Below are 119,521 nucleotides of genomic sequence, written 5' to 3'. Positions count from 1 at the left end.
GATTACCATTGCACTGAAACTATTTTCTTAACCTTTGACCTGTATGTGTGCATAATATTATGAATAAATGTATTGATTGTGAGTCGACTCCATTAGCGACGATGATGTCTAGTAAACATTTTATTGAGATGCAGGATGAACTGCTTCTCCACTTAGAGACAGGCATGTAGCATGATTTAGGGATGAAAAAAATTAATCAGCCATGCAACTAGATTCATATTCTATTAAGTCTACCAGTAATTCATCCAAAGAATCATCTATTTTAAAAATAGCATCATGATTTTATCCCCCCAAACCTTTTTACTTTCTCATGATCCAAATTTATGATGTTGTGCGAATTGAGTGGGTCCTTATTTTCCATGAATAGTTCTAATCTAGTTTATAACCCTTATTATAATTTGTGATCATTTTACCCTTCTAACATCTTGGTATGCAATTACCCTATGAATTTCCTTTTTCAGAAGGACTATGTCATATAGGTATATATTTATATCTGATATATGTAAGTATATGTATATAAAATTTATATATCCAGATTAATTTTATTTGAGATTTCTGATCTTCTTTGAAGTAACCTGAGATTCCCTGGAAGTGTTGTAAAAGTAGATGGAAATCATTGGTTTAAGCTGTTCTTTGAATGTACGTTAGACAATTCTAGTCTCCATATCAATTCCATCAAGGCACCAACTGGTATAACTCTAAATAGCAAGTTGGGGGCCTGAGATTATGAAGGCAGACAAAGCACCAAACTAATTGGTATCCCACTATTCTAAGAAATAAATAGTTTCTAAGTGCACCTTATAGCATGGAAAATACTAGGCAATCTGACTTTAAAATTTTTTATTGGCTAGAAATATGCAAAGTCTTTCCTGTTGCTATATTTTGAATAATTAACATAATTAATGTTAAACATTTATTTCCTTAATCAAACTGGTGGCTTCAGGATCTTAATAATTTGTGGAAAGACATAGTATCCTCTAAAAAAGACCACATAGGCAATCGTGAGGCCAACAAAGCCCATTAGTATTTCTAGCTAAAATGGACATCTTCCTCTCCTAACAAAAGACACATTTTACTAAGCCTTGTTCTTAAAAACAGCAAAAAAATATGTCCCTTTTGATACTATGTCCTGACCCTTAGGTTCTGGAAAAGGGGATTTACGTGAATGGGTATGTGTGTGCACAGATGCATATCTGGATATGAATAAATAATTATTTGATGTTTGTATTACATGTATGTATGTTACAAGATGGGTAGTGACTGAGATTGCAGTAAGGCTGATTGGGATTTTACAGGAATCTACGAAATGTTTAATGTTTAATCAATGAACTATATTGTAAAGAAAAATGAAATGTTTCAGGTTTTTAAGAGAAATATATTGTCAGCCCCAATTATGCAAAGTTGTGGTTAGGAAAATAAGGCACATGGTGCCGTTAAATTTAATGGAAACAGAATGCGGAGCTAAGGGAAGTGTGCCAGTTGGTATCTTGCTGTTTGGTGCCTGAGCTCTCTGGGAGATCATCCCGTTACCTCCAGGCAGAGCTCTTTGCGACAATTGTGATGGGAAATGGCAGGATGCAAACAGAGTTTGGACCTTAGCATCTGTGTTGAGAGATCTGTGCAGTGTGGCCTCAGACCTAAACAAAATTGCTCTTTACAGTTTAGACCCATTCTAGAGAATGGGGGCATTGATTTTTCCAAATCCGCAAAAGCAGAGTACCGTAGTAAAACTATAATTTATTTATACAAATGGCGTGTTTTTACAAAGGCCATCTGTCAGTTGACTCTCTGATCTAAAACAAATCTGTTTGTTCCCCAGAAGAAATAACATGTCGGTTGAAAAAGGATTTATGGACGAGAGGCTGCCCAGTCCGACCAGCCATTGGTACAATGGTAACTATTTGTGACGTATTTACTTTTAGGGGAGTGCTGCGAGTGGAAACTGTTACTTGTAAAGTATGGTAATTAATTTTTCATTACCTCAAAGCCAAGAAATGGAGCCCAGTTGCATCTATTAAGATTGCTGCATGAGAACATGTTTCTTCTGGAAAAGAAAAGATCCAAATAAAAGCATTCGGAGAACTTTGGCCACAGGGCAGGTCACCGCTCTGAGGACCATGGGCTTGATCCGTATTTGGAGGACAAATGACCATTGATGTGTGTATTACATGTGTGTATGTTACAATATGGGTAGTGACTGAGATTACAGTAAGCTCAGAGTTAAGGCTGATTGGGATTTTAAAAGAGTCACCCTGGCTACTTGATCGCTAGGCATCATTGATGGGCCTTATTGAAAATTAGATCTTACCATTAATAATACTAGAAGAAAAAAGGACTCTAGGCTGGAAGAAACAGAAGTGGAAGAGAAGGAAAGGCCCCCGTTCCCATACGCCTTACATACAAAGGAGACACTTGAGTGAATGTTTATTTTTTTAATATTTATTGTAGAATGAAATCTAATATTCCTTAATACATACTCTCTTCAAGAACCCAGGCTAGGTCGCATGAGAGATACAAAGAAGCGCGTTCTTTTTTCTCAGGAAGCTTATAATCTACCTGATAACTCAGGACATGGCGATAGGTACAGAAATCACCTTGAAATTATCAATGAAAAATATAACTATTTTTCAGGAGTCTGGAGTTACCACTGACCACCTTTCTTAAGTTAACATCGATTCTTACATTTTGATTTTCCAAAGCATTCTTAAAATTAGCTAAACCAGGTTCCCCCCACCCCACCCCACTTTTCACTTTATTTACTTTTAATTTATTTTTATTTTTCAAACATTTTAAAAAATAGGTTAACTCTTGACTAGGATTCACACATTAAAAGGCAGAAAAGGTAGATGGTCCAAGGGGTCCTATCCTCTGTGTGCCTCGGGCGGCTGGTTGCCTTCTCCAAGGTAGGCAAAGTTAGGCTTCTGCTGTGTCCTTCCAAACGGGTACTTTTCTCCCGTGCTTCTCTTTGTGGACTGAGTTCTTACTTGTCTTTTCCAGGGGACTCTGGAGGAGTCTTACTATTCAAATCCCAAAGAGGACAGGTTGTCAGACAGCACATGTGCTGCTGTCTGCTGAGCTTTCAGGCAGTGGGGGGGTGGGGGGGGCTCAGGTGAAGGTGTCTGTAAAATCTCCTGCTGGTGCGGCAAAGTGAATGCCGTCTCCAGATCTAAGGAAGTCCTCATCTGGCGTAAGGGCCCAGGGACATAGCTGGCACTGAAATACATGCTGTGTGTCTCTGGCTGAGAGTGTAGGATCCCAGCTCTGAAGATGAGAGGACCCTCTCTTTACCTCTTGATGAATCCTTGAGGAAGCCCAGATGCCACTCTACTTCCCACAAACACCTCCTAGTAGTGTTAAAGTGGGTACTAGAGATGAAGTGGGCACTGCCCTGGACCCCCATTATATAGATAGGTCGCGCAGCACAGTTAGCCCAGACTGTTTGCCCCCCAAGCTCCGCACTGTAAAGGGCATTAGAAATGACGGCGTGCTCATTGGTGGTGATCACACCCAAGGGCATATCTGCTTGGGAGCCCTGCTGCCGCCTGGGGCCATGGGCAGCGTTGTCTTCAGCTAGGGCTTCTGCACCCTGGTTTGGGCTGCCCGCCTTCCCGTCAGGAGGCTGGGCCTCAGCTCTGCCCTTTGGACAGAGGGTAATAGACCAAGGTGCGGCACTTCCCCGAGGGCTGCATGGACAGGAGGTTGATACAGCCAAGGCACCGTGCAAGCATGAGCTTTGGGAATAGTGGGGTGGGCAGCTCATAGCTTCCTGCAACCGGTCAGCTGTGGCCTCCTCAGGTCTGGTTCTCAGCAACCCTTGTGCTTGCCCCCTGTCCCCAACACACCACTCCCCACCTCACCTATTCATTCCTTCCACTTCATTTGGGTTGGGGAAGAGGACTCAGAGTGAGAGAGGAGAGAGCGTTCACACCAAAACCCTTTGGTACTCAGGCACACCTTTGCTATTCAACTAGGTTTCCACCTCCATTTTTCCCTCCCTCCCTGCCTCCCTCCCCCCTCCCTCCTGTCGTCCCTCCCTTCATTCTCGTTCTCCACCCTGTTGCCTGAACATAACATGGTCATTATGGTGAACTGTTCTCACTCTTGCAGAGGTGAGTGACACTCTGGGAAGGCTGAGCAATGAGAGAGAAGGAATATGGTTCCCCAACATAGTTGGGAGAGAATTACACTTCTATCTTGTTAAGTCATTATTTGAACTTGCATCCAGACTAATCCACTACATGTTTTTTTTTTTTTTTTTTTTTTAAAGATTTTATTGGGGAAGGGGAACAGGACTTTATTGGGGAACAGTGTGTACTTCCAGGCCTGTTTTTCCAAGTCAAGTTGTTGTCCTTTCAATTTTAGTTGTGGAGGGTGCCGTTCAGCTTCAAGTTGTTGTCCTTTCAGTCTTAGTTGTGTCGGGCGCAGCTCAGCTCCAGGTCCAGTTGCTGTCGCTAGTTGCAGGGGGCACAGCCCACCATCCCTTGCGGGAGTTGAACTGGCAACCTTGTGGTTGAGAGGACACGCTCCAACCAACTGAGCCATCCGGGAGCTCAGCAGCAGCTCAGCTCAAGGTGCCGTGTTCAATCTTAGTTGCAGAGGGCAGAGCCCACCATCCCTTGAGGGAGTTGAGGAATTGAACTGGCAACCTTGTGGTTGAGAGCCCGTGCTCCAACCAACTGAGCCATCTGGGAGGCAGCTCAGCTCAAGGTGCTGTGTTCAATCTTAGTTGCAGGGGCCGGAACCCACCATCCCTTGAGGGAGTCAAGGAATTGAACTGGCAACCTTGTGGTTGAGAGCCCACTGGCCCATGTGGGAATCGAACTGGCAGCCTTCGGAGTTAGGAGCATGGAGCTCCAACCGCCTGAGCCACCGGGCCGGCCCCCACTACATGTGTTTTATTTGCCATGTTTAACTGGAAGAGAGCATTCATTCCATGTAGAATAAAAGTTTCTTTTTCATATAAAAGAAATAAAAAAGGCTTACAAGTGGTAAGCAGTAGAGGGAGAAACACACCTCTTACTTGGGTGAATAGATGAACTATTGACATAGTACCACACCTCCAGTTTATTTTCATTTGCATGGTTCATGGATGGAGGAATGAGCTTTGAGATTCAAGATTCGGCTCTAGTGTAGCTGTTCCACTGTGCGACCTTGAATGAATGATAGAATCTCTTTGAGTCTTAGTTTCCTCATCTATAAAATGGTAATAGTGGCTAAGAAGGGAGGGAAGGGTAACAAATTCTGCTTTTGTAATTATGTCTATAAATATATGTTCTAAAGTGAATCTAAAATGAATCTTTAAAATGAATGTTATTTAATATATAAGCTTAATGTATTCTAATATCAAAAGCTGTTATTTTTATTATTATTTTTTTTTAATTTCCTCCTTTCTTCCGCCTCCCCCGCCCTACTCTGCTACTCTGGTTCAAGCCGTGGTTTCTCAGTCTAGTTGTGTAGGACACAGCTCCCTGGCTCATGCTGGTATTATGAGCCTTGTGCTCCCGGCGGCTGAGGCAGTTGGTTGCCAGTTAGCCGCTCACAGCAGCTCTCAGCAGTGCTCCGCAGCTCAGCTCCAGGGAGAGCTGTTGTTCACAATCTTAGCTGTAGAGGGCGCAGCTCACTGGCCCATGTGGGAATCGAACCGGCGACCTCGGAGTTAGGAGCAGGGCGCTCCAACCACCTGAGCCACCAAGCCGGCCCAATTGCTGTTATTTGTTGAATGTTTTCCATGTGTCTGGGACTGCAAAGCATTTTAATAATGGTAATGATGTTCGTAATAATAAACCCTATTATATGCCTACAAAATGCCATATACGACACTAACTGCTTTGTGTGCATTAACTCCTATATTCCTCATAATATCTGCTTATGATAGTTCCATTATCAGTCCACTTCACAGATGAGGAAAGTGAGACTTACAAAGGTTATGCAACTTGTCAAAGCAAGGATTCACACCCATGGCTAGCCAACTTCAAAATCTTTGCTTTTTTCTTTATTTCTCTCCATCTTTTCAAAAAATGTTTTACCTGATTTTTTAAGTGAAAAATTAAAACAGGCAGGTGAGATTAGAGAACTACAATTGGACCTGAAGCAAAATTTGCCTCTAACGTGTAACACTTTTGAATCCATGGCCATGACACACTTAGAATCCTGGAAGGGGACACGGGGTCATCCAGTCTAACCTCCCAGCCAGCATGGGAATTCCCTCTGTGACAGCCTAGACAGATGGTCATCCAGCCTCTGTTTTAGCACCTCAGTGGCTGAACTTTCATTGCTTTATTCGGTTGCTTGTGCCACCGTTGGAGAATATCAATAATGCTGGTATTCAGACTCAAGCCCCTACATACGCATATGCTTGCTTTTGCAATATATATGTATGCTGCCTTGGCAATGCTAAAGCTGTCAAGTGGTGACCGATCTCTCTCTCTCTCTGGCTCTGATCTCCCTCCCTTCCCCTTTCCTCCAACCCTTTTGATAGAGAATTTCATGAAGAAGATGGCATGTGAGCTGAATGTGGACGTCTATGTGGGATTTCAGCAGGTGGAGATGAAAGGAAGCAGAGGAGTAGAGGCAGAGGCTGGAGGTGGGCCAGTATCCCAGCCTGATGGGTCATTGGCTGCCCAGAGAGCAGCTTAACAGGAAGGTATATTTGGAATGGCAGGTTGAGAACCTAACATGTGGAGCCTTGAAAGAAGGGTGAGGGCTTGGTACTTTATGGAAAGCTGTGAGATCTCGGAGCTTCGTATGGATGGGGTGTGGATGGCCTGACAGCCATGTTTTGGGGAGATTCTCCTGATAACTGTGCATGCACAGTGGATGTTTTGGTGGGGAGACTCCTGGAGCAGGAAGGGAGACCAGCCCTTCCCAACCTGCTGGTGGAGGCCCCCTTTGCTTCACTCATGAACGTAATCACTTTTCTCTTTGTACAGTAGCATTTTTATTTCTCCTATTGTGTAACAGGACAGCTGATTAAATTTTTAAAATCAAGGATGTGCGTTAAAACAAGCATTTTGAATGCGAAAAGATAAAGAATATCCTTTTGCAGCAAATCATTGAAATTTACCCCGGGGCAACTTCTTTCCTTCCTCTTCCTGCCTTCTCTGAGAACATCTCTGGCAAGGGGCACACTTACTTCCCAGCCTCAAAGAGACTTGTCTTCTGACCTTGTCTTGTGGGTCTGAAGTCACACAGCGTATTGGTGGCCCAGCAAGCATTAGAACTGGGGTTTTCTGATTAAGGTTTTTTCTATTCCACCTCACTGACCCTGTTTATTTCACCATCATTTTGTGTGTGTGTGTGTGTGTGTGTGTGTGTGTGTGTGTGTGTGTATGTGTATCATATCATATCTAGAATAGATTCTCAAATATTTCAGCATAAGAATTGGGTTTTATATGGAGAAATGAAAATGGCCTAATTTATTTACACATGCTTATTTTCATAAAAAGGTACTCTTCAAAAAGTCGTATTAAATAGATCTACCTGGAATCTTATAGTATACTCATAGATTTATGACTGATAGATTGTGTTATTACCCGTTTACTGACGAACTTGTCATATCTCTACAAGATCATAGCAGCCTGTCCTTTGAGTCCAGTTTTGTCAGTTCTCTTTCTAGTTGATCATGCTACGTCTTTCTCTGGTTGTTACTTTCATCCAGCTCATTAGATGAGGGTATTCTCCACTTCGTTCTACGCTGATGATCATAAAATTGAGTGTTCCCAAATAATGTGACAAGTGAGCAAGAAGAACCTTACTTGGAGCCAGAGGGGATGGTCACAATTAAGATCTTTAGGAACTTTCAAAAAGATGTCCCTGCGGATTGGCTATGACAGCTGCTGCTCATTGAGATGAGAAGCCATTGGCTCAGAACCAGCCATTTCTGAACAGCAGGGCTTCTGCGCTACTCCAAAGTGTTTCTTTCTTTCCATGGTGGCTGCTGAAATGTAGGCTCTAGGAATCCTGCTTTAAATGTGCCACTGGGGACTCTGGGCTATTAAGGGTTATTGCTAGTGGTCCTCTGTCTAGGAAATGATTCCAGCTCTACATTATCCATCTTTGAGTTGGCTTAAGGGACTGCATGTATTACTACAGAGTGTTGCAATGATATATATGTTTGCTTTGGTAAACCATGTGGTCATTTGTAAGGAAAATTATGTCCAGGACATTATAGCACATAACCCAAAGAAGCAAATGTTCACCCATCAGAGCCTCTCATTTTTTTAGAATAAACTGGAAACTAACTCTCACATATACATATTTCTATTTTCCAAGCAGAATGAGTGTTCAGATTACCTTTAGCTTGTACTTATATATCTTTAAAATGGTTATGTGCGTTATGTGCGTTTAAATAAGAACTATTTAAAATTTTCTTATATTACTCCAAAGTTAAATAAAATCTCAATTTTTTAATTTTGTTATGAAATAAACTCTGCATTACACTTAGTGAGAACACACGACATCCCATGTAATATACCACATTCTTTTTCACATGTGTAAATTTTAAAAAAATCAATACTCAAATTAGGCATTCTTTTTTTTCTTTCCTTTTTTTTTTTTTTTAAGTGCACTATAGTTTCTTGCTAATCTTTTGAATGCATAATGTGTTTTCTTGGGAAACGCTATAAGGCTGATATTCTATGTGGTTAATCTTACTTGACCCAACACTAGTCATTCACAAACAACAGATGTTCCGGGTATATTTTTCACTTTCCTGTTTGCTCTGTGAGCAATTATAATAAGTTTGTAGTATGTTGTGTCTTTGTCAGGTCCTCAGATTTCTACAAACCTGGTATTTTCCTTGTGTTGATTTTTCCTCCTTTGGAATACAGTCTTTCAATGAGGTCAGAGGCAGTCTTCATTGAGGCTTGTTCTTGTTTTGGGGGTACTGCTAATTCAGGCATAAGGTTTGTGTCAGATGAAATTTAGAGGCACTTGATATTTCTGCTTGGAATACTGAAAACACAGGACTCTTTCTACAGAATTTGTAAATGCGATACCTCAGTCTCCTTGTTTAAAAACAATCACAAGACCTTTTGGACAATGCCAGAGCCTTCCAGAGAAACCTCTAGCATACATTAACTGATTGTCACCTCTGGCTTTGGGATAACTGGTCCTCATCCCCCAACTCTCCATCAAATATGATTATTAATTAGGACAACAGATTCCTAAAAATGTGATTTTAGCTGTCTTTAATTCAGTTCTGTACATAAAATTTTTTGAATGCTTGCTTTTTACTAGATTCTGGTTTACCAAAAAAAAAAAAAAATTTGGACAGGAATGGGCAGGAATCATTAATATAATCAAATCAAAGAAGCAAGGATAGTGAAATGAGTCCAAAGGTATGACTTTCGTTCCCAAGGACCAGATATACAATTTGTGCATAAAGTATTTCCATTCTAAGTGTTTATTGGTTTTTAAAATTTTTTTACTGATGACAAAGTAAATAATATTCATTGTAGGCGTTTTAGAAAAAATAGAAAGGTAAACATCATTCTTAATCTCAACATCCATAAAATAACCATTAACATTTTTAACATTTTTTTTTTAATAGGACTTTATTGGGGAACAGTGTGTACTTCCAAGATTTTTTCCAAGTCAAGTTGTTGTCCTTTCCATTTTAGCTGTGGAGGGCACAGCTCAGCTCCAGGTCCAGTTGCCATTTCTAGTTGCAGGGGGCACAGCCCACCATCCCTTGTGGGAGTCGAACTGGCAACTTTTGTGGTTGAGAGGACGTGCTCCAACCAACTGAGCCATCCGGGAGCTCAGCGGCTGCTCAGCTCAAGGTGCCGTGTTCAATCTTAGTTGCAGGGGGTGCAGCCCACCATCCCTTGATCCCTTGCCGGAGTAGAGGAGTCTAACGGGCAACCTTGTGGTTGAGAGCCCACTGGCCCATGTGGGAATCGAACCGGCAGCCTTCGGAGTTAGGAGCGCGGAGCTCCAACCACCTGAGCCACTGCGCCGGCCCCACCATTAACATTTTATTTCATATCCTTCCTGTCTTTTTTTTATATAGTTCACACACAAAAAATCACTTTCTATTGTTTTTAAAGGCTTTAGGCTATAAAGTAAAACTTTTATATAGAAAATGACATAAAGGTATAGCTTAATATCAATTATCACAAGATGAGCATTCCAATATCCAAAGAAATAAATAGAACTTTGTCAGGGAAGTCCCTCAGTCTGTCCCCTTACCCTCTCAACTCCCTCACTTCCCACAAAAGTAAACCCTATTCTGCCCTTCATTATGTATGACATTTTATTGTTTATAATTTCTACAAATGATATGAGCCCCGCAATATTATTGCCATTATTTTTGCTTTAAACTGTCAGTGATCTTTTAAAGATATTTTTAAAAATAAGAAAAACAATTTTATATTTACCTGAATATTCACCGTTTCTGGGGCTTTTCGTTTCTTTGTATAGATCTAGATTTCCATCTGTTACAATTTTCCTTCTGCCTGTAGGACTTCCTTTAACATTTTCTAAAGTATAGGTCTGCAGCTAATAAATTCCTTCAGCTTTCAAAATATTGAAAAATATTTTTTATGGTTATAAAATTATAACAGGTTTTTATTGTTAAAAAATGTTGCTCCATTGTCTTCTGGCTTGCATTGTGTCTGTCCAGAAGTCAGTTGGATTCTTAGTTTTGTTCTAGCTGCTTATAATATTTTATCTTTATCACCAGTTTTAAGCAATTTGATTGTGATATGCCTTGGTAGAATTTTATTCTTGTTAACTGAGCTTCTTGTATCTATGGTTTAATAATTTTGATAAAATTTGGAAAAATTTCAGCCATTATTTCTTCAATTATTTTTTTGGCCCGACCCACCTCCTCTTTCCTCCCCTCTGGGTCCGCCTCCAATCGCACATTTTTAAGCTGCTGGAATTTAGCTTGCGTCTCACTGATGTTCTGGATTTTTTTTGCAGGGTTTTGTTTTTGCTTTTTTTTCCTCTGTGTGCTTCATTTTGGATAATTTCTATTGCAGTGTCTTCAATCTCATTAATCTTTTCTTCTGCAATGTCTAATATGCTGCTCCTGCTGTCCAGTGTGTTTTTAAAATCTCAGATGCTGCAGTTTTCATCTCTAGAAGTTCATGTGGGTCTTTAAAAGTATATATTTCACATTCCTACTTTACATGCTTGATCTTTTCTCTACTTTATTAACTATATAGACTGTAATTATAATAACGGTTTTATGTCCTTGTGTACTAATTCTATGTATATCATCTCTGTGTGTCCATATTATGGGTCATATTTTTCTGTCCCTTTTCGTGCCTGGTAAATGTTTTCATTGGCTCCAGATATTACGGGTACTAAATATTTTGCATTCCTATAAATATTTTTGAGTTCATATCTGGGGTTCAGTAAATTTACTTGAAAAGAATTTTATCACTCTGAGGCTTGCTTTTAAGCTCTGTCAGGTGGGATCAAAGCAGCTTTTGTTCTAGGGCTGATTTTGCCTCACTACAAAATGCTGCATAATGACATGGCTTTTCCACTCTGGTTGGTGAAAACATGGACTTTTCCTGCCTCTGTGTGAGCTCCAGAAATTGTTCACCTTGCTCCTTTCGAGTGGTTCTTTCCCCAGATTTCAGTAGTTTCCTTATGTCCATGCATTCCGTCAGTACTCATGGAGGGCCCTGTGCAGAGCTCTGGAGCTCTCTTTGCGCACTCCTCCCCTCTCCTCTCCTTTGCCCTGTGGACTCTAGCCACACAGCCTGCTTGAACTGCTAGCTTTGTCTCGACTCAGGAAGAATCTTGGGTTCCTCCTTTCTATATTCTGGCCTAGATATTTTCTCTAGGCAGTAAGTTGGGGCAATTTTAGAACTCATCTCCTTTGTTTCCCCTCTCTCAGGCATCACTGTTCTGTTCAGTCAGATAGCCAATGTCTAAAATCAGGTGTGTTTTCATAAGTTTTGTCTCATATTTTAGTTATTTCAGGCAGGATGGTAAATCTGGTCCTTGTTACTCCATCTTGGTCAAAAGCAGAAGTCCTTATCCTGACTTTTATCATTATCACTTCCTTATGCTACTTTGTAGTTTTATCACCCAAGTGTATGACTCCAGAAACTATAGGTTAGTCTTGCCATTTATAAAATTATTACACATCTTTTAAGTTTCTTTTAATATACAGAATCCTTCTCCGTGCCTTTTTCCCCCCATTTTATCTGTGGAAGAATTGGACTGTTTGACCTGTGGTTTCTCATGCTCTGGATTTTGCTGATGAATATTTGTGGTGCAGTTTAACATATTGCTCTAGTTTTTTGTATTTCCTGCAATTGAGTAGCAGATTTAGAGGTTTGATCAGACTTGGGTTCAATATCTTTGGAAAGATTACAGTGCTGCTGTGTTCTTTCATCAGAAGGCACATAATGTCTGATTGTCTCTCTTTTTGTGATGTTAGCATTAATGTTTAATGCCCAAATTTATCAATTCATTGAGGATTGTAAAGTGTTGATATTCTAATTCTTTAATTTCTTTTTCATTTATTAGATGGAGTACCTTTATAAAGAGACACATACCCTCATTACTATTTGATTACCCATGGTACAGTTTATATGGGAAGGCAGAATACATGATTCATTTAAGATAATGAATTGGTTTCATATCATTCTCTAAAGATGACCCATTAGTTTTCTTAAAAATCAGTTTTAATATTTTAACCCATGGATTGATGGGTTGTAATCAATTGCAATTATTATCCTTTTTGAAGCTCAAATTGTCCCATTGCTGCCTGGGGGGAGCCTTTTCAAGTTGGCTCTGAGTCCTTTTAACAACTTAGTAGCTTGATAACTTTCTCTTTATCTATTGTGACAAAATGTTCCAGGATCATTTTGTATAAATCCTGCCCCCAACCAGGAAGAGCAACTTCCCCAAGAAACTCTAATTTCTTTTTGTAGAAAATGGTATTTCAAACTATCTGAGTGCTAGGATGATCATTGTTATTAGGTCGTCATTGTTTTCTGGCTTCTTTACGAACAGAGCTAAGATTTTATATATGTTTGTATGTGTGTGTACTTTTTCTTTTAGAAGATAAAATATCTCATGAGTTCATATTGATACTTCTAATTCATAACCACAGAGTTGTAAAATTCAACCTCCTCTATATTACATCTCTATCTCCTCTTGTTTATACCAAAATCTTGATTCTGAAAATGCAAGAGATGACAGAATTAGCATAACTCATAATTACTCATTTACTTTATCACTCACTTACTCACTCACTCACACTAAACACCCTCAAATAATAATTGTAATACTTTTACCACCAAGGTTACCACTAAAAGCAGTTAAAATGCTTTTTTGCTTGCCATCTCCCTATCCTACCCTCTGTTAAAAATAATGAACTGTTATCTATCTTGTTTGAACTTTATAGTAAGCCATTGTATACTTTAAATCTCTTCATTTTAGGCCTCATTTAGTGTTATTTCTATAAATAACTACATATTCATTACTTATCACCGTTCTTACATTAAATATTTCTTTAGTCAGTTTGCTTGACAGAAGCTCATTCTTTAGTATATTTCTCAAGGAGGGCTCATGGGACCAATATTCTCTATGTTTTTGCATGTTGATAACATTTTTTGTCCTTTATACTTAAATGTAACTTTTAGTGCCTATAAAATCCTTGGCTCATATTTTCTTTCTCTGAGTATCTTAAAAAATATTCTCCATTTGCTTCTGGAGAAATATTAGTACAGAAATGTTTCATGATAATATAATTTTCTTTCTCTTATAACCATCTGCTGTTTTAACTGGATGCTTGACGTATTATTTCCTTTTTCTTTAAAATTTAGTGATTTCATTAGAATATCTTGTGACATGGGTCATTCTGGATTGATAATCTTAGGTATACAGTGTGTTCTTTTAAAATGTAGTTTCAAAAATTTTTATTTTATTTCAAGAAAGTGTTTTTGAATTACAGTTTCAGCCATTTATTCTGTTCCTTGTTTTAGTTTTCTTCTTTGGAGACTTCTATTAGCCGTACATGGAATTTTTACCTATATTCAGTATTTGTTACTTTTTCTCTAATTTTTTTCATCACTTCAGAAATTTCTTTTTGGTTTTTAAATAAACTTTATTTTTTGGAGCACTTTTAAGTTAACAGCAAAATTGGGTAGAAAGTACAAAGTATTCCCACGTTTTCCCTCCCCCCTCACACACATAACCCCTCCTGCACTGTCAACATCCAGCACCTGAATGGTACATCGGCTTCAATTGATGAAACCACATCGACATGCTGTTATTCAAAGTCTAGAGTTTATACTGGGGTTCACTCTTGAAGTTGTACATTCTATGGGTTTTAACAAATGTATAATGACATATATCCACCATTTAGTATCACGCCAACTAAATATTAATATAGTTGGAGTAAGAGCTATCATATTTCTTACGTTTTCTATTTGTTGCCTTTGCTGTTTGTTCCTATTTTTGTTTTCCACACCTTTCCTGCCTTTTGTGGTTTTAATGAGCATTTTATATGATTTCATTTTCTCTCCTTTCTTAGCACATCAATTAATTTTTACCAAAAAAATTTTTTTAGTGGTTGCTCTACAGTTTGCAATATACGTTTACAAGTAATCTAACTCCACTTTCAAATAGGACTATAGGGATTCGTGGATAGTGCAAATACCTTATAATAACAAAATAAATTTAATTCCTCCCTCTCATCCCTTGTATCATTGCTGTCATTCATTTCATTTATACATAAGCAAACAGAAGCATTTATATATATGGTTATACATAATCAAACACATTGTTTCTATTTTTACTTTGAACAAACTGTTACTTGTTACATCAATTAAGAATAAGAAAAATAAAAGTTTTTCTTTTAGCTTCACTTATTCATTTTCTGATGCACTTCCTTTCTGTATGTAGATCTGAGTTTCTGACCTATAACATTTTCCTTCTCTCTGAAGGACTTCTTTTAACATTTCTGGCAAGGCAGGTCTACTAGCAACAAATTCCCTCTGTTTTTGTTTTGTCTCAGCAAGTATGTCTGCTTTTGAAGGATAATTTTGCAAGGTACAGAATTCTAGGCTGGCATTTTTTTTCTTTCAACACTTTAAATATTTCCCTCCACTCTCTATTTGCTTGCATGGTTTCTGAGAAGTCAGATGTAATTCTTGTCTTTGCTCCTCCGTAAGTAAGGGGTTGTTTTCCCCTCTGAGTTCTTTCAAGACTTTTCCCCTTATCTTTGATTTTCTGAAATTTGGATATGATATATGTAAGTCTAGTTGTTGTTACTGTTTTTGCATTTATCCTGTGTAGTGTCCTCTGTGTATTCTGGATCTGTGTGGTTGGAGTATTGGGTAAAAGGAAGTACAATATCTAGGCCATTGGTAGTGTAGTGGTGAGATGTAGAGAGAAGGGAAGCGTGCTGTAGTCTTATGAATAAGTCAGTCTTTTGGTGAACCTATGTCCATGGACTGTAAACTTCACCAGTTCCATCCCCTCACTCCCTTTCAGGTGGGACATGATGGCCCGAGGGGTCTGGAGTTAGGTATTTCCTTTGGAAGGAAATAACTTAAGTATTTCTGTGGAAGGCTAGGGGGAGCTGGAGTTGGGTATTTCCCTTTCTCCAGGCTGGTTAGGCTCTGAAAAAATCCCAGCAGGTTAGGCTTTGGTAAAATCCTTTCTCCTGAAGGCAAGCCTTCTTAAGAAAAACAGAGTGCTCTGGCAGATTTCCCCTCCTCCTGCTGGAGGCCTGAGGGGATTTTTCTCTGGTACACGCTTCAAGGACTGTATAGGGCTCATGGAGGTAAAACTCCCAGAAGTGTGGGGTTGCCCCGTGACTGGGTTCCTCTGGAGTTATTAACTCTCAGACTTGTCCACACTGAGCCTCCAGCAATTCATCAATTACAGTTCAGGTTTTCCTACCCCAGCACTGATTCCCATGGAAGTTTCTGCTCCAGTACATTGTGATTCTCCGTATGTCATCTGTCCGTTCAATTCTGGGGGATTCACTCTTCATTTTGGTCCTGGAGAGTCTCCTTTGGAAGAGCTTACCTCCTTGGTGGGCCTAAACTCCAATTTTGCCCTCCCAGTCAACTGGGAGGCAGACAGTCACCTGAAAGCTCTGCTCTACTTCTAAGCTATTGTTTTCAAGTTGGCAAATAGTGAGGGTGGGGGGCGCGAGGGGTGGGGGGGGTAGGGGGGTGATGGGCCCAAGGATTATAGTTCCCTTTCTGGGCTTTTTTAAATTTTGAGTTCTTGGCTGTGTAAGTGCTAATTACTTTGATAGCTCTCCAACACCTTTAAAAATATTTAGTCTAGTTTTTACACCTGTTTTCAGTTGAACAAAAAAAGCTAGCCTATCATTTTCAGGATAGAACCCACTTCACTGAATTTTACTTTTGGTGAATATTTAAATAATTTTTCTAGAATTTCTAATTGTTTATTTTCAAAGATTATCTGAACTGTCTTACAGTGCCTTATTTATTTAGTATAGTTTTTGCATTTAAAAAAAATATCCCTTTGGTATCTACTCAAAAAATCTGAAAACATTTGTACATAAAGACACGTGTGCTCCAATGTTCATTGCAGCTTTGTTTATGGTGGCCAAGACATGAAAACAACCAAAATGTCCTTCGATAGATGAATGGATAAAGAAGTTGTGGTATATATACACAATGGAATACTATTCGGGGCGGTAAGAAAAGATGAAATAGGACCATTTGTGATAACATGGATGGATCTTGAGAGTATAATGCTAAGCGAAATAAGTCAGACAGAAAAAGCAGAGAACTATATGATTTCACTGATATGTGGTATATAAACCAAAAACAACAAAAGAACAAGACAAATAAATGAGAAACAAAAACTCATTGACACAGACAATAGTTTAGTGGTTACCAGAGGGTAAGGGGGGTGGGGGGTGGGAGATGAGGGTAAGGGGGTTCAAATATATGGTGATGGAAGGAGAACTGACTCTGGGTGGTGAACACACAATGGGATTTATAGATGATATAATACAGAATTGTGCACCTGAAATCTATGTAATTTTACTAACAATTGTCACCTCAATAAAAAAAAAATCCCATTGAACATTTTAAGTTTATGCTTTTTTTAAATCATATCATTCAGTGTTCTATTGTCATTGGTTCCTGGGATATTATTGTCTCCTGTATGAAGCTTTGATCCTCATGTGTTCTGTAGTTTTAGATTGTGAGCTAATCGTCACCAAGAGTCTTTTCTATTGGAGTTCTCATATGGTTTATAGAAATTTTCTAACAGACAATGCATTTGCCTCTGGTAACACTCTAGACTCTGGTTTCGCTACCTCAAGCCAATTTTAATATTAATTTCAGGTTTGTAGGTGGACAGGAAATGGAAATTACTGCTAATAGTAATGGGGTTTCCTTTTGGGTGGTGAAAATGTTCTGAAATTAGATAGTGGTTATGCTTGCACAACTTTATGAATAAACTAAAAACCAATGAGTTGTATACTTTAAAGTGATATGAATTTTATTTTATGTGAACTGTACAATAAAAGTCAAAATAATTCCAAGTTTCTATACCATGCAAGTAATGTAAATTCAGACTGCACATCTGGCAAGAGGCCCAAGTGGACAATAAATTTCTTTGCTGCATTCCTGAGCTTATGGATAGTGTTTTTTAGTCCCCATTTTAAAGACAAAGCATTTCAGGGGATTTTTCTTTCAGCTCTTGCCTCATACAAACCTTGGACTTTTGTTCCTGCCTTTGGTGGGTGTTAAAACCCCAACCTCAAACTTTTATGTCTTAAATCTAATACTCCTTTACACCAGCATAATCTTCCTTCTTACCATTGTACTTTGAATTCTCTTTTCATTTTTGGCCCTGGGGATTTTTTTCTCTCCTGCAGTTTTTTATGGGTTAGCTAATTATTTTTAAAAGTTGGGTAATATAGTATCACAATCATACATACCTTTATTTAAAACTTTCCCGATTTTTGCCACTACAAGTAACATTGCAAGAAACACTCTTGTATCTATGTTCTTATAAGCTAATTCTTTCAGTTTTTTGTAAGATAGAGTGATGTACATGAGACTTTTGTGTCAAATGTATGTGTATTTGGATGTTAACAGCTATCGCCAGATAACTTTTCCAAAATGCCGTACAATTTCCCACTCCCACTAGCAGTGTGTGAGACAACCCTAGCCAGCATTGCAGAAGTGGCAGCAGCCTTTTTTCAATTTGGCATGAGAAGGATTGAAGTGCCCTAACCTGAGTAAGCTTCCATAGAGTTCATGGGCAGTGGAGGGAGAAGAGATAGAGAGGATACCTCAAGAGGGACATATTGGACTGCTTATAATTGAGCAGGTGGTTGTTTGAATAACTCATTTTGAGAAGGGAGAGAGAGAAAATTTGCGAAGTCTGCAAAGCAGCTCTTATCAGTTGTAGAAAGTATAATTCATATTAAAGTTTAGCCCTGTCCCTCTTTTAAATCATATGCTTTTAAGTCATGCACCAATTGGCCCATTAAAAATAACTCCCAGGCCCCCTCAAGGTGGTTCTACTATCTGTTCCCTTGTTCTGAGGTTGCTGGAGCTTCAGTTCAGTTCTGTTCGGTCTTATTCTTTTTATTCACCTCTCACTTTTTATCCACAAAGGGACTGACTTTGGCAACTGTTGTCTCTGGCTTAGGCTTAAGACATCCCCCATCGAGGACGCTGGCGTTAGTCTTCTCTCCCAGCTTTTGACTGTCTTGGGGTATGACCTCTGCATACACTCTCTTGACCACCCCTAAGTTTCACCACTGGCCCACCTGTGATGGCTTGGAGTCGGAAGAAAATCATCATCTAGTCAATGAAACTTGTGACTGTTTCCTTTGCTATCATGGAAGATAGTATTGGGAGTTAAGGAGACACACAAAGATGAGTGTCATCTTGAGAACATTCATACGAAAAACTGACATTGATGTTTTTGAAGACATGGTAAGGAAATGGAGAGGACTGGCTAATAACCAGTAAGATAATGAAGCTGTGAGTTTTAAGCACAGAGGGCTTATTCGAAAGAAAGGTTATATCAGACAACATTTTGGAGCTTATTTTGATCGTTTTTTAAATTAGAAGAGATGCAGTCAGTGTGATATGCATAAGTGTTAGGAACACATTTCAGTGTTTGAAAATTTTACCAGTAAAATTTAAGATGCCTTGGAATTAGGAACACAGTCGCATGGTTTGCAATCTGTTTGAGAGACTGTAAATTACAAATGATATTGTTTAGTAGTTGGCTGGGAAGTTTAACAGAGATTGTAGAGTCAGAAAAATATTGCTGGAATCTATAATTCTTAAGAAAAAAATGTCTAGGAATTTCAGAAGTTTCTGAGCAGTATAATTGTGGGAAAAGAAATAATTTCATTTCTTCCCTCTTGGAAATCTTGAAGTGCTAAGTGAGCTGACTTTTCAACAAAGTGGCAGAGGTGGACAGTGCTTTATGGAAATGAGCATTTTATGTTCATTGTGGCAACCAATGTGGCCCAAAGGTTGCTCCATGGGAATTCATTCTCTCTGTGGTGGTTGGTGGTTTCCTACTCTAAGTGTTGTAAGGATTCAGAAAGATTTTCTTATAAATTAGGATTGTCTGTATTCCAAAGCCTTATGGTTGATATAAATTTGACATAAATTATTACATTCATTTTCTTGAATAACTTTTGAGATTGTCTGCCTGTTGTATTGATGTTATTTTCAATGAATTAAAAAAACCTCACAATTTTGTTATTCAGGAATAAGACTACATTCTGTTTTTTAATTTCCCCCAGGCATGTAAATGTCTGATAGACTTCCTTTGGGAATGCAATTGTCTCGTTAATCTGCGTGTGTTATAGAAGAAGATGACAAAACTTTTTTAGACCTTGTCTTACTCAGCTTGGGTTGCTATAACAAAATACTGTAGACTGGGTGCCTTTAACAACTAATGTTTATTTTTCACAGTTCTAAAGGCCAGAAGTCTAAGACCAAGGTGCTGGTAGATTTGGTTCCTGGTAAGGACCCTCTTCCTTGCGGGCAGTCAGCTGCCTTCTTGCTGTGTCTTCACCTGGCGGAGAGGGAGAGCTGTGATCTCTCTTCCTCTTCTTACGAGGAGCCTTCAGTCATGGGGGCCCCACCCTCATGACCAGATCCAAACCTAATTACCTCCAAAGGCCCCACCTCCAATTACCGTAATACTCAGGGATAAAGCCTCAGCTTAAGGATTTTGAGACACAAACATTCAGTCCATAACAGATCTCATGACTCTAAATTTGAGTCTAAGAAAATGCCAACCAATTACATATTTGTAATGGAAAAAAATTACATACACATATTATCTATATCTATATTCATATCTATATCTATCAATATCTATATCTATATCTCTCTGTAGAATATATAAACATATATAATAATGATATATGATATGTAGAGGATATTGAAAAATATTTTGAAGTTGTACAAAAGGCAATTTCTGGATCCAGACAGAATTCATTAGTGAAGTCATCCAGTTCTGGGCTTTTCCTTTTGGGAACTTTTAAAATTACTAATTTAATCTCTTTAATTGTTATATTCAGATTTTGTGTTTTATTACAATACTACTGACTATATTTTTCTGTGATACATTTTATATCCTCATGACTCTTTTGTAACTACCAATTTGTACTTCTCAATCCCCTCTCCCCTGCAGCCATCCCCCAAAGCCCCTTCCCAATCTGGCAGCCATCAAAATGCTCTCTGTATCTATGAACTTATTTCTGTTTTGTTTGTTCATTCACCCTTTTCTCTGGATTCCACATATAAGTGAAATCATATGATATTTGTCTTTCTCTGTCTGACTAACTCCACTCAGCACAATACCCTCTAAGTCTATCCATGTTGTTCCAGTTGGCGAGATTTCATTCTTTTTTTATGGCTGAGTAATATTCCACTGTATATATGTACCACATCTTCTTTATCCATACATCCATTGATGGTCATCCAGGTTGCCTCCATATCTTGGTTATTGTAAATAATGTTTCAATGAACACATGGATGTGCCTTCAAAGTAGTATTTTGGGTTTCTTTGGATATATACAAAGAGGTGGGATTACTGGGTCTTTCTTTGTCTCTTGTTATAGCCTGTGCTTTAAAGTCTATTTTGTCTGGTATAAGTATTGCTACCCCACCTTTTTTGTTTGTTTGTTTCCATTTTCATGAAATATCTTTTTCATCCCTTTACTTTCAGTCTCTGTGTGTCTTTTGATCTGAAGTGAGTCTCTTGTAGGCAGCATATGTCAAGGTCTTGTTTTCTTTTCATTCAGTCACCTTATGTCTTTAGATTGGAGCATTTAATCCATTTACATTGAAAGTAATTGTTGATAGATATGTAGTTATTGCCATTTTATTGTTCATAGTTTTTATCTTTCCCCTCCTTTTTCTTCTTAAAGAAGTCTCTTTAACATTCCTTGTGCTATTGGCTTGGTGGTGATGTACACCTTTAGTTTTTTCTTGTCTGGGAAGCTCTTTATCTGTCCTTCAATTCTGAATGATAGCTTTGCTGGGTAGAGTAATCTTGGTTGCAGGTCCTTTCTTTTTATCACTTTGAATATTTCCTACCAATCCCTTCTGGCCTGCAGAGTTTCTGTTGAGAAACCAGTCTTATGGAAGCTCCTTTGTAGGAGCTGTTGCTGCTTTAAAGATTCTCTTTGTCTTTAACCTTTGCCTTTTAATTATGATGTATCTTGCTGTGGGCCTCTTTGGGTTCATTTTGTTTGGGACTCTCTGTGCTTTCTGGGCTTGTATATTTATTTCCTTTTCCAGGTTAAGGAAGTTTTCTGTCATTGTTTCTTCAAATAGGTTTTCAATTTGCTCTTTCTCTTCTTCTGGTACCCATATGATGAGAATGTTGGTACACTTAATGTTGTCCCAGAAGCTAATGTTGTCCTTAAACTCTCCTAATTTTGGGAGGGTTCTTTTTCCCTTTTGCTGTTCTGCTACCTTATTTTCCAAATCACTGATTTGATCCTCTGTTTCATCTAATCTACTATTGATTCCCTCTAAGTATTCTTCATTTCAGTTATTGCATTCTTCATCTCTGACTGGTTCTTATTTATGGTATTTATCACCACTTTTATGTTTCCCATCTCTTTGTTGAAGTTAGCCCTGAGATCATTGAGCATCCTTATAATCAGTGTTTGGAACTCTGCATCTGGTAGATTGCTTGTCTCTGTTTTATTTAATTCTTTTTCTGCAGCTTTGCTATGTTCTTTTATTTGGGAAATGTTTCTTTGTCTCCCCATTTTGGCTGCCTCTCTGTTTTTGATTCTGTGCATTAGGTAGAACTGCTAACCCTCCTGGTCTTAGTAGAGTGGCCTTATGTAGCAAGTGTTTTGTGGGGCCCAGTGGCACAGTTTCCCTGGTCATGCTGGGTGCTCCAGGTGTGTCCCTTGTGTGAGTTGTGTAGTTAATCAAGGCTTGGTTGCTGTTTGCATGTCAGTGGGAAAGATTCACCCTCAGGCTGATTGACTGGCATGACTAAAGTGGAGGAGCTGTTGTGGAGGGCCTGACCCTATGGAATAGGGTTTGCTTTAGCAGAACTCTGGTATCTACCCAGTCTGACCTTTGGGTGTATCATTTGTGGAGATGGTGGATAGTGCTCTGGTGTGATCTGAAGCTGGGCACCAGGTGTGTTGGTTCTTGGGCCTCTTGAGAGTGGCTCTGTTGCAGGTCAAGGTTAGCTGTTGCCTGTGCCCTACCCAGGGCCACTTGGTATGAGCTGCAAAGAGATCTGCAAAATGTTTGCCACTTGTGCTGGGCTTAAGGTACCTGCAAAAGTCTAAACTGTGAACTGAGGCCAGCTGTCACTTGGGCCAGGCTTGGGGATGCTTAGCAAGAGGTATGGGGCAGGCTGAGGCTTGTTTGGGATTTGTAAATCTTTGAGAGATTTTAGGAAAGCCCACAGCATGAGCCAAGATGGGCTGTTTTTATGGAAAAGCCATTAGAAGGAGCTTGGGGGAGCCTGCGAGTTGGGTAGGGTGAGGTCTCAGGGAATCACAAGAGTGGTGCGAATGGTGTTAGCCAAGTTGATGGAGCCTCAGGTATGGCAGTCACTGGCATCTGCACACTGGGTGAGTGGAGGGTTCAACATGGAACAATGGCTTTTGCCTGCACTTCTGTATGGGAGAAAGCTGCCCTTCCAGCCCTGGCCCTGAAGCCAATTCAGTTCCTCTCTGTATGTCCCTGGCACCTTTTGTGCTGCTGCCCCAGAGCTGGAGCTCAGAGCAAGTGAGTTCGTCAGCCAGAAAGTTCATGTGCAGGCTCTTTAAGGGACACACCTGAGGCGTTAGTGGCCCTCTGTCTCCCTCAGCCATAATCTTTGCTGGTTTTCACAGCCACAAGTTGTGGGAACTTCTCTTCCTGGCACTAGAACCCTGGACTGTGGAGCCTGGTGTGGGGATGGCACCCCTGGCTCCTCAGGGGGGGACTTCTGCAGCCGGGATATTTCTCCTGATTTTTAACCACCACATGTGGGTGTGGATTCAGTCTGTTCCTGGTCTCAGGCCCTTCTACCAGTCTCCACATGGCTTCTTCAGTATAGCCTTAGTGATAGGACTTCTGTTCAGCTAAACTTCAGGTGATTCTCAATATAGTTTAGTTGTGATTTTGATGTCCTTTTTCTATTTTCTTAAGGCAAAATTCAGTTGATTTGAGATTTTCCCTTTCTTTCTTTTTCTTTTTTAAAGTATAGGCATTTACAGCTATACATTTCTCTCCAAGCACTATTTAACTGCATCCTATATGTTTTGGAATGTTGTGTTTTCATTTTTATTCACTCAAGTATTGTCTAAGATCCTTGTGATTTCTTCTTTGACCCATTGTTTATTTAGGAGTATGTTGTTTAATTTCCTAATATTTGTGAAATTTCCAATTTTCCTTTTCTAATTCAATTCCATTGTAGTCAGAAAACATAGTTTGTATCACTTCAACCTTTTTTTAAGTTTATTGACATTTGTTTTGTGGCCTATCATATGGTGTATCATCAAGAATGTCTCAGGTGCACTTGAGAATAATGTGCACTGTGTTGTTCTCAGATGGAGTGTTCCATAGATGTGTGTTAGGTCTAGTTTTGTTTATAGTATTGTTCAAGTCTTCTATTTTCTTGTTGACCTGCTGCCTTGTTGTTTTATGCATTATTAAAAGTGGGGTATTAATGTCTCCAACTATTATTTTTTAATAGTCTGTTTTTCCTGTCAATTTTGTCAGTTTGTAATTTACATAGTTGGAGATCTGTTGTTAGGGGCTTGCATATTTATAGTTTTTATATCTTCTTGATGGACTGACCCTTTGATCATTATAAAATGCCCTTCTTTGTCTCTGGTAGCAATTTTTGTCTTAAAGTTTATTTTGTCTAATATTAGTATAGCTACTCCAGTTACCTTGATTACTGTTTGGATGATATATCTTTTTCCATTCTTTTACTTTCAACCTATTTATGTATTTGAATTCAAAATGTGTCTGTTGTAGATAGCATATAATTAGATCATATTTTTTATCCATTCTGACAATCGCTGTTTTGATTGGCAAGTTTAATCCATTTGCATTTAATGTAATTATTAATAAGGTAATGTTTACATCTGCCCTTTTACACATATGTTTAAAATAGTTTTTCTGTTCCTTTCACTATCTCTGCTCCTTCTGAGACTCCCATTATGTATATGTTGGTATGCTTGATGGTATCCCACATGTGCCTGAGGCTTGTTTAGTTTTATTCCTTGATTTTTCTTTCTGTTCCTCAGACTGGATAATCTCGATTGACCTATCTTCAAGTTTGCCGATTCCGTCTTCTGCATGCTCAAATCTATTATTGAATATCTCTAATGAATTTTTCATTTCAGTTGTATTTTTTAACCCCAGAGTTTCTATTTGTTCTGTTTTATAATATCTATCATTCTTTTTCATATTCTCTATATGATAAAACACTGTTTCATATTTTCCTTTAGTTCTTTAGCCATGGTTTGCTTTAGTTCTTTGAACATATCTAATATAGTGATTTTAATGTCTTAGTCTAATAAGTCCGATATCTGGGCTTCCACAGGAAGAGTTTCTATTGCCCACACTTTCCCTGTGAATGGGTTTTCTTTTCTCATACACACTCTCTCTCTTTCTTCATATCTTTCACCTTTTTACTGAAAAGGAACACTTCAAATAATATTACATATCATCTCTGAAAATCAGATTCTCCCTCCTCCCCTGGATTTGCTATCGTTGCTGTTTGGTTTCTTATTAACATTTTAAAATAATTCTGTGAAGTCAGTATTCTTTGTCATGTGTGGCCACTGAAGTCTCTGCTCAGTTAACTTAGATATTAGCTGATAATTAGACAGAGATTTTTCTCAAATGTTTAGAGATAATAATTCTCTCACTTCTTGCCAAGCATCTCTGTGTATGTGTTGGGGGCATGCCTTCACCACTTAGGCTGGTAGTTGACAACTCTGCCTTAGGTCTAACTTTCTGCGTGTACAGGGCCTCAAGGTCAGTCCGAAGTGATGGTCTAGGGCCTTCTCAGGTTTTTCCTGAGCGTATGCGCAGCCCTATGCATGTGTGTGTTCTTCTATGTTACTAGAAATATGTTGAGGCTTTCAAAAATCCCACATGGACATCTCATTTTCCAGCTTTTCCTTTTAAACTTTTTGGTTAGACTGTTGTTTGTCCCAACTGTTATACATCACCCAGTTAGCCACAATGTTAAATAATCACTGCTGATGGTTTTCCACAAATGCCCCTGGAGAAGAGGCTATTTACATTGGGATAACTCTGAGTCAAGTCAAATAAAGATAAACCTATGAATAGGGCCTTCCAGGGAATGACCAGACAGGTCAGGTAATGACAATTCTCTGCAAATGTGGCCTCAAATGAATTCCAGTCTGCTTCTGCCTCCCACTCTCCCTCCCCCACTAGTTCCCCACTTCAGTGGCTGACAGGCTGCTGGTTTTCATTGTGATTTCACGCTGTTCATTTTCAAGGCCACCACTAAGCTGGGAATGCAGGTATGGAAATAAGGCAAGTCAGGTACCAGCCAGTTTTCTTGAATGCTCTCTGGATTGCTGCAAAATTTTATTCATTTCTTGAGTTCTGAAAAAGTTGATTCTGACCATTTTTGCCACTGTTCTAGTTGCTTTTATAAGGGAGAGGATTTTCAGAATTCCTTACTCCACCATTCTCACTGACGATACTATGGATACCTTTAAATTTTTAGCACATAGCATTTCCTGTGCATGTCTACAATTAATCAGAAAGTTTATCTTCCTCTTTATTTAGTATAAGGAATAATGCGGGGATGATTTTACTTTTTCTAGGTCTCAGCCACTTTCTTTGTTGAGAAAATAATTCTCAAAATGGGTAGTTCTGTTTGTTCTAGATTGCTATCAATAAAACAACAATTATTTAGGCTTAACTATATATTTTACTAGTATCTATGCACATACCAGTTTCTTATAGCCTATGTTTTCCTTTTTGCTCTAGCATACTTTTTAGTGATAGTTCTATGAGAGTCCATAGTCTGAGAAATATTCTGAGTTCTGAATATCTGAACATGTCTTTATTTTGTTCTAATACTTTAATAGTATTTTGATTGTATATAGAATTTAGATTCAATATTATTTTGTCTCTAAACTTTGAAATTATCTCTACACTGTGTTTTTTAAAAATATATTTTTGAAATAATTTCAAACAAAAGAAAATATTATAAAGAACTCCTAAAGAACTCCTACATATCCTTTACCCAGATTTACCAATTGTTCACATTTTCCAACATTTGTTTTATTATTTTATTTTTGTCTTTATCCTTTCCTATTTTTTCCAAACTATTTGAGAACAACTTGTAGATACCCTTCCTCTTTACTTCTAAATACTTCAGTGTGTATTTTCAAGGGCAAGAATGTTCACTTATATAACCACAATACCATTATAAAATCAGGAAATTTAACATTGATACAGTACTACTATCTAATACTCAGACCATACTCAAGTGTTTTCAATTGCCCTATAATAAATTTTATAGCAATTTTTTTTTTCTGGACCAGGGTCCATTTAGTTTTTATGTCTCTTCAATCTTTATCCTTCATTAATGTGAGTCAGTTCCTCAGTTTTTCTTTGTCTTAAATGATACTAATATTTTGGAAGCGTACATACCAGTGTTTTCATCGAGTCTCCCTCCATTACATTGTATTCTTACATTCAGTGTTGCTGGTGAGAATTTTGAGGTAAAGGGACTGAACTCACTTAACTCAGCATGACCCATCCTCACTCTTAAAAAGCCAGGGAGATAAATGACCTACTTTTGGAATACCCAGTACCCAAACTCCTCAAGGCCTGTTCAAGCTCAGCATCCTTAGCGATAACATGGAACAGGTCATTTTGGGGGAATTTACTGCTGTTCCAAATGGAACACGAGCTGGGAAACTGATTTCTATGTCTTGGTACTATCCAAAGCAATCTCTTCTCAATTCCCATGTTACAAATCTACTCTCTGAGAGATTGTACACTGACTTTTTTCAACCACACTTATAGCTGTCAACAGCAACTACGGTCGTATCATGTAGAAAATACCAGTGGCCGGTGTTTCTTCTGCTGTCACTGTAGCCCACAACCGTGTCAGAGAGGAGTTCAGTGACTTCATCTTAGGAAGAAGTAGGGAGGTCTTGGGAGATGAAGAGCTCGTGAAGGCCACATAACTTGTTAGTGCCGCAGCCATGGCTTGAATTAATATTCTGATTTATTATTTAAACTTGAAATGATCCAGCAATCCTAAGGAAACTACTCAGCAGTGGCAAGAATACAGTGGCCATATTAATTAAATTAATACTGGGAATAAAAGGGGGGGGCGTGACATAGTTTATAACTCCATGACTAAGATGCTGTGAATCTGCCGGTCGGATTCAAAAGGCCAGGTGGATGACATGCATGAAGTATCGGTGAACGGGGGCTCTGTGAGGTCACAAAAAGAGAGACTGAAATTCATTATTCTAAGAGCATCTTAACTGTCAGCACCTTGAATTAAGGAGCCAGTAGCAATAAGGTCCTTTCCAGTTAACAGCCACAAATGTGAAGGGTCAGGGGTCTTTAATTCGGAGGAAAGACTCTAACCATATAAGTGTGGAGATTTATTGCTCATCCAGCGACGAGTGTTATGAGATCCAGGGTCAACATCCTTCACCACATCTGCTTTTGATAAGCTCTGCAGAGTTAGTTATTTATATCAGGAGTTCTTAGCTCCAAGCAAAGTGGGGGTAGGGGTGGAGTGGAGAGACATGAATAGCATAGCGAGCGGGGAAGGGCACAGAGCTCACAGGGGTCAGGAGGTTAATACCCAGATACAGGGCTCCATCAATATCTGCTCAACGGTTTTCCTGATTACACATTTACCAGCATAATGTATGAGTTGAAAATGATGATGGGCTTAAATGTCTGTGAAGTAGGTCTGGGAATTAAATAAAGCAGAGCATTGCTTTGCGATTGTAGAAAACATTCTTGTGTTTCAATGGAAAACTATGCCTCCTCTATCGCATGTGCCTGGGTTATCAGATTCTAGACCTGTTCATTGTCTTTGAGCTATTTTACAACTCTTTGCAAGTTGTAGGTAAGTGATAGATGTGTAAATTCTGTCCTGTGTGATAGTGATAACTGACTTTGTTCCATATATTTGCAATTCTTTCAACATTCCTTTACTCCTTATAAATTTGTACTTTTTTTGACATCTCCCCTGGACTGGGTAAACATCTGTCTGGTTCACTCATCATATGAGTCAAGTAAAATCTTTAAAATGTGTTCATTCACCTTTCGCTGAATATTATCATTTAACACAAAATCCTTCCATAGCTTGATGGTTTGTGAAAAGGTTCAGCCACTCTCCTCTTCCCCGTCTTTCTGAGGTTTGGTTCTGCAGATCACCTCTCTGAGGATTTCTTCACTGGAACGTTTAAACATCAGTCATTTAAAACAAAACACAGCTGAGACCTTTATTTTTTCTTTTTTTTGATGCTGTTTTTGGTACTGTTCAGTTTATGAATTAAAAGTCACAGGATTATGAATCTAAAGTACTTATCCGTTTAACCAGTTTTACATCAAGGAGTGGATCGAAGTCAGTGTGTGGTGGGGGAGAACAGTAGGAAAGAAAATATCAGGAAACAGAAAAACAGAAAAGGTACTTTATATGCTTCAACCCAGGGTTTGCATTTCAGACCAGGAAGGGCTGGTGGTTACATTTCATGACACACCTAGACCTGGAATCTATATTTCCTGGGTTGGAGATCTGCCCTGCTCTTCAGAAAAGGAGGACAGGAGAGGAGAGGTAGAAGCCTTTACTTTTAGAAGCCCCCCACTCAGCCCCCCAAACTGGACAATACGATGACTGTATCTCTGCTGCCTTAATCTGAAGGCAAAGGGCCCATTGGTGACTGAAAGATGAATGCAGCAACTTCCCTTCCAGCTGCCCTCCAGGTGCTCCATCGTGGACAGCAGGACGAGAGGGAGGGACCGCAGCTCCAGAGAAGGGCCCAAATGGTCCCTTCATCTAGCTGTTTTTCCTCCTGAGCTGGAGGAAACATGATGTTGAGTGACCTTGGGTGCATCACAAAGGTTCTCGGTCTCTTCTATACAAGATGAGGGCGCGTAGAGATGATCTTGAAGTCTTGTTTCTACTCTGACACGGCAGGAAGTGAGGTCAAGCCTTTTGGTTTGCCGAAGTGGGAAGCAACCTGCTCTTCCTCATGGCTTTCTTTGGAAGGACATAGCTTCAGTGTGGTCGTCCACAAAGGATACGATAGCACTACTCGGTGTGATAAAGTTATATGCAGCGTTTCCTTGGCTGCACAGGCGAGTCTGCACAGGACATTCCTGGGGATTCCTGCCCACTTTGGGTGGATTGCCAATTCCAAATCATTTGATTGTATTTCTACCTTGGTAAAGTCTTCTTCATGGGAAGATAGACACCAATGAAGAAATTTTGGTCAACCCAAGAACATATTCAAAGTTTGAGTGTTTTGTTAAAAATACTTGAACTATTTCTTCCCTACATGTTCTTAAAACTAATAAAACAATTATGGTTATTAACCATGAGTATTGTAAGCACCAACAGGAAAAATTAACTTCACACTCAATTTCTTTTTGATTTTGTCTTAAAATAGAATTCAAGCAAAATAAAATATTAAACAGAAATCTCCCTGACATAAAACGTCCGTTTTTCAATCGATTGGTATAATGAAAATTAAGATTTAGTAATTCCATGCCTTTGAGTACAGTTTTTCAACTTTCAAAGTATTTTGCATCTGTTACCTTTCAAATTTTAAAACAACTGTGGCAGCTGTTTTCAGTTTTAGATGAAGCTCCAAGAGGTTAAGTGATTTAGTCAGTCCCACATCTGTTAATGAAAGAGCCAGAACTAAAACCCACTCTCCTGACCCCTAATCTTTCCCTCTTTATATAGCACCATCTTACTTCCATTAGTTAGGAATGAAGGTCTCTTTAATCATGAAACTCTTTCCCTTCTGAAAGATATTAAAGTAAAGGTATATAATTTCTAAACCCCTCTCCCCTAAAACCAAAAAACCAAGATGTAGATGATTTGTAATTTATTACTTAGGTCAACTTCCATTTTAGAAAAGACAGAAACAAAATATATAATTCATATTTACATTGGAAAATATTTACACCATAGATATCAAGTACAAAATAGCATATAAAACTCTAGGATGACAAAGTGAGGACCACGATTTTAGCAGGGAATTTTCTGGCTTCTGGCTATATTTTCCCTTACAAGTTGAAGTACATTAGGCTAACCATTTTGCTAATTGAGCCAGTTACTCTTTCATCTTTTTAGCTTGGTGGATCTCTCCTGAAGAGGCCTTGTTTAGTGTAATTAGTAATTAATCTTCCTACACCACTCTCTTGGTCCACCTTTGATCCATAGGATACCTATTCCATCACGGTCGTTCAGGCCATTGGCCCTCGTGGGTTCCGGGCGGTAGGGCCTTGTCTTTACAGGAGCAGGGGTACTCGCTAAGATTCTCCCCATTTGGGAATAGCAATGCTACGTTTTAAGGAACAGGCTGATTTGTTCAGCGACATCAATGAAGAATATTCTACTTGTAAAGAATGTTTAGCATTGCCCTTCATCGCACTGAGGCCCAAAAAAGGTTGTCATTTAATGCAGCATTGAGACTAGAACCTGGGTCTCTGACCCCTATGCAGGGCCCTTACCCTGATGTCACACTGGCTGGAATGGAGTTGTTCAGAATGCCAGGTCGCAGCCTACCCACATGTGTCAAAATGGGAGGCAAGAAGTTTCAAACAGACGTGGGGATGCGTTGGTTGGGGGCTCTGCTCTCACTTCAGAAACACTCGCCTCTTGTGAAGCCTTCTGGTCATAGGTCCTTAGGCAAATCTTAACCACCTGGATGGTTTCCCTGGGGTTCATTTTTAGCCTGGAAGTTATTGAAATGTAACGAGACCCCACCGTCAAGGGAGAAAAGCTGTCTTTGACCTGGTATGTTCAGGTATTGGCAAGTTAAATCATGAGTAATTAAAAATCAAAGTCAAAAATGGGAAGGACAGAATAATCCAGCAGAAAAACAAGTTTTGTTGAAATAGCACCTGATAGTGGGCAGAGAAGCATATAGGTAGCATTTAAAAGGTCCAGTCTTTTAATGACAATATCTATCAAAGAGCTTGCTCACTGCTTAAGCAAAGTACTTTGCTATGCCTACTTTCACAAATAACTAACATACTCCCAAAATATCTAAGGTGACTGGAAAAATAAATTGAATGCACCAGAAAAAATATCCAAAATTGAGAATGATAATAGAATAATAGTGATAATGATAACAATAAAAAGAGACAGTACTTACAACACCAAGGTATGTCAAACGGTATTTACATATATGAAGTTAGCATAACACATAGTATAAAATGGTGTGTGTGTAAGAGTTAAACATTTCTGAAGGCTTTGAGAAGCATGAGAAACTCTGTTCCATTATCAAACTCGTCATGAAAAGAAAATATATTGCATTTAAACACTGTGCACCAAATAACAAGAAAAAAAACTTCAATGAATGTGTAAAGGTAACAAATGCATAAAATCCAATTGCGTCCAAAAACAAGCTGGAAAGATCAGCCTGGAATTGCCATGGAAGTTTGCAGTGTTCAGTTGGGCAGAAAGGAAGTGTTGGAAATAAGGGAATCAGGCCCTTGTCCTTAGTATTGTTTTCTTGGTAAAATGGCATTTTTACGACATCACTGAAATATACTATGAGAGTCTATCATCTTTCTTATAAAGGAAGCTTTCAAACTTATGGAGTCATTAAAATTCTTCGGAGCCTTTTTTTCGATCATTAATGGAAGAGGCCATAGTACTCTGTGGCGTCTGGCGTAACAGATGAGCTGTTGGAGAAAAGCCACGGTATGAGGCACGGAAACTGCCCCGAAGGGGTCCCTTCGGTCAGTAGTGAGAGACAGAGGTTGAGGCCAGGGCCTTGGGAAGCCCATGAAGGCCATCGTGCTCTTGGGTCACCACCAAAAGTGGAATGCCTTTCTGAGCCTGGTAGTAGAAGCCCTGGTCTCCAGGTGCCCCCGAAACTTCTTCCTCCCACGGCCAGCAGTCTGGTGTGGACAGGCTGAGAACTGTCCACTGTGAGCTCCGCTGTTCAGAACCACACTCTCTTTGAAGAACGTAGTGCCTCGGGACATGGCAAGGACACTTGCAAGCGTGGCTATTTAAGAAAACTTCAACTGGAGACACCAGACTTTCTCCAGGGCTCCTTTCCAAAATGGGGACATTTCAGCGTACAATTAGGTTAATGTTTGGTCTAAAACGCTGGAGGCTGTGCCCCAACAGAGGACCAGCTGGTTCCTCTGAGTTGGGGTGCCAAGTAACAGCATATTTCTTAGCCAATTGGTAGAGCGGAATGTTGCTCTGTTCGGCCTCTACTCTTACTTGGAGAGGATGCATGTGACACGTGGTTTCACATGGTCCGTGCGCGGTCATGTGCCCACAGACATCACTTCCTCCTGTGTGAACCTGTGGTAACGCCTTCCACTAGCACATAAAACACAGGTGCTGCTTTTATCTTAAACACGGTCATTAGAAACCTTTCTGGCCATGTGATAGCAACAGAACAACTTTGGGATTTACGTTTTCACACTGATCATTTTAGAGCACATACGCTGAACTCGAATGGCTTCAGTGACAGGAAACCTGCAAACCCCTGCTCCTTCGTGGGGAATATTGGGGGGTCTTTCTCGGGGGTCTTGGGTGGTCATGGAACTGGCTAGCTTATTTTTTAGCTAAGCTATGAACCAGAGTTGGTTTTTAAGAAAAAGACGAGCTTTTCTATTTTCTGCCACAAATACCTGGTACTGGGTTTCTCTGAACATCTCATCACATAGTAGAGACCTCATCCCAGATTCCAACAATCCATGAACAGAAGGGAACCAAGCAGGTTCCCAAAGTAAAAGGAAAGAATCAGCATGGACTTTTAGCTCTTCCTTGTTCACTGCAACTTTCCATCCAAGTCTGGTGGGGCAGAGGCCTTTATAAACACAGGTCTGAGCCAGAACGTATCTTTATAAATTAGAAAAATATATACATATCTGTGTAGTTAAAACAAAACAAACAATTCCCTGATAGGCATAAAGAAAAGTGCATTTGACCTACTGAAATCAACAAAAAAGTTATTGAATTAAAGAATCATGAAATATTACATCTAGTCTCACCCTTTCATTTTAAAGGTAGGGAAACTGCAACTCTTTGCACCGTAGTCTCTGCCTTCCTCTGAGATGTATCATGTCAAAGGTTTGCACTAAGAAGTTTGCTGTGACATATTGAACTTAAAACCAATTGGAAGCCCCAGAGACTTTGCTTATGAACCTGAAACCAAAAAACAGAGAAAACGACATTTCCTCACCAATAGGTCTAATCACAATGTTTTATCAGACTTAGAACAGAAACTAAAAATAAAAGTGTGTATTTCTTAGGGGGAGCATGATAAGATACATGATATATCCATCAAAGACTATTTAAATGAAAGACACCAGGAGTGTTTGACTGTCACACAAGTTGACAAGGTTGCAGATCTTCCTCCCCAGGGGACTCGTTTTGCATTTTGCAGAGGTGAGCTGTAATGCTGCTCAGTGGACTGAACTGAGAGAAACGTCCAGGAGCTCTGCAGTGCAGGACGGGAATGGAGACTAAAAGAGATGGAGACGGGACAGAGGAAGGAGCCAAGCGGTCTGAAAGGGAGAAGTGAATGGACAGAGAACTGAAAAATAAAGAAAACAGAACAGTGTGGGTATAAGACAAGGAGGCGAGAAATCCTGGGGAGAGGAGGGTGATAAAAGGAAAAGGGGGCAGAGCTAGGAAAAGCAATAGGCAAGGAGACCATCTGAGTTGCTGGGTTGGGGGATCTAATCCTTTGGGAGTAAGAGATGGCGAAGGGGCTTTGGGAACCAGTTGGCAAAGTGCTAAAAGCAGCAAGAAGGTAGAAACCTTCCAAAGTCTCCCCATTTGTTTGATATGGTGGGAAGAATAAACATGGGGCACCATAGAGGCCAATGACCTGTAGCCCAGGAAGGGTCCTGTGTGTTGAAAAATGACCTCTTTTTGGTAAAAGGTACGAGGGTGAAAGGGGTTCCAGAGGGGGTCAGATGGGACAACCACGAATGTTGTCAGAGACAACTGGGGTGTGGGGGGTACCTCACTCTGGGGGGATTAGTACCAGGTTGCCTTCACAGGAGGCGCTTTTGACCCAAAGGAGAGCTCAGGGGAAATAACTTTTTAAAAGTCATAGAAAAAAGGTAACAATTAGTAAAAAGAACACATCTTGCTTAACATTAAAACAGAAATGATAAAAAAAGAAAATACCTAAAACCATTAACTGTATGCAGGTAAATGTTTTCTTCCATATGAAAGAACCCCTGCCTGCAGTACCAAAAATAATTACCACAAGGAAAAAAGTAATTAATTAGTGCTTTTATCATCTAGGGATTACTCTTCAAAACCTTTTTCCTACTACCTAATCTATACAATCAGTCAGATAAGCTGTTGACCTTCACCAGGCAATTCTGAAAATTAAGTTCTGACTTAGAAAAACACAACACAACCACTTGAACGTCAATTAACTACACCAAAGTTTCCTGCACGACACAATGAAAGAGAACTTTTTCTACTGAAATACTGAGGTAATGATTGTTAAACTTAAGACGACATATTGACCACATGGGGAGTCTTGCCCAGAGGGTCTGCGAGGGCGCAGGTAGGGAATATGAGGTGGGTGGGGGCTGCCTGGGAGACGGGAAGCAGGCCCAGGATCAAGAAACATCTCTCATGTTGGAGCCCAAAAGGGGAAAACCCTCCTGCAACCAAGAATATGGGTAACTGGAATTTTAAACCAGGATTTTACAAAATTGCTGATTTTTGTCTTTTAGGGGAGAGGGAAAAAAGCCCCTATGAATGTTGATGGAGTTTAGTTTTAAAAAGCAACTTCCCATGGGCAGTCACCGTCCATCCTCAGGCCCCACCCCGGTTGGCCACCGTTTCTACTTCTCCATTATTCAGCATCCACAACGTTTGTCAACTCGGCCCTCTGTGTGGACACAAGAGAGCGTCCTTTGAACCTAATATTGCCAGAAATTTTAATGAACTATTTCTCAAGTGACTCCAATGAATTGAGGTTTGACTATGCAAAGCAAGGTTTAGTGTCAGAACATTGAACACGAACCCTTGAATTGTCTAACCTGTACAGTTCTTTCCCATGTGCTGTCCTTTCACAGAGACAGCCCTCAGGTCACCTCCCGTGGAGCAGGCAGAACCTGCCCCAGGCGACAGAGGAGGCAGTGCCCTGCCCCAGGTCACTCAGCCGGGAAGGGCCGTCAGGGTCAGCACGCAGACCTGCTTCCCACTGGCTGGGGTGTTGCAGGCAAGTTTATTTTGGGTGACGTTTGTAATAAAACACTTTGTCTTTGGAATGAGTGGAGTGCAAGAAAAATGTCTCTTAGCAGGAGTTTCACTGCATTTCTCATAGTGAAGTGAGCCCAGGGACTGACTGTATCCTCTCTTAAAAGGTGGCCGTGATGGATCTGTCTTACTGGACAGTTGTGGATTCGGAGGGGTAGTTTGCTGGCAGGTGATGAAGACCTTTTGATTATATACAAATGTCCAGGATCCTGTGAGTCATAGAAAGTCCTCAAACACGTTCACCTGTGTGTCATGTCATATAAGGATGCTTTTTAAAATGTCTCCCATGCCCCAGGGATGGCAAGGAGCATTGGGCAGCTGGTGAACTGGGCTGTCAAAAGCCCATTGTTACCCAGTGAGCTCCACGTCATGTCTGGATCGCCATCTAGGTCCATTAACTGTGACTTTTGTCACACCAGTTATGCATGTGAGTCCTTGGCCCCAAAGGGGGCCGAGATGTACCCACGCCATCTGTTTGCAGCCCTGGATGCACCACTCCTACTCAGGTAAAGAGGCCACTGTTCCTACTTACAATACACATTCAAAGAGGGAAAGAGGTGAGGTTATCAGTGAAGGTGGAGCTATGATTGACGAGCTTTGAGAACCAGACGTATGAATGGGAAAAATCAGAAACTTATCCTAATGAGTTTTCTGTAAGCTACAGGGCTGAGAAAGGATGTTGTTATGAATTTAAAGTCAGAATGTGGGCCTGGTGAGCCAGCCTCTCTCTCTTGGAATCATCCAGGGGAGGAATTCCTCTGAGACTGTTTGTTTAAGACCTTGCTTTCCTTTGATTACCCCCTGCCCTCTCTCTGGCCTTTCCTCCCTTCTGAGTTCTGATCTTATCTCCCCACCAGCAGTGGGGGTGAGAACAGGGGCCATTTACCCGTGTTCCCCAACAATGTTCACCTGGCCCTTGGTAAAGGGGTTACAGGAGGTGGGGAGCTTGACCTGGAAGTGTGACCCCCCTGCTCCTGGTTTCCCAGGTTGGCATCTGTTGTCAGGACACAATTACTAACAGTGCCCTCCTTCACTTGCAAAGTGTCCTGGGCTGAACAAGAGACTAAGGCCACCCCGTTCATGGAAGAAGCAGGCAGCAAGGAGATCTGCCGATGGGGATCCTGGGAGAAGGAAGGCAGTGGGCAGCTAATTGCTAGGTAGTGTCCCTTGAACAGTCTTGCTAGTGAAGAGGGCTTATTCGGGTCCTCTTGAAAATAGGTAGATTGCTGCTCCTCTGTCCTTGTCAGCTCAGCACTGGCTGAGGCATGTCAGGGCACCCGACTGGGAGCATGAGGCCCTGGGCTCTGAGGACCAGCCCAGGGTCCAACCTCATTGCCCAGGCACGGGCTTCTTTCCTCTACGTCGTCGTGCCTTCCTCTCGAAGACAAAGGCTCTCTACTTTTCCCGCTTGGTACGCTCATCGGCTTATGACATTTGAAAGAACTCAGGAAGTAAAAGTGTTAGTGGTGGCAGCACCAAAGGAAGTTAAAGAAAATCGGTTGTGAAGGAGTTGGGAAAGGTGGAAGATCTCTGGCTACAGCCTCTTGGAGAGGCTTTCCAAGGTCAGAAATGAGAGGCTGGCAGCCCCTTCTGCACAGAGGTTGCTCAGAGAAGTGCAATTCTCCATGAGAAAGGGGCACCCCATAGCTCTGGAAACTGCAGCAACAGCAGAGAGCCCCAGCTGTGGGGCACAGCAGAAACCCCAGCAGAGAGCTAGAAGAGACGGGTGAGTGAGCCTGTGTTCTTCTGGCTGGGCTCTGGCTCTTGGAGAGGGCAGCTGGCCACGCTGTCCTGTGGTCACCCTCTGATCACTCTGTCTAGCCAGGCCTCTGGGAAGGGTTCGGCCGGCGACCCTCTTTGTCCAGGGGCAGCTCCGTCTTCTCCCTCCTCCAGGGTAAGGCGCTTTCCCCAAGGCTCTGGGCTGGCTGGCTTCACTTCTTGGCGACTAACCATGGACTCTGGCCCTTGAGGAAGTATAGAGAAGGTGATGTTTGAAAAGGAGCCCCAAGTGTGATTGGCACATGGGGGTGCCTCCTGGCCTCGGCCATCCCACAGACCCGGCTGACCTTGGACGAAGCCCAGCATCCTCCCAGTTTGGACCTGCCCTCTCTGACCCTTTTCTTCCAACACAATTCCATTTGCCTTCCCCTGATTTGAGAATCAAGCACGGCCCAGGATCTCACTCACTGGAAGATTCTATCAGGGACAGGAGGATGAAGCAAGGGAAGGGACCACCTGTCTGTGGTGGCCGGCTTTTCCCTCCCTGCTTTGTAACCCCTTCATGCTGACTCAGTCCTCTTTTCATTCTGGCCATGTTGGTGACCACAGCGTCCTCTGGCTGTGCCCTCATTGAGCACCTAGCACAAAGTCCTTTCACTGCTGGCACCCCTCTTAGCTCCTGGAAGACAGGCTCTTCCTTACAGTCTTTAGTAGCCCTGCCCGAGCCTTTCCACTGCCTGCATAAAGTAGTTGCTCAAGAAAGCAGGTTGCTAACTCAGCAGGTCACGGATGTTTATGAGCCTGGACCGTGGCGGGGAGACCTAACCTAGGTCCCTTGGGAGCCCAATGAATTAGAAAGTCCTTCCCCTCTGAGAAGTCACTGTCTAATTTGGGAGACCGGCTTTCCTACTCTAAAGGGTGGTGGAGGAAGCAAAGAACACAGAGTTTTAGACTGTTCCAAGGGGAGCATCTCATCCAACTGAGGAGCCCAGAAAAGTCTCCCTGGAGTCATGGAGTCTGAGTGGAGCCTTGAAAGGAGGGCAGGGTTTTGACTGGTGAGAAAGAAGGGCATCAGGCCAAGGGCCAGCATGGGCAAAGGTGTGGGGGGCAGCAGAGGGCTGTGGAGGGGCCAGTGAGTAGACCCTGGAAGTCCCAGGGGAAGTTCTCGACCATGCCGAGCCCTTGTCCCTAGCTCAGCTCTGCTTCTGTCTATGTGGACAGACCTTGCGTTCCTCAGGGGCAGGGCTTTTCTAGGAACCAGAGGGTCATTTTGTGTGTTGAATTCTGCCTTAAAGTATAAAATCCAGCGCCTTTCCCTGTGCCCTCCTCCGTCTCCCGCCATCACAGTGAGGAACGTGGTGTTTCAAGAGAGCTCCACTCTCGAGAATTGTCCTTGGAGACAAGAGCGGCCTTCCTATTCCTGCCTTCCTTCTCTGCTGTCCATTTCCACATGTGTCTCCTCTCCCTTTCTGATCCATTCACCAAAGACCTGCCCTCCTCTTCCTTTTCAGAGCTGTGGAGTCTTAGGTGTTTGAGGTCTTAAGTTTCCTGAAAATGTGTCCAGGTGTGGGGCAGGGGTGAAGCCGGGCTGTGGAGTGTGGGGTGGTGCATGGAGAGGGGTGCAGAGAGCCTGAGACGAGGAAGGCCGGGCAAATGTACCATGGCAACACCGTGTCCCTGATATTTGTGGGGCTTTGGGGACCGCTCTGCGTGCGTGCCAGGTGGTTAGACCCGCAGTGTTCAGTCTGTGATGAATTTAGCAGTGTAGACACCAATGTGAGAAGGACCCTCTGCCACCATGCCTTCCCAAGGGGAGCTGACGCCGTCACTTCCTCCTGTGCTGCCAGTCCCCTTGACATGCTGTTATTCAGGGTTAGAAAGCACACGCATGCGGCAGTTTTGCAATGCCAACTCCATGCATAATTGTCACAGCCAATCGCTCGAGGTGGAGAGGCGTGGAATGCTCCAGCATCCCACTGCTCCCAGGAGCTGACCGGTCAGTGGGGTCAGAGGGTTTCAAGGTGTCAGAGGTCACCCAAGTCAACTTCCCCATTGGACACTTGGGGGAAACGGAGACCTGCAATTGGCTGCTCTGCTCTGGGTAGTTAACGGTGGAGAAAGGACTAGAAGTTGAGCCTCCTGACTCACTGGCCAGTGCCCACCCCTTCCATGGACTAACCTGACCCTCCCCGTGTCTGTGGCACTACCTCTGCCAGGTGACGCCAGCGCGCCCGTAGGGAGGCCAGCCTCAGCCTGGCGGGAGGAGGCACAGGAGAGGCTGGGATGAGGCGGGGTGCGTGTGTGGAGGGGGCCAGCTCTCCCTCAGGAGCGGCACAAGCTGGCCACCTTGGGGACAGCCATTATTCAGGCCCAGATCACCCTGTTACACTGTCTCCCAGGGAGCAGTGACTCAGTCTTTGTGAAGCCAGGTGTTTGCGAGTGTCCGGTAGAGCACGCTGGCCAAGGACGTGTCCCCTGGGCCCGAGTACAGAGCACAGGACCAGAGAGTGAACCAGAGAAGGCAGGAGCTCTCAAGACCAGGGCCTCCCAGTTCACAGAGAACAGCCACCAAGAGGACCGTAATTCGCCATGGGCAGGGCTGGCTACGGCGGTCTCTCCCGGGGCTGGCAGTTCTCAAGCCCAGGGGGGCCCGAGGCTCTATAAGTTCTGTGAGCTCTCTCCGGCCAGCCGCCCCTCCATGTGGCCCTTCCCTGATCCTTTCCTCCTGCCATGCACCTGCGCTTCTCCTTCTAGCGCCCGACTGTTCCTTGTTCGCCTGGGATGCTGGCGTGAGGACTGATCCCCAGCCACTCTGCCAACTTCCTGTCCACTGGTTTCCCTACCGCTAATCTCCCTGCACCTCAATTTGAGTTGAGTTGAGTGAAGGTCTGAGTGGACAGGCCCAGGAGGGCCCTGGAGTCAGGAGCCCCAAGGCCTGGGGGTGTGCAGCTCGCAGCCTGCGACAGGAGGAGGTCCTGGCTGAGGATACACAAGGCACCAGACGATGTGGGGAGACAATGCGCCTGCTTACATGGGGCCAACGCTCCGTGAACTCCATGCACAGGCAGGGGCAGTGTGGGTGCTGAAACCAGGCTGATGGTTTCCTTCTTGTCTCTGACTATCAGGCAGCTTGCAGCGAAAAGTGCCGGGGCCTCCCCTCGCCTATCCAGAGCTTTCCTGCCACCTCTGTGCTTATTTTCCTTGTCTCTGACTTTTCAACTTTTCTTTGCACATGTTTCTATTCTATTATCTATATTCTTGCTAGGGACTTTAAACCCTGTGGTATTAGCTGAGGTGTAATAAGCAAGTGCATAATAGCAGGACTGAAACAAAGTAAAAGCAGTTTCTGTTGGCCTGAAGTGACACAGAACCTCAGCTTCTGGAGCTTTCCAGTGAATGTTGGGCTCTATTTTCAGATTGTCCACCGGTTTTGATTGCTCCAATGAGAGCCTGAAAGGGAATGAGGCAATGGCTACCCAAAGAACCTAGACAAAACAGGTTACACTCTGACTCCCCAGGACCTCAGAAGGCCGTGAGGAAGCAAAAGAAAGTGGGTGAGGAGGGTGCCATCAGAGGTGGCATTAGTCAGCAGGGTCAGGCTGAGAGCAAATCTCACAGAGCAGAGGATATGGACAGGGTCACATGTGACGTTCACAGGCCCTGGGCACTTTTGCCTCTGTGGGTTCTTTCCTCCATAACATGTATAAGAAATTATTTTTTATGACTGTTCTGGTAGAAAGATGAATCAAACCCTGGCTGGATTTGTGATTATCTATTCTTTTTTTTTTTTGAATGGAAAAAAAAAAAAAAGGAAAAAAAAATGAAAATATTTTCTCAGCCCCTGAAAGTACTGTGGGCCTAGGCTGCGGGGCAGGCCCTGGACGGGGTCACGGGAGCTGGCTCAGGATCATTCAGACAGCACTGCCTCCTGGAACGCTCCCTTGGTAGGCAAAGCAACTGATGCCAGCCGGCGGCTTGGGCCGGGGTCCCTCATGCCTCTGCCATGTGGGGAGGGGACAGATGAGCTCCATTCAGTGACCATGGAGGTCAGCTCTGGTTCAACTGCTTCGGTTTTCAAACAAGGAAGCCAAGGCTCAGAGGAGGACGTTGGTTTCCAAAATATGAGTGGACGTTTAGAGTAAGGAAGCTGATACGGCACCCGTGCGTCTGGGCAGCAAGTGGCAGGAGACTGTGTGAGTGCGCCCACACCCCACAACGTGGCAGGCGTCTCACGGATGAGAAGCCATTAGTTTAGAGGTCGTGTGCCTGTGTTTGGACAGATGTGAGTTTAAGTTTGCCTGTGTACTATCTATGAAGAGAAGACATATAAAGAAAAATCAAAATGTAAGCAAAATGAAAAGGGTGTTTAAACTATCCAAGTAGTCGGTTCTTTTCAAAGCCTTTAGAAACACCGTTTTATGTTGTAAAGCCCTCTAGCAATAAACCTGTATGCTACAGCATAGGTAATACTTACTTCATCTTTAAAATAGGTTTCCTGAGACCTTTACTTAGCAGGCTACTATAAAGAGAAAGCAGTAAAAGTCTAATTCTTAAAAAACAAACACAACTTCAGATTGGCCTAATATGGCCCAGATTCGTGAGTGTTTTCTGACTGTTCTTTGTCGGAGTGAAATGGCAGATGAGGCAAACTTTCCAACTCATGGTTGTGAGAGGGCCTTGCAAATCTGTATTTGCAAGCCACCAATAGCAATAGTTGGTACTAGCTCAAAGGAAGAAAAACAAAAACAAAAACACCCACCAAAAAACAAAAGCAGTAGCAAATAGCCCCTTTGTAATCCTGGAGGCTAGGGTGGGGGTGGGGGGTTCCGCACAACTGAACCCTAAGTGCTCAAATGACACTGTAATGAACTTGGAATATGTTACCGTAGACATCCCTTAGTGGGGTCCCTTCCCTTCTGGTGGAGTTAACATTTCAAAACATTACTCTATGCTTCTGGGGCCCTCTGCTTCTGGGACTTCCTGCTTTCACAAAAAAGAACGTATTGAATTTAGTGATTAATCAGGATCATGAATTTCCATGTTTCATTTTTTTAATAATGAAAATCCATAAGAGTTTAAAATATTCTTAGACACACCTAGTTTGGCAAACAGCATGGGCCTTCACGTTTCTGTGGAGTCCCACATAAACTAGCCAGCGCCTCAGTGCTGGTTGGCCCCCTTTGGCACCAGAACACAATAATTTATTAAGCTTCAATACTTAATAAGTGTGCACAAATATCAAGCAAACATATGACCGTATCACAAACAAGAAGTGTATTAGAGTCGTGAACTTATACAAAAACATCTTGTAAACAAAAGGTAAGAGGTTGGTATTTTCTGTACAAAATATGCAGTTTTTTCTTTTTTTAATACTCTGTAAGATGCATCATACGTCTGGCATTTTCAAAAAGTGAAAACTGTATAAAAATAAATATTCTATGTACAAACACACACACAGGCCAATCCCAGCTTAGTGGCATTCACTGCAAAACAAAAACAAACACAAACAACACAGAGTTAGTGTCATTGAGTCTCTGGGTGTTTATTTCCCTGGTGGGAAAGGAGGTAGAACTTGTCCTGGGTGGGATGGGAGCTCTGGATAGGGTACTGGGGCTGAAAAGTCCTCACCTTGAGGGTGGGAAACCACTTTCGCCTTTCGGTCACTCCCCTTCCTGGCCACTAGAGGGCACTTTCTGCCTGTGCTGCCTTTGGAGGCTTGGCTGTTGAATTACTGTATTTTCCCAGACTGAATTTATGGTGTGAACCAACAGACACAAGGCTCTCTAGTTGCTTCCCCGAGACACTGTAGCTCTTGATAATGGCTGTTCTTCCGCTGCTGAGTGCAACCATCTGTATCTCCTAACCATCAGCAGTGACCTTGAAGAGGAAACTTTTGTTCCTCGGGGGCCAGGAGCCCCTCACTTTGACACAACTCTTACCTGCTGCTGTGGAGCTTTAAGTAAGTTTAGAGCAGGGGTGTCCAAACTTTTTTCAACGTTTTTCACCAAGGGCCATATGCAGTAAAATACCCAAACAGCCGGGCCACTCACTCCAGGTGAAGTACGTATTGCCTCACCTGGTTTATTTAAGTAAACTAAATATATTTTTGGAATTTGCTGTGGGCCAATTAACAATGGATTGCAAGCCGCAGTTGGCCCACGGGCCGCAGTTTGGACACCCCTGGTTTAGAGGAACATATCAGAGGACAAGGCAGGGCTGGAGGGACAGATTCTTGGGCAAGCATCTCCCAAAGCTGAATGTTGAGCTGTCCTTTCTCTGGTGAAGGGTGCTTTATGTATCTGGGTGAATAGGTGCTTCACCTGGAGCCTGAGGTCTTGGTGGTTTCACTACTTTTACCCAATCCCACGAACTAATGAGCTTCTGGGCACTCAGCACAGAGGAGTGTATTCATCTCCTTGTAGTGTGACTCTGCTGTCCCTGGGACAGAGCTGGATTAGGGAAGCAAACCGGCTTCTCTTCCCATTGGCTAAGGTCACATGAAGTTACATTGGGGTTTCCAGCCCTAGTATGGGGATGAGCCAAAGCCTTGAGACCACGTGGTAGAGGGCCGTGAGAAGTCTTTGATGAGGAGGCAAGGGGGAGGCAGGCCATGGTGGGCCAGCACGGCAGCTGCTACCTTTGCAGGGGACCACTCTGGGCTTCTGGGTTAGCAAACCAATGGCCCTGGTCAGGCTGGGAGCCCTGTGCTTTGGGGTGATTGCGTGCAAGGGCCCTGTGGTGTCTGATGGCTTTAATGATGGCAAATACCAAGGCAAGTGTGAATAAATGAAAAGTCATTGTTGGTGGGAATTCTAGGCTGCAGATCTCCCGTGCAGAAGCATGAAGCTCTGACAACTTCTGTTCAAGGGAAGGCTAGAGTGGTGGGCTGGCCTGTCCCTCTGCAGAGAGCTAGAAGCCATATGAATTTATAGTTTAAGCAACTCAATTTCCTACATCTGGATTAATGTCATCATATGGCTTAAATGACCTCAGATGAACGCTATGAGAATAGCTAATGAGAACTAATTTTAAAACAAGGTCTAGAGCTCCTTGGAGGAAAGGTGCTGTATAAATTAACCACATAGGCATAAAAATACCATCTGTGTGGCTACATGGAAATCCCATACACTGGGTTTTGCCAATGCCTTAAAAAGCGTTTTTGAAATGTTCTCCCAGTGCGTGCAGTGCAGGGGATGTTTGATGGGCAACCTGCCTTTGGGATTATTCCTTTTTCAATGGACGTCTTGCTACCTCATCTGCACAAAGGCCCCGGATGGAAATAGTGCACACGTATCCCACTGCTGAGAATGGAGCCCCAAGCACACCTGTGCCCCTGAGGCACTGCAAACCACTGGGAAGCCTTACCTTGTTCCAGCAGCCCTGGACTGGTAGGCCGTCTTCACCCTGCAGCGAAGAAGACACATAGCTCAGATTCTCCAGGATGGCTCATTGAGCAGGCAGAACAGGGAAACAAGGGCCACAAACATTGTGGCAGCTGATCCGGACATGGCCCACCTGCCATTATTTATTTCTTTTCTTTCTCCCAGGTCAGAGCCTTGGAAAGAGGCAGGGAGCACATCTATCTGCCTTCCCATTGGCTAAGGTCACATGTAGTTACAGTTACAGTGCAAAGCCATGAGGGAGTGTCCTAGTGTGTGGGGTCAGGGAGCTCAGTGCTCGTGGGCAGTCACTCGTGCTTGGCGGGCTCAGTCCCCTCCTCCGTAAAACCTGCGGAAGGCATGACTGTATGAAATGTCCGCGAAGGTGCCCCCCAGTTCTCCCATTCTTTTATTTTTCTCTTAGTAGTGGGAGGAGATCTAGGCAGTTACCATCTGATGATCAGTGTGGGGGCGGTGCGGTGCAAAGGGACAGGCAACCTCGTGGGTATTGTGACATGGCCCTGAGGTGCCTTCAGCAAGGTGACAAGGGCTTGCTGGGAATTTGGGGAGAAGATGCAGCAGCAGGATGGGAATGTATTGTGTGCCACTGCGCCCTTTGCTGGTGGCACCCATGGAGCTCCGCAGCCTCAGGATGTCCCCTGTTCTCCGGCCCTGACGCTCCGCCTCTCTGGCACACCCTGGGAGAACCTAGGAATCTCTGAGAAACCAGGTGGGAGGGGCAGGCTGAACCCGGGCAAAGATCTGGTTCTCAGGCCACGTTTACTAAGAACTGCAGCCCAGATTCTAGAATTCCAGGCTCCACGCCAGAGGAAGAGATGGACACAGGGGGTCAGGGGACTGGAGCAAGGGGTCAATCCCAACAAGATTGAATGGGAGCTCTCTGTGCTCTGGACCAATTTCATCTACCGACGACAAGTGCCTAAACGGCTCACCTGGCATTCAGCAGCAGCCGGCCCGACACGGAGGGAAGAAATCTAGTTATTTTGTACTAAACATCACGATCAATAGTTCCCTCTGCCCCCATGTCCACAATAACACAATGCAGGAGACGCGGAAAACAGCAACGATAAGTAAAGGGCAGATAATGCACTCCACAGCAAAATTAATAGACAAACGGCACATCAATACGGGATGTTATTGGAGAAAATGCCAGTTTGCACTAAGGGTCAAATAAACTTGACCTTCATTGTCCCCTCTGGGTCAGGGAGAGTCTGAGGGGGGAGGTGGTGCATTCCAGGCCTTCACGAAGACCTTCTGCCCCCTTTCCCAGCCTGCCAATGTGCCACTTAACACGGACTCTAGAAGGGAGAGGAGCCTCCGTGGGCCACGGCAGTGTCCCCATTGGCACATGGATGGAGTGAGAGAGGGAGGGGGACCAGGGATGCAGCCAGCAGAACTCAGGGTGCTCAGATGGTGGCAGGGATGTGGCAGAAGGGACACCTGGCTGTTGATTAACGGAGGTGCTTTGGAGGGACAGGGAAGTTCCATAGTTGAGAAATGTGCGTGTGCATGCTGCATGCTCGGGGTTCAAGAGGCTGGGCCAGTCAGGGGGTGGGGGGCGGCAAGCAAGGGTTTTAGAAGTGAGGGACGGAAGGCAAGCTACTCTGCGTGCTTGTTCTCATTCTCCTATTGTTGGTCTTAAAAAGTCCCCTGAAGGGGCTCTGTGGTCATCGCTAAGGGTCAACAGCATATTTTTATTTTTTATATAACCTCTTCTGTTCAAAGATAATCCCTGTGTGATCCCAGGGTGGGGATGTGGGGCCAGGAAGTCTCCTCTGATGGTTACTTGTATGCAAATAGCCATGAACTGCAAAGCTCCTGGGGAAGTTAAGGAGAACAGGACCCTTTTGGACCAATTGCCTGGGAATGAAGTGGCAGCTTCTGCCTCCCTTGCAGTAGATGAAAAGTTGGCCGTGGAGGCTTAGACTGTCCCTAGCTGGGGGGGACCGGGACGGGTGGGAACGGAACTGTGCTTGGGGGAGGGCTCCTGAATGTCTCCCTTCCTTCCCTGCCTCTCTGGCTCCTCCCTTCTCAACCTTTCCATGCTCTTCCAGACTTTTCAGTGGTCAACCAGCTAAAGATGAAAGAAAGGGAAACCAAGGGAGGGTCTTGTCTTCTGGGATTTAAGCCACAAAGATAAACCCCTGAGGTTCTAAAATCCTGACCTTGGACCATCCCCTAGTGTCACGAGGGCAGCAACCCCAGACCTCGTCTGGAAGAACAAGCAGCATAGCTCCCTCCTCTGCCTTGTTTCTAGAACTTCCCGGTGGACCCCGTGTTTGTAAGCGTGCCCATCAATCCCCTGCCAAATCGTGGAGCGGGGGGCATGTGGGGCCAACTCTGGCATCTGACTCACACGTTGTGCTTGCTGAACTAACTGCAGTGTATCAAGGAAAAGAAGCCGCAGTTCTTAAGAACTTGTTCAGAGAATCCACGTTCCTAGCTTTCTCTCTGGTGGTAGATTTGTCTAGAAGCAGTTCTGAGAGGAGAATCAGGTGCAGCCAAAGCTGGCTTTGGGTGGGGAGGCATGGCTCACAGGGTGGTGTGCTTCTGAAGCAGCTGCAAGAGGAAGCCAAGAAAACAGATTGGCCAAGTTTGCATGCAAGCGTGGGGCATGGCGGGAACCCCTGAGGACCAGCTAAGGCAGGGTGACCCTTGGTGTCTGCAGAGAGAAGAGGCAGGAAGTGGAGACTGGATGCATGGAGCAGGAGGGGTGTGGAGGAAGGCTGGAGAGGCCGGCAGGCATGAATCACACACGTGGGGAAATCCAAATCGGCCATGCAGGCAAGGGAGGGCAATGCCATACCAACGGGCATGGGGCATCCAGTCCGTCCAGCCCTGGTAACCCCGGCTCCCCTTTCTCTCCTTTAAAACCTCGGTGTCCCTGTTCACAAAACCAACCACGAGGATTATTTAGGTCAAGGCTGGCCAGCTCCAGCTATGGAGTGGAGAGGCGCAGTTATCCCACCCTGGCCGGGATGCAGGACCTCTGAGGCATTACCAAGAAGGGCCCCAATCACAGCTGACTCCCAGATACAACCTTTACACTCTCTTTGGCTTCGGGGAGAGCTGAGCTGTGAAACATTGCAACCAGCCCCCTCTCCCTTTACAGACTCACTTGCAGTAAATACAGATGAACTTCAACATTAGTGCACCATAATTTTCAGAACCTTCAAATGCACTGAGAAGCCCGGCTGATGGATCCTTCCTTATTGGCTTGTTTGAAAGGCTTCCTTGAGTCTGCTCTGCAGATTTTAGCTGGGTGGCTGGTGGGCACTGGGAGACTATATAGGAAAAGTCCCGTTTCTGGCCATTTTCTGCCAGTGGGGGGCATAAGTAGCCCTCAGGAGATGCTAACCTGGGTGTCCTGCATCCTGACCGAGGGAGCACTCCAGCAGTTTGAACTGCTGGCCACAGAGGTGGCCAAAAAACAAAGAAGGCAAAATGCATGGCTCACAATTGCTACCCTTGCTTCCAAAGCCATCTCGGAGCTAAGAGCGGAGGGCTTCTCCAAAATCCCTTCCCTCGGGGTCTCTCCATTTCCACACATCAATTGTTCTGCATCTTCAAAGGGACGGGGTTTAGCCAGAATTACTCGCAGCTGTGGTTTTAGGGCAAAACCAACAGCAGGCGGCATTTCACCCGCCCAAGGCCCAGACAGCCTCCATAGTCATCATTCCCTTCACATCTCAGTGTATTTGCCTTCTTTGTTTCCAGCTTGCAAACCTCAAGGGAAAAAAACCAGAATAAGGCAAGTGATAAATGAAAACATACCAATGGACAAGGGGCATCTAATCCAGGCGCTCCTTGGTCTCCCTTATCCCCTTTAGGCCCTCTAGAGCCTTTCTTCCCCCTCTCCCCCTGTAAATAATGGTTTAGTCCAAGAGAAAAAAACACATCAAAACTTGAGGATCATTCATGTGTTAAGGTTAGAGACAGAAAAAGAAAAAAATTAAAGAGGGAAAAATAGCTTCTCTCAATCAGAAGAGTCTTCCCTGTAGGATTTGAGGACAGTATCCAATCCCACCCCTCCAAGAACCTGAGAAATGGCGAAGGCAGCTGTGGAGGGAGGAGTAGGGTTCAGAGGTGGAGGTGGAAGGAAATGCAGATGGAAGATACTGGTGGCCAGTTTGGCTAATACTGGGATGAGTGGAGGTGAGGGGGTGTGGGGAGACCCACTGCCTTCTCTTTGAGGGTCCATTTTGAGGGTCCAAAGACTTTGCCTGACAACTTGTGTCCTAAGTGGTTTTCGTCCCTGTGATATTCTATTAAGATGGTTAGAGTCCTGGGGTACATGTGTGTATGTGTGTGTGTGAATACGACATGTACGATTGTGTGAAAGTACGTAGTTATGCATGTGTGGTTATGCGTGTGTGCATACACGAGTGTGTGTATGTGACTGAGCGTGTGTATACCTGTGTGTACGTGTATGAATGTGTGTCTGTGCATGTATGTACAAGTAAGCACACACGTGTCCCAGGGCTGCTAAGGGGCCTGTGGTTCTCAGATGGGTCCTTCCATCCTATATGTGCCTCTGGTCCAGCCTAGTCTGAAGCCATAGGCAGCTATTTGTATGTGGGTAAGTTATAATAGTTCAGAATTCACTTGTTTCTGAAAAGCTTCAGTAAACATTGTCTTTCTAAATTGAACCCTATTTTGTATGTGTCCAGGTGACTCTCCATTTACAGGAGGACTGGGGGGAAATCTTGTAATGCAGGGTTTCCTTCTAAGGGGCCAAGTGTGGGCCTGGGGAGTCTTCCTCCTCTATGAACGCCTCTCCTCCACTTTAAAGGCCGGTTGCCTAGTGCTGTCAGCAGATTGATCAGAGCAAAAGCTGAAGCCAGAGCAGGTTCTGCCTATGACAAGCAATGTGACTTCAGGAAGTTACTTAACCTCAGTGAGTCTCAAAACCTTGTTGGGAGGTCTTTGTGCACATTGAGTGCTTAATCCTGGCACATAGTATGTGCTCAGTAAATGGCAGCTTCTTCCTAAGGATAACAATAACGAGCCTTGTTTCTTGTTAGCCAGCACAGGGGCCCAGGCTGCTGCCGCTGACTGGGTCTTGTCGTGTCAACTGTGTTCCCGTAGTGGGAGGCCGAGGGCTCGTTGGAGGGAAGCAAAGGATAAGAATATTTTTGACGGATCTTTGGAAATTATTCAAATTTACTGATTCCAGAAGTACCTTGTAATTGGCAATGCATTGTTCGAAGTGAGTTTTGTAAAAGGCAAGTGCTTACTTAGAAAATACGTGTTTAAGAGAAAACATGTATATGCACATTAGATGCAATTGTGCCGGCTCTGGGATACACACACCACTGAGTACCTCATAGCACGGATCATCCCCAAACAGTGGACAAGCAAAAGCACTCACTCACTATTTGGATGGGAAACCCCACAGTAAACTTTCTCAGGAACGTGGCCCCTCATTCTCTTTGGGTCAGGCCAGTGTAAAAGCGAGCACAGTTTTCTGAGTTCAGAGGGTGGGCACAGCTCCTGAAACTGGGGGATCCCAGGTCCCAGGTGATTTGCCTGGGAGTCCCAGAAGGCCGTCCTGGCCCTGACTTTCAGGATGGGTCACTGACTGTGGGCATTGTGTTCTAGGGGCACAGGACATGGCACAGGAAACTGGGTGTCCTGTGAAGACACTAAAGTAGTAGATTGACCTCCATTCTCCCTGCCCTCGCCCCCAAAGAGCGACACAAAAGAGGGTCTGGCAAAGAGGGACTTCCAGCTGGTACAGGGAAAGGGGCAGATACAGTCAAGCGCAGACGTTTCTTTAAGAAATAAGCAAACATATAAAAATTGATTTTAGAGGAAATGAATTGAAGCTGGGGGAGTGGAAGGGAAAGGGGGAGGGATATGGGGGTGTTAGAATGTAGTGAACAATCCAGGGGGAGAAATACTGAAGGAGTAAAGGAAGGAAGAGGCAGGCCCAGGCCAAAAGAGAGAGTAGAGGAAGGAGAGGAACGGAGATGAGGGGGGCCTGGGGAAGCAAGACGCACACACGCACACACTTACACGCATGCACACACTTACACGCACACATGCACACACATGCACACGTACACATGCACGCACACACTCTCACACACATGCACACACCCACTCACACACGCACGCACACAATCACACACATGCATGCACACACATGCACGCACGCATGCACACGCAAACACATGCACACATACGCACACATACACTCACACATGCACACACACATGCACGCACACACTCACACACATGCACGCACACACACACACACACACACACACACAGATGGCACATCTTGGAGAGTGACAGCAGCTTCACTGCATGCACTCAGACCTTCCAGTTGGCTGGCTTGAAGGCAGCTTCACCTTAACGCCCAATTATCATGATGCCCAAATTGCCAAATTTACCTTTTACCCTTTGACTGAATTTTTCATCCTAAAAATAGCTCCTGGGCTAGATTCACAGGACTGTGAAAGGACAAGAGTGCCCCTAATGACAAGGACAGAACTAGCATCTACGTCCCCTTAGGAAACTGCCCGTTTGGGGCTCTGGGCCATGCCCACTAGGAGGACCTTCTGCCTTCCATGAGCAGGAAAGAGGCTCCGCGGCAGGACACAGAAGCAGTGCGTCATGGTTGTGTTTGGGTCACGGTCCAGCAGACGGCAGGCTGTGGCGGGCCCACCGGAGCCTCTCTGAGGGGTGTCCCCGGCATGATGTGCGGTAGTTGGGGAGCCACCCCCCACCCAGTGAGGGCAGGGGGCTTTGAGCATCTCCGGCTTCATCTTTACCAGCAACAATGAAGCTTCTGACCAGGTTGTCATCTAAGCCCTTCTGGCCGCTAACCTTGACCAAAGTGTCAATATTCTGAGCTTCCAGGCTCAGAATCAAACTGTCCATGGCAAAGCCTTGACTCTGCTTGGACCTTTCTCTGTTTTGCAGACTCCATTTCCAAGCCCTCACATCTCCCCCCAAAGTCCTGTTAGGCTGGTGTGATACAGAGGTCTGATGGGGAAGTGAGGTGTAGGGAGACTCTTCCAGTACATTCTGGCATCCTGAGACTCAAATCTCTTGGAGGGAGAGAATAAGCTGTTCCTTGATTCGGAAACGTGCTCTTTGGAACAAGCCAGTTGGTTCTTTATGCCATACTTAAAAGAAGGTTCGTGCAACTTGATTGCTTTCTGGACTTTAAGTGACATATGGCTAATTTATATACGGGGCAGGGGAAAGTATGTGAAGGCTTAGAAAGGGGAAGCGGGCAAGAAATATTTTCCCACCGATTCCTGGGGCCTTATTGGCTCCATCTTATTGGCCCTGGCTCCGTAAGCACGGGAGCCTCTAGCCTCCCACCTCCTCTCCACCCGGGACAAGGGCATCTGCCTGCCCTGCCTCCTCTCCTGGAGCAACAGGTCACCACTCAGAGGAATGCTTTTGCAGCCCTCAAAAGGCTCAGTGCCTCAAGCCAACTGAAAAAGTCTTAAGAAATAGGTTTTACAAGTATTAATTGAATATAATCAAGAAAACCAGCGCACTTTAGAAATAAATCAGAAAGGAGGTTAGTATGCCAACGAGGTGGAACGATCAATTTTTTTTAGTGGCCTAAATTCTTCGAGGCCACAGGAATGAAGGTGGGCTTATCCGCCTGCTTTCCCAAGCTGGAAGTAGCTGTGTGTATTACCGTTTCTAGGCTTGGTCTTCCTGTGGACAGTCTGGTAGGGGCAGTGCTGCCTGCCCCCTCTTGTTTACAGAATCGATGGGACAAATTGAGGTGCTTTTGACCAGCTGCCAGAAAGGAGAATTTAGGGATATAGACATGCTCAATAAATACATCTTAATGGAAGAGACTGGAATTGGTGCTAGATATAAGCGTACAGATTTTGTCACTTTCTATTCACGAACAAGGTTATCGGTGTTCAAAGCTCAGCGGGAAGACCTGGGTTCTAGAAGCCACCTGCTCTGCTCTCTCTGTGGGAATTCAGGGCATTTTATCATCATTCTGGGCCTGTTTCTCCACCTGTTCTTCCTACTCCTCTTCTATCTGTAAGATCCTTGGATATTATGACCCACTAGAAGGATTTCTTGGGCCTCTAGGGGGCATGCGTCACACTCTGAGAACCACTGTGATGAAGCAGCAAATGAGACATTCTAGAAAGGAACCCAAAGGTCATCTCTTGGTCAGATAGAGTTCAATGGTCCCTGCGGGGCCCGAGTTGTCATATGTCATATACATGGCGTGTGTCATATGCTATCATGCGGCGGTGGGTGCTGTGGACATTCCATAACTGTGTCCTGATGAAGACGGCAGAAACCGAGGGGAAAGCAAGGGGCCTCAGGAGGCCCAAATCCTTTCAGGGTCCTGCTGACTCTTTCCAAGAGAAATAATGGCTATGAAGGGGTTGGCTGCTTACAACGGCTGTCTGCTTGTTCTCGAAACTGGAATTTATTTTCTCTCTCACCAGTGGCTTGGGGTGCCCGGCAAAACTAAGTTTCAGAGGCTAGGACGAGGCAATGGTGGATTTCAAAATATCATTTGGGGGCCCATTATCAGGGCACCACAGAGAGAGCTGGGCACGTGACTCCTGTCACTGGATGGTAATGCTAATCTGATGGCCAGCGTGGGATTTAGTCTCCCCTTGTCATGTGGAAAATACATGCCTCAATTTCAGGATCAGGCCCCAGGCTCCCTGCATACCATGGATTAAGCCCCTCACTATAAAGTCTTTTAATTTAAGATGATTTATCAAGGAAAAACTGCATTTGCCATGTTGGGTTAGGCATCCCCAATTGGTCATTCCACCACATCAGGAAGACATTAGTACCAGAGCCAAAGTGCGAGAGGTCAGACTCACCCGGTTTCCTTTGTCCCCGGGTGGTCCATGTAAACCCTGCCATCAGTCAGAGAAATGAAGACGCATTCATGAGAAAACACAGGATGGCCATCTAGTCCTTCCTCCCCGGCTCATAAAGCTCTTCCCTGATGCCTCATTCATCAGAGACAGATTTAATTATTTCCATTTTACAGAAGGGGGATGAAGGGGCTCGAGCAACTCAACCGAGGGCCAAGTAGTAAGTTATGGGCAAAGCCCAGAACATGGCTCTGGTTTTCTTGCTCTGCAGCCAACATCCTACATTCTTCTGATCACTCAAGCTGAGATGTGGTGGGTGCAGAGGACACGGTCTGGGCAGAGCGCTCTCCTGGCAGAGAAGGTGTTCACATGGCTCTGCTGCCAGGCTCTTGCTAGGAAGAATGACTGCCAAGCTCCTCAGACCCTCTTTGCGAGGTGCAAGCTGTTCTCCATGTCTCCAGCTATGAGGGGAATGAAGAGGCCTAGGCTGGCTGGGGTTGCCAACTCAGCTGGAGCCAACTCGCCTGGGGGGCCGCGCATGGACCCGGCAAACAGACCCACAACCTTCAAGTGGGTGGGAAACACAACTCTGCTTCTCTTAGGCAATCAACTTTTCTAACAATGCAACGGGAACAACTGCTGTGACGGGAGGCCTGTCCCTTGGGAAAGCTGCTCCTCTCATGAAGTGTCTCCTTTCATCACAGCGATCTGGATTTGCTTCTGCCCACCCCATCCCACCCCTTGCGGTCAGGGGCCGTGACACATTCATCCCTGAGACCCCCACTGCTTTGAACACAGAGGCTTACGGTGGAAGGGGCTCATGATGTGTTTGCTACCTCCCATCAGATGGTCCACATGGCTGAGGACGTGGTCCTCCAAGAGGGGCCATGTGTCCCAGGGTTTGCCTTGAGCAGTGCCCAGCAGGGACATTCTAGCACGTAGACCAGTTGGCTGCTGGCAGCTTCCTCTGGCATAGAAAGGAGCATTCTTGCTTGGCTCTAGATGTTTTGCTGCAGGCTCCGGGTATTATTTTGACAGTGTTTCTGGTGGTGGATGGGGTGGGTGAAGAGAAACCTCTGATCCCGTGACTTACAGGAAGCCCAGCTGCTCCCGTTGGTCCTGTCATCCCAGGGTCGCCTTTGCTGCCCTGAAACAGGAGAAAGAAGCCATGAGCCCTCCCTGGCATAGTAACAACCTCCCATCAACTGTTTTCTGTTTTAAATCTGGGCTACCTCTCCAGAGCCCTCCAGGAAGCAAGGGCTGAGCAGAGACAGGGGTGGGGAGACTGGTGTGGACTCTGCTCCGGGAGCGGGCTTGGGGACCCCTCACTCTCCCTCCAGCACAGCCTGTTCCCCAAGATCCTCCAGAAGGACCTGGCAGTGTCCTGGGGGTCCTCGCTGGCCAAAAGCAGAAGAAGGAAAGGAGAACAAGGAGAGGAAATAGGCATGAACATGAAGTCAGGCAGGAGAGAAAGGGAAGGGAAAGAGAGACGTGATTTCTTTTTTGAAGCCTCAAGTGTCACCCCTCAGAGCAACCATCCTGGTTGGATGAAGGCTGTTGCTCCAGCTAGGAGGAATGGATGAGGGCGGAGACTTCTGGGGCTCCTGCAGTGACCCCATGTGTCCCAGATGCCAGGGCTGAGGACCCGAGGCAGGACCACCCAGGCTCACTGAGTACTCACCCTCTCGCCCTTTGGTCCCGCTGGGCCTGGAACTCCAATTGGTCCTGGAGTACCCTGGGGAAGTTGAAAGAAAGCGGAGGTGAAGGCCCTGACACCGGAGGGAGCCCTGGGAGTCCCGCCCGATGCCTGGAGAGGATCAAAGTCCAGAGGCCCAGTTTTCAGGGTTGGCGAGGCCAGGCTCATTCAGGGCAGTCATTTGACTGGGCCATGTTCCTGTTGGGTTTGGGGGCTTCGGGGACAGAGTGCCTCCCCCTGCCTCAGAGCCAGATTTGAGGAAGGAAACCCTTTCACTTCACAACCAAGCTTGCCAAGGCTGAAAACGGTAGGAAAACGGTTGCTTAGTTTGCTCCCAGAAGCGCTTGGGAGGGAGTTGACACCATCCCAGGGGTGGGGGGCCAGGGGCTGGTACCCCTTTGCTGTCACAGCTCCACATGCAGCAGGAGGGTCTTCATGCCACAGAGACCAATGCAGACGCACACACAGAGGCAGGCGTGGGAGGGTCATTCAGCCACCGCCCACCCCACTGCCCTCATTTAGGGCCCCCGGCCTGGCTTTCAGCCTCTTGCCAGACCTTCTGTTCCCACTCCCAGGCCCTATGGACAGGCTGGATTGGAGAGTAAATGAGTATGTGCCGGATGTCTCCTGACACTTGCCTGGCAGGGAGGTGTGTCATAAGCGCTGTCACTCAGTGCTGTCGGGGTGGGGGCAGCTGGAGCTATGGAAGCTGCGTTGCTTAGAGATGGAGCAGGACTTGCTATTGTATAATTAAACGTCTTCCCCAGGTTCCTAATTAACCGCCCACCTAGAGGGAGTCTGTATTCCAGGGCATCCTATTGCTCTGCCTCAGTGTTTGTATTTCCTGCTCAGACATGAGGAAATGGGGCTGGGTGTAGGGGCAGTTCCTGGTGTAGCTGTGCAAGGCAGGGCAGGAGCAAGCAGGGAAATGCTGAGTTACTTTCCTCCCTCCCCGAAAGAACAACAAGATATTCTTGGCACTCCCTTTGTAGCGATGAGGTAGGAAGGAAAGCTGTGGGCATCTGTGACAAGAGCACACCAAAAGAGAAAGAGGCCAGATGAGAGCAATGGTTCAGAACAGGGCTCTGGAGTTACCAGCCAGCTCCAAGTCCTTCCTTGAAGGCTTATAAACTCTGAGATATTGGAGCAGTTTCTTGGCCCTTCTGAGATCAGTTTTCCCACCTGTAAAATGGGGACGATAACACGAGTGTCTGCCTCTCAAGCTGCTACCAGGTTAAAATGGATGAACGCATGTCACGCACGTGGTGCTTAGAAAGTGCCCAGTAAGCATTGGTATTGGCAGGGCAGGATTATTTTTCTCATACAAATGTTCCTTTAAGATTGTGATATCGATTTTATGAAAAAACTAAAACCTCAGGTACAACGGGACAGGATATATGAATTTGTACTGCTCTCCTCTGTCCAACCTGAATGGAATAAGTAGTTGAGAGGAAAGTCTTGGTTTCTCTGATTCCAGCCACAGATCATCCCCTTTGCTCTGACTGGTTATCTGGGAAAGGTGTGCTAGGTGTGGGGAGGATGGAAAGGGCGGGACTGTGATGGAGCAGCCAAACCGTATTAATGCGTAGAAAATGGGAATGTTTTCCATAGGTGAGAGTCTGTCATTTTAACTCCAGAAACGTGTAGTGAGGAGGCATGAGAAAGGCCTGCTGCCACTCAGCTTTACACCTCCCTCTATCCTGTGTGCATGTTCTCCCCTCCACAAGGGAACCTTGTAAGTTCTCGTCTTTCCCCAAGTGTCACTCCAGCCAGCTCATTAGAACGTCATCTTCTGGGCAGACCATGAGTCTGTGGCCTCAAAAGTGTCCTGCGAGGGCAGAGCTCACTCACTGGCTGGAAGCGGCCGGACACACATACGGCTCTGGTTATAGCTCCCGGGCTTGGAAGTCCAGCCTCCTGGCCCTTGATGGTCAGTGATCCCAGCACCATGGTGAGTGACAGGCTTCAGCGGGGAGGACCACTGCCCTGAAGACCTCATGGGGTGCTCTGGGAGGGGACTTGGAAGTGGAGAGGAGGGACGTTTTTTCTGACGCTTCAGTTGTTTGTTTGTCACAAGAAGGGCCAGCTACTTTCTAGCCATGAGTAGGTGATGGCTGTTTTCTGGAATTAGGAAGAACAGAGAAAAAGGGGACCCAAGTGTTCCTCAGTTTGCTCTACATAAACCCCCTTGTTGGGTGGGGTGACTGTGGTGCAACAGGCAGTGAAAGGTGTGGTTGTAACATGCCCCCAGAACACTGAGCTGGGACTGGCCTGTGTGCCCCTAAATGCTACACCTGCCCTCACCTGTGCATGCTGTCCCCACCCCCATACACACCAGACAGGTGGCTGCACAGGACTAGGAAGCCCCCGTGGGCAGACAGGAGATGGACAGAGCTCACAATATGAAGACAACACAGCATGACGGGCACACACAGACACTGTTGTGTTTGGTGGGGACGAGTCATAGCCCAAACCCCCAGGGCTGGGCTCCCAGGCTGAACTCAGCATTCATTTAGAAACAGGGTCTGTGCTGCTGGAGTGGAACTCCCACTCCACATTCGGCGGTCTGGAAGTTCAGATTCGAGGCCCCAAATTTGGGTGCACACTATAAGCTGCAGGATTCAGATGAATCCAAAGGGTCAAGAAGCCAGAATAAGCATTTCTGAACTGAGCATAGATGGTACATTTCTGGTGTCAGTGGTGGAATGAGGCACGACTCACTGGGAAAACGAGGCCACAGTGGGACAGATGAGAGGAATCACAGGCCAGGGGTGGGGTGGGGTGGGGTGAAGGGTAATGGAGAAGTGACACTCACCGGTGGCCCAGGCCTGCCGTCCAAACCTGAAGCTCCCTGGACGAAGGGAACAGTTTGACCAAAAGGAGGGGAAGGGAGGAACGGGAGGGAGAAAAAGGGACCAGGGAGGGAAGAGGTGAGTGAAGCAGTGACTCTGGACAGACATAAATGCTGGTAATCAAACAAAACGGGAGAAGTAAGCTTGGGAGGACAGGTAATGGTATTCACATGGAAACCAACAAAACATGGAGACACTGAATGCAGTGGGGCCGGCTGACGGCTGAGCGGGTTGGGTGGAGACCAGTGCACATGCCGTTCTGATCCTTTGCGTCCCCTGTGCCCTCTCTCCTTTTATCCCCTCTCAGCAGTCCTTCTCCCAAAGGGTTGCAGTGCTCCGGGGAAACGGACTCAAAGTGAATCCGTTGGGAGATGTCTGGAAGCCGAGCTACTGAATCCTTTCCTTGTCCCTTCCCAGGGGAGGGACAAACCTATGGGAAGGGTGGGCCCTGGTGAGGGTGATCTTCCCAGTACATACTTGTTGAGACTAGGCCATTCTGGGGGGACCCTAAGAGGCTCAGCACCGAGTTTCAGCACCCGGCGTTGAAACCTGAGAGAACACTGGCCTACTTCTACCCCTGCCGGGTGGGAGGAGTCGGCCCGTCGATATTACTAATGATTCCTGACAGGTCTCTGAACCTTCACAGTTTGCAAAGCTCAACACAAACTCAACCCAGCCATGCTATCCCACACAAGGGCTCCTTTATAGAAAAAGGCTTTGGGGACCGCTGACGGGGACCAAGGTCTAAGGCCACGCATCCCCTGAAATTCACTGGCTGGCAGGGGGGAGCTGTTGAGCCCCACGCGCTGTGCAGCATCCCACGAGGTGTGTGGTGGGAATGGAGCTCTTCTCTAGTGTTGGGCTGTAAAGCTGCCCCTGCAACCTGCTTAGGAGAACCAGGCGAGACTCATCCAATGATTCCAAGCAGTCAGGGAGAAGGCTGTGGGACACGTTAGCCCCGTAAGGACTGAGGCCTTGACAACTGCTTCCAACTGAGTCTCAGAAATGAGCCTAGGCCTCGGGATTTTAAAGGTGGGAGAATGCCCCCAGGAAAGGAGGTCGGGGGCTGCCGCCTCCTAGGGAAGGGGTCCTGGGGAGTAGGATCCTACAGGGCTTCGCTTCTTAGTTTTAGAACCACATAATTCTGGGATGATCTGACTCATAGCTTAGAGAGGCCTGGTTCTCAATCCCAGCTGCAACATGAAGGTGTCCCAAGGGTGACATAAAACAATACAGATACCCGCGCCTCACCCCACCCCCATTCAACCAAAGTCTCCGAGGTGAGGTCAGGGTACTGGCAAGTGAGCAAAGCTCGAGGTGACTCCAGTGTGCAGCCAGTGTTGAGAACGACTCGTGTAGGGCAAGTAGGAAGAAATCAATAGGATATGTCTGGAAAAACAGGCTGTTAGTATGTGGAGTAACATATGGAGGGGAAGCCTAACAACAGAACTGCAGCTCAACATCCCCAAACTTTGTCTCTGTAGCGTTAACAGGGAGTTATCTTGAGAGATTGAGCAGAGGGCATAGAACCGGAGGTCGCCAGCCCCTATGTGGGCCACTGACATATTTTGTATGGTCAGCAGTGTTGCAAGTAATTTTGATTTAATGTTAGAAAATAGGGAGATTTCACCTAAAATGTTAAACGTCCCGCTTCCTTTGAAAAACGACAAGATCCCCAAATCCTGGCCCCTCAGCCTCCCAAGGCATCAGACAGCTGAACTAAGAAGGGGTGGCTCTCCTTAAGAAGGAGCGCATGGTTTCTGCTGTGCCACTGTCCCCATCACTCCCTACTGTCTCTCTGAAGCCCATGCTAATTGACACTGAGGAATATGCCAGCTCTGTTGTTTCCTCAAGCTACCAAAAAAGATTTCTCTGCACCCATACCTCTAGCAAAAGTAGAAAAACTAAAGCTGGACTGGGTGTTTTGTCTTTCCTCTGGCATTTTCTTTGTTGACGTTACCTGCTTGGTCACTGTGCCATTTGCATGTCGACCCCTGACTGAATTCTCCATGTTTACTAGGGTTGTTGGCACCACGAAGGTGGAAAAGGAGAGATTCGTGGTTGAGCGGGGGCAGGAAGGCTCTTTAATAGCAAGGAATAGTAATTGTTCCAGACACAGCTCAAGACATGGGAAAATGTCTGCTAAAGTCATCAGTTTTCTATAGTCTGTCAAGCGAATCAGCTCCTTCAGCGTCCCTACGTTTGATGCACTAGCGAGAGTGTACTCAGACCTTCTGCTCTTGCTTTTGGTTGCTGTCGTTCCGTTAACCAGACCTTCCAACTCTGCCAAGCGGGGGTAATGGGGCTTCCCATTTCCCCCTGCTCTTGATGGCTTCCTGGGGTGGGAACTGGCCTGGTGCCCGGGACCGAGGAGGCCCCAGGGCCGGAAAGAGCCCTTGCGAGGCTGTGGGCTCCGTGGAGGAGCAGCCTCTGGCGCAGCCTGGCCGCTAACTTCATATGCGACCTCAAGGGACTCACTTTCTTCTCTGGGCTCATCAGTAAAGTGATTAGATGGATCACTGAAATCCTTTCCAGCTCTTGAAAATCAAACCAAAAGGAGTGCCCCCTCACTGGGGCGTGAGGGAGGAGGGAGCCCAGGGTGGCGGGATGCGCTCATCTGGATGAGGTGACCAGGTCATCCGCCCACTAAATCTTGGGGCAACAAGATTGGGCCAGCCCAGGCCCCACGTCTGGAAAGGCCTTCTGAGCCCGTTCTGCCCTGACCGGGTCCTTTCACCCTGGGTAGGCTGAGATCCGACATCTCAGGGAACTGAGAGCTAAGTGGCCTTAGCCAGGGGGCACCAGAGAAGCTGATGTGACACGTTTTTCTACTGGGGCCAGTGCTTAAGAGCAGAGAGCAAGGGAGCACCCAAGTTCTCCCAGCATGGCCACTGGAAGGGCAAGCTTTTATTGCCTCCGAGTCAGGCCCCTGTAGGGCCTGAGGCTGTTCCTAGGCCACCTTTGGCTCTCCAGCTGGGTGCTCTTTGGGGTGAAGAGCCCTGTCTTATTCGGCTTTGCATTTACCCCACACCTAGGCCAGGGCCTGGCCCAGAGGAGGCCTCAGTAAGAGAGTTAGAGCCTCTGGTCTTGCCCAGGTGGGAAAGCAAAACCACATGGAGCTCTGGAATGCTTAGGACTTTAGGAGCTTGAATCTTCCAGCAGCCTCTCCCGGGGCCCCGCCCAGCACCTAGTCACGACCACCCGGCTGGGCTCCTCACTGCGGTCTTGCTGGGTTCGAGATACTTACGGGTAATCCCAGAGGACCTCGGTCTCCTTTTTCTCCCTGGACACCCTTCTCTCCTTTTGCTCCAGCTAGTCCTGCTTCCCCCTAAGGGAAAGGGAGATGGGAGAGATCACAGGACGGCACATCTCAGACAACTCGTTCTTGCATTCTGAGGCCCGGAGATGGGAGTGGGTATAGAGGAGGTAGGGGGGCGGCCCATGGGTAGCAGGTTGGGGGCTCTAAGAATCCCAGAATTCTTAGCCTGGCTCTGCCTCAGCTAGAATCCCCCGTATCCCTGTGGTAACTTTGAGGTCCCCAAAGAGAAAAGAGATGGTGGAGTGGAGACAAATACACAGGGCAGTTCCAGGTTAGGCTTTGGCATAGGTGACCCTTTGCATAGGTGACTCCCCAGGAAAACTGGGACCCTGCAGAGACTGGCTGGCAGATGCCTGAAATGCCACCGCTGGAGCTCTAAGCTCCCAAACTAATCAGGAGAAGAAACTGCCCAATAGTCCCCTGAAGAATATTAGAGCAGGAGGGAAGGGCCATTGTCATTCCAGCAACCTCTGAAATGCTTTCAGGGGGAGATTGGGAGGGCCCCACTCCAGAGTCCGGCGGACTTGGTTCCCGGAAGCTTCTCACACCACGCCGCTCTGTCTCCCACCTATACTTCAGGGGCAGTGAAGGGTCTGGGGCAATTACATAGGAAAAGGATTCCACCGTTTATTAAGAATTGAACCTGACGCTCTGTAGGGTCAATTGATGGATGGGCAAATTCTAAATCCAAAGCATGCCCAGTGTCAATGGTGGATGTGAAAGGGACCAGAGGACTTCATTCTGTATTGATCCTACCCCACTGGCTGGAGTGTCACATGACTCCATTGCGGGAAGGAGTCAGCTGGGCCGCCCGCCTCTGAAGCACTTTCCCTGTTTTCTGCCCTCGCTGACACAGTCCCCTTCCTCCACCCTCTCACCCAGTACCTGTCACATGACTTCTTCTTACCTTTGGTCCAGGAATGCCTTGGAGCCCCTGCATTAGGAATCAAAACAGAGGGCCTCAGAACTGCATTTCTGGGTAAGTCAAAAAAGTCCTTGTCCGCAAGTTGGACCACAAAAGAGCAAGCACTTGGAGCACAGAGCCTGGCCTGGGGCCCCTGTCCAGGGGAAGGAGAGGGAATACTAAGAGGGGTCATGCTTGGGGTTCCCTGGGGTGGGGTCTGAACCAGACTTCCCCAGTCAGAGACTGACAGAGAATCTTTCTGTGGCCCCCATGGCTGTCCTAGAGTCTCATGAAAAGATTTTTCAGGGGAAACACAGCAAAAGTTGAATAAATTAATATATGCAAAATGCTTAGAGCAGTCTCTGGCACATAGTAAGTTAAAATAATTGTTGGTTATTATCATTACTGCTGCTACTACTTCTACCAATGACATCGGGTGACACTGTGCCACGGGAACCATGAACCCACAGAGGCCAGGACCAGCCTCTATTGGTTTAAGAGGCTTGGGGGCCCTGCAGGTGCAATGCAAAAGGGTCCCTTTAAAGACCTTGTCTTCTCGTTGGAACCATTGAAAGGCCCATCGAGTGGGGCTTGTTTTTCTTTTTTTTAAATTAGTTTCAGGTGTACAAAGCAATGTACTAGTTATACACCGTAGTCAGTGGGGCTTGTTTACAATGAGTCACTTTCCGTTTTAATCCTGACCTTCTAGCCGGCTGGTTAGCACGAAGAAGGAAGGGGAAGAGCCGATGTCTGATAGCAAAGGGCAGAGCTTAGTGACAGAGCAACTCTTGCAGGGCAGTGGGACCAGACCCAGGGCTGCCAGGCCCGTCAACTATTTCCAGGAACCCAGGCAATGCCCAGGCTCCTTAGTGTTACAGAAGTGGTGCCTGTTTAACATGGAAGGGGAAAGAAGTACAGAGGGGTTTGTGGATGAGAAAACCCCCCCTGGGAGGAGAAGGTGACAGGGACCTAATGCTCCACCATGGGAAGGGGACCTTAAAGACCCAACCACTGTGGGCTAAAACACTGACAAGCCCTCCAAACTTACCGGAGGTCCGGGAGGCCCCTCTGGCCCTGCTGGCCCAGGTACCTAGAAGTCAAAGGGAGACGGTTAGCCCACCCCTGATACGCTCTAAGGGGTCCTGCCTTCTGACACGGCCCAGGTCTGGCCGAGGATTGCAAAGCCAGAAGACAGAACTTCCAGGCACACAGTTTCCCAAAAGAAGGCTTAGAACACGTGACAAACTCATAGCAACTCATGAGCCTTTACGAAGGTGAAAAAAAAAAGCGATTGCCAGGAAATGTCCTTGAAGCATCTATTCTCCCAGACTTTTTTTTTTTTTTGAAAAACCAGAAAATCTGGCAGTACTACTGGGTTCTTGTTTATGCATAGCAACAGTTGCCTGGAGCGGAATGCAAGCTTTCCCCTCCAGGTGGGGCATGAGAGCAGCAGTTAACCGCAGTCCCAACCATTCCCTAGTGTCTTTAACCTGGACCTCTGCGTTCATCTGAATTTGAGACCTCTGCCTCTAAGGAGCAGAGACTGGTTTTCTGGAACGGGGGGAGGCTGATATATTGCCGAAGCATATTCCTCAAGTACCCCCCGGTTTGTAGCCGAGGCTACTGGTCTCTGTTTCCCTTGAGGGCGGGTTGAAGTAGATGAGGTTTGAACTGGAGAGAGGATGGGGAACCCATGTCAGTCTTCCTTTCTGTGGAGGATGGTGTTCAGTGCAGATTCTGTCTCTGATAAAGATGGAAATCCTTTGGTCTACAGTCAGCCACCCAAGAGGCAGGAGGGAGACCTGCCTGCTCCTCTCTGAGCTGCTCATCCCACTTGAGTGTCAGGGCTTTTTTCGCCTTCCCAGGGATAAAATCCCCTGGCATGTGGCCAGGGTAGGGACCTTCTGCCAGGTCACCATAGAAGGAGCCTCTGCACTGGGCAGATGGAGACCTCTAACATTCCTTGGACCTGTGGACATTTTAGCTCCAAAAGACAGGCTCTTTGCAGGGAACTCAATCTTTGGAAACTCTAAAAAAAACAAATTACTGCTGTTTTTCCTTATTATAACTAACGAATTCATGTATGCTGATTGTGGTAGTGGTTTTATGTAAATCTACGCACGTTCTAAAATTCACAGAAATGTACACACTCCCCCAAAAGTCAATTTTACTATATAAAATTTTTAAAAAATTACAGTAATACAGACCATTAAAATAGTTTATAAATTAAAAAGAATTGGAAGAAGGAAAAGGAATAAATATCTTAGTACTGCTAATATTTTGCTTTATTTCCTTCCACTCTTTCTTGATGCATAAAATGTATTTGAATATATGTGCATACTTACGATGTTATATATCATATTACACGATATGTGTTATGTATTATATATTATAATATATATATGCATATATATCTATATATATATATAGATATATATGTAAAATGTGATGCTCTGCTCTTTTTCAATGAATACAAAGCCCATTCCCCATGTTTTGGATGTTGCCCACAAGCCTCCTTTAAACGTCAATGGGCTATTCATTGAGTGGAAGGAAAATGGGTTACTGCCCAGCCAGCGCTTGGAGCAGTGCTTGGCACAAGGAACGCTCTCCAACGTGGGGACCGTTATTACCACCAGTATTATTACCATGAGTTATTTAATCATTTCCTTCTTGTTAGAAATGTAGGCTGTTTCCAATTTTGACTTTAAATACGTCTGGAAGGAACATTTTTCGGTATAATGCTTTTCCTGCATTTTGGAGCGGTTCTTTAGGAGGCTATCCATCTCCAAATAAGTAACATACATGTTATATAATCAGATCCGTTTCACTAAATGCAGACAGGGTTTGGTGACACTGACGATGACAGGAACCAGGGGACTTCTCTGGAGACTGAGAAGGCTTGGTGGTCTCTCCCTTTGCTCTGTGGTAGTGTCTGGGTGGCCCCGGGCTCTCTTGCTCAGCAGTCTCTCCCTCATGTATCCTTGACCTCTGTTGCTTTCCTGGCTCTGTCCCCTGAACCTACAAATACACCCAATTCTCTCCCATCTTACGAGACCCTGGCCTCCATCGTGCCTGCCTCTCACTCCACTGTCCTCTCCTCTTTCCTTCACCACACATCTCAAAAGAATAAGTCCTCTCTCTGAAAAGCCACCTCCAGAGCTTTTAGGCAAACTCCTACGATGTCTGCAACACCCTGCTCAAATGACCCATTGTCTGGGGTGCTCGCCTGACTCCCTGAGCTACTACCATTCTGGTGCCCACTACCGGGGACTGTTTGCAGCACAGGGACAGTACTGTTTATTTCCTGTCTCTAGGCGGTAACACTGGGAATGAAACATGGTGGGTGCTTGGTGAATGTTGTCGAGGAACTTGATAGGGGAAACCGTGGAGAGACCAGGGGCTCCATGGCCCAACACTGTGGTGCTCAGTGAACAGTCAACGTATTGCCCCATCCCTGAGTCAGGCAGGTGCGAGTTTCATTCTAGAGCACAGAAATGCTGTGCACACTGGACGGACTGGTGTGCCAAGGTCGCTGTTAAATACCCCCCAACACAAAAGGCAGAGCAGGTACCACTTACCTCCACTCCTGGGTCACCTTTCTCCCCGGGTTCTCCTTTTTCTCCCTGTGGGCACAAAATACCATGAAGTGGATGCCAGAACTTTGGGGAGTCTGGCATAGACACACCCTTAATTCTTTGACAATCCAGACCAGGACTAGACTAGGCCTAGGTGTTGGCAAGGAACACCTTGGAGGCTGTGGAGGGGGTCAGCCTGAAGGAGGAAGATGGAGCAGAGAGCCTGTGACCACTGCCTTTTAAGGCTGAGGTTCCAGCATGTGGAGGAGAGGCGGGGACTCCGTATGGCCCTGCGGGGCCAGGCCCCAAGTGGACCTGTGACTTGTTTCGAACCAATAGAATACAACAAAGGTGACGGGATGTCACTGGGTGATTGTTACAAATCATAACATACACATGGTATACAGATAATAACATATAACACGTTAAGATTACACTCTGCATATGTTACACACAGAGCCCTGTCTTGCTAGCATAGCTGAGAGACTCCTGCTGGCCTTGGCCTTGAAGAAACAAGCTGCTAGAATGGGAACTGCCTGCTGTGGGGAAGGCCGTGTGGCAGGGAACTGTAGGCAGTCTCTAGGAGCTGGGAGACTCAGTCCTACCCCAGCAGCAGCGAGCTTGGAAGGGGACCCCAGTTCTAGATGAGAATGCAGCCAGCTGACACCCTGACTATAACCTTGTGAGGCCCTGCGTAGGGACCCAGCTGACACGTGCCTGGACTCCTGACCCACAGAAACTGTGACATTACAAGTGTGTGTTGTTTTAAGCTGCTAAATTTGGGGCGGTTTCTAACGCAGCTACAGAAAATGAATGTGGCTCCAGAGGCAGAGCCAGGGCCAGTGGGGAGACGCTGACGACGGAGCTTGCGCAGTACACCCAGGAGCACGCCCTCCAGCTTGGAGCTGGTCCACAAAGGGGGGACATGTCGAGAGGCAGTGAGCTGCCTCCTGTTCTGGCTGAGTGAGGTAGCCATAGTCGGTGGCTGCCAAGGGATCCCTGCACTGGGTCAGACCTGTGAGGTTCTTCCCATTCTCACCCAGAAGAGGAGAATTCTGAGTCCAAGATTCTAGCGCTTTTGAACTTTGTTGGCGCCTGAAGACAGAAGCCTCCAATCTGTGAGCTGAGAGAACTGGAACCTCTGTTTACACTCACTGCCCCTCGGACAGTAGCTGCTCATCAAGAGGACCCCCACTCAGGCCTGGCAGGCAGTCTGGGGTTAGTGCGGCCTCACTGCAGTGCCCGGCACCCGCTAGGCTGCTGACTGCAGTGAGGGGCGCCCCGCTCACATGCCCTGGCCTGCAGCTGCCTGTGGACCACCTGGATACCCAGACCTCTCGCCTTACTGTAAATCCCGGGAGCCCAATAGGGCCAGGCAATCCTGTCGCTCCGGGTCTCCCTTGGCCACCTGGTTCTCCTTTCTCCCCAGTTGGGCCATCTAGACCCTAAGGACCGATAAAGATCTCTGTTAGTCAAGCACAAGGTTGTCATACAGAGTGTCGTGACCAAATGTGGCATGCACGCATGGCTCCCTTCCTCCAAGGGCAGGTGTCTAGGATGGTGCCCATTTCACAGACAGAAACCACTGAGGCCCAGAGAAGGCTCCCAAGTCAAGGCAGTGTCCTAGCTGGAGTGGGCTAAGACCTCTTTTTTTGTACAAGCAACCTCTCTTGGGTAGAGGGCTTCTGGATGCTTTCCCAAGAGGCAGTTTTAGACCTATCACTTCATCTCTTTCACAACAACCCAGCCAGGTATCCAGGGAAGGCATTAGGATGCCCATTTTAGAGACTAGGGAACTGAGGCTCTGCCACGCTCAGTGGTTTTCCTGAGGACTCAGACAGGAGATGACAGAATAGGACCCAGGTCTCTTGAGGTGGGAAACTGGCCTTTATAAAGTGAATGGCTTGAAGGGGAATCAGGTGACGCCCCTGCCCCCAACTCCTGGCTCCTAGTTCGCAGTCCAGGCTGCAGCTGGCATGGTACAGGGCCAGCATCATGCCGGGGGTGCATGCAGAAGGGCAAAGTCGGTTCCCGCCAGCCCTGGCACTCACCGGTGGGCCTGCCTGCCCCGTCTCCCCTTTCTCCCCCTTCTCTCCCAGGCTCCCCGGGTGTCCATCTTCTCCCTTGATTCCTGCCGGCCCAGGCTTTCCTGGGGGGCCTTGGGGACCAGGAGGGCCCATGTCTCCTGGTTTGCCTCGAGGTCCCTTTAGAAAATATCAACAACACTTATTAGATATGCTAATGGAGAAAACAAGGGAGAGAACTTGAAAGAATGGGTGGCCTAAAGGACTTTGTGGTGCTTAGTTGGACCAGGCAGAGAGCCTGGCCAACTCTCTGTGGGGGTCCAAGGGCCCTCAGCCACCAGGCCCAGCCCATCCCAGAGTGGGTCTGCTGGCTCCTCTGGGGCCAGCGCTGTGGGGCTCAGCAGGGCTTCTGCAGGGTGGGCCTCCCCCGCTCCCCTGCCTCCTCCCTCTTCCCCCACCCCCAAGGCACACACCTGGGCTTCTTCCGGAGCCTCTCCCCTCTCACCCCCAGGGCAAGGACCGCCTTCAGAGGTTTGTCTGGGAATGCCTGTTCTTACCTTTTCCCCATCGTGTCCGGGAGGGCCTGGAAGTCCAATCTCCCCCTGTAGCCAGAACAACTAACGGTCATTCTCAGAACAGAGAAGAATGATAGCGGTCACTTACGCAGCACCTCCTCTGTGCCAGGAGTCCTCAGGAGGTATGTACTGTCTCCGTCTTATGGATGAGGACCCTGAGTTGTGTGCAGTTAGTGAAGAGTGGAGCCAGGATCTGAATTCGAGCATTCTGGCTCCGCAGTCCAAGTTTTACCTCCAACCTCGCACTGCTGCTGCCGCTGACGGCCCTGGGCACTCAACCCAGCTCTCCTATCCTGACTGCCCACTGAGAACTCCTTTCATCTTCACATCAACCCAAGCCCCTTCTTTAGGTCAGGGAGGGAGACAAAGGAGGTATGGCCTCTGTCTTTGAGGCCAGGTAACAGCCAGCTGCACCATCGAGGCAAACTGATATAGGGACTAGGAGTGGAGCAGAGACGAAAGGACAGTAAATTCTGCGTGATAGATCCGGGGAGGCTTCAAGGAGGAGGTTGCCTTTGAATTGGGCTTGAAATATGAGGACTTTGAAAGGTAGGGAAGAGGCAAAGGGACTTCAGGGCAGGAGGCTTCGTGAGCAGAGGGCAGAGGGACAGAAATGCACAGCCTTCTAAGTAAAATCAGGGGTTGGGGGCAGAGCATAAAAGAGAGCCAGAGCTGGGAAGCGAGGAGGGGTGAGACTAGGGAGGGGTTCAAGTGCCACCTTCCCTGATGGTGGGTTGGAGTCCCTGCTGTAGGTCGGGTTGGGGTCCCTGCTGTAGGTCTGGCTGGGCCAGGGTCTGGGGGACAGGCTCCACCACATCAGAAGGGGGCTTTGAGTTATAGGAGCCTAAGACAGGCAGCAAGGGAAGAATGGCAGAGCCGAAAGTGGGGGGCATGACGGCGGCCGTGATGTGGGCTGGCAGGGCCCGTGGTGCCTTGGTACATCGGGAGGAATTACAGGCCAGAGCAAAGTGATGGCTCTGGGAAGAGGAGCGGGTCACAGGATGCGGGGTGGCCCTGGGGCCCCACACGCGGAGACACACACAGTGCCTCTGCAGGGTCCACCTCCCCCGGCAAGACAAATGTTACCTTCTGGCCTGGGATCCCTGGAGCTCCAGGTGGGCCAATTTGCCCCGGAAGACCAGGGGGACCCTAAGAAAGAAAAAAAAAGACTCAAGGAAGAACTTTCCGACTAAGGAAGGGTGGCCTGTCAACAGAGGGGTGTATATAGAGGCTGGTATATAGAGCTGTGTCTCTATAAATCCCTTCATCAATGGCAGGAGCACTTTTTTGCAAAGGAAATAACACGGGGACTCCACACTGTGAAGCGGATAAGCCCTGAGTGTGTTGGGGTTAACGTGGGTGGAGGGGGGGTCCTAGAGCCACGCCCAGTCGCCTTCCCCTCTCTTTCCTCTCAGGCACCACTGGGGGCTCCTGGGCTCCAAGAAGATAAGTCTGACCTTCCTTGACAGAGCCTTAAACACGTCTCCAGGAGACAACCCCAATGTCCATCAACAGTGAAGGGCTGGGACATCCATACAACGGAGTGCTGCTCAGCAATGAAAAAAGAAGCAAGGACTGGTACCTCATGCCACGGCTGAAACCCAGACAGCTATGCTGAGCGAGAAAGCCAGATGCAGGGGGCTACGTACTGTGTGACTGCGTTCATAGGAAACTCTAGAAAAGACGCATGTAATCTATGGTGACAGAAAGCAGGTCAGTGGTGGCTCAGGGCCAGGGGGAGGTGTGGGACTGACTTCTCAGGCCCATGAAGGAACTTTCTGGAGTGATTGGGGGGTGGGGGTGGATACATGGGTATATACATTTGTCAAAACTCAGCGAACTCTACACCTAAAAGGGATACATTTTATTGTATGTAAATTATACCTCAAGGTTGACTTTGAAAGAAAAAAAAGTGTTTCCAGGAGAGTTTTGCTTCCAAAAGCTATTTTAAATAATATATTTTAATGTTTCCAAATGAAGCTGATGGATTCCAGAATCATGTGGTTAACACCAGTTTCTGGGATCGGGGCATCATCTGATTGGTGCTTGATTCTGGGTCTGTGTCATCCCTCCGTGTGTTCTGTGACACATGGCCACTAAAACTGTTAAGTGAAACGAAGCGCCAGTAGTTTGAGAACTTGGTGATCTCTCCTCTCCACCTGGAAGTTCAACCTGGTGGTAGTGTTTTTAACCACACTTATTCCTGAAAGGCTGTCACTGGTAGGCACACCTGCAAAATGCAGGCTTGGTATTCACCGGTTTCCTGGTGCAGGTAATGAAATTGATTTCTAGGGAAGGGGGAAATGTGGAGGGTCGCTACTGATTTTTTTAGGAGCATGCACTTTATCAGCTGAAGGCTGATAAAAATGAAATGCATAAAAACCTCCTCCTCTACACCTCTACTTCCTAGACACAACCGTAATGAGAACCAGCGTTTATACTGTGATAAGAGTGTACAGCCTTATTGGTCAATAACCACTTCTGCAGACAGCCATGATAGGGGGTGGGGGTCGGGAGGGGGGCAGCTCCTAAGACCCCCTGCTCAGGCTTCTGCCCCAGCACTGCAGGATCAACCCTAACCCAGAAAGCCCAGCCTCTGCCTTCTGGAGGCAAGACTTTCCGACCTCGCCTCTAGACTGCCTCACCCCCTCCCGCCCCCAGCCTGGTGCCCAGGGAAAGTGAAGGAGGAGAAAGACTTACGATCAAGGCCAGCGTCCGGATCTCCTGAAAAACCAACACCATGCAATCAGGTGAAGAGCAAGGCAAGAGCCATCTTTCGGATCCCCCGGCCCAGTCATGGAAAGTGGGAGCTGAGAGCTCCCGGGGAGCACAGTGGAGGCAGACCCTCTAGGTCAGTCTCCATGCCTCCCAGCCCCCCGCCACCCCCACCTCCCCTAGAGGTTTGTAACCACAGAGAACACCCCACATCGCGCCTAATGGTGCCCTGAGGCTGTCCCACAATAGGCTCAGACAAGCCCTCACGTGGCCTGCAAGCTTTCTTTCACTTTACCAGAAAGGGAGGAAACAATGTCTCCTATTCTTTCTAGTTGCTGACTGGGACCCTCCCTTGCTCTTCTCTTGTCTTGCAGAACCTAGACTTCAAGCCTCTGATGTACCGCCCTTTAAACAGATGCAGCATAGCAAAATATGGAATCACTCAAAAAATAACTAGATGGACAATTGTTGGCATTAAAAAAGAATTGTACACCTTGTAAATGGATTCACACGGTTAGCAAGTTTCCTTTAAATGAGTAGTTCTCAACCTGGGGCAATTTTGCCCCCCAGAGGACACTTGGCAAAGTCTGGAGACACATTTTGGTTGTCATAACTGGGGAAGGGGTGTTACTGGCACCCGGTGAGTGGAGACAAGGCATGCTGCAGCATCCCCTACAACACCCTTCATGTTTCCAAATGAAGCTGATGGATTCCAGAATCCTGTGGTTAACACCAGTTTCTGGGACTGGGGCATCATATGATTGGTGCTTCATTCTGGGTCCCTTTGTGTGTTCTGTGATATGTGGCCACTAAAACTATTAAGTACAACGAAGTGCCAGTGGGACAGCCTTTCCCCACAACCCCACAACCAACATTAGCCAGCCCCAAATGACAGCAGTGCCGAGGATGAGAAATCCTGCTTCAAAGGGTGGGTACCATAACTTGAAATATGATAAAATGGACACAAAAGGGAGATTTGTGTCAGGAATACAGATGCTACCATGGGCACAGGGAGTGTGTGTACTAAAGAAATGGGGCCCCAGAACCCTGGCTGGGCCCACACCCCACAGGGTGCTAGGTGGTTCTGTCACCCAGAGCCTGGAGAATGGGCCAGATGGGCCCAGATGGAGAGCCAGGCCACCGGGAGGCCAAATGAGGGGGACCGTTTGCCCGGAGGCTGCACAGTGGGAGCCCCAAGGAGACCACACAAGGGAGCGAGTCTCCCGGAAGCCCTGCCCAATGGCTTGGCCGCGGGGACACTAATCCAGGTGTTGCAGGGCTCCCTTCTCAGGCCTTGGTGCAGAGCCCAGAGTCCCAGGCGCACCTCCAGATCTCTAGTCTTTGGGCCGGCCCCCACTCACCTGGAGAGCCTCGTTGATGTTTGCATTATAATCCACCATCTCTCCTTTCCCTGGTTCTCCCTTGGAGCCCTACAAGACGAGACAAACGCCATCTCAACCCAGGGCCTGGGCCAGCGGGGACCTGACAACTGCTGTCTCTCAAACGGGACCCTAGCCAACACTGGCTGCATCTGGCTACACACAATGGACCCAGAGCAGCAAGAGGGGGAGCCTACCAGGGGGTTCCAAACGCTCACAGAGGATGCCCCAGAGTGCAACGCTGCGTGAGAACGCTGCGCTAGACCAACGGGAGAAGACGGTCCCATCACCGCGGCAGCGCCAGACCTTTCAGGGACCAGCATGCTCATGCCCTCCCTCCCCCTCCAGATCCCAGGGACAGGCCCTTCACTCTGTGACCCCAGGGAGGTGGGATGCAGTGCTGTGACTCTGGGTGAGACGTGCACGTACCTTGGGGCCAGCTGGTCCCTGTTCTCCAGCCGCTCCAGGCTCCCCCTATTGCGTGACAAAATTGGAGAGAAATGGGGATAAAGCTGGTACAAGAGAACCTGCTGTCCTCAGAGGGGCCACGCGTTAGGAGCCCTGGAGGGGCCAGGAGGCTCATCCCAGCTCAGGCCATGAGGACGCAGAGCTCCCTGTGCACTAAAGCGCAGGCTCATTCTATCAGGAGACATGTGTCCCGTCTCCTCGCTCCCTCCAAGCTCCCTCCGTCTTTGCACTTAAAGATACTCTTTCCTGCGTTAGTTGTTAGTGATTCCACCGGCGTCTGTTTGGCCACCTCTTCCCAGACCCCTACGTCAGCCGCCTCCTTGGGAACAGAGACTAGGCCCTTCGCTTCCGTTCTGGTCCGGTTTCAAGCGCTCAGACAATTTTCACCAATTGAAGAGCCCACGTAGTTCTTTTAGGGGCCCCTCGGCTTGTGAAAGACCCAAACGGCGGGGAGCGGGGATGGAAGGTATTAGGAATCCCCAGGCTCCCTGAGTGGGTGAAGTAAGGGGAGTTTTTCTTATTGGAAATAGGACAGAACTGTAGGGAATAAATAGAACCGTGGGGTAAATTGTGAAAACAAACCACAGTTCCAGTTGTTCTGGGATGATCTTAACAGTGAAGATAATTTTAAAAACTAATGTAGAAAGTAAAAATTACGGAAACAAACCCTCTAATAGAACTGAACTCCCGACGATCCTGCAGTTGGCCAGCTAATGGAGCCTCAAACCACTGCCACCTGCAGGCCACCTGTCCCTGTACCTCCTCACCTCCAGCATCTCAGTCATCGTGCACCTGTGAGGCAGCCCCCCTGAGCCTTCCACAGGGAGTAGCTGGAGAGAAGTCTCCCTTTCTCAGTGGCTTGGAAGCTAACAGAGCAGGGGTTCTGGGTCACCCCCCAGCCCAAGTGTGCTGTCGCTGGGCCAGCCTTTACATGACCGCTGTCTCATTGAAGGGACAGCAGGCAGGAGTCCTGGCCCGTCAGCCTTGTGCCCTGGGGGTCCAACCACCTGATGGCCAAGACTGCTTATCTCTGAGCTGGGGCTTGGATTCCCAAGCAGAACCTCATCCTGTAGCTTTCAGGTGTGGGGGCCTCTGTACCTTGTCTCCCTGCCGTCCTGGGGGGCCGGCCTGGCCATTGACACCAGCTTCTCCCTGGGGAAGGAGAGAGATGGGATGAGGGCATGCAGGGCAGCTTGGACAGCTGCCCAAGGGGGCAAAAGATGGTCCTGCTGTTGGCGTCATGGGTATTAAGTGTCTTTGGGCCTCTGTCTCTTTCCCTGCTGGCTGCTACTAACTCATCCCGTTCTGACTCCTACCCACACTGGGGCCCGGCCTGGGTCTCACCTCCTCCAGGCAGCCCTCCTGTCTCCTTGCAGTTCTGTACCACTTGCTGGTGTCCACCCAGTTCTGTCTTGGCCCCCAACTGTGGATGGCTAGCAGCCTCTGGAGGGTCATTTTGGAGCCTAGAGCACTTGCAGCAAAAGCACACCTCATACTGCCTGGGAGAGTGTGGGGAGAGTGAGGCTGTGTGTGTGTGTGTGTGTGTGTGTGTGTGTGTGTGTGTGTGTGATCCACGAAGCCCAGGACAGGACAGGCAGGGGACATAGGAGGAGGCCCGTTCCAAAGAAGTCCCTTAGTAAACATTTGCCTGGACCTGGAAAGAGGACATGATATGGGAAACAATCTTCTAGCTTTCCCTTCCTTTTGTTTTGGGGTGCAGGAATAATAGTCACCAGGTTTCTCCAATCCCAAATCAAGACCCCAGATGCACCAGGTACCCATGCCCTGTGGGGTCAGCAGGACAAACTTCAATACTGGGGCTGTCTGGGAGGCCAGGTGACAGGGCTGTGGTTGGCAAAGCTGGTGCTCATGCCAGGGGCCTCTGTTCCTGCCACAGGTCACAGGACACGGGGTGGGGGAAGCCCGACACCCCTCCTGCTACTTCTCCTTGCCTGTCTGTGGGCATCACTTGGCTCCCTGCACTATATTCCTGCAAACTGTGCGTTTGTTTGTCCTGCTAGATTGCGGGCCAGCCCAGGGCGGGTTCCCTGCAGCCCCACCGCCCATGCAGAGCCCACCCATAATACACCCTTGATAAGTGTCAGTGGAATGAATGTGTGTATTCGTGCCAACCATGTAATTAATCTTTTCCTTATAAGCCGAGAAAGAGACCCCCTTGTTTTCCTGTGCACGAAAATACACCAAGCAACGCAGGAGGCATCTGTTTTAGGAAACCCAAATCTTACCCCTGCAGCGTCCACCCGGGGCAAGGAAAGCGTGGGCAGTCCCCTTTGCAGCTGCCCTCACTGCTGCCACCCCCTTCTCCCTGCAGCGTGCCAGCACCAGGCAGGGGCCCAGCAGCTCTCTGACCTTTGACTTCTTCAGAGCCCAAGTGAGGGAGGGGCCTTTCTGGCTGTCCGAAGGTCCTGCAGCCATTGGTCCCTGACTCAGTGACATCATAGCCATTTGAATCAATGAGCCCATCCAGCTGCCCTGGGGGGGGCCGGGGGGGACGTCTCCTAGATAGTCAGTCAACATTTGGAAGCAGGAGCTCAGACCAAATGACCTTTCCAGAATCCAGGGGAAAAACCACACATGTGGCGCAGAAGACTAGAGAAGGCAAGGTGCCCAGGCCACAGAGTCCCCAAGAATGGGCCGAGGAGAAAGGTCACAGCAAACAGTTCCCGTGAGCACTGGTCCCAGGGGAAGACTCACCTTTGGCCCTGGGGACCCAGGGAGCCCTGGAGGGCCGGGCTCCCCTCTGTTTCCGCCAATGGAGTTGCCAGCATCGCCTTTCTCTCCCTGGGAGTGGAAAGCAGAGTCAGCATCACTGGGTCCGCCTAGCGCTGGAGGGAGGGAGTTGATCCCTGTCTTTGTCCCCTCACAGTTCAGAGTGGAGGCAGTTGACTGTCCCTTAGTCTAGGCTGAACATGGGGGGTGGGGGGTGGGCATTAAGGGTCTGGTCACCAGATGTGGGCCCCGGGATGGCTGGGGACCAGAGGCCTTCAGAAGCCTGGCCTGGTCTGATCCAGCCATGGCATTTGAGGACAGCATGGAGCTGGCTACCGAAGGGGACACAGGTTTGGTGCTGAAATAAGAGACCCAGCAGGACTTGGGGCTAGAGCAGCGTTCCTCAAAGTGTGTTCCATGGAACACTCCCTTCAGGGAGTTGAAAATATTTGGAATGCGGGGAAAAAAAAAAAAAGGGTCTGGTGGCCAAAGAATGTTCGGAAAGGTGGAATGAAATGAAGCTTTGCAGGCTCCTTCACTGCAGGATGTTCAGAGCTCTGACAGGCTAAGGTGCCCTCCTAGGAGGTGCCCTCTCCAAGGAGGCCTCTTACACAGCTCTCCCCACACTTATTTGACCTCTAGTCTTTTTTCAAATGGAATAGTTCGTGGAGCTCGTGTACCATCGAGCACATTTTCAGAGCCGGTGCAAAGAAATCTGACCAGGTCATAGCTATTGAATTCTCTGGATTCGGGCATCTTTTGGTCAATCAAGGACTCCCATGTGGCACCCCATACCCTCCTCCTCTGAAGCAGAATCTGGCTGTGTTCCAGCTGCTTTCCCCCCCACCTGGGAGGGTCACCTTGAGTGCTGAGCCCGTGTGAACGTGCAGGGCCAGCAATGGGGGTGGGGACGGACCCCAAGGCCTCTACACAGAACCCACCATTCAGAGCTCATCGATACCCACCTTCTGCCCCAGGAGGCCAAGTAGCCCCGGGGAGCCGGCAGCCCCCTTCTCACCCTGTGGAGGAAATGCAGACAGTGTAGGGTTAGAGTCTGTTTCTCCAGGATGCCGGCGAGGACAGCACCCTGCCCGCATTGGGCCTTGGTTCCCCTCTCTCCTGTCGCCCTGCCCCAAGGTGGGCTGCTTTCTGAAAGACTCCACTGCCTGAAGGAAGCCCATCAGGCCCTGCCTCCTTTCTTGGGCCACTTCACACCGGTGACAGGCTATATCATTGCTCTCCTGTCCCATGGGGCTGGGCCCTCATCACTCACAGTCCCTTTGGGGCATCTCCTGGGGAGAGGTGAACAGTTTGGAATGCCAGTCACTGGGGAAGCTTTTCCTTTTCACTGTGCTCCTCTCATGTTCACAATGTCTAGCAATTACAGGCCCCTGGTCTCCAGGGAGAGCTTTCTGCCCACCTCCTCCCTGCCTCTCGAGAAGACAAGAACTAGATAACCAGAACTTCTCTGTAGAGGAATATTTTGAGAAGTTTGCCGTCTCTTATGGGTTGAATTGTAAGCCCCTCCCACCAAAGTCTGTATGTAGAAGCCGTGTCTCCCAGTATCTCAGAGTATGACCTCATTCGGAAATAGGGCCATTGAGGGTGTAACTAGCCACGTTATGAGGTCACGCTGGAGTCGGATGGGCCCCTACTCCAACATGACTGGTCCTTAGAAGAGGGGGAAACTTGGACACAGACATGCGTACGGGGAGAGCAGCACGTGGGGCTGAAGACAGAGGTTGGGGTGGGGCTTCTAGAAGCCCAGGAACGGCGAGGATGGCAGCAAACCACCAGAAGCCAGGAGCCAGGCCTGGATCACATTATCCTTCAGAGCCCGCAGGAGGAACCCGCCCTGCCGTTACCGTCATCTCAGAGTTCTGGCCTCCAGAACTGAGACCGTACATTTCTGTAGTTTACGCCACACCGTTGTGGTCCCCTGTTACAACAGCCCCAGCAAACTACTACCCGTCCCTCACCAGCTTCTTCCACTCCTCAAGAACTCTTTTCCCCAGGACGGGAGTCACAGGGCCTGCTCTCAGGGCAGATGAAGAGGCTCCGTGACGGTGAACAACCCCTCCCCGTGTCAGTGGCAGAGCTGGCCTAGCATGGAGGTCTCCTCACCTCTATGCCACCAAGACTTCACTTGGCCTTCACCGAGTGTCCCACATCAGGAGAGCCCCCCCAGAGCACCCTGCCAAGTCAGCGTGAGACGCTCCAGTCTCCATAGCCTGACGCCTGGAGGTTCACGTAGGTAATAATATAAACTGAGGGCCCTGAGTCGTAATTTGCTCAGAGGTCTCAATGACCTTTCCAGCCGAAGCCACCAAAGAAGTCACAGCAAGTCTCTGGGGGTCATTCCCTTGCCAACTGCCCTTGGGTAGAAGCTGAATGGCAAAGTGGCCTGAAGCTGGCCAAGGATGGGGAGGAAGCTGGGTAAAGGCCCAGGTGACAGGAGGGCAGTGAGTGTTGGGACCCTAGCTGGCCCTCCTGTGCCTGGGCTGCGCCTTACCGGGCACCCCCTGAAACAGGCCGAGTCTACAGGGAAAGAATGCAGTGTTACCCTACAGGGGAGTGGGCTGCAGGAAGGGAGGGCCTTCCTTCCTCCTGCGGGCCTTTCCTCCTGGGTAACCAGTGGCTTTCGGGGAGGGAGGCTGTGCTCTCCAGTACAAATTTCTGAAGTTGTGCCAGGCTTTCGCAGCACGCCCCTCCCCCTGGGACGCATGCTCCCATAGCACACTGCAGGCACAGGGGTGAGGCAGGGAGGGGGCGACCAGTGGAGGCCGGATGAAGGGGCACACACTCAAAGACACAATATCCTACCCTCTGCCCCCTCTTTCCCAGCAAACCTGGGGGCCCTGGCTTCCCTGCTGCTCCTGGGTCTCCCTTTGGGGTAAGAAGAGAAAACCACTCATGAGAGGATGGGAGAACGGTGAGGGGCGTAAGGGACAGTGATCATAAACTAGTGTTTCCAGGATACTCGCCCCCCAAGACGCTCCTCTGAAAAACAGGATGCCCTGGTCAAAAAAGTTTGAAAATGTGTCCTAAAGTATTACCTTTTTAGAGCCTCTCAATGCACATTTAGCATATTAATGGCTCTGAGAAGGCCTGCAGTAGAGATATCTGTGTAATATTTTTATCCTCCTGTTTCTCAAACGTATCTGACCATGTTGCATCTTTTAATGAACTAGACGACAGAGACAAGAGTCCTGGCGGTGCAGGGGACCGTGGTCACCGCCTGCTGGAGCTGGTGTGCAGGCCAACTGTCCAGGCCAGGATTGGAGCGGGGGAAGGAGGCATTGGCAGTGCATTCCTGACAAGTGGGCCCTTCTCTGGTAGGCTCTCCTCTGCTGGGTCAGGTCCCCAGCCCCAGGCCAGCCTCAGGGGAACCAAGAGCAAAACGACAGCAGCCCCTCCCACCTCCACCGGAAACCTGATGCTCCATGCAGCCCAGAATGTTCTCTCTGTATCAGTACCTTGGCTCCTGGGGTCCCTGGCTCACCCTGTGTGGAAAAAAGGAAGACTCAGGTAAAGAAGAGAGAGACAGACAGACAGACAGACACGGGAACAAATGAGCAGAGCTACTCTGGGGGAAGGTGAAGCACCTGGCCAACGTGGCTTTTCTATGCCTAAGCCTCAGGCTCCAGGCCATAGGAGGCCTCCTGGGCCTTTCCTTATTCTGTCCCTACGTGATGGGTGTGGCAGGTGTGGGTGTCCGTGAGGCACCCCAGGAGGAGGGCCAGGATGGAGTGGGCATCTGCTTTCCACACTGTGCTCCCTGTAAGTAGACCTGCTGGGAGAGCCACACGGAGCACGTGTGCTGCTGGGGTGTCCCCACCCATCCGTCTGCCAACTAGATGGGTGGTTAGGGTGGGGAGAAGGATTCCCGTTGTCCTCCCTAAAGTTTTGCAAGCATGCAGCTGCGGAGTTCTGGAGTGTGAAGGTGAGACCTGTCGCCGAGGCTGCTAACCCTTTGCTACTTCCTTGTGAGGCTTAAGTCGTTCAAGCTGTGCATCTGGCAAAAATGTCGCTTTAGGATAAATGTTTCCCAGTCCTGTCTGCCCTTTCCTGGGTCCAGTGGCCACCTCACTGAGCCCCTGAAGCCCCTGTTCTGCCCTCCTCGCTCCGTTTCTCCCATCCTGCCCCTCAGTATGGAGTTACAGCGTTCTACTGACCTTCTCCCCAGCCACAGAGATTCCAGGAGCCCCCTGGCAGAGAGAAGAAAAGGCATGGAGACTTTCTGCAGTTGGGGGGAGCACGGAGGAGGTGGTCAGCCGCCCAGCCTCCCCTTGGGGAGATGAGAAGGCAGACGGCTCACTTCCGCCTAGCGCCCAGACTCATGAGAAAGGTGGGTTGCTGAGATCGGCACAGGGAGAGGGGTCCCTGAGGAAGAGGAGCTTGCGGCACAACTGGGTTCCCCAGGTTTTCCATCTACCTGCCCAGCTCCCAGGCCCTCCTGGGGGACACAGTGGGCACCATGGCAGGATGCGCATGGGTGAGTAGATAGGGGCATCCCTGGGGTGGAGTGGGGGGAGAGCTTCATTGGGATAGGAGAGGAGGAGGAGATGGGAGGGGAAAAGAGGGTAGAGCCTTGGGGAAGGGGAGAGGAGAAGGTGGCTGATGTCGTTATGTACAGTCCACCCCAGAGTGTGTCAGCAGGACTCTCCACACAGGACGCTCTCTGGACCTATGCCCTTATGGACTGGGGAGCAGCTGGCAGTGGACCCCATTTCTACACTAGCCCAAGACCATCTACTTTTGAAATGAATAGGCTGCCAAGCATACGGCTTAGTAAATCCCAGGTGGAGGTGATTTTTAGGGGGTCCCTACTCCTCACAGGGTCTCAGGACTGCACAGAGCTTTTTATGACCCAGAGATGCCCAGGAGGTGGGCCGGCCTCATCAGGAGGGCACTGGTGAGTGACAGCTCAGGGGCCAAATAGGAGCAGCCCTGTCTGGTGAGAGGGCTGGGGAGGAAACACGCACCCTGGCTTCACAGTGGGTTGTGGGAAGGAGGAGCCTGGGAGAGGGGGAGGGGTGGGGGGTGCTGCCTGGAGTGTGGGGAGAGGCAGGTACCTTTGCTCCATGTTTGCCCGGCATCCCTGGCATGCCCCGTTCTCCCTAAAGGAAGACACAAGAGAAATGATGAGAAGAGGACCAGATTCAGGACCCCGAGGCCTCAGCCCTCGAAGCATGGCCTGCAAGGATGTCAGTGAGAACGGTTGGTCAGGAAGCTGGGGACGGCTGTCGGTTCACGATGAGCTTTGAGGACCTGCTATCTCTGGCAGCCACTGTGGACCACTCCTCTCAGATGTGATCCCGTAGAGAAAGAGAGGTCCAAGTCACAGGTCACAGTGCAGAAAAGGTCCCCAGAGAGAGAGGCCCACCAGTGGAGGCCGAGGCCTGTGGGGGTGGGAGGCAGGGGGAGTTGTTCAAGATGTAGTGCCAGCCAGTGCCTGGCGGGCCTGGGACTCAGTGCTGCAGGTAGGAGAGGCCCACCGGCCACTTCCCCACGGCTTGCCCTCCCTCCCAATCCTAGGACTTCACTCCAGTGGCACCTGTCTTCCTCCTGTGGAGCTCTTTTTTCTCGGGGGTTCCTTGGGTCTAACTGTTTCTGAGGGCACGGGGGCTTTGGCCCCACGTGGCAGAGGGCCCGCCTGTACTTTGGGTGGACTATGGCTGGATCAGGGTGTTTCCTGGAACCTGTCCTGAGACACCTGGAGAGCTGTTGCTTCTCCAGGATATCGTGAGGTATGCTCTATCATCTTAGCAGTGTCCTGTCTTTTTCTTCAACCTCTCTTACCTTCCCGTGAAAATTCTAAACCTCTGGGAGGAGGCTGAGCTCAGGAAGGACAGACACTTCCTCTTCCCTCCTTGGAAGGACACACCAGGAAGAGATGAGGATGGAGATAACAGCCAGTGACCAAGGGGGACCAAGAGTAGGTGAATCAAGATTAAGCGGCTGTGTCCGGGGTGAGGGTGGGCGCTCAGGGGAGGAAGGAAGGCAGCTCTCTCATTTGAGTTGAGCCCCAAATGACACCCCCACCAGGGCCCAGAGTGCTTTGTAGTGTCCTGCACGTGAAGGCCAGCGCTGTGGATGGCAACACAGAACCCTGACAGACCCTGCTGCACGCCCAGCTTCCCCTCTCGGGCCTGAGTGCCGTGGCTCAGGCCATGCTGCAATTCCCACAGGCTTACAGGCAGAGGGGCAATTTGTCCCACCCACCTGGTCCCCGCCTTTCCAGCTGTCCTCTTCCCTCCTCTGCCATCTACAGCAGCCTTGGTCCACCCTTTGGCTCCTGAGGCTAGAGCTACTTCCAACCTCTCTCCTCCGTGACAAGCCTCCACACTGGCATCCAGGTCAGCGCCCCAGCACATAGGATGGAACATAATACTTCCTGCTTCAGAACGGCCAGTGCCCGGCGTTGACCACAGAAAGGGGCCAGGCTCCTGAGCATGGCAGTGACCCCCACTTCCTGCGCAGCCTCATCACCTCACATCCCGACACCTCGTATCTGTTTCCCTGAAAACACTACCCATTTTCATGATTCTATGACTCTCTGCTATTTCCTCAAGCCAACACCCGTTCATCACTGGGCGCCCTGCTCAAACACCATCTCCTCTCTGAAGCCTTTTGCTCTGCTCCAAACCCAGTGCTGGATCTTCAGTGCAGCAGGGACCACTGGGCATTTGCAAAGTCACATCTGCCTGGGCTGGTTCACCTCCATCCTCTTTGGGTCAAGTCTCTGAATTCTGAAAAAGGCCCAGACTCTTTAGCTCCAAACGCAGGAGCCCTTCCTTGTCCTGACCCACGAAGATCCCTGAGCCACAGTCGGGGCTGGTGAGCTGGAATCAGGAAGTGACCACCACAGACAAGCCAGTACCACAGGTCTGCCGGAGCCACTACATTCTGGGAACTTCCTTTAATGAGGAAGAGCAGGGAAAGGCATGGCCGTTCACTGCACCTGCCACGTGGCTGGCACCGGGCTAAGGGCTTCACATCCTTCTTCTATTTAATCCCCAAGAATCCCTGTCCAGTGTGGGAGTGGATGTTATTCCTGTTTCACACATGAACAAACTGTGACTCAGAGAGGCCAGGTATGATTGTCAAGGTCATGCAGAACAAGGATTTGAACACAGGTCTTTTGTTTGCTGAAGTCCAAGTACTTATTTCTCCAGACTAACCCCGGCATCAGATGGGCTGATGTGCCCTCTGCTTCCATTAAACACCCTCTTCAGGCTGCAAGCAGAGCAAATCCCCTCTATGCTGGAGGGCCCTCGGTCTGTGCCCCATAGGGGTGAAGGGGTCAGCATGTGAGGGTAGCTCAGCCCAGAGTTGGGGCTGGGTCTTGAACCACAGGCACCGGAGAAAAGAGCTGCCTGCCAGCACAGATCTGCTACGTGTCCAGCAGAGGGCGCCAAAGGACCTTGTCAGAAGATTGGCAACTGCAGCCCGGCAGGCTTCAAAGCCGGGCAGGAGCATCCTCGGAAGACCCCGTCCCTTCAGAGGACCGGCATCCCCTGCGAACATGCCAACGTGCCTGAGTCCTCTGGGTTGGGGAGTATAGGTGGGGGTCAGCTTGGGGGTCCCTGATTATTTAGGGATTTCCCATTTGTCCTACTCTTCCCTTCATCCTGGAGTCAGGAAAGGCTGGCTGTGTAAATCCAGATAAGCCACTATCCCTCCCTGGGTCCAGGATCCTCACGTGCTAAGTGAGATTAGACTAGGTACCTCCTACCTGCCCCTGCCCTCTGTCTTTCTCCCTCCACACTCAGCCCTACCTGTGTGAGGCCCGTAAGAGGGAAACAGGCCATGGTTGGGGAAATGACACTGCGTCTGTTGGCAGCTCCAGAACAAGGCTCCATGGTGGGGGGAGTTTAGCTCCGGGTAAAACTGCCTCTAGGGTGTCTGTCCCGTCCTGCCCCCAAGGGACAGCTGCGGATGCTTCAGCAGGGAGGAGGGTGGGCTCTGCTCATGCTCGTGTCTGGGCTTGTCCCCAGTCCCCACCGGAGCCATGCAGAGCAGAACCTGGGAGCAAGGCTTTCCAGCTAATTGGCTTTGTCTTTAGCCCTTGTTGGCTTGTGTGTAAAGACACAACCACACCCTCCAGGGAAAGCCGGGCCCCTTGAAGCCCCCTAAGGAGGAAGCTCTCCTCATTAGCGGCTGACCTTCGCCCCTTCCCTCCGCCCTGGGTCAAGTCTCTTAAGTCTGCAAATGACCCAGGCTCCCTTGATCCCCAGATCAGGGCTGCCCTCACTCTCAGCCCTTTGCTGGGCAGGAAGCAGGGGTGCCCCCACTGACCCCGTCCTGCAGGGTCAGTCTACGCTCATCAGTTTCCTTTCTCCGGGGCTTGTCTCCATCTGACCTCTGAACTGGGAACTGGGCTGGTCCTGCACCAGAAGACATTGACTCCTGGACAGTGAAAAAATGGAGGTGAGAGGGAGTGAGTCATTGTCAAGGACTCCAGAGTGGCTGTGGGGTAAGCGTACTCGTTTGCAGGGAGCAAGGGGAAGGGTTTCTGGCAGCTATTGCTAAAAGGAGGACAAGGAGTGTTCACAGAGCTTTCCCTCCTGGTATGTCTTTGTGAGAGTCTATCCAGAGGCTCCTTCTTTCCCATTTTTCTTCTTAAAAGTGTACCTGTTCAAAAAGTTTCAGTTTGGAACTGGGCTGATTTAGACCCATTGACTCACCAATGCCTTCGTCCTAGGTGTGGAGGGAGATCTCCTAGTCTTTCAAAGGCCCAGGGCCCCAATTTATCCCCTCTACCTTTGCTTTCCCATGTCTTCCCAGCGGGGACCCCAGAGGCTCCCCCAGTGGTTCTCAGACCCCCAATCTGAGTCATCCTGCTGTGGAGAAGTGGGTGCCTGAGCATTACAAAGCGTCTTGCCCAGATGCACAGAGCATGGAAGGCACAGGCTGCCGTGGAGCCAGGATTGTGACCCCGGGGCGGGGCTGGCTCTTTAATCTTGGTGCTGACAACCAATGCCTGATCGCTGGTCCATAAGGTGTGGAGGTAATGCAGGGACTCTGGTCCCGCTCCCCACACAAGAATGCAGGACATGGTGAGGCCAAAAAGGAACACCCACGGCGCCACAGATAGGGGTGTCATACCACTATAGTCTCGCTGGTGGCTGGGTTGGAGACACAGGAAGCAGGAGCCACACAATCCACAATCTGCCATCCGCTCCTCTGCCAAGCAACCAAGCAGCGTAGCCACAGCAGTTATATTAGTGGCTAATGGCTAACCGGTTACAGCTGACGGCCAACTAGTCACAGCTGATGGCCATCTACTACCCGAGCCAGCACCTTTCCACGTGAGGTCGAGAGCCTGGAAACTGCTCTCTGGGACTCTGTCCCCACAGTAGATTTCAGTCATTGTGGCTAAGAAAGCTCTAGGTAAGCACAGCTGGATAGAGAGGGGGGCTGCCTGAATGACCTTGAGGGCCCATCCCAGCCCCAACTTTTATAATACCACTGACTCTCCAGCTGGGCCCTGCACATGCACACACTACAGTATTAATAGGTTTTCTATGCTGGTCCCGCTTCCAGGTGCGAGGATCCATCCTTTACTGAGATGACAGGATGGAAGTGAGCTCCTTGGGGCACACACGGGCCATGCTCCCGTCCAGTGGGAACGGCCTCTTAATTGGTGATTTACTGTTTGTTGAACAGGGACTTGGCAAGAAGACAGTAGTCTGGAAGGCAGTGGGGGGCTTCAAGGTCAGCTCCCCAGCCAAGCAAAGGTCAGGCCAGCGAAGCACAGGGAGATGAATGGACCTCCCTAACGTAAGGCCCGCTGCAGCCCAGCTCTGGGGGTGGGGGGTCGGGGGCTGGGCTGAAGCAGCTCCACACATAGGCTCTTTGTTCTCTGCAGGGGAGGAGAAAGGCCTGTCTGAGTGTGGGGATTGGAGGACTGGGGTGCACGCCAGCAGACCGCTCAGGCCTCAGGCCTGGACCAGGGCCCTTTCCTGGGCTGGAAAAGGTGGGTGAGGAGGGCTGATGTCTTTATCTCCCCTCACTAGTTCTCAGGACTCCCTTCCAGGAAAAAGGCAGCTCAGTTCCCTGTTCCTTGCCCTAGCCAGCTCCAGACTGGAGAGGTCTGGAACCACGGAAATGCCAGGTCCTCCGGTAATTAGGGCCGGCAGGAAGTGATCTGGGGAATTACCGGGGTCAGGCACCCCATCGAAGCCCAGGCTTTGGAAAGGCGGCTGGCTTATAATCTTGACTTGAGATCGGTTGATTTTGTAGTCAGTTCCAGAAAGCAAAGTCAGCTCTAATTAACCTGGGGATCTGGGAGTGCAGGAGAAATGGGGCCCAGAGAGCACAGGCTGGAGGGCTGTAGACAGGCAGAGCGGGGGTCCTGTCAGGACCCCGGGGGCCTCAGATCTGGAGCCCAGGTCTCAGCTCCCTGAGCTGCTTTAATTTAAATGGTCTGGCTGTCCTCACTGGGATTTTGTGGCTTTGAAAGAAAGTGCTGTCCCCATACCAGAAGGCTCCTGTGTCTACAGCTTCCAGCTGTACAGAGCTCTGTGCTGCATGGGGGCCAGAGAGAAGCCTGGGGTTGCTCAGGTTCTCTGGGAACCAGAGGGGTGCAGGAAAGTTTCAGGAATAGCTGTGGTGAAGGGCTGAGACAAGCTGCCTTCTCCCGGCTTTACTGGAAGCCCTGGGACCACGCCATCTCCCTGCAGGAATCATTCAGGTGGAATCAGTGCCAACGGGCAAAACACTGCACTTCCTTGGTTCTTCAACTAAAACACACCAAGTGCCCCACGCTTTCTGCTGTAAACACTCCAGGTACTGTTCAGACAGACTGGGAGGCTCAGAGAAATGCCTGAACCCAGCCACAATATTTTTCTCACAAGAAGGAAAAGAGCTCAACTCCCACCTCTCCTTTCTAGTGAAGGAGAAGCGGGGAACGCCTACTAGAAATCATGGGGTTCCCCCAGGGCTCAAAAGATCCAGGTAGTGAAGTCATGTAGAGCAAAGCTTTGGGGTCAGACAGACCTGGCTTCACTACTTCCTAGCTGTTGTAGACCATCAGGGATTCACCTCTGTGAACCTCAGTTTGCTTATCTGTCAATCGGAGAGAAGAATAAAACCTACCTCACAGGGTTATTTTAAAGGTCCAGTGAGGTGGTACATGCGAAGTGCTTCTTACACAGCCTGCCACGTGGAAGAGGCCGCATAAGGCAGATATAATAATGCTGGCGCTCATTCTACAGAAGTGTGTCCACCCACATGGTCCCTTACTCTGACTGGCCGATCAGAACGATCACGCCCTTTTGTAGAAGGACCGAGGACCGATGAGGAGAAGGGGTGGCCTGGCCGAGGCCCGAGGGCTGAGATGCGCTGGGTGGGTGAGCTTCTGCTCCCCATGCCCTAGCCATCCCAGTTGGCCCTCCTCCCTGAGAGCCCCTGTTTCTCATAAGCCCCCCAAACTCCAGAGAAGGGACTGCATTATAAGCTGCTCCAGCACAAGGCTCTCACATCCTGCCTCCTCTGGTCTGCAAACGCACAGCCCGCAGCCTGCAGGAGGGGACTGTGTGCTCAGCTACCGTCCTTCATGCAAACCCGGATGGAGGCTTAACACCCAGACCGCCACATGCGTCAAACGCAGCCCCCTCCCCACAGCGGAGACAGAAGCCCAGCTCCGATGCGCTTAGAGATAAGCTCTCACCAGGTTTGTGATCCACATGCAGTCTGACAACACTCATCAATCCTCTTGAAAGAGAGCCTGGGTGGTAATGTTTTAAACACACTTTGCGTTTTGCAACATATTTAAAGTAGATCGATGTCATAAATTTGGATCAAATAGGTACCACATGGGTACACAACAATGCTCGCAGTGTCTAGGCAGTGGCGCTGGCCCCACGTGGGGCTGGTGGGGCAGCACGGGCCCACTGGCCAGACTGGGCTTTGATCCCAAGGAGCTGGTGGGAAGCCTGCCCCACTGGCCTGGCTGGACTTTGGGAGGCTGCCAGGCTGCGTCCAGCTGCTGGGGTGGTGATGCTGGTGGTGGACGGAACTAATCATTAGCAAACTGCACAGGACTGAGAAACATCTTTGCTGAGAGTTAAATTCCACCCGGGGCTGAAAGAAAGGCCTCCCTGCATGTGTGTCCAGTTGCCGGGATTCAGCAATCGAAGCAGATGTGGAGGGTCCCTCCGTTACCCTACAGGCCCCCCTCCCAGCCTGAACGCACAGGGCAGCCACATGGCCCCTGTCCCAGCTCGGGGTTCCCACCCCCCCGCCACTGGCTCCCCACCCCGCGGTGGGGCGCAAACTCCTCTCAGCTCCTGTAATCGGGTCGCCCTTCATGTCAGTAGCGTCTCTTCCCCACGTCTCACTCCAAGCAGAGAGCAGAGAGGGGAAGGAAAGAGGAAAAGAGAGAACTGATGGACGAAGGAAGGACACTTGGGGGAAAACCTTCCACACCCCAGAAAAACCACACCGGATGGTGGTCTGTACACCATTAGCGCAGCCTGGGTGAGATCTCTCTGAGCAAACATTCACTTCTGCACCAGGGTGAGAACTCAGGAGACCTAGCTTCCAATTCTAGCATGATCGTTCACCAGCTGTACAACCTTGGGCAAAGTGTTAACCTCTCTGAGCTCATCTGGGCAATGGAGAGAAAGGGCCGAATGAGATGGGGAATGAAAGAACTTCGGCTAAACCAGCCACATGAAGTGTTGCTGCGTTTGTCCTCAGGCACCAGGCTCTTCACCTCAGAGTCCTGATGGGACGCAAACTTCTGCCTGGGCATCGGGGTCACTGCAGCCAAGATGCCCCAGTGGGGCTGGCGCAGTGGGAAGGGGACTTGAGGCCTCCTGAGAGTTGCCTGATATTGAGGACTGACCCCAAGTCCTTGGGGGCGGACCCTCTGCTGCTGGCCACTGGTCCCCAGTGCATATCCTCTGGCCTCTGTTGGAAAAGGAGGTGTGGCTGAGGTGACGACAGGACCAGGGTCCCAGCACAGAGATGAGGGTGCTGAGACCACCTGGTGGCTCCAGGAGCATCTACGGAAAAGGCAGGCTGGGAGAAGTGGAGGCAGCAGGAGCCTTCCAGAACCCTGGGAGGTAGTGTGGGGTGGGGAGCTAGCAGCCTCACAGTCCCTGCAGATTCCAGGAGAAGGGCCGTTGTGGAAAGTCCGAGGGGTTGGTCTGGCAGGGAGAAAGCGTGAGGAACAAGAGCCGAGCACAAGGGACCAGGGCCTTCTTGGTTACTGGGGAGATCTGAGGTAGTGATGCTTGTTGACGAACTTGGATGCAGATGAAGAAAGACCTGGACAAAGGCTTAAGGAGACCAAGACTCCTTCTAAGCCAGGGCTTCTCTTCTCTAGGGGTATAGAACCAACTCTGTCCCCAGGAAGCCACAGCTTCCCTGAGCCGGAAGGGATTTGAATCCAGTCTCCCATCTGATAGAGAAGCTTCTCTTAACACATCTCAGACCCGTATTTTCCAGCCTCTACTTGAATACCTCTGGTGACGGGGGGGTTCCCTCCCTCCCTAGGAACCCATCAGCACTTGCTACCTCTAATCCTGCTGAAGAAGCGTGCTCCTCCTTCCATGCTGGAGCCTTCTCTAGCAGCCCTGAGCCTTCTCACCCCACAGCAGGCTTCCAGGGGTCAGGAGCTGCTTCTCTGTCAGCAGGACCACACTGGTTTTCTCTGCAAATCCAATGCAGCTAGGGTTGAATGATTCGTCCCTCAATCTGATGCCAGGATTGTCACACTCATGGGATCAGGTCCTCTGTCATCACGACACCGCAGCCCTAAGCCGAGCTCTCTCCATCCTCAGGACCATAGACTCCCAGGCTCCTTTCTGGATGAACCAGACTTCTAATTGGCAGGAGAGTGCAGACGCCCGCCATGGCACGGACACCAGTGGCAGGTATCGCCATGAGCCCAGGGAAACCTCTGCTGGCCCTGCAGTTTCTTTGCAGCTTGAGATTGCTGGCCTGGCTGCTAATGGGAAAACCAACCCTGCGCTGCACCAGGAGGCAGTAAATTTTGTGAGTCCGTGTGAGTGGATGGAGGCAAACGCGGGGGCTATAATTTCTACTTCCTGACACAATACAAACTTCTCAGTTTATGCAGAACTAATTAAAGATCTCTCAGGTCTCGCCATTTCACTCACCAAGCACCCGTAAAACAATGTGGTGATGGCAGCTGCCTGATTACACAGTGCGTGGAATGTGCTTCTCCAGAGTGATTCTTCCCTTTCCAAAATCCCTCCCCCACCTTCTCCTTTTCTGCCTGCTTCTGTTCTTCTTCTGGAAGGCTCCAGAGCCTTCCCAGACAGGGTCTGGAGGACGGGATGGGCTCCTTGCAGCAGGTGGTACCACGGGAAAGACCCCGACCTGGATTTGAATTCCTGCTCTGTCACTTATGAGTCATGCCTCAGTTTCCTCATTTGTAAGTAGGAGAATAACCTGCCTCATAGGGTGGTCTTAGGATCAGAAATAATGCAGGTTTATGTGGAAGGACAGCCTGGCACGTGGTAGGCATTCAGTAAGTGGTGACTTTTGTTAAGATTATTTTTATCTTACCATAGTTACTGTAATGACCACCTCTGGGCTTTGGCTCAAATTGTTTCCCTGTCTAAAATGCCATTTCCCTTGAAATTTGCTGGTTGAAGGACCACAGTGGTGAATTAAAAAATGGCCACAAATGTTTTGCTACTCTTCCCACAAGAAGAAGAAATAGAGGCTAAGTCCCCTCCCTGCAACCCCACTGACCCGAATGACTTGGCCACGTGACTTGCTTTGACCAATAGGACATCAGAAAATATGATACAGGCACAGTGGGACTTGCCCATTTTGAACACTGCCTTGGGCCTCCCATGCTATAAGGAAAGCTGTGTGGTCTATCGGGGCCAAGAGGCTGCGTGAAGGAGAACAGAGACACTCAACCCACAGCCAGCATCAATCACCAAACATGTGGAGGGGCTGTCTTGGCCCCTCTGGCCTTTCCACCCATCATCATCCATCATCCAATGCGACTGCATGAGTGAGCCCAGGAGAGACCAGTGGAACTCCCAGATGACCAATCCACAGAATCACGAGAAATTGTCATTTTAAGCCCGTAAGTTTGGGATAGTTTGTTACACGGCACTAGATAACTGATACACCTACCATTCACTGAGACTGAGTTTATAGACTGTCTTCTCCCAGAAGACTTCCCAAACTCTTGCCAACCTGGAATTAATCTCTCCACCCCCCTGTATTCACACAGTGCTTTGTGATGGTAGCAGTCAGCACAGTCTGCTTTCACCAGGGTTATTTGTGTAGCAATCCCGTCTCTCTGGCCTGTGAACTGCCAGAGAGCTGGGCTGGGACTTACCCCTCCCCCCACTGCCCCCACCATGCTCAACACGGAGCTCTGCCTGGCTCCCACTTCCCAGGTCCTTAGTGGGGGTGGGGGGCAATGAGAACCTGACCTGCCTTGCTATAGACGTGGCCACCTAGGTTGGCAGGGGAGACCCTTCTGGGTCTGAGGTCCAGCTGGGCCACTGATTTGCACAAGGCCCTGCTCCCAGAGCCTCCTCCTTCCCCAAGAGGAGACATGAACCCCTGTCCAGCCAACTTCACAAGCATTATGAGGCTCATGCTGAGTGAGTGTGTGTGCAAAAGTGTGTGTGCACGACCAAGTCTGGAGCCTGTGTGCCCCATGGTGAGACCCCACTTGGGTTACCACTGGGGGGTGGGGCCCTCTCCTCCCTCTCCCCTCCCCCTCCTTCTTACCTTCCGGCCATGGTAGCCCTGGATCCCTGGATCTCCCTGGGAAAACAAAGAGAAGGCCATTAGAGGGGTTTTCCCAATGCCAGACTTCAGCTTGCTCTCTTCCCTCACATTCCACATTCCCGTCCCTCTTCCTCCCCATGACTGAATCCTCCATCCTCCACCCCCAGCCATCCTTGTAACAGTAACAAAGGCTGTTCTACTCTTCAGAACAAGTGCCCGCCTTGTACAGGCGGAGGGCTGGTGGGAAGGGTCAACTTGGCGGGAGACCCGAGTTTCAGTTTTGGTTCCACCGCTCATTCTCTGTCAACGTGGACCAGTCACGTGGCCCCAGGGCCCTCAGCTTCCATATTTGTAACATGGTTTGGCTTTGTCACCTCTTGTCTCTAGGGCCCGAGGGTCCCCAGCTTCAAAGGGAGAGTCTGTTTGACGTCGTGGGCTTCCAGGTAGGGTTTCACAAGAGACCAGATGACCCTGAAGGCCCCTTCCAGTTCTGACCCGTTAGGAAACACTCTTTTATTGGGATGCGGTGGCAGTGTCCCGGCCATCAACCTTGAGTTTCCAGCTAGAGTATCAGCTCCTTGGAGGCACAACCGCACCTTCCATACCAGCCATAGCACTTGCTCGGCTGAGCACACAAAAATGAAATCCTTGTGAGATGTCACGAATTCCCCAGAGGAGGGCAGTGTTTTGGAAGTGAGCCAAGTGTGACCCATATCTCAGCTGAGACCCCTCTCAGCTCCTCATTCAGCGCTCTTCAGTGCTGCCTCCCTCGTCCTGCAGGAAAGTCTCCCACCCACTCAGTGCATCACCCACAGGGGCCCTCACCTTTGGTCCAGGAGGCCCAGGAAAGCCCTGTGGAAGCAAGAGAAAGGTAAGTGGACGTGGGTTCCACTGGTAAACAGTTGAGGTTAGTCATGATTACAGTGGAGACCAGGAGGTGGAGCAGTGTTTGAATAGCTATCACGGGTTTTAGACATGGTGGACTAGAGGACCCTGGGAAGGCATCTGAAACCTGCTGAGGGCACGTGGGGACAACAGGCGAGATCCCTCTCTGGAGCCACGTGGGCGCCGTGGGCATCTCCTCTGTAGTCGCCCATTAGAAAAGAGGTCAGTGGCATCCTGTTAAATTGACAGTGTGGTTTGGTCCAGATCCCCACCCGCCCACTTCTTAACTGGGACCCCTCCCTGGAAAGCCAAGCTTGCCCAGTAGAGCCTTGATTTTGCCTTTGGCCCTGCCAGGCTGTGGAGAAACCCTCTGTGTCCTTCCCTGGGCTGCTGTGACCATGGCAGCCAGCAGTGGGGAGGTGGTGTGGGCCCAGGGCCTGTGGGAGCCCAAGGGAGAGACAAGGGAAGGCTGGCTCCACTGCGGCTGTGGGAGTGGGTCCGGATGGCAGACACGGGCTGCAGGAAACCATGATGACTGAGTCTGGTCTGTTTCAATTGGTTTAAAATCACACTTTCTGGGTTTTTTCTTTATATAAAAAAAAAAACCTAACAAAGAAAACCACCTGGCTTGGATTCAGTGAGTGGGAGCCCAATGTGTTTGGCGGAGGGAGGTCAGCAAAGCGAACGTTGAGCACTTTTTTGGTTTTCTCAGCTTGGTTTGGTTCAATTCCCTCAATTTCACTTCCTTTCAGGTTTTCCATTTTCCCATCTAGAAACCCATGGAAGGAAGACTAATTTCCTTCCCTGGGGTCTTAGGAGAAATCATGGGAATATTTAAAATCCGTTGTGGGGCTCAAGCTGGGCAGGAGAGCCAGACCCCCAGCAAGCTAGGTTTCACACTGCGATGCCAGCCTCCAGGCAAGCTGGGTGCCGGTCGGCCGGAGCTGTCGCCCAGCCGACGGGCGCAGATATGAAACGGAGTGACCGGGAACGTGGTTGTGCTCATCGCGGGCTATTTGGCAGGTACAGCATCACCTAGCAATTCCACTTCTTGGAATCTCTGTTCCAGGGCAACACAATCAGAGATGTGTGGACATTTACGTCCAAGGATATAGCTCACAGAAGGGAACCACATTAACTCTCTTATCAATAGGCCCAGCAGCCCTAAGAGCCATGTCATGGGAGACGCTGACGTAGGAAAGGGCGTGGTTTACGATGGTAAATGGAAAAGTGACAGGATACAAACCGTCATATTATTCGGAACATTATCAACCTGGAAATGTGTAGGAACAGCTATGTCTAAGGAGAAAAATAGAAGGACTCTCCAAAACCTTAGTGATGGTGAACTCTGGATATGGAAACATAGGCCACTTAAAATTTTTCTTTGTCTATATTCCAAAATTTTCACAATGAATGTATGATGCTTTCGTCATAAGAAAGAAAAACAGGTTTTTTATTTATTTGCTTTTAGCCACGTGGGAAAAACATTATTAAACAGACTTTTTGTCCTTAGCCTTACCGTTCCAGTAACATATGACATGTCTTAGATCTGGGTAGAGAACCCATTTTCTCCGAAGCCCAGGTGCCAGGCGAGTTATTCTCCTGTGCTGGTACTTTTTTTCCACTAAATTGGGCTGAGAAAGAGTCAAGTCTTGGCCAGGGCTTGAAAATGGGTGACTTGGTGACCACTGGGCTTGAACTGTTGCCTGCGTGTGGTCTTGCCTGGAGGGGCTGCCTGTTGACCCCCCTGGGCCCCTCCCAGCAGTGGTTCCTGCCAATCCTCAGGCTCCATGCGGGGTCCCCATGGTGGACCAGGCACCCAGCTCAGCTGGAATGTGGCTTAGGAGTGTGAAACCTGCACACACCAGAAAAGGCATGTTTGTTAGGGGTGCCAGCTAGTTAGATACCCCCCTGCTACCTCCTTCAGAACTCAGTGGTCTCAATTCAGGTTTTCCTACGCCCAGGAGTCAGGGGATAGCCATCAAAGGTGGCTCTGGGAAGTTTTTTCCTCTCTGCCGAGACTGGGAAAGGAGCAGCCTGTTAGTGATTTCTCCCTGGAAGGCAATGACTGGAGTCGAGATCATGGACCCAGGAGGTGTGTTTTCAGAACCAGAGTGCAACAGGTGAGTACGACAAGAACGGGCAGCTCCTTGCATGGGCCACCCGTGTCCAATGGCCATGCAAAGGTGCTTCTGCCATTCGGCGGGGACCCAGGTTCTCATTGCTTATGCCAACTTTGGATGCTTCCAGAGAATTCTTGAAACAAATCTTAGGAGGGGAGGTGGTGGAGAGAGGAAGAAAATACTTACAGGTGGCCCCATGGGCCCCGGAAGTCCTGGGTGCCCCAGAGGTCCACTCGGTCCAGGGGGGCCTGGTGGCCCTGGTGGGCCTTGGATGCCAGCCTGGCCCTGTTCACCCTGCGGTTTGTGGGAACAAGTGTTAGGCAGAGACCCCAGGGCTGTGGAGCAGTTCCCGCCCCAGTGCCATGCACCCAGTGAAGGCCCTGCGTGGGCTCCGGTGGGAGGCGGTGGTGGCGTGATGGTGGTGACTACATGCAGGGGCTGGTGGCAGCAAGGAGACGGCCAAGGCAGTAGGCCCCCAGGAGGAGGGGCTTCCAGAGAGGAATTGCTCTCAGAGCCCTGGTCCCCAGGGTAAGAGCCCGGCTGCGGGTGGCAGAGGCAGAGGAGTGAGTGAGGTGACCCTGGGCCCCGAAGGTTTGCTCCCAGCCTGGTAGGAGGGCCAGAGTCCAGCCCAGGTGCCCTGAGACCTGGGCCCGCCTCCGGCCCCTCCGAGTGGCAAGTCACATCCTCTGTCTATGCCCTGGCCTCTGAGATACTGAATGAGAACAGCTGCTCCTCCTTTTCTATCACAGCTTTTTGCCATCTTTGATTATCTGGCCCAGCACATCAAATGAGATCCTGGGTCAGAGGTCAAAGGATTTTGTTTGGCTTATTAAATAATTGGGCAAGAGATATTAAGTTTTGGATTGATAGCGTCTGGGGAAAAACTGGGAGCCCTGGCAGCTAGGCTCGCATTCTTGGGGGCAATTAGCATGTGGGTCTGGGAGTGGCGCCCCCATCAGGCAGGGCGTGAGCTCTCCAGTTGTCTCGGTCCCTACCCTCCCTATCCTTCCTTTGTGCAGCCTGCTTCTTTCTGTCACTTATGTCATCTGTGCCTGGCCTCAGTGGACAATGAGTTTGAAACCCTTAGCTTGGTTGACTTTTGAAGCTGTAAGTGCTTTACACCTGTATGAGGCCACTGTTATTATCCTTTTGCCCTGCCCCTACTCCTCAGCCCGCTGCTCTGAGCCCAGCATTTGTCACCCACGGTGCCTGTGCCCAGGATGGACTGAGGGCCTGGAACGCAGGGGCCGCATCGTGTTCTCTCAGGAGGAGGAGACAGTCTGGTCCATGTGACCCAGATCTGCGGGCTGAGGGCCATTCAGGGTCATCCTAGATTTAGACCCTGAAGCCATTATGTTATTTTCCGAGTGACCTCTCCAGGGATGATCTGGGATCAGCTCTTGTGATAAGGGAGCCATCCCTGCAGACAGATGAATACAAAACAGCCTGGCAGGTGTGAGAGCTCCAGGCTGGGATGCAGGGGACACAGGCAACCGGAAGTCCGAGGCCACCCCTTCCTGCTCAGGGTGGTCTCAGCAGGCCTCTATGACATTTCTGTTTCCCTGTGAAATAGGAGCTGATGATGCTTGCTGCAAACGGAAATGATGTTTCTAAATACCGTGTTTCCCCCAAAACAAGACCTAGCCAGACAATCAGCTCTGATGTATCTTTTGGAGCAAAACTTAATATCAGACCTGGTCTTATCAGACCGGGTACAATATAATTAATATAATATAATATAATATAATGTAATGTAATGTAATATAATAGTGGGTCTTATATTAATTTTTGCTCCAAAAGACGCATTAGAGCCGATTGCCCAGCTAGGTCTTATTTTCGGGGAAACGGTAGGAGTACACAACCTCAGAATGAGAACTGTAAGATTTTAGCAGCATTTGTTTGAACCATCTCTTGGCTGGGACATGATAGGGCAGACGGCACCCAGCGGTCACTCTGCGGCCTGAGCTTCATCCTGCCACACCCTATGAAAAGCCACTTGAGGGCTCAGAGTGTCCATTGGAGGAGGAGGCAAGTATAGAAATTGGTCATAAGTCCCATTTTACAGAAGAGAAAATTGAGGCTCAGGTAAGTTAAGTTCCCTGACCAAAGTCACATGGAGAATTTAGGGGGGAGCCAGGACCCCAGCTCAAAACTCGAGAGTGTTCCTATTTATTCCAAATAAGCCCCCAGCAAAATTGCTCCCCGTCAACTTTCTGCACTTGGGAAGTAACCTCCAACACTATCTGCTAAGCACATCATATCTCTTACAAAGTTTCCTCCTTCAACTAATGTTAGACCCAGTGTTTAAGCCCCTTACAGAGCCTGTAAAATCAGTATTGGTTTATTGATAGGAAATGGACAAGCCCTTTTATGTCGCACGACGGCTGACAGCATAAAAACCTTATTCTCCAGGCAGAAGCTGCAGCAGAAAGAATAGGGGCCCCTATTCTTCTCTCTCTACTTTGGAAACCAGGTCAGGGCAGCACAGAAGGTTCTGGCTCACCCACCCCTTGCTCTTGAAAAGGGAGGCAGAACATGCCTGGGCCCCCTCTCAGTTTCTTCATCTGTAAGGTGGGGATGATGATGATGGAGGTGCCACCACCGCTGGGTGGCTGGTATGGGGTTCCATGAGATAATCCATGCAGAATTCTTACGACAGTGCCTGGAACCCAGCGAGGGCTCAACAAATGGTAGCTAATACAACTAAGCCAGGAGGCGGCTGCTAGGGGTTGAGGTGAATGGCTGCTCTGAAAGCAAGGACTCGGCTCTCCTGGAAATGGGATCTGGCATGGGTAGAGGAGGGTGACAGTGGGGTGGGTGACAGTGGGGAGGGCCTGGTCCCTCTCAGAGCTGCCAGTGGGCCCCCTGAAGAGCCATACGCTCGGAGCACACGGAGACTCTCGAGGATTTGGCTGGTGTCATGGGATATGCAGGCTCGGGTAGCACATGCATCACGTGTCTCTGTATTTTTAGCTGTTAATTGGAGTGATTCTTTTCAGCCTTGTTCAATCAGGTGCCTGACATACAGGCAGGCCCCTGGGCTCCTGACTCCTGAGTCAGGCCAGATGGTGGCTCCAGGCCCTGCTGTCAGGCTTTCAGACTGCGTCCTGAGCCCTGCCATTTCCAGGATCCCTGTGGCCTTGGGGGTGCCCCCTAGGTAGTGTCAGGAAGGCTACAGGCTTGGGTGGAACCCATGGGGCCCGGCCTGGAACCAAGCTGCACTACCTTTGCCTGGTCCCTGAGTCTAAGGTCTCTTGTTCTTTGTGATCTGGTCCTATCCCAGCCTCCTTGGGTCAGGAAGAGAGGAAGAAAGAAGCAGGAGCTCACAGTGCTTACACCTGTTGGCTGTGCGCTACATTCCCTCTGTAAACGTCCTCACTCCTCAAACTCAGTTGACCAGATGATCAGATGCTAAACAATCTGCATTTCTAAGTATAAAGCGTGTAGGCCCAACTGAGAGCCATGGGTGTGGGAGCTAAAGACCTGGCTGCCAGTTCCCATTCTGCCTCTTGCTGTTTGGGTGACCTTGGGCACAAATTCACTTCTCTCTGACCCTCAATTAGCACTTAAACTGTGTCAGTAACTATTCCAAGTGCTTTGCATACACAATAATCCTACGCAGTAGGAACTGTTATTATCCTTATTTTACAAATGAGAAAGCTGAGGCACAGAGAGGTTAAGTAACTTGCCCCAAATCTCACAGCTAGTAAGAGGCAGAGAACCCGGGTGCTCTGCAATTTACTGTGTGACCTTGGGCAACTTACTTAACATCTCTGAGCCTTGATTTCCTCATCAGTGAAATAAGGATGACCATGCCTAATTCATAAAACTGTTGAGAGAATTAGATGAAATCAGGCCTGTAAAATGTGTAACGCAGTGGTTGGCACCCAGTAACGGCTGTTATGCGTAGTAATGGTATGGGGGCAGTTGTGGGTCTGCTGGCTCTGGGTGTTGTGTATTTCCATGTATATGGCATTCATGGGTCCATTTCTGTCTAATTTAACCAAAGCAGAGTGAGGTTCTGGCTTCGTCTACAACCCCCGCTGGCCTGTCAGGGCCCAGAGACTTGGCAAGCCGCTGGGGAAGCCACACGTGCGTGTGCAAGGTTTGGGCAAAGGGAAGGGGGTCTACCTGGAAGGTCCGCCTTTTTATGACTGGGGGTGGAGCCAGTCGCACTGAATTGAGGAGAGGCAGCAGCTGAGGAGAAAGATGAGTTGGAAGGCCAGAGGGCAAAGGCCAAAGATCGCAGGTGTTCAGGAGGATGCCGAAAAGTCGCCAGGAAGGCAGGGCGGCCAAGAGGGAGCGGAGGAGAGGAAGAGAGAAGAGAGATTAGCGAGCGTGAGGCAGAGGGAGGGGAGGTGGGGACGGGGCACTCTTGCAGCTTGTGGGGTGCAGTGTTTGCCCTTGGACGGCACGCCATCCCCGGAAGGAGGAGTGGCCCTTCCAGGGTTGGCCAGCAGCACCCCCTGACTGGGAGCGTGGCCCTCCTTGGCTGGACCTGCCCTCCGTGGCCGTGCTGGGCTGAAGAGGCCGCCTGACACGTGGCGCAGCATCGCACCGCTGGCCCCGCCCACCCCTGGTTGTGGACACAGCCTGCTGGGCTGGGGCAGCCGACTGGGGGCTTTGGCTACGTAGGGAGCCACAGGACCAGCTAAATTGGTACTTGAAGCCAGGCTGGTGTGCGGAGACCTCTGGGTTCTTTTTTTGGTTGAACGAGAAGGGCTGGTGTCAGCGAATCCGGGGAGGTGGTCAAGGGCAGTGCCAAGCCCGGCGCCCCGGGGCTGAGCCGGCGGAGGGTGTGGCCAGTGTGGGCACAAGCTAAGTGCTAGTGAGGGCTCATCCTGGGGCTGGGGGGCTTGGAAAACAGAGGCCGGGCCAAGATGTCTCTGACATGTTCAACAACTTGTTGGGTGGAAGCAACTTACAATCACATTGTCAAATGTGATTTTCATGTCTGGAAATTCTTGCTGCTTCCAGTCTCTCTCTACCCATGGAAGCTGAGCACTCCATTGCTTTAGGAAGCAGTTAGAACCCGGGCGAAAACAAAGATGGCAGATAATCACCCCCTCATTTTTGAAAGTATTTTAACTCACATGAGCTCCCTGGGATGAGTGTTAAGAACCAGGGGCCACCTGGGCTGAGAACGTGCCCAGCTGGGGGACTCCGGGGCCCAATCATAGCCCCTCCAGGTCATTGCTGCCTTCATGGGGAGCCACTGCACCAAAAGCCCCACCCCCTCCCACTAGAGGCCTGAGAACATGCAATGTTGGGCTCTGTGTCCAGGGTGCCTCTCAGCAGAGCAGGGCCAGGAGACTCTCCACAACCTACAAACCTTCAGGGTAATTATCTGGTTGGAGCGCAGAGCTGCTAGAGTGCTGCTTAGGTACTCCTGGTGTGGGAGGGGATGGAAGTGGCAGAGATAGGGCAACAGGGAGAGTGAATGTCAGAGCCCACAGACACCAGCGCCCCGTCCCAGGGGCTCCATTCCCCCCCTCCCCCTCTTGGGCGTGCTTCAGGCTGGAGCAGAGGCAGGGACCAGGCTGTATCGCTTGGTATCTTGTGGACCCGGAGGAATGCCACCCCAGCACAACCGCAGACCCCTCAGAAAGCCAACAGACCACTTGCCCTAGGAGCCCCCTGCTTTCCTACTCACTTCCAAATAAACAGAGGGTGCCAGCTGCCTTGCCCTGCCCACCAACTGGGTCCCCAAATATGCTCTCACCCCTGCCTGACTTGTCCCCCACACTGCCATGGGCATAAAGCCATGTTTTGCTGTACCCTGTGGCCAAGGTGTTTCTGGAGCCTTCTAACCCTGCCCTCTCCCTCTTCTCGTGTTGGGCTGAGGGCCGAGGGCCCCCCCTCCCACCAGCCTCATGTGTTCGCTCAGGACCGAGGACACACTGCCAAAGCATCTGCAATTGTGTTGTCTTTTGTACTGGGGCATGCTGTCTGTCTTTCAGGCAACATAACAATCCTGTGAGGCCAGCGTTTCAAATAAACACAGCTGACCTTCTATTATTGTATCAGGATCAGGCTGGCCGGAACACCAGGGCCCCTGCGTCTCTGGAGCACATGCCATTGACAGGCTGGCTGTGTCTACACTGCTGCCGGCCTGTGCCCCTGCCCAGGCCCAGTCTAGCCTGGGTCTCAACCCCCTCCAGTTACTCATGTTCAAGGCTCCCTGAGTCCTCACCCTGGCCCAGGAACCCAGGGCTCAGAGTTGGACTGGCTAAACCCTGCTAGCAAGACCCTTCTGGTGGCCTTCCGCAACTCAGTGGACTCTGAGCCTGGCTTGTGTTTAATCTCCTTACCTGGCAGGGGTGGGTGGCCAGCGAGCCACACTGTGTGTGTTTCTGGGTAAAATGACAAGGGACGGACCCCTGACAAGGGACGGACCCCTAATGATGCCCGCCCTCCCTATTCCTTATGCCCAGGTCTAAGAGGGGCAAGGCCGATCCACAAAACGGGGTATTGTCCTGGTCCCGCCTCATGGGTCTCTCGCTGCAGGAAGCAGTGCACACCTTCGCCCTCCCTGTGCCAAGAATGGCTCTGCTGTTGGCAGATCGTTTACAGGTTCTTAATAGGATGACTACAGTTTTGGGCTCTGTCCTCTGGGGTAGAGCCAGGAAAGGAGGGAGCTGGTGGGGGTTGGGAGGACTGGGAGACCATCCCAGCCCTGAAATCCCCCACTCTGCTTGGAAAGAGTGTCCTCTTCTTCAAGAGGCAAAGCAGAGATTTTACCCTTGAATTGATATAGTCCGTCCCCAATTATGTCCCACCATTGAGGTTGGGCCATCTGGTCATCTGAAACAATGACTAACCCAAAAGTCCCTCTGATTCAGCCAGGGAAGGCAGCCAGACATGCACACACAGTCTCTCTCTCTCTCTCTCTCTCTCTTTCTCTCTCTCTCTCTCTGTCACACACACACACACACACACACACACACACACACACACAAGCCACACGGCCTTATAGAGAGGGTGATGCACAGCCGGCACACAGACTTCCAGATACGCACCTCCTGGGAGACTCGCAGCCCAGCCAGCACGGGGCAGATATAAGAAGACACGCACGGGGTCAGAGGGTGAAGGGGAACACGAGTGCTAGAGACCGGCTCTGCACAAACACACAGACGGACCCCCAGGCATACTCCCGGGCTGGGCAAACACACCGCCACCTCCACGGCCCCTGCTCTGGCTACTGAGCACAGAGGAGGCTGTATGATCCTGTTCCCAAGCTCTGTAGGTGCCCCCAGGGAGACGAGGCTGAACTGGGGGCTGCGCCCCAGGATGGATCCGTTTTAGGGGTTCACTTACCCGGTGTGGGTACTCTCCACACTGACCCTGGGAGAGAGGGAAGGAGAAGGTGTGAGGCAGAGAAGGTTGGTGGGCGGGGCCTCAGGGACACGCTCAGGACTTGTGGACACACCGCGCACACTCATCACCCGCCAGCCCTGCTCTGGTCCTAGACGGAGCTGTCCGAGGCAAGAGAACGAATTCCCTCCCTCACCCCTGGCTGGCAGCAGGGGAGAAGCCCCCAGGGCCTGCGTGCACGTGGCCCCATGGAGCCTGGGGAAGGACTGCCGCCATGTACCACTTGCCATGACTGCACAGTCAGGAGTTACGCTCCATGCCTGGCTGGAGGTATCTTTCAGAAAGGATGACCCTCTGGGTGGTCCACCCAATGGCCCTGAACAGGAACCCCTGGGTGGGAACAGCAGACAGCGAGGCAGGTTGTGGGTAACAGGGTCCTCGGAGACACCTCTGAGCTGGCGGTGCAGGTCCCTGTATTACCTGCCCAGGGGCAAGCCCGGCTGTCTCCATCAGATATTCAAGGAGATGGAGTGTGCAGGAGACCGGGAAGGGGGTCAGGCCCGTGGCTTACACACTGACACCTCAAAATCCTAGAGGCTCATGGAAAGCGGTGGAGGTGGCAGGAGGGAGGGGCCGAGAAAGAGGCTGAGGAGGGCGGCTCCAGGCCGTCCAGCCGCCCACCCCGCACCCCAAGAACAGAAAATGACCCAGAGCAGCTTTCCTTTTCTCTCTCCTATACCTCGGTGCCATGGTGGGCGCCCTGATTCTGCTGATAAGAAGTAAAGTTTGAAAATAACTACTCTGGACCCCTTTCTACCTATTGGGGGCTGTTTCCTGAGATGAAAATTCTAGAAAACCTCCATCAGGCTTACCTTTTCTCCTTTTTGTCCTTGAGGTCCCTACAAAGAGATGGAAATGAGAGAGTTAGAAACTGAAGCTAAGGACACAGCAGCCCGAAGCCTCTTCGCTGGGGAACATTGGGACGGGGTACCAACCGGCTGTCCTCGGGGACCCATCAGGCCCTGTGGGAGGAAACACACACAGGTCAGTGGGTGCACAGAAAGCAGGCGGATCAGACAGGCAGCGCTAGGTGGGGATTGTGCTAGAATCTGGGCTTCCAGGCGTTTTTCGGAATGCCCAGGGTCCCACAGGTTGTACTCCGCCACCCATGTCTGCGTCTGCGATATTCCAGGTGGTATGGCCTATATACCATGTCTCAGCTTCTTCATCCATCAGTGGACGTGGCTAGCTGTGCCCTGCCCACCCTCCATGCCTGAGATGAAGAACAGATGCCATCCTTCATTCGTTCCTCCACCTGCATTGGCAGGTCTGGCAGGGCTCTGCCACTGTGAATGGCCTGCCTCATCCCTATCTTCTCACAGCTTTGGAGAAACTTTGGGCGAAAAAGAGGAAGCAGGAAGTTGGCGACTTAAGTCATGTCCTGGGCCCCTTGGAGGAACGTAAGAGACCTTGAGGTTTCTTTCCGGGAGGTCTTGTCAAGTTGGCAGGGTTGAGAAAGGAGCCCGGGTTCAGGGTGGACCCACGTTGGCTGAGGAGGACAGTGTCCAGCTGGCTCTCTCAGGAGCCTGAGCTGAGGCTGAGGTTGAAGGGAAGACGGGGGACTCGCGCCTCCATCTCGAGGACCGACTGGGAGGCAGGCTTTCAGAGGTGCTGAGCTGCCACCCGCACTCGCCCATGAGATGGGCGCTCCCTCTCCTGCAGGAGGTGAGGGAGACGAGGCTCAGCAAGGGGTGGCACTGGGGTGGGAGCCCAGCTTTGTCTGGCCATGAGGACCCAGCTGTTTCCACTCTGCCTCACGCTGATCTGGGCTGGACCTCGGGAGGCAGGGCTGCTAGAACGCATGGCTACGGCCACAGGCAGGGCCCCCGTCTCGGGGGACTGAGGTCCCTTCCAGCTACCATGCTGAGGGCCTGTGAGGCCCGCCTGCTGGAGCAGTCTCTTTGGAGCTTGAAGAACTCAGGATACCCAGGGATATATCCTTCTGGGTGGGAGAAGAGCCTTCTCTAGCCCCCAACTTTCCAACTGGACTAACCACCAAACTGGGAAAGTCCCAGGAGTTACATGGGAGGGGACAAGTGGCCTTTGGGACACAGTCCCTGTGGTACCCCAGCCCTCGTGCTGACCAAGTGGTTAGTATCAAGTTCAGCAGAATGCGATGCATCTGGAAGGTGACCAGGCCACCCTCTCTCGGGAGAGAGAAAGGAGCTGGATGAGAGAGGGAGGGCCGGGGGTGAAGAAATAAACAAAGGTTCAGTCCTGCACAGACAGAGCTGTGAGTCCAGGCGACCCAAACGGTGGCCTGTGGGACAGTCGTGGTCCCCAACGGCATTTGGTTGACCCTGCATAGTTTATTTCAGTGAATTGACAACATTTAAAAGTGAAGAGAGCACACAAAAACCTGGATTTCAAGTTTCTCTTATTATTTTAAGGTTCAGCAACACATGGCATCAATTAGCTCTAGCTGAATAGCAGCCGCGCCTGGGAGGCAGGTCATGGGTGATATGCTGGCTAAGGCACTTGTCGTACTTCCTTTGTGCCAGGCAACGTGCTAAGCACTTGGTGTGAACTAACTCGTCCCCCTTTAGGACAGCCTGTGAGGGGTAAGATAAGTTGTGAATTCAGACTCCTGACTCTTAGCACTTGTGGGACTCCAATCCGGTCTACACCTTACATCAGGTTCTCAGGGCTACTGTGAGGTATGGGGGACAAAGGTGACCCTTTTGACAGGTGAGGACACAGGTTAAGCTCATGAGGGTGAGCCCCAGCCCCCCATGTTGGACACTTAGCAGAGGAAAAACTATTTGGGAGAGAGGTGAGGAGGAGATGGACAGGTGATAACCAGGCCAAGATAATTACACCAGAGAGTGTGTTGAATTAATAGTTTGGGGTTCCCGTGCCAAGCCAAACAGGAGCCTAAAGGGCTCTGTGGCCTGTCGGATTTTGACGGATGACTGTCAGACAGACAGGGCATCTATCACACTGATGGGGGCTAATGGGAGGTGGGACCGCCCCACGATTTCCGCCTGAGTTAGCTCTGACCCCTGAACAGACAGGGAGGCCTCATGGGTAGTCAAATGGGGAGGGCAGAGATGGCAGGAACAGGAGCCCCAAAGAAGGGTTCCTGTCCTTCAAGACAAAGGGCCCTGGCCGCAGAAAGGAGATGTGGTGAAGGGGTAAGATCTCACCATGTGGGTCTTAATCCCTGCTCTTATTTACGGGCTGTGTAGCCTCAAGCAATATACTTAATCTCTCTGTGCCTTTATCTCCCCTTGTAGAGTGGGAATAATAAGTCATTATGAGGATAACAGAATCGTGCTAGTTGGTGACCATCGTTATTACTTCTGGACGCCCAGACCATCCGATAGCATCAGGACACAGGAAGGGGTCGGAGGGGGTAAGCACCCCAAACTTCTGGCATCCAAACGCCTTATGCCTCTACCGCAATGGCGGCATGGGAGTTTATTCCTGCCTTGGTCTCCATTACTTCATGCATGTGCACAGCACACGTCGGAACAGGGTAGGGGACACAAGAAATGCTTTTGCAGTGGAGGTGGCGGGGATGGAGAGGAAAGCTGGCCGGGGGACCTGGATTCCAACGCCAGCACTACCTGCTGCCTCCAGTGCCTCACTGCCCTTCTTCCAGTTCTGTGGATATTTTAAGGACTTTCCTGCCCCGGGGCCTTTGCACATGCTGTTCTCACATGTCCAGAGGCTCCTTTCCATCCCCTTTTACGTTAGTTTAATACTCATCCCTCAGGCCCCAGTTCAAGTCTCTTTCTCAGAAACACCTCTCTGACCCTCCGTGTGGGTGACATGCCGCTGTCATACCGCCGTTTCTCAGGGTAACAGGCCCTGTCTTTTTGGAGCACTGACTGCAAAGGCAATTCGGTGATTGTTGATGATTATTTAAATGTGTGCCTCCCTCTCTACCTGGTGAGCTCCAGGATGGCAGGACAGAGCCTTCCTTACCTCTGTCTGTACCCAAAGCACCTGGCACAGTGCCCAGCATAGTGCAGATACGGAATAAAAATGTGTTAAAGGAAGGAAGGGAAACAAGGAAATAAGGAGAGAGAGAAAGGAAATAAAATGCGGAGGGACGGCATCAAGAACTGGTTTGGATCTTGTTTTGGATGCTCCCTCATCGTGTGACTTCGGGCAAATTAGTCTCTCGCAGCTTCCCTTTCCACAGCTGTCAAAGGGGCCACTGACAGGACCCAGAGCCCAGGGTGCTGTGAGGATGAAGTGAGATGATATATGTGCAGCCCTTAGTCCCAGGCCACCAAACGGAAAGCCCTCACTAAATGTTAGTTGAGTCTGAGTCAAGCAGACAGGCTGAGGTCCAGAGGGAGCTGAGTGGCCAAGGTTCCCATGGCAAGTCGGGGGGAGCTGGGGCTAGAGCCCAGGCCTCCCAGCCAACACTCCTCCATCTTCTTTTCCACCCACAAGGTTATCTGCCTCCCTCAGCAGGCAGGGCTCTGGCCTCAGGCGTCCTGGCAATGCCCCACTTGTGGAGAGCGGCCTCACGCAACACTTGGAGCAAGGCCCGAGCCCAGAGCCTGGCTGGACGGGGAGACGGGGAGCCTGCCCTGGGGCTCTCACACCCGGCCCAAATCCCAGGCCTGTCCACAGGAGGTAGCTCCTCGCAGTGAAGCTGGGACACGGGGAGACAGGACAGCACTCCGGCCAGAGCTGGCCCATCCGCCCTTAATGGCTCATCATTCCCTCTGAGAACGGGCCTCTACCTTGGAGTGGATGTCCCCTGACAAGGACAGGCCTTTCCCTTCTGGAAGGAGTGGCCTGGGGGAGACTGCAGAGAGAGGCAATTCCTTTTGAAGGCTCTGCAGAGGTGGAGGGGCCGGGAGGAAGGCCACAGTCCGTTTCTGCCAGGCTGCTCTGGGCTCCGGGAGTCCTGGGGCAGCCCAGAGTAAGGCTGGCAGGAGGAAAGCAGACCGCAGAGGAAGGACTGGGTGGGGGGGTTCCCTAGGCCCTCCCGCTTCCCGTGTGCACGCCGAATGTAAGCTCAGACCCGAGGGAATGCTAGCCTCTAACTCTGTGGGAGTGGCCAAGCGTGGAGTCTCCCTGGATTTCCCTTTCCGCGTTTTTCATGTGGAGAAGCCCCCTGCAGCCTCGCCTCCCTGAGTGGATGTGAGGACCGAGGGGGATGGGTTGTACATAGCTGCGGAGTGACCGTGGGGACAGCTACTCCTGCTGTCCCGGTTGGCCCCCTTTGCCAGGCAGTGCTTGGCTGTGGCCCATGGGGGCCAGGCCAATCCCCCACTGCTCAGAAGGAAGACAGGAAAGCTGGTGTCTTACCATCTCCCCTTTTGGTCCGGGGTGGCCCTGGAAGGAGAAGAGCATGAGTGTCAGCCACGCTGTTTGCAACCCAGAAGCCCCGCCAGCCTGCCACAGGTGGCTCCTCCCTCCATTACGGGTCTGTGAGATAAATGGACATGACCGCCCTCGCTGTGCTTAGCTCTGGCCTACAGGGGTGGAGTGACCAGAAGAGGGCCGGGCCCCTCATCTGAGAGGATGCCAGCTGCTCAGAGGAGAGAAGAGTGGGTGGGGCCTGGCACCCACTGCCTTCACTTGTGGGGGGCATCTCTGAGGGCATTGGAGGGTCGAGGTCTCCCCCAGCTTACTCCCCTTTCTAAGAGTGGGTAGAGGTCTCCTTTCCTCCATGAACATTTATCTCTGGGGACAAGTCAAAAGGATTGAAATGAATAAAGGAAGGACAGGGAAGCAGCCTCCATGTGGACTTGGACATGTGTGCGGGGGTCTCAACAGGGATGAGAGACCCTGGGAGAACGGGAGACACAGAAGGTGCCCTGGGAGCAAGGGCATGAGCGAGTGACCAGGCTTCTCTGAGAATTCGCTGTTGAGCCCTCCATCCCTCTTCTCGATCTGCTCACTCCTTACCCAGCTCCCTTCCAACAGGACCCGGCATCACCAAATTCTAGACATGGCTCTTGCTCCCGAAGCTGAGAGCCCAGCTTGGCGGCTGTGGGGAGGCCCCCAGGATCAGGGGCAATTCATTCCAATGGCCCTTCCTCCCCTTCCCACTGGCAGCCCCTTTCTGCACCAGGACCGTTCATTCTATCTGAAGCTTCTTCCAGGGAGTTGGGGTCTTGTGGAAGGACTAAAAGATGCTGGGTTAGTGACCTGGACCAAGTGAAGGGTGAGAAACCCACAGCCCGAGAGGGTCTACTCACCAGTTTGCCGTCTAGCCCAATGGGACCCTGAAAGCAGAAAGAGGACAGATGTAAAGACCGAACCTCCCCGGTCTCCTGCTGAAGAGGCAGCCTGGGGCAGTGGGTAAGGTTCCAACAGTTAGGGTTCACGTCTCTGCTTGACTACTTACTGGGCATGTGACCATGGGTAAGCCTAAGCCGCAGTTTCCAATCCTAAGATGGGAATGAGAACAATAGACCTTCTACAGAGGGTCCTTGTGAGGCATGAGTGAGATGCCGTGTGCCGGGTGCGGTGCCAGGTGCCCTGCACAAGAAGCACCTGGTGGCGGCTGTCACCAGCGCTATCCAGACCTCTGCCTCACCCTGGGTGGAGAATGGACGATGGATCCTGGACAGGCAGGGCTGGCCAGCACTGAGGCCTGTGTGATGGCAACTAGCTGCTCCTCTGACCCTCTTAGAACCTGCTTGGGCCCCTGAGGCAGGGATCAAAGGACATCCAGCCACCGCATGCCTCCTCCAGGAGGACCTCCTCTCAAAGCCAGGTTGGAGGTTGTGTTCCGTCATCTGTTCCACATTCCGGTGTACCAACCTGTGACTGTGACTTCACTTGCCTGTCCCGGTCCTGTGCCCCTTTATTTCATATTAATTTCCCTGTCCTCCCTTGCACTATGAGCCAAGTGCTGAGCTTCTCTCCATGAAAGCCTGCGGGAAAGGGTCCTTACTGACCAGCGTGTGGAAGAGCAAGAGCAGCTTCAGGGCTGGCCCCGCATCAAGTGTAACGCAGCCAGGCCCTGGGGGACACGGGGGGCACAGCTAAGCCCAGCCCTCCCCACTTACCGGAAATCCAGGAAAACCTCGAGTGCCCGGCTGACCCTGAAAAGAATGGAGAGGAGTGAGGGTGCTGGGGAGCAGATGAAACCAATCCTTCGTTCCCTGTTTCACCTTTGCTCACAGAGGGGCCGCGGTCTCCCTCCCACTCCTCTGTGATTATCCGGGGGAGACATGTACCACGGTGAACTGGCCGGCAGGGAGGGTAAAGACAGAAGTGAAACACCACAGGGTATCTCTTCCAGGGGCTGGGGGTGGGAAGGGGAAAGGAGGCGGCCAGCATCCTTTGGGTCTTCCTGGGAAGTCGCCCCCCCCACCTACCCACCCGAGAACACCTCACTGCTGTGGACACTGAACCTCAGCGTGTAAACAGGTTATGGAGAGGAGAGCGGGGACTCGGCCCGCATTACACTGAACGCCGGAACTGCGGTTTGCTAAGTCCCTTTTATTTACAGTCATTGCTCCTGGCCACTTCTCTGAGGATTGTTTGGATATCGATGGGTACTAAAACTTGATGGGTGTTTTCAGGCCAGAATAGGATGTGTGCTCAGAATGTGTATTTTCGGAACAGGCCAGAACAGGTCAGCTTGCTCACTTTCGTCTCTCTGGCCAGCAGGCCTCTCCTAGTGGGGCAATCTCTGGATTCCCTCATCTTTGCAGGACGCACATCAATTCATGACCACTTTCCTGGAGGTGTGGAGGACCACATAGGTAGGTACTCAGGTTGGAGGCTAGAAATAGGTTCACTGGTCACAGCCCAGGGGTTTAGGACAGAATCGGGACAAAAGAGATGTGCAGAGGTTAGAAGCAGCATGAAGCTGTGCAGATCCAGGGCAGGGAAAGCTGAGCAGGAGTTCAAGGGTAATGGAGACCGAAGAAACATGACTCTTGCCACTCGCCTTCTCAAGAACCAGTGAGGGCTCTCTTCTGCTCAGACGTTATTCAGGACCTTCCCCAATGTCACCAGATCCACCATTTCAGGTCCTTTCCTGCCTCAGCTTCCCACCGACTCTTTGCTCAGGCACACTGACTCACCTGCCTTTCCGCACACACATATCTTTCAGCTCTTGCTGTTTAGCTCTCTTCTTGGAAGTCCCTCCCTTGACCGAAATAGCCACAATCTTTTCCCAAGCTTGGGCTTTTGAGTCTGGCAGCCTCCACCGATGATGGCTGTGTGACTCTGAGCAAGTTGTCTAACCTCTCTGTGCCTCTGTTACCTCATCTAGAGGATGAGGGCAACAGTATAACCTCATAGGGTCATTGAATTATGTTCAATTATGTTTGTGAAGCCTTTTGAAATGGTAGCTGCCATCATCGGATGTTTGTTGGGTTGAACTGAACCTAATAGCGCCAGAATAAAACAAGGCTGCTTTCAAGCCGACACGCCTTAGGGTCCATGGAGGTTTGTCCTTGCCAAGCAGTAGTTTCAGAAGCAGACCCTATCCAGAGAAAGATTTCTCGGGATCCATCTGCTGTGAACCTGAAACATCTGCAGGCTGCTTGGGTCCTCCTTGAAGCTGTGGACACGAGTGGTTCCTGTGGACACAGGCTTCTGCTCAGGGGTCGTGGCCAGGTGGGACGAGGACCCTGCCATCAGAGTGGGTGCACTCGCCAGGCAGGGAGAGAGCTGGAGTGTGCTGCAGGCTCAGGACAGGCTTGTGGCAGGGGCCAAAAGGGCAAGAGGGAGGAGATGCCACTCGTATCAGCAGGGCCCTGGGTTTCTCTCCTCTCGAGGATAAGGGATGCTAAGAATAGCACCAAGGAGAAAACCCGGAAACCGTGCAATGTAACCTCTGAAACTTCCCAATGTAAACTTCTGACTCTGAACGCTGAGAGGCCTGAAGGAAAGGTCAGGAGCAGAGGACTCCAAGAAGCATCTTTAAGTCCCACTCCGGCTAATGTTTACGTGGCAGGGATAATCACAGGGTGGGCTAATTACAGAGCCCGCCCTCCAAGCAGGATGCATCTCTCCAAGCCAGAGCCAAATCCAGGGCTAACCAAAGCTTTTTCAGGGATGTTGGGAAGAATGTTGTCATTGACCAAATGGAAACTGGGACTCTACTTCCTGAAGAGGTTGGGCCTGGGTAGGCACTTGGAGAAACTTGGAACTGGATTTTAATTTACATCTCTCCAATTTTAGGCTGAGGTTGGACATCTCTTCCGATGTTTACTGCTGGTCCTATTTATTTGTGAATGGCCTGTTTGTGTTCTTCACCAGCATTTTATACGAGGCTGTTTTGCTTTTTCCTATTGATTTGAGCAAAGCTCTTCGTTAAGCCAGTAATTCTTTGATAATCGTATGCGTTGCGAATATTCTTTCCAATTTGGCATTTGTCTTTTTTATGACATATTTTTTGCCATGTGGATGTTTTACATGTATGTTGACAAACTCATCAATCTTTTCCTGTGGCTTCTGGGTTTTAGGTCGTGTTTTGAAGGGCCTTCCCCAGTTGAAAATTATTAAATGTTTGCTCACGCTTTGTCCTCGTAGTTTGGGTTTTTATGTATTACATCTAAGTATTTTCATTTGAAATTTATTCTGCTATAACAAGTGATGGAGAGATTCAGCTTTTTTTTAAGCCATTTTTTGGGTTTTGTTTAACCTTTGTCTAAATGATGTTGTTAGTTGTCCCAGCACCATTTCCTGAACAATCTAGTTTTCTCTTTCTATTGTGAAATGAAGCCTTTATCATGGACCAATTTCCTAGGTGCAGTTAGCTTTATTTCTGGCCTCCCCATTCTATTTTAGGTGTTGTTGTGATTGCTCTGTTTACACGATACATTTTGACATCTAGTAGCACAACTCGCTCCACCTCACCATCCCCCTTAATCTTTTTTGTAGAATTTTCCCGACATCCTCACAAGCTTATTTTTTCCAAATGAAATTGAATATTATTTTGTTGACCTCCCAACCCCATAAAAAATTCACTTGGATTAGGATCATAATAAAATTATGGATTATAGATTTGTTGATTAATTTATAGATTTATATATCCTTCTAAACAAGAGCAAGGGAAATAAGCTTTACCTTGCTCTCTGAGATCTCTTCCCTTCACTCAAGGCCAGGGTGGAGAGGGAGCCAAGTGGATCCCCCAAGAGGACACTCTTCCCTACCTTCCTCCTACCTGCAACTTGCGAGGCAAAGCAACATGAACACAGAAGGTTCTGGTTAGGAATAGCCTATGAGGAACTCTCCCTTCCCTCCTATCTGAGCCCTGAACGAGGCTCACTGTATCCCACCCAGAGCCTGCTCATTTTACCTCCTCTCCAAGTCAGGGCTGATTATCTTTCAAACAAGACTCGGTGCTGGTGTTTAATCACTGGTGGCGGCGGGTGGGAGGGGGTGAGCAGACTCCTGCTTTGTACAGCATTTGCCAATTTCTGTGGTGTAAATACTCCCACCACGGCTGAATTCAAGCTCCCACCGTGATGCCACTGAACACAGAATTGGGAAGAGTATGCATGACACGCTCTTGTGAGCGGTTGTGAGCCAGCTAATACCCCAAGTCGGGTCCTCCTCCATGCCCCCACAGCTTCCTAACTGCCCCTGGCTGAGCACTGACTGTCTGGATTGTAATCACTATGAGATTGCTGGTTTCTGTGCAAAGGGGCAAGCTGGCGGCAGTCAGGTTTTCATCGCCTACCCAGTACCTCGCACGCAGTAGGTGCCTAATAAACATTAAGGGAATAAATAAGCCAAGAAACTCTCATGGGGTGTATCGATATGGAGGGGGGTAGCTCCCTGTGAATCAGGCGGCAAGTTCTGATGGCTCTTCTGGCCCCCATGGAGAATCTGGAGGGCTCAGGGAGGGAGGGAGCTCCCTTAGAGAAGGGGGACATTTCCTAGCCTGCAGGTGACCTTCCCAGTTCCTGCTGAGCTAGCCAGGGTCTCGATGTCCCAGCCTCCTCCTCAGTTTAATGGGGTGACTGCTCCAGCATCTTGCTTCACTGGAATGTGAACCATCCTTCTCCAAAGTGCCTGGTGGTGCCCCCTTGCTTAGATCATTTATGAAGTTCGAAGAGGATTCAGGTGGCCCCTGGGGCAGCATGTATGCTGGGCCCTTCCTAGCCAAGTGGAAAGCCACATGTTCCCCAACATCCCTGGCCACAGAGGACTTGCCCACTTGACCTCTACCTTTTCATGACAAATGGTCTCTTTTGTCTTCCCTGGTTCCCTCTCACCGGCTCCATGTGGCTTCTGCGGAGGAGCTGAGGTAGTGTCTAGTGCAGACTCGGCAGGGGTGGCCTCAGCCGTTTGGGTGATGGTGACCCACAGGCCAAAGCTGGAGGACATCAGGCTTGGTCATGCCTCTTGGTGCCGTAAAACCTCTCTTAGCACCACATGGCACCCACAGGGAGAACAATTTTTCTCCTTAAGGTAAATATCCTTTTCAAATAGTACAGCTTAAAACATGGAAGGGGGTGTTTGGGAAAGAATGCCGGCTTTGGAATGAAGCTGACTTGGCCCAACCCAAGCTCCCGCTGTGTAACCACAGGTAGTTATGAAACTCAGTTTCCTTCTCTGGGAAATGGGCTGGCGTGGCCTGCCTCACAGCTTTGTTGAAAGGACTAAGAGACTGGTGCATACACGAGCTTTCAGCACTGGACGTAGGGGGCCCAGGAGACAGAAGTCATTCCTGTTACTTGAATAGAAGGTGCTTTCACCATTGGAATCAAATCCAACGAGGAAGGTATGTTGCTGATTAGACTTACGATGTGGGGCGGGAAGCCAGGGCAGCGGAGGCAGACCACTGCCCGAGCACGTTCTCCAGAAGTGAGGCCTTTTCAACAACTTTTAGGTAGCCTATTGATGTGATGCTGCTGAAAAATGTGGCTAGAAGGGTTAGAGGACCCGTATGATTGACACAATGGAACCTCTGTGGTGAGACCATGAGGCAGAGATGGTGGCCTAAGGGTAGGACCTGTGTTCTATGTTACTTCCTGTCCTAAAAGGCCCACCCCAGGCTCGGTCCTTGCCATCAGAACCTGGGGGTCTGTCCTTCCCATTTCCCAGTCACCCCTCTGGCTCGGTACCACCTTCCTCAGGAACAACTGGGCCCAGGGCATCCAAGCTGTGGCTCCCCCAATACACAGAGACCTCCCGTCCCACAAGGGCTGTGGCCACGTGAGCCCACAGATGGTTACCACGTGGAGTGGTGGTCTGCGGTAGCAGTGGGGTTCAGAGGCAGACTCCGAGCCACACAGCCTGGCTGAGTGATCAAATCCCAGAGTGACGACACTCGAGCGTATGACCTTGGGCAAGTCACTCAACCTCTCTGTGCCTCACTTATCTCATCTATAAAACAGAGGTGCTAACAGTACCTACCTGTGGGTGGGGCTCTTGGCAGGATTAAGTGAGTTACTACGTGTAAAAGTCTCAGGATACTGCCTGCCACAGAGTGAGCGCCAAGGATCAGCCCTTAGCGTTATCATTGTGGTCTGAGCCCGAGGAAACCTTGCCAAGGCTGTGTCCACGTAGCCCAGGACCCTTCAAACCCTGCCTCCAGCCCAGGCCCCTAACATGCTTGCCCTGCTCTCTAGCTCCATCCTTCAGCTCCCCTCTCTGACCTTCTTCAGTTGCCAAGCAGTGCGACTGGCTCTACTTTTCAGCTCCCAGTTCTCACCACAGCCCCTCCCTGGCTGTTTAGCTCATCATAGCTCCCTCCCTTGGATGTAATTTGCTCTCTGACCCCTCTCCTGCCTCCACTGGCTTAAAGACAGGGGGATGGGCAAGCCGGGCTTCATCCATCCGCTGTGCTAGCCTCAGACGCCCGGAGGCCAGCCCTCTGCTCCCTGCACTCTCTCACCATGCCTGGCAGGTCAGGGAAAGCGCACAGCGCAGTGTGGAAATGGTGGCCTGCTGCTGTGGTGGAAGCCGTAGGTGCCCCCCTGTGTTCTAATCCTGACCCAGCCTCAATGTGGGGGACCCTGGCCAAGCCCTTTCCTCTCTGTGGGCCTCAGTTTCCCTTTCTGAGAGGGCTGTGCTAGGCCACAGCTGAGGTCCTTTGCACCATGCCATTTGGCGATTTTATTCAAGTTTTGCAGTTCAGGCGCTATGAGAAAAACAGCCAGTCCTCCTTCCCATATCACAGTATCTTCCTGCATCATCACCCATGTCCCGCTTTTGGTCCCCAAGGAAGCATATCTGAATGGAATTCTCTCTGATTTTCCCAAGCCCCCGGCCGCTGGGTGGAGGCACTAAGACACAGGACCCGGGCTGAGCACAAAAAGGACCTTTAAGGCGAGTAGTGGGTCAGGCCTCTGCCAGGACCAGGAGTGGGTGTCAGATCAGGGAATCTGGACTCTGGGTTTCTGCTCCATGGGCTTCCGGAAACAAGGCCTGTCCCCTGGAAAGCTGGAGCACACCCTCTGAACAAGAGCAAGCACTGTTTTCTTCTGCCTGTAAACAGCAGGGCCACCTGCTGCACTTTCGTGGCTAGCGGGTAGGCCCTTGAGAACCCTCCCATGAGGCTGCAATTTCGGTCTATTTAGTCCGACCAGTCTCATTCACATCACAGCATCCCCAGGGCCTGGCTTGGCGACCACATCACACGGTGTCCGCCACCCAGAGCCACAGCCCAGACGAGCGCTGCCGCCATCCCAAGACCTTTTCATTAACTCATCCAACCTGCCCACCCCCAAGAAAAGCAAAAACACTTACAGGGGGGCCGCGGGGACCGATGATGGACATCCCGGCATCTCCTGGGGCCCCCTACGGAAGAGGGAGAGAAGAGAGGGAGAGGAGCGAGGGGCAGGGGCAGGAGGTGACAGGGGTGGGAAAAGACAGGGCTGGCCGGTGGGGAAGGAGGAGCAGGTGACGGTGGGGTGCCAGCCAGAGGCGGAAGGACAGAGGGGACCAGAGGATGTGGAGGAGGAGGAGGGATCAGAGGAGAAGAGATACAGAGGGAATGAACGGGGCATCGGGAGGGATCAATAAGGGTATCAGGGAAGCAGGAGGGATGAAGCAAGAAGAGACATAGCCAAAGCGTAAGATGCGTGGACCAGGGAAAGAGGGCAGTAGGACCCCAGGCCGGAAGAGGAAGCGGGGAGAGGAGGATTCAGTGCCAAGATGGGCAAGAGGGCAGCACAGGGAGGGAGGGCGGGAGGCAGGGGAGAGGGAGGGGACACAGCTCAGCCAGGGCTGCTCAGGCCCCAGAGGCCTCTCCCCACGGCCCTGCTCAGGACACTCTCCAACCTGCCCCAGCCCCACTCAAGTTTCAAACCCCCTCATCTTCCTCCTCACCCTCAGCCCCAAATACCCACGGGGCTGCACACCCTGCCACTGGGGAACAGAGGCTTGCACCTGGGTAGAGTTGCTGAACATAGGGAGTGGGGACAAGGGACGCACTTGCTGTGTGCGCCCAGTAGCCCTGAGCCTGAAGGCTGGAGCTGCCTGCAACTTCCTAGTTCTGGTTTCAGGGTGACACACAGAGGGGTGAAGTCTGGGCCAGAGTCTGGTGGGGAGGGGCAACAGAAGGAGAATGGAGGGTGCATGGAACACAGATGGGGGTGGGAGGTGAGGCTCTGACAGAAGGATCCCTGCCGGGAGGAAGGCAGGGCGCTGCATCCCACATAAAACGGGACTGGCACTCTCCTTGCCTCTGGCAAAGGTGACAGCCTAAGGCTTGGAATCAGAGCTCCGGGCCACAGGAGGCCTCAACAGGCAGGGGTCACCCACTCAGCCAGGGAAGCTGGGGCCTTAGCCCAGGAAACCCACGTCTCCTGCCTGAAGCTGTTAGGAAACAGGGCTGTGAGAGGCTGCGAGGGCACGGCTGGCACCTCTGTCTTGCCTGCACGCTCCAGGAGGAGGGCTGAGTGGGGGCCTCGGAAAGCACCCCCAAGAGTACACGAGGCGGAAGCAGAGGCTGGGACGGAAGGGCAGAGGGGAAAGTGTGGACTCACCTTCTCGCCTGGTTGGCCCTTTACTCCCTGGGGCAGCCACATGCAACACGGGGTGCAGGCGAGAGAGGGAGGGAGAGAAAAAAGAAAGGATGAGAGACAGGCACACACACAAGAACCCAGGTTAATGGCACAACGTCCAAACAAAAGAGAGCGCTGTGAAATAAGAAACAAAACAAAACACAGATGCTGACACATGACAGGTCCCGTGTCCAACAAGCACAGCGTGTGGACGGCTATTGCCTCACCCCTTGGTCTGTCCCGAGCCAGCCAGCCGTTCCAGATAACTGAGAGAAACAGTGCCAGGGGCCTTCCTTAAGAGGCCCTCTCTGTGTATGGGTGTGCGTGTGTGTGTGTGTGTGTGTGTGTGAGAGAGAGAGAGAGAGAGAGAGAGAGAGAGAGAGAGAGAACTCACACGGGGCAAAAAATCTGTCTGAGAAGCCATGGCCCAGCGGGCCGGTCACCTGAGGTGGGCATGAGCATGAAGAGACCTTCCCAAGGCTGTGTTGTGAGGTAGTTGGTGAAGTCTAATTGGTTTGAAGGTTCAACTGAGCACCAAGCACAAAGCTTTACCAAGCTAGACACGCCAGGAGTTGTTAGGGCTGGGCAGGCAAGACAGTGGGAGAGGGGTTGGAGGAACATAGGAGGACAGACAGTAGGACACACACATCTGGGAGGATGGAGGATGGAGGATGGAGGATGGGGCTGGGATGCAGAGGAAACTGGGTATCATCAAGGGTTCCTGTAACCATAGTGCTAGTGGGTAGACAACCCCAATCCACCCTGATCCATAGGAGCCAGTGGCGCCACCTCTGGTGGACTGCGGGAACAACGCAGGCATTTCACATCAACACGCCATTCTTATCAGGTGGTTCATGCCAGAACTCCTACTGGGCAGCCAAATGGGTCCCCTGTCACGTTTAAAATGGAGCAAGATTCACAAAAGCGCCAAAGTGGCTCGAAAATAGCTTTGTATGGAAGGAAATGGGGAAACCTCCTGGGGATCTCCCCCTACCACTACGGGTCAGAACTAGGCTCAGATGGACACTCCTTGGGAGAGGATATCCCCAGAGCAGGAGGGGCAGGCCTGAAGGGCAGCAGGAGGGACAGGCCTAGAGGGGTTGCTTTGTATTTTGCTATCTTCCCTGCATCCTTGTATCTGCACTTGGTAGTGTCCTAAAGCTTACCTGTTAGGAGCAAAAATTTTGGAGTCTGATAGCTTGGGTACAAAATCCAACTCCACCCCAATCCTGGGTAGACTGAGTCTCAACACACTCATCCATAAAATGGGATCTTGGAGGGCTATGGTGGAGAATGTGCCTAGCTCAGGTCCACCCACGGCAAGTCTCTGACAAAGGCTGGCTGAATGTTGTTTCCCAGCCCTACACAGGGAAGACCCAGTGACAGCTTGGGGGACTCAGTATTCGGAGTCAGAGAGCTGAAGCAGACAGACAGGGCCAGGTAGGAATTCCACAGTGTGTGGTCTGCTGAGTGGTGGGAGAGATTCACGTGGAATGGCCCAGGGCTCCCAGCCTCCATGTCTTGACAGAGAGCCTTTGGGTGGGTCCTGGGAAGCTCAAAGTTCTGTGACATGGAACACATGTCCCAAATCTCTGCAATGTCCAGGGCCTAGGCCCAGGCCCTGTGGCTTCACTCTAAGGATCAGCCCCTCCTTACAGCAGTGATGCCAGCATTGGGGAGGGAGAATAGCATTGTCAGGGTCCAGAGCACAGGTCTGGGGTCAGGCTGCCAACATTAAAGTCTCTGATCAGCCACTTCCTGGCCATGTGACCTTGGGAAAGACACTTAACAGCCGAGCCTGTTTTCCCATCTGAAAAATGAGGGTGGAAACTGTGCCTACGTCCTGCAATGTGAGGACCGCATGAGCTGATGCATGTAAGGCTCCCAGCACAAAGCCGGCACGTGGTTGGTTAGCACTCGCGAGTGTTAGCTATGGTCTGCATGTCTTTTCTCTGAGCAGTGGGCTCACATCAGGCAGGAAAAGTCACATAAGGATGCTGTACCCAGGCCTAAGGCCAGTAGCCTGGGAGGTGAGGTTATGGGGCAGAGCATGTGAGTGGCGTGGAAGGACGGCACAGGGGTAGTCAGGGGGCACCCAGGGGTGGGTGGAGGTTGAGGCTAATGGCTGGTGGAGAGTGAGGGGTCAGACAGGGAGGGTGGCTCGGGCCATGTCCTAGATTAGGCTGGGTGGTGGTGAGGCTGGTGTGTGGCCATCACTGCCTCAGGCTGCCAGCACGTGCCTGACCTTCCCCTTCTGGCCCCTCAGAGGCTAGAAGCCACCAGGAAAAACCCTGGTGCTGGGACCTCAAGGCCTAGTGTCAGCCTTCCCATCCTGAGATATACGTCCTCTCCTGCCACACTTTCTCATTTC

General features: G+C 49.3%; 1 protein-coding gene across 1 annotated transcript; it reads right to left on the bottom strand.

The window, feature by feature from the left end:
• Positions 1-42,910: 42,910 nt before the first annotated feature.
• On the bottom strand, positions 42,911-117,240 carry COL13A1 (collagen type XIII alpha 1 chain). The gene is made up of 35 exons (XM_033130873.1): positions 117,133-117,240; positions 115,892-115,942; positions 109,240-109,275; positions 108,424-108,450; positions 107,528-107,554; positions 103,189-103,215; positions 103,066-103,092; positions 102,197-102,223; positions 99,011-99,076; positions 95,066-95,173; positions 92,697-92,723; positions 91,872-91,907; positions 81,206-81,250; positions 80,306-80,338; positions 79,607-79,633; positions 77,096-77,149; positions 76,116-76,202; positions 74,499-74,552; positions 73,362-73,406; positions 72,915-72,983; positions 71,539-71,562; positions 69,925-69,987; positions 68,821-68,865; positions 68,291-68,443; positions 67,586-67,684; positions 66,243-66,287; positions 63,713-63,754; positions 62,668-62,694; positions 61,689-61,769; positions 55,575-55,628; positions 54,987-55,040; positions 53,897-53,932; positions 48,834-48,920; positions 45,025-45,063; positions 42,911-43,142 (listed from the first exon to the last, which is right to left on the bottom strand). Exons 1-35 carry the CDS (start codon positions 117,172-117,174, stop codon positions 43,140-43,142), a joined length of 1,767 nt encoding a protein of 588 aa, XP_032986764.1. The 5' UTR covers positions 117,175-117,240; the 3' UTR covers positions 42,911-43,139.
• Positions 117,241-119,521: the final 2,281 nt, after the last annotated feature.

Source organism: Rhinolophus ferrumequinum, chromosome 16 (genome assembly GCF_004115265.2).
Source record: "Rhinolophus ferrumequinum isolate MPI-CBG mRhiFer1 chromosome 16, mRhiFer1_v1.p, whole genome shotgun sequence".
Lineage (NCBI taxonomy): Eukaryota > Metazoa > Chordata > Mammalia > Chiroptera > Rhinolophidae > Rhinolophus > Rhinolophus ferrumequinum.
This window is presented reverse-complemented; position numbering and strand designations above follow the sequence as displayed.

Bases quoted from the DNA above. Each gene is read 5' to 3' on its own strand.
- COL13A1 (XM_033130873.1), bottom strand. From the start codon at position 117,174: ATGTGGCTGCCCCAGGGAGTAAAGGGCCAACCAGGCGAGAAG. The intron at 103,216-107,527 runs GTAAGACACCAG...TTCCTCCCACAG, and splicing joins CCGGACCAAAAGGGGAGATG to GGCCTGATGGGTCCCCGAGG. The intron at 68,866-69,924 runs GTAACATTTGTC...TTCTGGCTACAG, and splicing joins CAGGGATCCCAGGCCAGAAG to GGGGAGATTGGACTTCCAGG.